The sequence below is a fragment of the Euleptes europaea genome, chromosome 12, assembly GCF_029931775.1.
Source record: "Euleptes europaea isolate rEulEur1 chromosome 12, rEulEur1.hap1, whole genome shotgun sequence".
NCBI lineage: Eukaryota > Metazoa > Chordata > Lepidosauria > Squamata > Sphaerodactylidae > Euleptes > Euleptes europaea.
This window is the reverse complement of record NC_079323.1, coordinates 22963867-23108045: the sequence shown is the minus strand read 5'-3', so window position 1 is coordinate 23108045 and position 144179 is coordinate 22963867. Positions and strand designations below refer to the sequence as shown.

Genomic DNA, 144179 nt, shown 5'->3' with positions numbered 1-144179 from the left:
GAACATAATAGCTCTTGATATAGAATCAAAGAATCAACTACTTCAGACTTTTTTAATCCCAGGATATTCTGAGAGTTACTTATAAAAGAATTTTCCATTTTTGTGTCAAAGAAATATTTCATCACATTGTTTTGCTTCTTATTCATTTGTGATGATCATTTTAAAATATATATATAATAGGTTAGAAACAGTTATGTTTCTGTATGCTAGACCTCCAGCAATGCTTTATTAAAAGTAAAATTGCCACTTAAATCTCCCTTCACAGTCCCAATAATTTGCCACTTCAGAAATGCACTTTCACTACATGAAAGAACATTTGTTTCTTGAGTGCCGAAATGTATTAGCAACATCTTACTTTTTGTTGACACAAGAAAGCATTCCAGCAGTGAGACAGCAGTCGCCTAGAAATGGTTACCCCCACAATTGAAAAGCCCAAGAAAACATTGGGAAAATGGAATATATATTTGTATTTCTGATCATTATAAAGCTTTTTGACTGGGAGAACTGTTTATAAAACCATTAAAAGGAATAATCACCTGAAGCTGCCTTGGAGGAAGTCATGACTGAAGTCAGTCTAACCTGGTATTAACTACTCTGACTTGTTTTGGCTTTCCAAGAACTCAGGCAGAGAGAGGTCTTTCCCAACATCCACTACCGGAAATCCTTTCATGGGAAACACCCTGGATTAAATCAGGGTCCTGCATGAAAACTATGTGCTCTACCAATGAGCCCCTAACATCAAGACAAGTGATTGGTCAATTACTGTTTGAATATCAGAAAGGGATACAGGGAAAAAAATACTGTACAGACTATGATACCAACCTTAAATCATTCAATACTTTGCTTTCACTGCATTTTATTTCACAGATATTTGTTAGTTTTGGGTGAAAAGTGCTGTCAAGGCCCTAGTCAAAATTTACTGCTAAATTTCATACTGACCCAGTAATACCCACAAGCAAATCCTTGATTGGGAAGTCCACTTCCCTCCCACAATTCCACCCAAGATACTGTTCTAAATTTGCACTCAGGTAAAAACCGACTCCAAGGTCCCTTACCCCAGCACTTGCAGGTGAATGTATGAAGGCAACGTGTGCGCAGCTTCCTTTGCCCACCTGGTAACACCAGAGACGAGTATAAATACATGTGGTGGTAGTATGTGTAATTAATAGTCTAAGACAGCAGGTGGAGAAATATATATCCAGCCATATTGCAAGGCAGATGGTAACATGCCTCCTTCTCTCCCCCCTCCCTGTAGTAAAGATAATTATTGTATTGGATGTTGTGTATCCAGATGTGTTTCACTATCCAAGACCACATTGATATCCAAGATGTGTGTGTGGTTCATGGACCATCAAATGAATTTGCTATGGAAGCAAGCTTCCCTGGGAAAATTGCCTTTCCTGGATGGGCCAGTGACTTTATGGGCTCTTTGTCATGCTATGAAAAATAATCTGCGTATAAAAATCTCAGGAGTTTCAAGAAGATGTGTGCAGACTTCACCACCTGAAACGTGTGCTCAGAAGAATTGCAGCCTTCAGGCTGACTTTGGACAGGAGCCATTCTCTCTGGGCAGATTCCAGTATAACATTGTTTTCCTGTGTCTGAATCTGGTAAGGCAATCGGGCCCAAGTCCAGATAAGTCCCTTTACCTCTAGACTATGATGAAAATCTTTATTAGGAGTACATGTACATCTAAAACTGAGCTGAACTCTTAATGATGCAATCCTAAATAGAGTTACACCCTTCTAGCCCCATTGACTTCAGGGAATTTAGAAGTGTGTTACTCTGCTTAGGATTGCACTATGAAGTCCCACTCCTATGGGCAGCAGCAGATGAGACAGATCTTCCCAGTAATTCCAAAGCAGAAATTGCAGTTACGGTTTCCCCTCAATTCACTCAGATCAGAGATGCAACACAAGGAGGGGAAGGGTTTGTCCAGTAAGAGATTGAAACCAACACCACCCCATCCCTTTGTACTATTATGTGCCCTGGAAGGGGGGAAAGGCAGACACCTTCTGTTTGCCATAGTTTTTCCTCCTCTGTGGCTAATAACAGCAGAAGGGAGTCCTTCCCAATTAGTGGAGGAAGGATGCCATGCCTTTCTACCCATCGCCCCATAATTCCTGTTCAGGTAATGACCTCCTACAGCTTCTATTTGTTCAAAAAAAGATCCGTTAATGAATCTTCCAGCATCACATCTGGTCTGATCATCAAAGTTCTTTTTAAATGTTAAACAATATATCTAAACAGCCAGCCCTTTTGTTTATCGAGATTGTTTCAAGGCCAAGTCAAGTCAAAGAAGACAACAATTCATTGTTCCAGAAATAATGACTCCTTGGAGATTTAAGCATACCTACCTTTGTTTGCTAAAATTAGACTAACTGCATGCATATTTATAGTGTGTTGATTCATTAACTCTGAGAGGAACCAAGCCAGAATTTCACTACTGAAACAAGCTGCTTTAGCATTATAAATATGGATGGTGTGAAGCCCAACTGATCTTTCTGTCGTCCCATCATTTAAATGTTACAGATGCCTACTCCAGCTGTTTACTGTTGTGGTTGTCTAGCTACATGACCGCATTAGCACCAACACAGTTCCATTTCCATAACTCTTTCATCCAGTAAGGTTAGGAAGCAGTGAAAATGACAAGCAGCAGCATTCCCAAATATTTTTCGGTGTTACATGCATTGGTCAACAATTTGTAATTGTACCAAGCTGACCATTAAAATTACATGTGAGGATAACTGTTGTGTTCTGAATTGCAAGACACGTTTACAGGATGTTAAGGGAAAGTGCAAACTGGGCCTGGTTACTGATGAGACAGGGGTATCTCTGGAGCCCAAGCATTATTATGGAGAATGCCCAGACACAGTTCTTGGATCTTGTGCATCTAAGGCAGCGTGGTGTAGTGGTTAAGAGCAGTGGGCTCTAATCTGGAGAACCGGGTTTGATTCCCCATTCCTCCTCATGAGCAGCAGACTCTAATCTGGTGAACTGGATTGGTTTCCCCACTCCTGCTGCTGGGTGACCTTGGGCCAGTCACAGTTCTCTCCGAACTCTCTCAGCCCCACCTACCTCACAAGGTGCCTGTTGGGGGAGGGAAATGTGATAGTAAGCCACTTTGAGACTCCTTAAATGTAGAGAAAAGTGGGTTATAAAAATCAGCTCTTCTTAAGAGTTTGATTCTCCACTCCTCCACATGAGCGGCGGAGGCTAATCTGGTGAACTGGATTTGTTTCCCCACTCCTACACACGAAGCCAGCTGGGTGACCTTGGGCTAGTCACAGCTCTCTCAGAGCTCTCTCAGGCCCACCTACCTCACAGGGTGTCTGCTGTGGGGAGGGGAAGGGAAGGTGATTGTAAGCCGGTTTTGAGTCTCCCTTAAGTGACAGAGAAAGTAGGCATATAAAAAACAACTCTTCTGATGATGATGATGATGATGATGATGATGATGAGGGACTCTGAAGTGCATCTCCTGGTTTGGGCACTGGTTCTTTAGATCGCCTCTCCCTCCCCAAATTTTGCCAAAACCAAGTGATCACCATGCTTCCCTGAAAAGTTGGCTATCCTTTGTAGTGAGAATGATCAAGTATGTCAAGTAGTATGTCATGAGCCAAAAAATTAATCAATCCCCCCACCCCCTCTTTTGATGTACAGTGCTTGTTTTCATTGCCTTACAAATAAGGCAATAAAAACAGACAGATTGGTTTCTAATAATGCAGAAAGGCAGAAGCAGTTTGAAAAAGGCACAGCTTCACCTTTTCAGAACAAACATCCACTTGCCAACAATGTCAATAAGAATTCATAAGAGAAGTGGGAAGCTTTCTCTTAGAAATGTGAATGGAAGTTCCTTCAACAGAGGTCACGAGTGACGTAGCTCTTGATCAAGTCATCTTCTCCATGCAGACTTCTCCCAACAGGAAATTCAAATCTGGTTCTGTGTGACCAGACAACAGGATTGACCTTACAGGTTGAGGAACTTGTGTTTCAAGGAGCTCTTTATGAGACTGGCCTCCTCAATAATAATGATGGGCAAAACCTGGCAGAAAAGTTCTGCAGATGTTCTACAGCTGCTGATACCAGATAATTTCAGAATTCCCTGACATTCATCTAGCTTTTACCAGGTTCACAGTGGCATGGCATCACGGGATAATGGGTGTTTCAATTACCCAGATTTTATAACCCCCAGATTTTCCTGGAGAAAGAGAGGGATACAAATGCTACAGATAAATAAAATAACCTCCCATCATCAAGAATAGGCTTCATTTTGTGTCTGCTTCAATATTTATCTTTTTAAAAAATCAGTACAGCTATTATTTGCTTATAAGGAAGCTACAAAGAAGTGGTATATTTTTCATTCGCTTTTCTTTTCTAACATGCCATGGTTACCGCTATGTCATCCAGAACCGCTACCTCCACAAGAACATTACATACTTCAGCGAGGCTGAATCATAGCGATTGTACAGTCATCCCCAAGAAGTATTGTTCAGTAAACGTGACAAATATGGAAATAGTTGGAGAATATGTGACGAGGCTGACACATGTATTCCTGCAGAAACTCCAACCAACATAAAACAAAACCAAGAGGGCAGGTGGAATGAGGCCCCTTATAAACCTGTGGTGACAGTAGAATTGCATGGGAACTTGGTTTTTTTAGCTCTCTTGTGTCACATGAACACATGAACACGAACACATGAGGCTGCCTTATACTGAATCAGACCCTTGCCCATCAAAGTCAGTATTGTCTACTCAGACCGGCAGCTGCTCTCCAGGGTCTCAGGCAGAGGTCTTTCACATCACCTACTTGACTAGTCCCTTTAACTGGAGATGCCGGGGATTGAACCTGGGACCTTCTACATGCCAAGCAGATGCTCTACAAACTGAGCCACAGCCCCTCCCCAACGTTAATGTTAATTGGTAGTAAGCACCAAACAGTGCTATGGCATTCATACACAAGTGTTTTTTGAGAAAAAAGATCTTAGTTATAAACATTTTTCAGTGGCTGCCATACTGATTGGCAGATTGTATTTTTCTAGCAACAGCCACATCCATAAGGACATAAGAAGAGCCCTGCTGGATCAGACTAGTGGTCTATCTTGTCCAGAATCCTGTCTCCCACAGTGGCCAACCAGCTGCCATGGAGAGCCAACCACAGGGCACAGAGGCTGAGGCCTTCCCCTGATGTTGCCTGCTAGTTTTGAAATTCAGAGCTTTGCTGACTCTGAATTTGGAGGTTCCCTTTAGTTGTCATGGCTAACAGCCCTGTCCTCCATGCATTTGGCAAATATAAATCCTACAAAGGACTTCTGTTTCAATCCTCAAAATATTGCCTTGGAAGTAAGGTTTCTTCCATACAGAAGAAATTTCCCATTGTTCTCTCACTGTTGCGGTGACTGAAAAGGCATTTGCAGAAGAAAGGGAGCAGCTTCATGGAGGGATTCTCTGTTCGCATTTCCATTTCCTCTTGTGCACACAGTATCACCACACACACTTCCCACAGCCACAGTACCTTTTGCCAGGTTTTTTTGTAGTACTGCCATAGCAATACAGCTACAGGGAGGGAAAGCGGCATAGCACATCCAGATCTCATCAGATCTTGGAAGCTAAGCAGGGTCAGTACTTGGAAGGGAGACCACCAAGGAAGGTTCTGCAGAGGAAGGCAATGGCAAACCACCTCTGCTTATTCCCTTGCTTTGAAAGCCCCTTGCTGGGGTTGCCATAAGTCGACTGTGACTTCACACACACTATTTAGCTACAACTGATGCCCCTCACACACAAAAGGTAAACAGCCTACCAGTGGTGGTGGTGGTGGTGCGTGTGTGCGTGTGTGGCAAATGCGAAAGAGGAAATGGCACCAGATGAGGGCAAGGAGGTGCTGAAATCGACATTTTCCTGTCCACACTCTCCACAAACCTGTTTTGAGTTCAGACTCAAAGAACATACCAAAGCAGATTTGGAGGGAAAATATACACTATAGCCAATTGCAAAGCAGTGTTTTCAGGGGGCAGGGACTCAGGCACACTGGATTTTCACTGGTGATTATGCACTACAAAAATTTACTCTTGGTACTCCTAGAATTTCTTCAGGGCAAAAAGCCCCCATGCATAGAGTTTTGAGAAGTCGGATGAGAAAAGTGTGCGTCAAGAGAGCATCGAACCCAAGGAAAAATTCCCATGCATAAATGGCCATAGAGAAGCTGGGGCATACCTGAAAGGTGGATGACTGCATGATCATATCATGTGGAAGCCCAAAAAGAGCCCAGCACCATTTATTGGGGAGCTCAGAACAAAACCTCTGGGTGGGGGAGGAAGTCCCAGGTTCCAAGTGGGTTCAACAGAGTAATTAAACGCAGTTGTTAAAAGTATTTACAGGCAGGAGCAGGTATGGGTTTTCTGTTGTGGGTAGGGGAGGCAGAAAAACGGCCTGTCTCTTGGACAGAGGCTTTGTGGGATGTAATTTATCTCCATGACATGAAAAGCTTCACCTTCCAATTTCTGCCCATTAAGCCTCTATTAAAATGACAGTACATTTTTCTCCGGGCCAGCTGGCAGCCCTAGATGAGTGATGGATTTTGCTCCCCCGCCTTTTGTTCTGCAAAGGACTCATATACAGCCTCCAAACTGAACATAGATTGCCCATTCCTTTCCTTTTCATCTGTGATTCAGGCCAGCTGAATGCTTTGGGTCCCCCCCCCCCCCAGTACCTGTATGTTTCTGAGCAAATATCTGTTTGGTGCTTTACTATCACTTTTTTTCCTGTTGTTCCTACTTCTATTAAACCCAATCTGTTGGTTTTTTTCCACTTGGGAAAAACTGCTCCAAGAAGTGGGGAGATGCTTTCATAACTGATACAAGGGCCAACCAATCAGTGCTATATTGCTTCCAGCTTTAAATTGAGGGGGGACTGTTTCTCCTGATCTCAATCCAAGGCACATAGCATGTCCACCCAGAACACCCATTTCCACAACAGTTTCACCACTAACATTATGTGCATCTGAGTTTTTTTTGTCTCTGGTAAATATGTTTGGCATGGGATTTTTTGTTCCTTGGAAAGTACTCTACAAGCCCTTTTTGATCAGAGGCTACCCTGGGACCAGAGAAATTGTGGTTGTGATGGAAAGTGCCATCAGGTGGCATCAAGGTACCAGCTGGATATTAGGGAGGGATTTACACTAAGAGTTGCTTGACAGTGGAATCAGATACCCAGGGAGGTGGTGAGCTCCCCCTCACTGGCAGTCTTTAAGCAGAGGCTGGACAAACACTTGTCAGGGATGCTCTAGGCTGATCCTGCATTAAGCGGGGGGTTGGACTAGATGGCCTGTATGGCCCCTTCCAACTCTATGATTCTATGACTCAAGGGCCATTTTTGCATGGTAATTAGCAGTGCGTTCCAGTCTGAATTACCCCACATATTTTTTTGAATTTTTCACACTGAACCGTCATTCCGGAAGTGACTACAAAGCAGGGGCATACCTGCTTCACATTACTAAAGAGCCCATTTAACGCGACCTTGGGTGTTTGCCGGGAAGAACCCCCTTGAAGGAACCATGCAAAATAACAGCAGCGGGTTAGCTATGCGCATGCTAATGGCTTTGCAAACAGGAACAAAGGAGCAGGTGATTGGGGGGGTGGAATTTCTCCTTTTGTGTCGGGACCGTGAATAGGCATTTTAAAGTTGCATTTTAAAAAAGAGCTGTGAGTGAGCATCAACAATGACCATACAAAAATGGCCTAAGTCTCAGCTGACTTATGGTGACCCCATAGGGTTTTCAACGCAAGAGATATTCAGAGGTGATTTGCCATTGCCTGTCTCTGTGTAGCAACCCTGGACTTCCTTGGTGGTTTCCCATCCAAATACTAACCAGGGCTGACCCTGCTTAGCTTCTGATATCTGACAAGATCGGACGAGCCTGGGCCATCCATGTTAGGACAACCAGAGGAAATTTTTTTTTGCTATAAGCCACAGCTGATTTATGGCGACCCCATAGGGTTTTTGTGAGATGTTCGGAGGTGGTTTGCCATTGCCTGCCTCCGCATCACGACCCTGGTATTCCTTGGAGGTCTCCCATCCAAATACTAGCCAGGGTCTAGGCTGGGAGTGTGTGACTGGCCCAAGGTCACCCAGCAAGTTTCCAGGGCACGAGTGGGGATTTGAACCTGGGTTTCCCAGGTCTTAGTCCGGCACCTTAACCACTATACCAAGCTGGCTCTCTAACCAAAGAAACAGATGTGCACAATACAGGAAATGAAGCCTTTCTCAAACTATTTTCAGCTCTCTTAAGTTAACTATTGTCGGTCTCTGGCCTCTGTTTCCCATGGGGTGTAAGGCAACCACACTGTGAGGGCCATCTGGTTCTGGCTCTTATCTGTTGTCATCTCTACCCCTTTGAACTCGTACAAGCAGTTCGCACCTCCATGTATCTTCCTGAGTCCCCCGCATCGTCCATGGCGCCCAGGTGCCACCTCTCCTCCCCTGCTGTGCTCTCTGCCTTCACTCCCTCGGGCCGAGTCCGGCCTTGAAATGCTGATAGCCCTCACTGTCTCTTCGGGTCTGTTTGATGTTTTGTGCTGCACCGCTTTGCCTTGTACCCTCCCATGCCTTGCGTGTGAACCTTCATGCCCTGTAGTAGATAAATACTGTAACCCCGATAAGCTAGTCACTCGCAACTTTGAATCCATGAGACTGTCTTCTCTATCTGAAGCCTTCAATAAATCTTTTGTTTCTGCATGCAAGTCTGAGCAATTGATTTGGCGAGGTTTGCCCAGCTAGGTTGGGGACTCTCACGTTAAGTTGCGAGTCCTTGCCTCTTCGTTCTGCACCTGTACCCTACGGGACAGCAATGCCAGGCGACGAGGATAAGACTACTCCTCCGGCCTCGCCGGACGGAAGTGGCGTACCGGAGAAGCCGGACCCGAAGGATGAGGAAGCCAAGCAGAAGGTACCAGGCATGCCGCACCCGGGACCGGGTCCGGGTACAAGACCCAAGAACACCTTTAACACTTGGCTGGATTCCCCGAAAGGTTGGTCACTCTCCCGGACCGAGGCAAAGCACCGCCGCTTGGCCTTGACGGGTACGGGATTCGAGGACGACCCCGCTCGTAGGGACGCGCTGATGGATGAGGAGCGGAGACAGTGGCAGGAAGAACGCCAAGCCATGGTGGAACGCATAGATGCCATGCAGATTGTGATGCAGGAGATGGCTGCTGCCATGGACGCGCTGAAGGTTCAGCCGCTGCCCGGTAACCCCCCGGATGGGACACCGGCGGCTCCCCCCGCGCCTCCTCCCAGCACTCCGGCCCGCCGGGACCTGAAAATCACGTATGATGGGTCGGGGGACCAGTTGACCTTTTTCATGGTCCAAGTGGACATTTTTATGCGGGAGCAGGGCCGGACCTTTACCTCCGAAGAGTCCCAGGTCCAGTATGTGGCCTCCCTCCTGCAAGGCGAAGCGGCCGCGTGGATGGTGTTACAGTACGAGCTCCGCTCCCCTGTGCTACGGAGTTTGGATGACTTTATGATCGCACTCCGAAACCGGTTCGAGGACCCGAATCTGGGGGAGCGGGCCAAAGCCGCTCTGATGCAACTGCGCCAAGGGACTAAGTCGGTGGCGCAGTATGCGAGCGAGTTCCAGTCCTTATCGAGTCGGATTCTGGACTGGAGTGAGGCTACCCGTGTGCAGTTGTTTAGGGAGGGCCTGAACCCGGACCTGCAGCATTGGGCCTTTATGCAAGGTAACCCCCCTGATGTGGAGGGTTGGGTGCGCCACGCCGCCGACATCGAAAATAGGAAGCAGCTCCTGACCTTGTCTAAGCAACGTTCCGGCCGCGACTTTAAACCGAAGGGAGACAGACCTGGTGGGGTCCGTGACCCTCGTACCCCAGGCGGTAGCGGCCCCACGTCAGCGGAGCGCCGCAAACGCTTCGAGGCAGGGGTGTGCTTGGTCTGTGGAGGAAAAGGTCACTTCGCCTCCCAATGCCCGTCCCGCTCCGGACGCCCTGCTTCCATTCGTCCCGTCCCGAACGAATCAGAGAAGGCTCCCGCAGAGGGTCAACCTCGACGCCGAAGCAACGCTCCGGGACGACGGAGCACTCCCTCGGCGCTACACGCGCACGCCGTGAATGGGGCCGCCAGCTCGACGGGTCCATCGGGACCCCGGATTACCGATGCAACCTCTGACTCGGCTGAGTCACGGATTACAAATACCTCGTCCCCCTCGTCCAGCGAGGAGGAAGAGTGGGAAACGCCGGCAAAAAACGCCGTCGGTCTGCTGTAAGGGGGGCTCCTCAGCAGACCGCTCCGCCCGTTGTGCAAGGAGCTCCACCGATGGTAAGCGCCCAAGAGGATAATGTTTATATCCGGGTCCACCTCTCTTTACCAAAAGGGGGTCCAGTTTTAGAGTTCCCCGCGCTAGTGGACTCGGGATGCGCCCGCACCTTGATTAGTGAGGAGGCGGCCCGGAAGTTGCAGGTCCGCCGCAAACGTCTCCCGGGTCCTCTCCGCTTTTCCCAGATGGACGGGAGTGACTTTAAGAAGGGGCCCGTCACTCACCGAACTGCCACGGTAGTCATGACTGTGGGGGAGCATTGGGAACAACTGTACTTTACCATCGCCCCCATAGTTGCCCCCGTAGTTTTGGGGATGAACTGGCTGCGGGGCCACAACCCCTCCATTGATTGGGTCAAACGACTCCTGACTTTCCCAGAGAATCCCTGCGCCATGCATGACAGGGATCGTATGCCCGGTACCCCGGCGGCTGCCCTAGTGGGTTCCCCGGGACCCGTTCCCAATACCCCTAACTTGCCCTCGGAATACTCCCAGTACTCTGACGTTTTTGATGTGCGGGAGTGTGACGAATTGCCCCCGCACCGGGAGACTGACTGTGCGATTGAGATTGTTGGAGACGGCAAGTTATCCAAGGGGAAGGTATAGCCCATGAGCCCCAGTGAAAAGGCGGTGTTGCGGGACTATTTGGACACCAACTTGGCGAGGGGTTTCATCCGTCCCTCCAAAGCTCCGTACTCCGCCCCAGCCTTTTTTGTCAAAAAGAAAACGGGTGACTTAAGACTGTGTATAGACTTTCGAAGACTCAACGCTGTCACGCAGTCTAACGCTTACCCCCTCCCTCTCATTCCAGACCTGCTAGCACAATTGAAGGAGGGCCGGATTTTCACCAAACTGGATTTAGTAGAAGCCTATCACCGCATCCGCATAAAAGAGGGGGACGAACCCAAAACGGCTTTTTCGAGCTGTTTTGGCATGTTTGAGTATTTAGTGATGCCGTTCGGACTTTCTGGGGCTCCAAGTGTGTTTATGCAATTAATCAATGAAGTGTTACATGATTTGTTATTTAGGGGGGTGGTGGTATTTTTGGATGATATACTCATTTATTCTGAAACCATGGAAGAGCATGTCCGGCTGGTGCGAGAGGTCCTCCAGCGGTTACGGGACCACAAGTTATATGCTAAGGTGTCTAAATGTGAATTCCACCAGCCCTCCATTACCTTTTTAGGCTATGTAATCTCCCACCAGGGGTTAGAAATGGATCCCGGGAAGGTTCAGGCAGTACGGGATTGGGAACCCCCTACCACGCGCAAGCAACTGCAACAGTTCTTGGGGTTTGCCAACTTCTACCGCAATTTCATCCCCAACTTTGCACGGGTGGCCCTACCCCTCACTTCCCTCCTGCGCACCAAGGGAAAGGGTGCTAATGCCGCTTTGCCTTCGGCCCGCTTGCAGTGGTCCCCTCCCTGCCAACAGGCTTTTGAGGACTTGAAGCTACTCTTCTCGTCCGAGCCGGTCCTGGCGCACCCGGACTGTACCAAACCGTTTGTGGTCCAGGTGGACGCCTCCGATGTGGCTATGGGAGGGGCACTTCTGCAGCTGGACGAAAACGGCGCCTTAAGGCCATGCGCCTATTTCTCCAAGAAGTTTACCCAGTCCGAAATCAACTGGGCCATCTGGGAGAAAGAAGCCGCGGCAGTCAAGCATGCTCTCACTGTGTGGAGGCATTTCCTAGAGGGGGCGGAATTCCCGTTTGAAGTGTGCACCGATCACAAGAATCTGGAAGCCCTCAAAGGGGCTAGAAAGCTTAACGCCAAACAAATACGTTGGGCTCAGTTCTTTGCCAAATTCTGGTTCACCCTCAAACACGTGCCCGGCAAAGAAAACGCCCTAGCGGATGCCCTATCCCGACTCCCCCAGTACCGCAACGATTTTGATCGTCCAGTGGACTCGCTATTCACCCCAGAGCAAAGAGGAGAGATCCTTGGTTTGGCAGTCTCCACCCGGTCCCAAACCCGCCACCCCAGTGGTCCCTCGCTCAAGGGAATTCCGGAGGCTTTTCAGCAACGCCTCCGAGAGGCGTCCCTACAGGAAGCGGAGCAGCAGATGCTCCCATCCGGTATAGAGCAACAGGAATCCTGGTGGGTGCAGGGAGGGAAACTCTATGTCCCAGCCTCCCTTCGCAAGGAGGTGTTGGGACTGGTCCACGGAGCCAAGCTGGCCGGTCACTTTGGGTATGTCAAGACGTTACATTTAGTGAGACGACAGTTCTGGTGGCCGGGCATGAGGGCGGATGTGGAACTGTACGTGCGCAGTTGTCCCATATGCGCCACCGCCAAGAACAGGGGGGGTAAAACCCCAGGGCTTCTGAAACCCCTGGAGACCCCCACCCGGCCATGGGAGGTAATCGCCATGGATTTCATCACCGATCTACCTCCCAGCAGGGGCAAGACCGTACTGTGGGTTATTACCGACCTCTTTTCCAAGCAGGTCCACTTTGTCCCCTGCGCGGGACTCCCGTCGGCACAGGGGTTGGCCAAGATGTTTGTCACCCATGTCCTCAGGCTTCACTCGATCCCTAGGAAGGTCCTCTCCGACAGGGGGGTTCAGTTTGTCGCCAAATTCTGGCGGGCCTTCTTAAAACTCATGGGAGTGGGGGAACAGGGTCTCTCGTCCGCCTACCACCCTCAAACTGATGGCCAGACCGAACGGGTGAATGCCGTGGTCGAGTGCTATCTCCGATGCTATGTCAATTACCATCAGGATGACTGGGTGGACTTGTTACCTTTCGCCGAATATGCATACAACAATGCCCCCCACTCCTCCACAGGGTTCAGTCCTTTTCGAGTGGTATACGGGACCGATTTCGGCCCTTTCGGTGCCGCCCCTGTCACCCCCGAACTCGAGGCAGTGCCTGAGATGCAGGAATGGGTACGGGCGGTCAGTTCCACTTGGCCCTGGCTACAAAAGAACCTGGAACGGGCCAAGCGGAAATACAAGGAACAGGCCGACAAACACCGAACGCAGGGATGGGAACTCCGGGTGGGAGAACAGGTTTACCTTTTTACAAAAAATCTGCGTTCCCTCCGACCCTGTAAAAAACTCAATGACCGCTATGTGGGTCCCTTTCCCATTACCCGAGTGATCAACGAGGTGACTGTGGAGCTGGATCTACCCAAAACTCTGCGGGGCGTGCACCCCGTTTTTCACATTAGTCTACTCAAACCTTTCGTTTCCGCTCCCCAGTTCCACCCCCCTTCCAAACCTGAAGTGCCCACTGTAGTGGGAGGAGATACCCACATGGAAGTGTCCAAGGTCTTGGATTCCAAGTGGAAAAAGGGAAAACTGTTTTACTTTGTGCGGTGGAAACATCTGGGCGCTGCACACGATGAATGGGTCGCAGCCCCCCATATGGCAGCCCCCCGACTCGTACACGAATTCCATTGCGCCTACCCCGAGAAGCCTCGGCCTCCCGAACTTGCGGGAGGGAGGCCTTAAGGGGGGCAGAATGTGAGGGCCATCTGGTTCTGGCTCTTATCTGTTGTCATCTCTACCCCTTTGAACTCGTACAAGCAGTTCGCACCTCCATGTATCTTCCTGAGTCCCCCGCATCGTCCATGGCGCCCAGGTGCCACCTCTCCTCCCCTGCTGTGCTCTCTGCCTTCACTCCCTCGGGCCGAGTCCGGCCTTGAAATGCTGATAGCCCTCACTGTCTCTTCGGGTCTGTTTGATGTTTTGTGCTGCACCGCTTTGCCTTGTACCCTCCCATGCCTTGCGTGTGAACCTTCATGCCCTGTAGTAGATAAATACTGTAACCCCGATAAGCTAGTCACTCGCAACTTTGAATCCATGAGACTGTCTTCTCTATCTGAAGCCTTCAATAAATCTTTTGTTTCTGCATGCAAGTCTGAGCAATTGATTTGGCGAGGTTTGCCCAGCTAGGTTGGGGACTCTCACACACACACCCTGCTCGGTCTCGACAGACATCAACTCTGTGAACTTGGAAGGAACCATTTGGAAAGCATATTTGTTTGTGTTCAGCCAGTGCAGTGCGGTTGCATGGGTAGAGAGCACACATTCCATTATCTTCTCTTAGAAAAAGAGAGAAGCATGGGCTTTAAAAAAAATCCCCACAAGCAATCATCTGTAATAACACAATTTATCTGTCTGGGAGGAAGAACGCTTTTTCTATCACAGTACCTTTACACAGCATAATCCATTATTAGGGATTTGATTACTTACTAATCTTCCCACGATGTTTGAGTTCTGAAATTGCTTCTGAACACTTTATGGATTTCAAAACACCAAAGGTTATAAGGAACCGACTACATGGTATTGGAAAACATGAGCAATGAAGCCCAGAGAGTTGGGTTGTTGTTTTTTTAATATGAAATAGCCTCTGGATGTCACAACTCTCTAAGCAAATGAATGACGGGAAGGGCTGCTGTATCTTTTCTCTGGGGCAGTTTTTTCCCCCCATTCAACACCATCCTCCTTAAACTGCTTTTCCCTTTGCAGAATTCCAGGTGTGTAATAATCTTTGCAAACATGCAATTTCAGGTCTCGGAAGCAAAGTAAGGTTGGCCCTGGTTACTAGTTGGGTGGGAGATCACCCAGGAAGTCTAGGGTTGCTATGGAGATGCAGGCAATGGCAAACCACCTCTGTTTATCTCTTGCCTTGCAAATCCGTACAGGGTCACCATAAATTGGCTGCAACTTGACAGCACTTTCCACCACCACCAAAGGGGGAGAGGAATTGGCAGGCGTGGGGTTTTGAGTGGAACATAGTCTGCCTAGTAAACATCATGATGTGACGTCACCCCATGGGTCAGTAATGGCCTGGTGCTTGCACAGGAGACTACCTTTACCTTTACCTAAGACCGCATCACCACAGGGACTCAAAAATATGCCCTGGCTACAGCACTGGTAAGAGTCCCATGGCGCAGAGTGGTAAAGCTGCAGTACTGCAGTCCAAAGCTCTGCTCACGACCTGAGTTCGATCCCAACGGAAGTCGGTTTCAGGCAGCCAGCTCAAGGTTGACTCAGCCTTCCATCCTTCCGAGGTCGGTAAAATGAGTACTCAGCTTGCTGGGGGTAAAGGGAAGATGACTGGGGAAGGCACTGGCAAAGCACCCCGTAAACAAAGTCTGCCTAGTAAACGTCGGGATGTGATGTCACCCCATGGGTCAGGAATGACCCAGTGCTTGCACAGGGGACCTTTACCTTTACCTAGAGCACTGGTAGGTTTGCCATCTTTGAAACTGGTCCCTCTAGCTACCCTTTTAGCACCAGATTGATCTGCAGCAGTTATTAGGTGATGACTTTCAGCTCCATGGCAGGAAAAGAGTCACCTGCTCATTTCCCCAAATTAAATCTCTCTTAATGGGACAGGACTTTTTTTCCCCCTTAGAAAGTTGTAGGGTTGCCAACTCTGGTTTGGAAATCCCTGGAAAGCTGGGGGCCATGCCTGAGGAAGGGAGGGAGGCCAGCGGGGATGTGGTGCTGTAGAATCCACCCTCCAAAGATGTCATTTCCTCCAGGGGAACCAACCTCTGCAGTCTGGAGATCAGTTGCATTCCTGGGAGGACACCTGGAGGATGGCCATCCTAAAGTCAGCAACCCTGTCAAACAGCAACAGGTGAGAATGGGGTATACATGGACACCTGCTCTCACTCTGCTTACTGTCACCACTACCCCCACCCTGGTTCCTCCCCCTTTTATCCGGCACACCTGCACAAAAGCATGAACAAAATGATGATTTTGGCAGGCCAGCAGGGGCAAGGAACCCCATATTTCCCAGCTCAGCCATATCACCTTGTGGTTCAGCTGGGGAAGTTAAAAAGTCCTTTAAAGGACAAGGGTGGTGGTGAACAGCAGCAAGCTGCCCCCCCCCCCATTCCATTTTGAAAGGGGAGTTCAACTCCACGCTCTTCCCGTAGTGGTTTCTTAGAATCCTCCATTCTTCTTGTCTCTTTAGAATCATAGAGTTGGAAGGGACCACCAGGGTCATCTAGTCCAACCCCCTGCACAATGCAGGAAATTCACAACCACCTCCCCCCACACCCCCAGCAACCCACTACTCCATTCCCAGAAGATGACCTTCTCATGATCTGCCTAAGGTCATAGAATCAGAGATGGCCATCTAGCCTCTGCTTAAAAACCTCCAGGGAAGGAGAGCTCACCACCACCCGAGGAAGCCTGTTCCACTGAGGAACCGCTCTGACTGTTAGAAAGTTCTTCCTAATGTTTAGACAGAAACTCTTTTGATTTAATTTCAACCCGTTGGTTCTGGTCCGACCTTCTGGGGCAACAGAAAACAACTCGGCACCCTCCTCTATATGACAGCCCTTCAAGTACTTGAAAATTGTGGAAGGTTGTGGAGGAGGCATTCAGATCGGATGCTCCACCCCCAGTCACACACACACCCAGTTTCCCATTTGAGCCAGAGAAAATGAGTTTTTCCTCCTTCCCCAGCAGTTCCCTGGGCTCTCTCCCACTTCCCCTACTGAGAGTCAGGCATGCTTCTAAAGGAAACGCACCTCTGTCCTGTGCACACAGAAAACTTACTCCGCTGTGCTTTCTCCACTAGCAGAAGGGGGAGAAAATGTTGCCCAATTTCTTCTCATTCATCACAGTGTACGATGGCGCCTTTTAAAAGACTCCCCTAAGCATGCAGAGGCTGCTGGAGGAAGGCCAAGGCAGGGAGGAGCTGCCTCTCTGAGCCTCTTTCCACTCACTCTTCTGTAGGATTCAACCCCATATGTTGGAGCTGCCAGGGTTGCATCCTACCACTGAACACAGCTAAGGGCAGTGCATTTGACTAAATCACAAGCCTCTTGCAGCGACCAAACGTGTCTTGCATCAACAGAAAGCATTGCCCTTAGATGCACAGAGTGGTAGGATACAATCCTTAGAATGGTGAAAACCAATGGCATAAGAACATAAGAAAAGCCTTGCTGGATCAAACCAAGGTCCATCAAGTCCAGCAGTCTGCTCACACAGTGGCCAACCAAGTGCCTCTAGGAAGGAAGTCCACAAACAAGACGACTGCAGCAGCACCATCCTGCCTGTGCTCCACAGCACCCAATATAATAGGCATGTTCCTCTGATCCTGGAGAGAATAGGCATGCATCATGACTAGTATCCATTTGAACTAGTAGCCATGAATACCCCTTTCCTCTATGAACATGGCAAATTAGAGTGCTACTGTACTTGAATGTTCATTTGGCAAAGTCACTCAACACTTAACATCTAAATAATAAACTCCACTATATTATATAGTAGTGCATTGCATGGCTCATGAGAGAGTCTATTTACTTGTCCATTTCTTAGAGGTAAATATTTCTTAGAGGTAAATATCTTTTTTAAAGAGCCTGCATGGTGTAGTGGTGAAGAGCAGTGGTTTGGAGCGGTGGACTCTGATCTGGGGAACCGGGTTTGATTCCCCACTCCTCCACATGAGCGGCGGAGGCTAATCTGGTGAACTGGATTTGTTTCACCACTCCTACACATGAAGCCAGCTGGGTGACCTTGGGCTAGTCACACTCTCTCAGCCTCACCTACCTCACAGGGTGTCTGCTGTGGGGAGGGGAGGTGATTGTAAGCCGGTTTGAGTCTTCCTTAAGTGGTAGAGAAAGTCAGTATATAAAAACCAACTCTTCTTCTCTTCTTAAAGCCTAGGATTTAAGATGCACAGTTTGGCTTACTTAGCACCCTCCATATATTTTTATCCTCATATCAATCTGCTGAGCTAGGTTAGTTATGCCCCATGGTCACTGAATGTGCTTCAGGTCTAAAGAAGGATTTGACATATTATTTATGGAAAACAAAAATCTTGGGATTCCTACAAAGCTCTTAGAGAAACAGCTCTTGAGATGCCTACTCTAAGAGGTATGGTGCTACAGCATTACACTGTAGCAGTGTCCTCTTGCTTTTCATCAACAGAATCTTGTTTGCTGTGGTGAAATGAATGAGCAGGTGTAAGAATAAGAAGTAATATAGATCAGCCAACTCTGTTAAGCATGGATAACCCCGGCTAGATTGCCCTTTGAAATATGAAACTCAGTATGAATTATAATGATTTCATGTACTTGTGAAAGTGCCTTATTGGTTACATCTGATATTCTGTAGGTCATGAAATGTTTTGAACCCAAGGAGCTTGTAACGTGCTTTGTCACGGACTATTGCAGTTCATATATGTGATGTACTTTGATATTGACCATTGCAGCTTGTATATGTGAATTTATGTTATATGATAGTAGATCCTCCTGTTCGCATATTACAATTGTTATCCACTATGTCAACTCAGGATCCTTTAGTTGTTGGTCTTGTGACATAGGTTTTCTTGAGGAAGTGTTTTTCTTTTTTGCAATAGTTCAAAATTAGCATTGATGTGGATCAGGTGTATAAGGTAATACTACACTGAGATATTAATACTGATACCCATGTTGATGCTAGTGGTGGCTACTCAAAAGTGCAGCACAGATTATTAACTAAGGCTGCTGTCCTCAGAACCCCTTCCTGGGAGTAAGCACAGCTGAAGAAAATGGGACTTACTTCTGAGCAGACCCATTTAAGATTGCTCCTTAACTTGATTCTATGCATGTTTGTTTGGAAGTAAGCCTCATGAGTTCAGGGGAACTTGCTTGAGAGTAAGTGTGCAAAGAATGATGGACCAAGATGAGAATCTATAGTACATCAAGGCTGAGCATCACTGACTGAGAAATGCTGATAGGATTGTTGAACAACTGACTATGCCATCAAAACCGCAAACTGTTTTTGAAAATTCCCTCTGCTTCAAAGCCATTTGCCATGTTCACAAAACGCAAGCCCAAAGGCCTCTTAGACTAGCGGAGCTACTGGCATAGTTCTTTGGATCGTGGCCTAGATCCAGGCTTGATTAGATTAATTCAGATGACTCACGTTTCGAGGAAGTATTTTATTTTTAGAGAGGAAAAAAATGACTCAACTGTTTCATGATTTTGTCTTTAATAATGTTTTGCAATTATAGAAAGATCATTGTCACTCACAGCTTTTTACAAAAGTGATCAGCCCCCATAACACTATTCCCATGTCCACATATTGGAGGAACCAGCAGCCTTTTGAAGAAAGTTCTATCAAAATCAGTGAGACTTAAATGTGTCCAAGGCACAGAGATAGAGATGGGCAGCCCTATCGACTCAATCCAATTAATCTAAAGCTCTGAAACTCAAGACCCTTCAGTATTAGTAACAGTTGTCCAAGTCGAAATCCAAATACTTCTAATTTAATTAAAGAGCAAGGGATTGTTAAACACAATGGGACCCTAGCCTCTTGACTAGCGCTTTCATACACACTGAATAATGCACTTTAACAATCATTTACAAGTGGATTTTGCCCCTTCACACAGTAAAATTCAATTTGAAAGTGCACTGAAAGTGGATTGAAAGTGCATTGTTTAGCAATTATGAACGTGCATTCAGTCTTTTTCAAGCTATAAGCACATCCCAGTTGCAATTGTCCTAATCTGACCTTTAAAATTTGAAACAAAAGTTGAACACAAGAAGAGCTGCATATTTCCCAAACGCACACATAACAGCATTCATCCATAAAAAAATAAAATCTTCTTAGAAATGTATAGTTTATAAAAAGTCTGTATGATGGCAGGTGATGGTTCACTTCACCTTGTAAGATAAGGCCTGCCTGAAACGTCTCTTGAGATCTTGCATGTTGGGAGATTTGGGCCGTGGAATGATGGACGATCTCCTTTTCTCTCCATTGCCGCAGCTGTGCAATTTACTAACTTCTTTGCAGAGATACTGGAACACGTCACACACCCCTTGGTAATTATCACTAGTGGAGATTTCTAGGAATACACTGCCCAGCTCATTGGCCAGCTGTAGGCCGTCCTTCGCCGCCACCTGTCTGGCATGGGTCAAGTCCCCTTTGTTGCCTACTATAATGACAGGGGTTTTAGAGTCCGGACGGCTCTTCCGAATCTGCTGATATAGGGGGCGGATAGACTGGTAGCTGTTGTAGTCCGTAACGGAGTAGACCAAAAGAAACCCGTCTGCCCACTTTAGACACCTGGAAAGCGAATCCAACATCTGTGGGATGTCTTCTTGCAACTGGAAGAGAGATCACAAGAGAACATGTATGAGTTACAAGGAGAGGGGCTGTGGCTCAGTAGTGGAGCATCTGCTTGGCATGCAGAAGGTCCCAAGTTCAATCCCCGGCATCTCCAGTTAAAGGGACTAGGCAAGTAGGTGATGTGAAAGACCTTTCTCTGCCTGACACCCTGAAGAGCTTCTGCAAGTCTGAGTAGACAATACTGACTTTGATGGACCAAGGGTCTGATTCAGTAGAAGGCAGCTTAATGTGTTCAGAACACTCTTTTGACAGCAACTAGAATGAATGGCTATCAAAATAAGAGGCAGTGGCTTTAGGGAGTGCAAAAAGGTCCCAGGATTAATCACTAGTCTCTCCAGTTGAAAGGATCTCAAGTATTAAGTGCTAGAAAAGAACATTTTCTGGCCAAGACCCTGGAGAGCCAGTGCTAGTCAGAGCAGAAAGTACTTTGCTAAGCGGCTCAGTGCCCTGTAAACGGCAGCTTCCGATGTTGACATGTCTCAAAATATTGTCTGGCTCATAACTGTAGAGCAGATTCAGCTTTGGGGCTCTTGCTAACAGCCAACTGAGACATTCAGAAACAGCAAATGGAACGGGACTGTACAGGACGGCACCATGTGATTTTTGCAATGTCTTGAAGAGCCACACGACAGCTTTCAAGGCTTGCCAAGAGAACTGGTGGTGTGACAATTACAGCTTGCTCTTGAATCTAGAATGTTACGGTGTGTTTCCTCTAAAAAATGCACATTTGGGACTAATCAAATGCACCCAGACTCTAGTTCTTGAGAATGCCAGACATATAGAGCGCTTCTGATTTCTGTAGCAAAATTGCCAAGCATGTATATCGGATCACACCACATTTTAAATGGCTAAAGAAAGACCAAAGCTACAGCCCACTGCTCGTTCCAAGTAAATGCACTCCCAATGGTATGGATCCTATTATTCCATTCTGAAAGGAACAGAACAATAGGATCGGACTCAATGGGACTTATATACAAGAATATATGCATGGGATCAGTTTGCAGAAAACTCTCACTTTGCATCTTATTCTATGCACTGATTTCTATTCTACTTGTTCCCTCCTGCCCAGAATAATCAACATTCTTTTGGTCATGGAGTGCAGCAATGAACAAAACTGTATCAACAAATGTGCAGCAAAAGCCTGAATCACAACTTACTGCAGTCAAGGGGAGTTTCCCACCAAAAGCTATTGAATGAATAAATCCAACCCAACAAACCCAAAAAAACTGTTATATATAGCTTATTTCTGTACCTCAATACATCCTGGGGTGTCTTGAATTTGCAAGAAAATCTGGTCATCTTCCACATGAACAAGTCTTGAATACAGATTCCCTGGAGAAACAAGAACGAAAGATGGTTTAAAAACACTTGCCATTTAGTTTTGGGGAAATGGGGGATAGTACAAACAGGGGGCTGCTATTACATAGAGAGGGTTGACTCATTCTCCATGGGGCAAGGCACCTAGATGCACAGGGCTCAGCAATGCCCTGTTTTCCCTTGCACTCTTATAATTGTGGGGCATGCAAAGAGGAAGGGCAGTATGAGGTTAGGGGCTCAGTTTTTGCACATGTCCAGCCAGAGAAGATGCTCTCTGCTGGGGAAGCCACCATGCAAGTATCATACCCGGAATCTGCAAACAGACGTTTCAAAAGCAAACTCACCTGTGTTGGGTTCATAGTCACCGATAAACCTCCTGGTCAGATAGCGGACAATCATAGCTGGGGGGTGGGAAAGAGAGAAGAGTTTAGGGCATTACTGACAAGACGCTCAGGATTCCTCTATCCACATACCCATTTAACAAAAGACAGCTTATAGTGGGCAATGATGCTCAGGCACATACTCTGCTTAGAGAACGACGCATGGAAACAGACGGGAGAGGAAAATAGCTTTGCATCTGTCATGCTCCTGAGCCAGCAGAGGAATTTCCTACAACAGGTATTTTAATGTCCTCTACAAAGGGCATCTCTGTCTCCTGCAAAACATGCCCCTAGCTTCTTGTGGGGGGGGGGGGAAGAAACGAACCCTTGTTTTAAATAAAGCACTTCCACTCATTTCCCCCCCTTTTCTTTTCCTCTGGGACTAAAACACGCACGGCTTTTGGACTCTATGCCTGGGAGGTTTTGCCTTGGATCTGCCGCTCCCTAGCTCCACATTTCCCCCATCCAGATTCGCAAAATTCAAAAACAAGCCCCTGTGCAGTAGTCGAAAAGGGCAAGAGTCCAGGAGCACCTTAAAGACTAACAAAAATATTTTCTGGCAGGGGATGAGCTTTCGTGAGCCACAGCTCACGCTGTGGCTCACGAAAGCTCATCCCCTGCCAGAAAATATTTTTGTTAAGTCTTGAAGGTGCTCCTGGACCCTGGCCCTTTTCTACTACTGCAGACAGGCTCACACGGCGACCCACGGTGAAGCCCCTATGCAGGGTTTTGAGACTTCGGAGGGGGGAAGCGCGCAGCCAGAGAGCGGCAAATCCAAGGCCAAACCTGCCGTGCATCTCCAGAGGGGCTCATTGTGGAGTGTGAAGATTTCGGAGGGGGGAAGCGCGCAGCCAGGGAGCGGCAGCTCCAAGTCGAAAACCCGGCGAGCGCAAACGCCGCCCCGCCACCCTCTCCCCGCTCCCACCCCCTCGATCCCTCCGGCGGGGCTTACCGCTCTTCCCCACGCTCCCCGTCCCCAGCACGGCCAGCTTCACGTCCTTGACGAAGTAATCCGCCGGGCACTCCTGGATCGGGGCGAGGAGGCAGGGGGTCGACATGGTCGACGGCCGCATGGAGAGCAGCGGCAAGCGCCCCGCGGAGCGAGCCGAGCCGAGCCGGCGACGACGGAGGACGAGAACCGCGCCTGCCTGCCTACCTGGTTGCCTGCCTGCCCGGTTGCCTGCCTGGTTGGTTGGTTGGTTGGTTGCCTGCCTGGTTGCCTGCCTGCCTGGTTGGTTGCCTGCCTGGTTGGTTGCTTGCTTGCTTGCTTGCCTGCCTGCCTGACTGCCTAGTTGGTTGGTTGCCTGCCTGGTTGCTTGCCTGGTTGGTTGGTTGCCTGCCTGGTTGGTTGGTTGCTTGCTTGCTTCCTTGCCTGCCTGCCTGCCTGATTGCCTGCCTAGTTGGTTGGTTGCCTGCCTGGTTGCCTGCCTGGTTGGTTGGTTGCTTGCTTGCTTCCTTGCCTGCCTGCCTGCCTGACTGCCTGCCTAGTTGGTTGGTTGCCTGCCTGGTTGCCTGCCTGGTTGGTTGGTTGCCTGCCCGGTTGCCTGCCTGGTTGGTTGCCTGCCTGCCTGCCTGGTTTGTTGGTTGCCTGCCCGGTTGCCTGCCTGCCTGCCTGCCTGCCTGCCTGCCTGCCTGCCTGGCAGCCTCCCCTCTCCCAGCTGCACGCCGCCGCCTCTGTTTGGGTGCCACGGAGCGCGCGGGGCTTTTAAAGGCTTCCGGAGCGCCGCCTCCGCCCATCTTTGGCCGGGCTGAGCCCGGCGGCGGCGACGTGTGCGCGCGTGCGTCCGGGGATGCCGGCCTTGCGCAAGCAGCGCAGCGCCCCCCCCCCCCCCCCCAGGCCCGGACCACGGGAACCTGGCTTAGTTCAGGAGAGGACGCGGCGGTGGGCAGCCGTCGCCCGCAAAGGCGTCTCGAGGCCGAGCGGCTGGGATCGACCTCGGCGCTTCCTTTCTCCAGGGCGAGCCGCGTCGGCGGGATGGCCCAGCAAGATGCGGAGAGGGGAGAGGCGAGGAAGGCCAGTTATGCAGGGGGGGGGGGGTATGAGTGCGCCCAGAAGGGTTTGGGTCACTTTGCAACTCCTCCATTCTATCACTCTGCTGCTCGCCTGCCCAAGTGCTTCCTACTCAAGACACTTCAAAGAACCGTTTTTGTCCAGAGATCCGTAGAAACCTGGAGCCAACCGCGTCTGAACCATTGAAAACATTGCGAAGAATCCACATCTGCTATTCAAATTGGAATGATTCACCACAGGAGAATATGCATATGAGTGCCGACTGAATTTATTTCATGCAAACTGCAGATACGTTTACCTTTTGCATCTGCTATCCAGTGTGATGAGGCACATTTAGTGTGTCTCATGTGCTTTTTGTTCACAAACAGTGCCATTAAACCTTGAATTCCTCAGTGATACTTTCAAATGAGTAAAAAAATAAATAGCAAGGTTGCTTTAATGCAACTAAGAACCTGGATTACGAGACATTAGACATTCACGTCCTGTTTCGACTGTGTTTTGGAAGCTAAAGTAGGTCACATTTTCTCCCAGGTATTAAAATCTAGACACTCAAAGTAATGCGTTCCGGTCCCAGTTCTCTAGAGGGAAACGTTATCAGTGCTGTTTCTCTGAAATATGAAGGAAACGCGCCCATAAGATGGATGGGAGTCATCTTTATATGGAGCCACATCAGAGCATCGTAATATATATTTGAGTTCCAAGAGGCACCTTAAAGGCATATCAGCAGGCACTGAATTCAGTTCCAATGTGAATGCAGTTGCAAGGAAATGGTCAAAAAAAACACAGATCTGAGGCACGTTAACAGCTGTTTCTAAATGCTTGAAAACAATATATTTAAATGATGTCATTTTCTCCACACACACACATCTTGTGTCAAATAAGCTGATGCCATTGTTCAGATGTATTGGTCCTACCTGAACAAGCGTAGGAAGTACCTGGGGCTTGTGTGCCTCCTTCCTCTTCTTCATTCCTCTGCATATCCCAAACCAATCAGCAACTTCCTGGGAACTGGCAAACCATACTTTGCACTTGCATTCAAATGACAAAGTGGAGATTGCATTTCCTCTACAGACAAGCACAACCTGTAGTTTGCCAATTTGGGTGGGAAAGCAGCTTCTGGTATGCTGAAGATAAGGAAGAAGCTAACAGTGTGCAAAGGGAACAGTTAGATTCAAGTCCAGTACTGCCTTAGAGATCAACACAATTTTTAGGGTATAAGCTTTCGAGAGTCAACGCTCATCGCTAGATGGTCTCTGACCAATATGGCTACCCTCTCAAAGGCACACAAAGGGAGTGAGGAAGGAAGCATGTGAACTCAGAGTTACTTTCAGGTTGGTTGATGCAGCACCAAATTTTAGTTTGGCTCTATGCCCAAGACATGTCACTGAGATTCAAGCCTTGTCCTCACTGGAGGTGGTAAACATGAATCTAGACTGTACCACTTGAAATGCAGATGGAGGCTCACACCATTGAACACTCCTCTGCAAAAAAAATATCTCAGCACATAGAAGACTAAATTTCACCGAGATGGAGAAAGCTTTCATTCCTGCAATCTAGCTTGCATTGCTGTTTAAAGTGGTACATCTCTGACAAATGCTTACCACCACCAATAAGAACTAGATGTTGGGCTCAGATGATACACAGAGGTAACAAGTCTGTATGTTTAAACTACAGTTTGCCCCCAAACAGATATAAAGTGTGTATGGAGGGGGGATGTCTTGGGAAGGAGTGTATTATAGGAGCATGCCTATTATATTAGGTGCTTTGGATCACAGGCAGGATAATGCTGCTGCAGTCATCTTGTTTGTGGGCTACCTAGAGGCACCTGGTCGGCCACTGTGTGAACAGACTGCTGGACTTGATGGGCCTTGGGTCTGATCCACATTCTTTTCTTATGTTCTTAGCGTCTGACTTTTTTAAAATCAGAAGAAATTGGGAGGCTAAACCCATACCTGGACCACCTTACCTGGACCATACCTCCAGTCTGTCGCCCAGATCATAGAATCATAGAGTTGGAAGGGACCACCAGGGTCATATAGTCCAACCCCCTGCACAATGCAGGAAATTCCAAACTATCTCTCCCACACACACCCAGATGCTTCCCTCAAGCTCTGATACAGAAGCAACCTTGGCCTGGAGAAGTAAATTCTTGTGAGGCCTACAGAGAGGTAAACAACAGGTGCCGGGAGGGTTCAACTCCTCTGCCATCCCATGCATCTGGAACCTCAGATATTTGGCCAGTTTATACAATTGGCATAATTAAATAGTAAAGCTATTCTTGGGTTGTGCAGCTGAGAAGCTGCATGTTTGACTCCATCAAAACAATATCTGCTATCCTGCATGTAGAAACAGAGAAAAAAGCAACAGTCCAATAGCACCTTAAAGACTTACAAAATTTCTGGCAAGGTATGAGTTTTTGTGAGTCACAGCTCCCTTCTTCGGATAAGAAGAAGGGAGCTGTGACTCATGAAAGCCTTGCCAGAAATTTTGTTAGTCTTTAAGGTGCTGCTGGACTCTTGCTCTTTTCTACTGCTACAGACAGACTAACACAGCTAACCATCGTGATTTATCTCCATAGAAACACAGCACATTGATGAAAAGACTAGGCTGAAGCCTTCCTGACGTATGATATTTATATGTACAGGGAAGCTTTTATGGGAGCACAGCATTCAAGTATTGAACTCCTCTCTCTTAGGGTTGCCAACTCTGGATTGGAGGGCAGTGCCTGGAGAGAACACATTTTGGAGAGGGAGGACATCAAGGATAGGATGCCATAGAGTCCGCCCTTCAGAGTTGCCATCTCCTCCTGGAGAACAGATCTCTGTAGTCTGGAGATCAGTTGTAATTCCAGGAGAGCTCCAGGTCCAACCTTGATGTTGGCAACCCAATTTCCTTCTCCCATTTGCAAGATTGTGTGTGTGTGTGTGTGTGTGTGTGTAAAGTGCTGTCAAGTCACAGCCGACTTATAGCAACCCAGTAGGATTTTCATGACAAGAGACTTACAGAGGTGGTTTGCCATTGCCTGCCTCTGCACTGTGACCCTGGCATTCCTTGGTGGTCTCCTATCCAAGTACTAACCAGGGCTGACCCTGCTTAACATCTGAGATCTGACAAGATCAGGCTAGCCTGGGACATGCAGGTCAGGGCTGTGTTGTTGTTTTTTTACCGCTTGATTAATCTGTTGTCAGTTCCCTGTAAAATATAAGCCCGTTGCTCAGCAAAAAAAAAAACACCAGTCACATTACCAATATTGGGGAGAATATCTAGAAAACTCTACCTTTCTGCAGATCACAATAAATACTGCTTACACAAATAACATAATCAAAGTTTAATCATGCTTATTGCATGTCGCTGTGGGAAAACAAACACATTTGAATCGAGAAGCTATTTTTTCACCTCCAATGTTCTTTCTTTAAGAGGCACTCTAAGCAAAAACCCCTTGAGCCATTCCACAATGGAGATAAATGCTGGATTCATTGATTCACAGCCGCATACAGAAAAAATCGACTTCCTTCTGTTGTCATGGTCTTATACAATCTTAGTGAAGAAAGGTTCTCTGCCAAAAATCAATCATTAGCTATGAAAGAACAGTGCGAGGGGCAGATGGGTGCTTGAGAATTACCCCTGCCTTGTTAATTCTGATCACAGCCAGCTTCACCTCCCAGACAGCAGTGATGCAATGCAAGCTATTGCCTAAAACTGAAATCAACTGGTCTGGCAAGGGGGGTGGGAATCAGGACACTCCTTGACTGGCATCAGAACCCACTTGACTCATTAATGCGCCACCTCGATTGGCCCACTAGGCTCACACTAGTTCAGGGGAGGATAACACAACATAGTCCAACTTGCTTTGGCTTCCTTTCTGTTCTTTGAGCCCAGCAGTTCCCGTGTAGGCTCAGAGCAGAGGATCATGCCCCAGTTAATGAGGCCAGCTGGGGCATTTTAACCACTCCTCAAAGAGCAGTTGCTGTAGACCCCTGATCATTTTGGTTGCTCTTTTCTGCACTTTCTCAAGCTCTGCAATGTTATTTATTTGATTTCTAGCCCACCCTCAATCCCCAGCCAGGCCAGGCTCAGGGCGGGTTACAACAATCATTAAAATAAAACAGTTAAAATCTAACTTCTCTTCGTCAAATTAAAACAGTAAAAATAATTTCCTAGAATTAAATACAAAGATGGTGCTCAATCCACAGAGCAGTTGCTGGAGAACTTAGGAACCCACACCATTAGACCAACGGTGTGGGGGAGACAGCATTTATGACAACCCACAGCTCCCCTCAATCATGGGCCTGGTGGAATAGCTCCGTTTTACAGGCCCTGCGGAACTCTTTCAGGTCCCACAGGGCCCTGATGCCATTAGAAAGGGAATTCCACCAGGTCAGAAACTAGGATGGGAAACTACCAAGGAAATCCAGGGTTGCTACACAGAGGCAAGCAATGTCAAACCACCTCTGAATCTCTCTTGCCTTCAAAACATTACAGGGTCACCATGAGTTGGCTGCAATTTGACAAGGAACTGCAGTAGTCCTCACATCTACACACCAAGCCTACACACCAAGCCTGCCAAGGTAGTCATGGACCAGTTTAACAGTTGCAGAAGACAGAAAAGTCCTGGTCTCTCTTGCAAGTAGGGTTGCTAGGTCCCTCTTTGCCACCGACGGGAGGTTTTTGGGGATAGAGCCTGAGGAGGGCAGGGTTTGGGAAGGGGAGGGACTTCAATGCCATAGAGTCCAATTGTCAAAGCAGCCATTTTCTCCAGGGGAACTGATCTCTATCGGCTGGAGATCAATTATAATAGCAGGAGATATCCAGCTATTACCTGGAGGTTGTCAACCCCACTTGCAGGCCATTGGGTGGTCATTCCCTGTCTAGAGCATAGCTGTCTATGAGGCTCGCACTGGAAACCTCCTACTTCTAACAGTCTCACCTAATTTGGCAGGGGTGCAACAAAAGGATATCAGAATGAGCACCAAGTTACCCACTGGCATCTCCTACCTCAGAAGATGGCGGCTTAAGGCAACCGTCAGGGTAGCAGCTTTTTCCTGGCCCAATATACCCTACACTGTGCATGCTTAGCAATACCCCTCCTTTAATATCCCTTATGCCACCCTGACTAGATGCAAACATATTCACATTCTGTTTCTGAAGGACAATGCACAGATCATATGGTTGAAACCCAATATTCCTGTAAGCCAGCTGCCCACATAACTACATCATGTATTTTGCATCCCTTAGAACAGTTGTCCAATGCTGTTACTTCTGTCTTGTTCAATTAAGTAGCACTGTTTAAAAAGGTAAAGGTCCCCTGTGCAAGCACCAGGTCATTCCTGACCCATGGGGTGACGCCACATCCCGACGTTTACTAGACAGACTTTGTTTACAGGGTGGTTTGCCAGTGCCTTCCCCAATCATCTCCCCTTTACCCCCAGCAAGCCGGGTCCTCATTTTACCGACCTCGGAAGGATGGAAGGCTGAGTCAACCTTGAGCCGGCTACCTGAAACTGACTTCCGTTGGGATTGAACTCAGGTCGTGAGCAGAGCTTTTGACTGCAGTACACTTTGAAATAGATAATAACAATGACGCTGAAGAAGGAAGCTACTTCATCTTGCCTACATTTTTAGTAGAGAAGAGATTAGAACAAAACAAAACAAAAATTGCTCCATTTAACAAATATGTTCCAACTCCCATCATTGAAGCATAAAAGATATGTATTTATATGGCATTTTGAATACCTGTATCACACAGGGTAAACAGCTATTGCATCTTTCATGGTTGTTTTGAATGAACTAAAATTAGCTAGCTATTAGGAAAACAGACTTGTTCTCAAAAATTACACAAGGGTGGTAGTGTGGGGCTGAGAGCACGTACGAAAGGTGTCGTGGCAAAAAGGGGAAGGAAGTCAGAAGATTCAGAAATGGAAATTTAAATATACAAAGGGATGACAGTCAATGAGGAAACAAAAGGAGATTAACCAGAAATGAAGGCACCTACAACTCAAGGCTACGGACTTAAATAGCACAAGTCCGGCATCCTTAGCAGACCGTAACACATTACAGCTTAGTTTGCGAGTGGAATATATCTTGAAAGCATCCCTCAGGACCTCTACATACATCACAGGTGTGCTCCCACATGCTTCTCCAATGAGTAACATCACATGGTAAGAATTTGGATACAGCTGCTCATGATACTGATGTAGACATGTTGCAGTGCTTCAGAATAATTTTGTTGATCCGACATGCAGTATTAACTGAAAGCGAAGTACTGAGTGATATCTGAAAAGGTTCAACAAGTAATAGATTTTGCAAGTGGTAGATGTTGGACACGTCTGGCTTTCACAGCTTGCCCAAATGGAGCCTACCCTTCCCACAGCAGCAATCACAGTTCAGGAAATAATGCATCAGAGATCTCCCCTTGTTCCAAACATTCTGTTGGACAAGTTGGATCAAACCAATTCCTTCTTTTAATTGTAGTTGCCGTCATTGTATTACCTGTCTCTTTTACCTCCTGAACTTTGCGTCACTGAAACTGAAGAGCTAGTCATACAGAATTTTGAGTGTTCCAACTTGGTGCAAAGAAATTTTTTGGGCAACCAAAAACTACTCCTCATGGGTATAACACAAAGTCTTCAAACTTGTTGAGCCTTTGCAATTTTGGGAACAGAGAGTGGGCACCACCACAAAATGGGTACCATGGGGATCAGTCAGGAATTGTTTTGAGGCTAGAAGCCAAGAATCTTCTCACTATGGAGGCAGCTGTTTTTGATTGGGTACTACCTGCAGACCCAAAGGTGATGCCTCCTGGGTTATTCTGAAGCTCCTCCTATTCCAGTGAGGTGGAGAAAAAGTCAGGATTGGCTCTTGGTTTGGGGAAACAGATGTTTATCCGAAAAGCAAATGAGCACCAGGAAATCCATTGTCAGGCACCGTGCTGGGCATCAGGAGGAGCTGTTGGTCAGTGGCACAGACACATTTTGCATGCTTAAAATCTTTGTTTCAGTGAGGATTGCAGAGAACAGGCCAAGAGAGACTTTCACCTAAGTTCCTGAAGAGCCACTGTCAGCACAGCACAGTACTGGACAAGGTAGATTGTCTGGTAACATAAGGCAACTCTATAAGGTCACCTCACTTTCTCCCACTGGGACTCCTTTCTGAAGAGCCAGCCTAGTGTAGTGGTTAAGAGCAGTGGTTTGGAGCGGTGGACTCTGACCTGGAGAACTAGGTTTGATTCCCCACTCCTCCACATGAGCGGTGGAGGCTAATCTGGTGAACTGGATTTGTTTCCCCACTCCTCCACAGCTGAGTGACCTTGGGCTAGTCACAGCTCTCTCAGTCCCACCTACCTCACAGGGTGTCTGTTGTTGGGAGGGGGAAGGGGATTGTAAGCTGGCTTGATTCTTCCTTAAGTGGTAAAGAAAGTCGGCATATAAAAACCAACTCTTCTTCTTCTAAACACATTAGCTGGGAAGCAATCTGTATTACCTTCAACTGTGATTGACATTCTAGTATTTATTTATTAAATGTATTTATACCCTGCCTGTCTCCCCAGTGGGGACCCAAAGCAGCTTATATCATTCTCCTCTCCTCCTCTGTTTTCACAACAACCCTGTGAGGTAGAGAAAGTCAGCATATAAAAAGTAATTCATGTTTTACCCCTAAATGTGTGCCTCCCCACCCCCGCCTTTGTCTCTCTTCTCCATTATACAATTATGGACTTTTAGGAGAACTCCAAAGGTATCATGTGGCAGGGCACATACAAATATGCATTATTTAACCATGTACAGCTGTGCCTTAAAACAGCAAACGTGCCTTTAGAGGACAAGGCATTAGCTTGTCCGAACACACTCCTTATTTGAAGGAAATTTGTACCTGCTGAATTCCTGACATGAACTTGGGAACCCCTGCAAATCAATTCTAAGGCAGCACACAGCCGATACATAAATAATTCACATCTCCCCAGAATGCAAATTAATAATGCAAGAGCCAAGCCACTGACACACATCCCTTCCCCACTGGCTCTAGGGCTCATTTCAGAGCACGGGTCTCTGAGGCACAAGTAATTTCTGAACCAATCCTCTAAGTGCTAAGCAGCCCTTTGGAGGTTTCTTAAAAGGTTTTTTTACACAAATGCTTTTAACCCCACTAATTCCTAGTTGGTCAAGCTACAGTGCAAGCTTTACAGAGTAAAGAGGTTTTTGTTAGTCCCAGTTGTGTGTGTAAAGTGCCGTCAAGTCACAACTGAGTTACGGCGACCCCATAGAGATTTTCAACGCAAGAAACTAACAAAGTGGTTTGCCATTGCCTTCCTCTACATAGCAACCACGGAATTCCTTGGTGGTCTCCCTTCCAAATACTAACCAGGGCCGACCCTTCTTAGCTTCTGAGATCTGACAAGATCAGGCTAGCCTAGAGCTATCCAGTCAGGGCTTAGTCCAGGTTAGGAGGGTAGACTGCCGCTGACCTTCAGAAGCTTCCAAATACTAAGACCAGTTTGACAATGAAACCTAAAGCAGGCTCTTCATTGCTGAAAGCCTTCAAGGAGAGACCATCTCTAGGGTTAGATTTCCATCTCTAGAGTTGGATTTCCTGTATGGAGCAGGGGGTTGGACTAGACACTCTTCAAGGCCATGTCTGATTCTAGGATTTTGTGACCTCTGTATTTGGGTGAAAACCTTATTCACCATTCACCAGAGAGCTATTTTGAGGAAAGGAACAGTACTCCCACAATTCCTACTCTGGTCTACCAGCAAATGTTGCTTTCACACCTATTAACTCCTTACTCATGTCACAGATGTGTTGGCAGATGAAATACTTTAGGGAACTATCTTCAACTCTAGGGCCTCCACTTGCTAATCTTACCCTAAAGCCAAGCTTGTGTTCTCATCTGATTTTTTTTTTTAATGGAAGGCACACTCAGTAACAGCTCACCATTTGTCAACTTTATGCATGGCCAGTCTCTACAGTACTTGGAACTATGGAAGTCAATCCACACCCCACCACAAACCTACTTTTCTAGAGAAGCTAGCAAACTTAGAGACAAGGGTCATTTCTGCATGGGTACTTGTACTCACGTTCGCCCTGTTTGACTCGGTTGTTCCTTGGAGTTCTGCACGTTTTCAGCCCTCACAATGTCTGGGTCTTCCCATTCCTCTGGTAACCCGACTCTTCCCTCTCCCCTGAGCTCAACCCGGCTGAAATCTCCATGCAGATGGCAAAGTACGGGTCACAGGAAGAATGGCAACTCTCACAGCCAATCACAAAGCAGTGGGTAAAGAGGCAGGGATTCAAAAACTTCCTGGGGGCTTTTTGTGAGCAAAAGAAAGGCTTTTTAAAACTTGAGGCTTGGATTTCTTCCCCCTTTCTTTCAGATTGCTCCGTTTGTTTTTAAAATGCGTTTTTATGCAGCAATTAGGTTTTGGGGTGGGGAATCTTCCCAGTGAGCACTGCGAAGTAAGCCAATTACAAAGCAGCATTTAAAGGGGCAGGACTTGATTTGAGCTTGGAGAGAGCTTGGTGCAGATTCCCAACTAAAAAGTGTGGGTCTAGCCAGCAATGAACCTCAGGTAAAACTCCCATGCATAAATGACCAAGGAATGTTTTCCAGCCTTATGTTTGTTCCTTTTTTGTGGTGCAAAGTGGCACCAAGTAGTGGCATCAAGTAGCAGCTGACTTATTGTGACCCTGCAGGGTTTTCAAAGCAAGAAGTAACATAGGCGGTTTGCCATTCCCTGCGTCTGCAACTCTGGCCTTCCTTGGTGCTTTGTCATCCAAGTATTAACCAGAGTGGACCATGTTTAGTTTCGGAGATCTGATGAGATGGGAAGCGTTTTTTAGTGGCTAGTTTAATAGCTTTGTTATCTTAAGTTAAAAGCTCCCTCAAACAGGTCTCTGGAAAGGCAGCATATAAATTTGCTAAATAAAGTAAGCATTAGCCCTAGTAGCATGAGTTGCCTCCAAGCTCAGGGCAGTGTAAATCATTCTAGTCTGTAAGGTAGGTTGGCAAGGAAGTTTTCTCAAGTTAGATGTTTTCCTCCTCTGCAGGTTAACTTGCATGCATACGTCATTTTGTATAATTGACTCTTTAAGCACCTTCCTACGGTCAGTGTGCTCACTGTGGTATGTATGGCATGAACTGATTTGTGGCTAAGACTGCCATGTGTGAATGGCATGGAATTTAGAATTGGAAGGAACCAAATTCTCTACCATGATTAGAGAAAAGGAAATGTTCACTGGGGGGGCTGTTATGAATGAACCAGACCAGCCTCCAGAATTAACTGTGGTTCTTAAGAATAAAAACGGGGTGTCCATATCTGTAATTCTGCTCTAAACTAACTGGAACACTGTTAACAGAATTACAGCATTCTGCATCTCTAGGGGCACTTTCACACAGCCCAAATAATGCACTTCCAATCCACTTTCAGTGCACCTTAACGATCATTTGCAAGTGGATTTTGCCAGTTCACATAGTAAAATCCACTTTCAACGTGCATTGAAAGTGGATTGAAAGAGCATTATTTGGGCTGTGTGAAATTGCCCTAAAACACTACCGGGTAACAACCTGGGTTTTTGTTTGTTTGTTTTTGGTTATGAATGAACCAGACCAGCCTCTGAATTTTTTTTAAATAAGACTTGTCATTACCCTTAAATGTAAAATAAATAAATAAATAAACAAACAAAATAGAAATATGGGATTGGGGTCACCTCCCATCACAAGCAAAAGGCACTTCCATTCACAAAAGGTGGGAGGACTGATTTCTGCAATTTCCCCATTCCAGCTACAGCCTCCACCACCATTCCCAAGGTCTTGAACTAGGTAAGAAACATCCATTTCATGAACAGCACTCTGCACATATAACATGATCAAAGTGCTTCAGGAGTCTGCCCAAGAAAGGAAAAACAAATATACTTCATTATATTAGCATCCTGATCTGAAGCACACTTACATGGTATCAGTGGGCAATAATTCATGGTACTTGGACTTTGACTAAACTACCATTGGAATTACTATTTCTGCCGTACTTACTTTACATGGCCAATTCCGCCCTGAACAATGTCACACTGAGATCAAAAAATTTTTAAAAAGGAGGGGAGGAACTATGTGAATAGCCCATAGGAAAATTAGTATTTTTTAATCTTAATTAGCTGGGTAAGGAATTTGGCAACTGTCAATGCAATATTAAAATCCACCCCTGCTGAAATAACCCTCAGATTATCCAGTTTAGAGACAGATTCCTGAATAAAAGGCTTTATCCATCTGTCTCTAGCCTTGTTGAGCAAGTCACAGGTAAACAAGGAATGCTGAAGAGTGTCTATTTGGCCAGAACCACATTGGCATGGTACCCTATTTAAATGACAACTCCCCTGATGGAATGGTATTCAGTCTAGCCAACATAGTCATCTGTATTGCAGGATTATCAGAAAATCAAAATACATTGGGAGGGACAATTTCTGCCATAATTTAACTCAGCACTCACTTATTATGAAGTACTCTGTCACGTAATGTTCAGAAATGTGAACGCTAACACATATTTCAGTTCTCTAAAAGATTTTATTTTGTTCATATACATTATGCCATGAACTCATATGGAATTGGTTCCAGCAGCTCTGGCTCCTTGCCATTGGTTCTCACAAAGTGTGCTTCTCTTGGAGCTGCAGGCTGTCGGACAAGAACAGAGGGGAAAATCTTTATTAAAAAAGCAGCGCAATACATTATGACTGAGCTAGTCATAGTTTTTATTGCAAATGAGAAAACCAAGAGTTTACCACATGGTCATTTTTGTACAATAAGCATGCATTTGCTGCATATACTCAGTGAGCTCTCCCTCAGTTATTTCTGCTGTGCAGATCCCAAATTTCAACACTTTATCCTTAGAAAATACGGGTACTCCCTCCAGATAATGGATTCCTGGTAGGACTGCGGAACAGAATGTAGCAATACAAGTATCACGTGTACCTACAGGCTGCTGGTCCTCTGGTGGGTAAACCACTCCATGAATATTTCATTTAGTGACGTTTGTCTTTTTTTTTTAAATAGTCCTTTTGATGCTGGACTTCCTCTCTACAGATTGAGAGTAACAGTCATGCAGTGTTTGTTTTAATTATGCAAACACAGCAGTTTTATTTCTTCCAAATGTACATAAACAGGACATCTATAGGAACCAAAAATGGAATTCTGAAAGTATAATACACAGGTATAACGTCTCCTCCAGCAATGCTTGTGACTATTTATGTCAGTTTTCCTGAATGTGATGCAGAAATCCAATTCACACCCCCAACGAACACTTAAGGCAGGGGTGGGGAACCTCCGGCCCGTGGGCCATATACGGCCCACAACAACATTGGCGGCAGCCCGCGGCCTCTCCCACAGAAGCCGCCGCCATTGCCACCGCTGGAGCGTGCGCGGACGGCCGGGCGAGTGGGGAACAGAAGCCAAGCGCCTGCATTCGGCATAGCCGGTGGCTTCTCCGGCGCCCTCTGGGCCTATGTGAGCGGAAGGGCATGGCTGGCGGGTGGGAGCGAAGGAGGCTCTGCCCCACCCCGCTCGCCTCTCACAAGCCTGAAGCTGTGCCCCACGGCCACATCCCCCCCTCGCAAGTAGGTAGGAAGGAGCCCCCCTTGGGGCTGGCCGGCGGGAGATCCCCCCCTGGGCGGGGGGCTTAGGGGCCTGGGCAAGCCAGGCAGAGAGGGGCGCTGGGCTGGGCTCCCTCCCTCCGTGCCAGACGGGCCTCCTCTGAAAGGGGTGGGTGGAAGAGGTGGCAGCAAGGCCCAGCCGGGTGGGGGATCTTCCTCCTGCTGCCCGCTCCAGGCACGTAGGTGGCGGGGGCCCAGCCCGGCCCACAGGCGAAGGCGCAGCGGTCGGGCTGGTGGCTGGTGAGCCGGGGGGCAGGAAGTCAGACGGGCGGAGTCTCTGGGCTGCCTCCCTTCCCTCCCTGGCGGCGGGCCCGGCTGGGAGGAGGCAGCTGTCAGCGGGGCAGGACGCCGAGCCTCCACGGGAAGGGAAGGGTCTCCCGGCGCCCCGTGCACTGTGGGCTGTTCTAAGCGTCCCCCCCCCACTTCTCTGCGGAGGAGGGAGGAGGTGGGAGGCTGTGTGTTTGGAAAGAGCGGGAAGGCTTTTCTGTCTCTGGCCATTCATGCACGGGAGGTTTTGCCTTGGATTTGCCGCTCTCCAGATGCACATGTTCCCCATCTGGATTCTCAAAATTCATCAGTAAGTCCCCATGCAGAGTTTTGAGAACCCGGATGGGGAAAATGTGCATCTGGAGAGCGGCAAATTCAAGGCAAAACCTCCCGTGCATGAATGGCCAGAGACAGAAAAGCCTTCCCACTTTTTCCAAACACACACACGGCCCCCCGCCTCCTCCCCCCTCAGCAGCCTCCTCCCCCCTCAGCAGAGAAGTGGGGGGGCATGTGCACAGAACAGCCCACAGGGCATGGGGCGCTGGGAGACCCTTCCCTTCCCACAGAGACTCTGCGTCCTGCCCTGCTGACAGCTGCCCCCTTCCAGCCTCTTTCTGTCTCCCTCCGTCCTTTTCTTTCCCCACTTTTCTTTCTTTTTCTCCCTTGCTCCATTTCTTTCTCTCTCTCCCTCCCTTCTTTCCCTCCCTCCGGCAGCTTCTCCGGCACCCTCGGGTGGAAAGGCGTGCAGTCCTATTCCATCTTTGAACTGCCCACAAGCCACCCTCCAAACACCTTTCCATTTGTCTTGATATGTAGAGAGAAAACAGTAAGGAACTAGGGTTGCCAATCGCCAGGTACTAACTGGAGATCTCCAGCCAACAGAGATCAGTTCCCCTGGAGAAAATGGCCACTTTGGCAATTGGACTCTATGGCACTGAAGTCCCTCCCCAAACCCCGCCCTCCTCAGGCGCCACCCAAAAAACCTCCCACTCATGGCGAAGAGGAACTTGGCAACCCTAGCCTCTCCCCACCTCCCCCACACCGCGGGGAGATCTATGCCCGGTATGGCCCCGAATGATGTTATAAATATGCAAGTAGCCCTTGGCAGGAAAAAGGTTCCCCACCCCTGACTTAAGGGCTTCCTCCCATCTTAGTGCAGCCTTACAAAGTATTCAACCCCCTTAAGCTATTCCTTTCTTTTAATACAGAACTTTTATTTACCTGGCGTTTCAGTTCAAACCAAGTGCCCTTTTCCTTTGCTTCCTTTTTCTTCCTTTCGTTTTCCTTCACACGCTGCAAGAAGCTGTCTCGGCTCTTGGAATGCTTAATATGCTCAATACGTACATTAATTCTCTTGGCGAGGATCTTGCCCCTAAAAAAAGAAGCTGACAGTGTTCACCGTGTATTGAAAAAGGCAGCTAAACAGCTCAGCTAAGTCAGTAGACACTGCTCGATCCCACAGTCCCAAAGCATAAGCAATACAAGCAAGCTCTCTTCACTGGGCCAACCTAGATTAGTATAGGAATATACAAAAATTCATGTTCAGCAGAACTATTCAAATTCTGTTTCCTCTGACAGGATCCAAGCCAATTAAGTACAATCTGGTTGGGTTTTAAAAGGATATTCTTTACCCCACTTGAATGGCCAATGGAGACAAGAAACGTCTCAGTGGCAAAGTGAAGGGGGAGATGAAAGCACACTGGTGTAATCCAGCCACAAACAAATGTAGGAATCAACTAGAACATACTTACTTAACCTTCTTGTTCACAATAATACCGACAGCATGCTGGGTAATGTTGAATACCCTTCCTGTTTTGCCATGGTAACATTTGTGGGGCATGCCTTTCTGAATTGTACCCATGCCCTGTTAATACAAGAAAATTGAAATATACATCATTCCACAAATTAAAAATACCAAATCAGTATGTACAAAGCTGAACCAAGCAGGATGGATCAAAAAAAAATTTAAAATTTAAATCTGATGTTTTTGATAAAATGCTTTTTGACGAACAATCCATCTCAAGGTAGTTTAAATAGTTTTCTATTTAAAATACACTATAATTCCAAAGGTTATTAATCATGAAATAAGGATTAGTTTTTAATTACATAGCATTATACAACTGGGGTTGGCATACCCATCACTTGATCACCACTCAATAATTGCTGGATATACATTGTCAAACTGATGACCAGTTATTAGATTGTAGCAAAATATTCCCTGACGGACGCATCTTTGAATTAGGTGAAGAGGTAAGCAAATGCAAGATTATGGGGCTCTAATAAAGGACACGAGGGATTAAAAAAGGAACCAAAGAGGATGAAAAGAGGCCTCTAGTTACACCAAGTGAAATATGGAGATTCAAGCAGCCAGACTGAGGGCAGCATAATGTCACAAGATGTGATGGAAATATGCACAATTTGACTATTTCTCAAGAGATACAGATTCTCATTTGATCTAACCCATTTAGTACATTTGCCACTGTTCCAAGTATCCCTAAGAGAGCCTCTCTGATAATAAGAGACAGTTCTATTCCTGAGGATTAAAACCACTGCTGTTTAGGGCTGCACTATTCCCTGCTTCAGCAGAAAGAAAAGGGCCAAGAGCGAGCTGTTTTGGTTGCTCACCACTTGTTTAGCAGGGAGTCTGATCATGCAGCAATCAAATCCAGATCACTGTACGGATGCGTCAGAACACTTTGCCCAGGCCAATGAACCACAGCAGCCGTTCCCCTATCTTTAAATTACTCAAGAAGCCCAACAAAAATAAATACATATGGGAGCCCCATGACAACTCTGGTTTGCTTTCAGTGCCGGTGAAATGATTTGCTCACTTTGCTATTAGAAAAGCAATCATAGGAGACAGTCATCATCAAGCTCCAGAGAATCAAGGGTGCAGCAAGGCAATGCTCCAGTAGATTCTGGAAATTGAACATTAATATAAGGGTTCGCATTGGTACTCATGCGATATGCTGAAAATGGCTGCCTTTAACAAGTTTATGCGTTTCACTGGAACATTTTTCAGGAACTAATTCTGTTTTCGCTGCCAAGTGAGGAATTACAATTCTTGCTACAAGTAGCAACAGCTTCACTGTGTTCAGATTCACTGAAAAGACTGAACCACATTGCTTTTCCATGGTATACTTTTAAAGTAATACTATGCTGTAGGCAGCAGGAAATGAAAAGCAAGCGAAGCATGGTACAAAATCTAGCCGTTGATACTCTGGGACAATCCAGAACACAGCTAACTGTTCTTCTATTAAATGGTGTGTGCGCCATCGAGACACAGCTGACTTATGGCAACCCTGTAGGCAAGAGACATTCAGAGGTAGTTTTGTCATTGCCTGCCTCCGTGTGGGCTGAGAGTTCTGAGAACTGTGACCAGCCCAAGATCACCCAGCAGACTCCATACAGGGGAGTGGGGAATCAAACCTGGTCCTCCAAATTAAGAGTCTGCTGCTCTTAACCACTATACCACACTGGCTCCGATTAAACGACACTTTCTTATCCTATTATTTTAAAAGAATATGATAATTTTAACACTAGAACATTATTTAAAATTTACCTTGATGTCCACAATATCACCCTTTTTGTATATGCGCATGTAAGTTGCCAGAGGGACAACACCTATTAAAAAACACAAGAACCAGTCATTTTTACTAAATTTCTGTATACCAACACACAGGTGGCAGATGTGAGAACCATTAAAACTCCAGAGTTATCATAAAAGTTACATATTCATCCAGTTACCCTTCCCCCGCTTGACTGCTGCCAGGTTCAGCAGAAAACATGGTAAATTATTCTTTGCTTGCTAGATTAAATAAACTAGCAAGCAAACAACAATCTGAATATTACCCTCTTACCTGAAAGTCACAGGAGTATGAAACTAGCTTTCAATTCTGAGAAAGCTCAAGCCGTTTCTTTAGATTTAAAGCATCTCCTTTTTCCCAAGTTCTTGCCCTGCTTCTAGTACCCCTCATACAAAGAGTTCCCGGTCGTTGTCCTACTAATGATCAAGAACAGAACGCAACTACCAAATAAAATCTGGATATTACTTCAAGGCAGCTGTGGGCACAAAGAATTTTACATTTCAGTACAAGACTGCAGAAATTCAGCTGATCCTGATTACCCCACCACTGGCTATGTGGTGTGAGGTGGTCAGTGACTACATCGTCTCCTTGAAAGTCAGCCAAATCCACTCAAGTTGGCTTTCCAGTCAGTGAAAGATATTTCTAGGCTTGTTGCTGAAGCAAGCAACCCACTGATTGTCACAGCCCTATCAACTACACTGCTTCCAGCGATACTACTTACCATGTTTGCGGAAGGGTCTTGAGAACATATAACGAGTCCCCCTCCTCTTCCCCTTTGTATTGGTCATCTTGTCTGATTACTATGGGAGAGAAAAAATGACAGCATAAATAAAAATCTACATGCTTAACAGTAATGCAGCCTTTGAATTCTCTACAGGTACATCTTACTGAAACCTCAAGCACCAGTTCAGCAAGCAACGAATCTGACACACCGAATAGTAATCTCCAAATAAGTGAGAACACAATTTGTCCAAATGTATGCCATGCAACAGCCTGCCACATGGCACTACATTTCTAATACATCTTAAAAGAAGCCACCCTGCAGCATTGGTACCACATGACTATGGCGGCATGCAAACCTGAGTAAGAGGACCCCAGGCTGAGTACATTTGTCCCTCCAGTACTACCTATGAAGCTAAACAGCAAACTAATCTATGGCACCACAGCACTCTGAATTGCAAATGTGGTAACTGCAGTGAAGGCTAAGGAACTATTTTAAAACTAAACCTTGTTCCCCTCTATAACACATAACTGATGGCTGAGCCTCAGGGTCAGGCTTCTAAAGATCAGTATTTTGACCACACATAGGTTGTTTGACCTTAAGCTTCAAAATGCACACCTGATATAAGGTGCATGAGTTGCAAAAAACTGCCATGAGTTGCAAAAAATAAGGGTAAATTTATTCCAGAGAGTTATCTTTTGGTTGCACAGACTTTCATGAATAAGAATCCTCTTGCATCTGAAAGACTGGCCACTGGCCTATGACACGGTTGGTTTTCTTAATCTTTAATGCAACACAAAGAGCTTTCATTTTGGAGACTTTTTATTCAATGGAACCAATACACTTTAAGACCAGTTTAGACATTCTGCAGACTTCCAACAATAAAGCTTGCCCTGTACTGTACCACTATATTCCACTGTACTGTTTATTTAAAAGTTTTAACCCATCTCTTAACTAGGGCTCCAAAGCAAATTGCATGAATGACCAATTAAAACCACATAATCATAAATAAGATAAATACATTAAAAAAATTACACACATTATAACTACCAGCCCAGCTGCTACCAGCAATGTTGTCTTTAAAAACAAAAAACCCCACCTGCTCAACGTAAGTGAACAAGAAAGCGTCATATGGCACCAAAATTACAATGACCAAGACATCAATGATGGAGAATGAAACCCTAACTAATTCCAATGCTAACCCATAGCGGGATGGAGAGCATCCTGCTCTTCAAAAGAGAGCATGTCAAGCATATTTTCACTATCTCTGTGTCTTGCCCCTATTACTAGTTTTAGACAGCAGTTACAGTGCAAGCGCCACCACCCCCACCCCCCCGGGGAAGGAAGGAGAGTTGAAGAAGCCCCACAAACATGAATGCACATGAAGCTGCCTTATATTGAATCAGACCCTTGGTCCATCAAAGTCAGTATTGTCTACACTCAAACCTGCAGCAGCTCTCCAGGGTCTCAGGCAGAGGTCTTTCACATCACCTACTTGCCTAGTCCCATTAACTGGAGATGCCAGGGATTGAACCTGGGACCTTCTGCATACCAAGCAGATGCTCTACATCTACAAACTAAGCCACAGCCCCTCCCTGGGCAACATGTAACCCCCTCCTCCTTCCCAGGACGCTGGAGCACCAATGCGATCCAACAGGAAACCTTTCACGTTCGTACAAGTCCCGGAACAGCTTCCCCACTTAAATGCCCTCAAGTTGCACGAGCAGGCCCTAAGCCTGAAGAATTCGTGGGCAGCCATGAGACAGCAAGGTAGACTTCCCCTGACTATGGAAGATCCACTGATTTAGCGATTTATAATAATCTCTTTTCCTTTCTGCAAATGTATTGAAATGTATTAGGACAGCAAGGGAACAGCTTGTTGCTGGGCAGGATATCTCTGTGTGTCTATGTCTTTAGTAATTGGGGCAAGAGTCACGGAGGGTTGCCGTAAACCATAACAAGAACTGGGTGAAACTGTTAACTTTACTGCCGCGCCTCTATGTCTGTAGCGCTATCAGCTTTACCCTGAATGTTGATGGGTTGTCATATCTTGAGTTGGGATAAACAACTCTCCCTCAGTACAATCGGGACTCAGAGATTTCTGCCCATTAGGGCCTCTGGGTCGCAGCTGCCAGAATAAAACTGTTTTCTTGAAATAACGGTTCGGGTCTCTCCCCCCGCCCCCCGAACCCCGTTTACCACAACAGTGGAAAGAGAGGCGTCCTCTTCTACCACGAGGATATCCTAAACCGACACCACGTGCGCCTGGCGTCCCCCCCTCTCCACCCCCTCCTTCGGGATTACGTCAGAGCAAGCTCGCCCCCGCCCCCCTCCCAGCAACGGCTTCCCGACCCCCGCCTGCCGCCTTCCACGCGCTCTTCCCGCAGCTTCCCCCCCCCGTCCCGCAAGGAGCCGTCACGGCGCGGCTACCCGGCTTCCCTCCGCCCTCCCTGCATCCTTCCCCGCTTCACCCTCAAGGGAGCCCGGTTCTTACAGGCCTCGTGAGCGAACCGTAAAGGAGGCCCGAAAAGCAGCGGGCCTCGGCCGCGTACCTGCACAATGGCGTCCGAGGCCGAAAAGAAAGAGGGCGGGGCTTCCTCAACTCTCCTTCCTTCCTTCCACGAGGGGGCCTTGAACTGTCACTGCTGTCTACGAAGTGCCTGACTGAGGAGGGGGAGAGAGGGAGGGAAGAAAACCCCCGAGGATAGTTCGTGCGAAAAGGAGGACAAAGAGCCGCCCCTACGGCCCCGGGGAAAAAAACAGCACGTTTCCCTCTCTAGGGAAATGCTGCGTTAAGAACTGAAGCAGGCGGTCGAGGAGACAGCTTTTGTAACGGCCCTTAAACGTCATGTGATTGACAGGGGGCGGGTTCTAAGTGGCATGTGGCGAGGGGGAACGGAAAGAAGGGCAATCGCGTGGGCTCGGTGTGGCCACGTGACGTCAGTAAAAGGTTGCTAATTGAGTCATGGACATAATTCACAGTGGGTAGCCGTGTGAGCCTGTCTGCAGTAGTAGAAAAGGGCAAGAGTCCAGTAGCACCTTCAAGACTAACAAGAATATTTTTTCAGTGGGTAGCCATGTTAGTCTGTTTGCAGTAGTTAAAAAGGGCAAGAGTCCAGTAGCACCTTAAAGACTAAAAAAAAATATTTTCTGGTAGGGTATGAGCTTTCGTGAGCCTGAAGAAGTGAGCTGTGGCTCACGAAAGCTCATACCCTACCAGAAAATATTTTTGTTAGTCTTTAAGGTGCTACTGGACTCTTGCCCTTTATGACTAAGAATATTTTCTTGTAGGGTATGAGCTTTCTTTTAAGGTGCTACTGGACTCTTGCCCTTTTCTACTGAGTCATGGACGACTGCTAATATAGCAGCGCTTACTCTTCCAGTTCCACCTCTTGTTTGACTGGGTGTATTGTAAAAAAGTGGTTGTGGATCGTTATGTCAAGCTGGACCGGATTCCCCTCCGCCTGTTTTTGCAATAGCAAATATGCATGCATGTTAGATCAGTGCAATCCTACAGAGTTACTCGGAGTTTAGAATGAAGTACCTGTTGCTTATTCAAAATTAAGTTCCACTTTAGTTAATAGGGCTTGCTCTCAGGTGAGTGTAGATAGGATTGCAGCCTGAGTATCAAAATGGACAATTTCCCCACTCGTGTCTTCAAGCGCAGCTTTGTCGCCATATGCAAATCAAATGAATGATAATTCACAGTGGGTAGCCCTGTTAGTCTATCTGCAGTAGTAGAAAAGAGCAAGAGTCCAGTAGCACCTTAAAGACGTAACAAAAATATTTTCTGGCAGGGTATGAGCTTTCGTGAGCCACAGCTCACTTCTTCAGATACTGAAGAAGTGAGCTGTGGCTCACGAAAGCTCATACCCTGCCAGAAAATATTTTTGTTAGTCTTTAAAGTGCTACTGGACTCTTGCTCGTTTCTACAAATTAATGATGTATGGGAGGGCATGGAGAACTTCTACCAAATAAGTACATTTAGGGAGACTGTTAAAATGGGAGTTAAATCTGCTTTCTTCTACTGATGACCACAGCCATTGAGAATCAAACTACTGCAAAGCCTGGCAGTCCTGCATCGGTAACCCTCTCTTGTATTTCATTTTTCGGTGATAACTATTTTGAAGGGCCAGTAGCTCAGTAGAGTCATGCTTTGCCAGTAGCGTGTTCCAGATTCAGTCCCATGATATCTTCCCAGTTCAGATGGGCTGGCAAAGGCCTGTGCTCAAGATTTTGAAGAGCTGCTGTCAAGCGGACTACGTAGCACTGACCTGGCTTATCTGGTTCAGTATAAGGCAGCCCCAGATGGTTATTATGTGCATCTGAAGCTTTTATTTCATTCAAACCTTTGTCTTGAGTAGTGCAAACTATTATGGAGGGATGTCAAGCTTTTAAAGTTTAATTTAACTGCTTTGCCTTTGATCGATTAGTTACAGAGCTGAAGGTGTGGAAATATGTAATGAACGTAATGATTTCACCGGATTAAATAACAGGTTATTTATTTAGGGGAAATTCAAACCAAACTCCTAGTATGAAGCAAGAAATACATCTCATTAGTTTACAGCTGTTATTGCCATTGAGCATCTTTCACAGAAGGCAGCTGAGATTTAAAATCTGATTACCACCCAGATTTTCAAATCTGCAGCTAATGGATCATACCAGTTAATTTAATCTCTTCCAAACCCATTTTGCTGTAGGAGTGGTTACCATAGAGAAAACAAGAACTATACCCATATTAGTCCCTAATGTGCATTCGGTGTGGGGTGTGCAGGAAGGAACACTACCCAGTTATCCCTACTGTCACATAAGGTAGTTTAAAAATTATTGCAAATTCCCCTATGCCCCAAAGTCGCAGCTGTCAGAAAATCTTAAATATACTTGATAAAGAATAAAGCAGTTCTTTTTACATTGATTTTCAACTGCAAATGTTCTCAAAGTGACTTTCAAAATGAGTTAAAGGAGACACGTATAACAGATATACAGCTACCACTTAGACAACATGTGGTTGCTTGTGTAGACCAGTGGAGAGCAGCAGCTGGGTCAGGAGTTCCAGAACCACAATTTTGTTTGCTGCCTCTTGAACAGACCTGCTGCTAGAATGCATGCATATAGGGCACGGGCCACACCCCTCCTCCCTGTCTACCCACAGGCTGAAAAGAGCAGCAGCATGGCAAGGTGAGCTTAGTGGTAGAGAAGATTCCTCCATGGTTCTACTCCTTAACTTGTTCCTCATTACAGGATACTTCCTGTTGCTCAGCTTGTTCTTCCAGTCCCTGGCTCTCTTGACAACAGAGTCCTGTACTTGACACCAGTGAGATCATAATGTCATCCTCCTATCCTGTCATGTGACTCTGATGTTATGTGCTTGCAGCTCATTGGCTTCACCTTGGTTTGGAAAGACACATTAGATACCCTGTATTTTTGAAGTATGGAAGCCAAAGGTACCTTGAATATTGTGTGTGTGTGTAAAGTGCCGTCAAGTCGCAGCCGACTTATGGCGACCCTTTTTAGGGTTTTCATGGCAAGAGAGGTGGTTTGCCAGTGCCTTCCTCTGCACAGCAACCCTGGTATTCCTTGGTGGTCTCCCATCCAAATACCAACCAGGACTGACCCTGCTTAGCTTCTGAGATCAGACGAGATCAGGCTAGCCTGGGCCATCCTGGTCAGGGCACCTTGAATATTAGCATGTGAAAAAGTTGGAGTTCATATGTTTCATTCTTATATACACCCAGCTGAGACTTTTAAATTAACTGGCCATCTGCGAGTGCGTAGGAAAACTACAGATTTTCTAGGGACACAATATCTCAAGACAGGAAGACAATCAAAATGATTGAGTTTTCTTGACAACAGAGCCAGCACTATTTAAGAATTGATTGCAGCACAAACATAATCACTCTGCAATCAGCCCTAAACAAGCTGCTACCAATTGTCCTATATTTTGTATCACAGGAAACAGTACAGCAACTCACACATTAGATTTTTATTTTACTAAGTATCTTCCACAATCCTGAAAATGTTTAATCAGCCCTAATCTACACTCTGCAGAAAAGCTGCTGACCCATGTCTCCCCCAATGTGTGCTGGGAAAAAAAACGTGACGTTACTGTATTATACATTGCTCCATTTGTCTGCCATTTCACATAGGAAAGAGTCAATACAGAAAGGTTTTTTAATTAACCATTAGAGTACTGTTTTGTTATACATTTATACAATCCTGTACCTTTCCTAACATTTGGCAGTTATTCAAATAAAATATAAACAATGCCATTTTATTTATAGCTTGTCTTTCTGAGAGAGACTCAAGTCAGATTACATTGTGTAAAATAGCATGAGATCTAATAAATAATGCAATAGGCCCAATAGTGCAAAGAAGTATCAGACACAATATGTCAAGTGATACAGAGAATGGAATAATAAAAGTAGAAAATGCAGTAAGAGCAGGACAATACTTACAACAAATAGATAATATCAAGTATGTAAAGTGATATAGACCACAGTTCCCTTTATAAAAGTGCCTTCCTGGATTATTCCATTATACTATTGCCCTGTACGAAGCACCCCCCTTTCAACCACTTCAGTATCCCACTCTCTCAGCCCGGCCGATTATACTGAGGGAAAAGCGTTGGCCTGAGTGTATTTGTGAGATTATTTTCCTTCTCCTCCAATCCCACACCAGTATTTACCTCAGAGAGGAATATGACACAAGAGGCTTTTTAACTTAAACAAACAAAACAGGGAAGTTTATTGAACAAAACTCACAGAGATTGATTTTCAAGGAAAAGGCAGAAATTGGAGGGAAAACTCAGAGTCAGATTTATCTACACAAGATTATTTCAGAGAGATAGCTTAGGTGTTTTCTTCAATCAAGTTCCTTTCGTTCTTAGTTTCACGCTTAGTTCTGTCCCTCAGAACTGTTACTCAGATTCCGTTTCTCAGACTCTGTCCCCAGCCTAGCTCACAGGAGCGAAGGAAGTTTGAGTTCCTCTCCCTTCTCAGAGAACTCACAGAAGTTTGGGGAAATATCCAAAATCCCTCTTTCTGTTCTCTCTGATTACCCCACACCAGTGGCTGTAATCCTCCACACCTCCCTGCTATTGGAATATCTCTACCTCAGAGACTAATTCCCCTTTGTGACCTGAGAATGGGCCCTCTCTAACCCAATTCTCACTCCTGTCACTCCCACAGGTTGTGTGTGTCAATAGCTTCGGCTTTAAGAGAACCCCTCAGGTTCACAGAGTACAGTCTGGCTTCCGCTCAGTTTCGCTACCAAGCTCAGAATCTATCACAGCCTTCTCTGGCTGGTTCCAATCTTAGGACTCCTTTCACAGCCTCCTCTCAGGCTGGGTCCCAAGCTCCCAATCTATCACAGCCTCCTCTCAGGCTGGGTCCCAAGCTCCCAATCTATCACAGCCTCCTCTCAGGCTGGGTCCCAAACTTTGAATGCTTTTCTGTCTCTCAGAGCTCAGAGTGTCAGCTCTCTGGCTCCGCCCACTCTTGGTCTGTCAGCTCTTGCTGCAGATTAACCCCTTATCTGTCACACCCTGTTACTGTGTGGGAGCCTTCATTACCTTCTTTGGCAGGCCCTTGTAGAAGGTGACTGCAACAGAATGTACGTGTATGGGTAGCTATTGAACTTACCCATTGGCAGGGTGGCATCTTTGGGTTTTCCTCAGATGTGCAAGTCATAGGCAAGGCAGTCCTGTAGATATGAGGGTCCAAGGCCATGAAAGGCTTTGTACATGAATCGAACCCTGTAACTGATAGCGTAGCCAATGGAGTGACTGCAGAATGGGTATGATATGTATACTCTGCCTATTACTCAACAGTAGTCCAGCTGCAGCATTCTGTACCAGCTGGAGTTTATGAGTTGACTTGGAAGAGCAGACCCATGGCGAACGCATTAGAATAGTGTAATCTCGAGATCACCATGGCATGGATCCACTTGGTCAGATCAGCCCAGTCAAAGTAGGGAGTAGACCATTTGAGAGGATCTTTTTGGAAAGATCAGTCAAAGAACACCATGCAAACAGGAAGGTGCCCATATCAGCACCCTTGCCAAATTGTCTTGAGTGAGGCAGCTTCACGTTTTGCCTTTCATCCCAGGAGCGGGTCGGCTTACTTTGGTTCTTCAGCAATGGGTGAAAGATGTCCAGTCGCCGTTCGAAGGCTTTACAGTAGGGGTGGGGAACCTTTTTTTCCGCCAAGGGCCATTTGGATATTTATAACATCATTCACAGGCCATACAAAATTATCAACTGAAAAATTAGCTGACCAAGCCCCAAGCAGGCAGCTGCCCCCGATGACCACCCCCCCTGCGTGCAGGCAAGCAGGCAGACATCCAACCAGTGGCACACTCGCCCACCTGGTGGCACAGGATGGTTTGCTGCACCAGCCGGGCGTAGCCATCCAGCCACATGCTGGAGTTGCTCCTGCTCCGCATGTTCGGGCGGGATTCTACAGCCAGCTCCTGCCACCTCCACCTGCAGGGATGAAATGAGGACACACTGGCTAAGAACTCACCCCCACCCATGCATTCTGGCCCTGCCCCCTTTAACCCCTCCATTGTTGCCACTTCCACCCACAGCCCTCTTGTTGTACAGTGGGAATACGTTTCTCCATAGGCTGGGAGGGAAAGGGTTAACACAGTTTCTTGGGCAGTCCTAGCAGCTCCATAGCTAACGACTCTTATGCAAGGGGGGAAAGGGTTCCTTTTCTCTGCAATACAAACTCACATCTGCCTTGAATAGAGGCTATTCCTGTCCGCGGGAGGGGGCGGATCGCCAGTCTTAGATCCCTCTTAGCTAGAGATCTGCCAGGACCCACGACGGCCAGACAAAACGACTTCACGGGTCTTAAACGGCCCCCAGGCCTGACGTTCCCCACCCCTGCTTTACACCTCTCCCAAACTAAACGCTACTGGATTCTGGCATAATTTAGGGTTAGGGTTAGAAATCTCGTGCACAGATACTGCCTGCCACCGATGTTTACGCAGAAGGCTCTCTCAATGGATTAATGAAGGCAAGCGTGCATACTAAGTAAATTTATTTGCGAGTAAGCTCCAGGACTTACTTCACAGCAAGCATCCCAGAGGGATAATGTACCCACTTGTAGCCCTTGCACACCTGTAAACAGCTATGCTCTGGGGGGGAGGACAGACCATGCGAAGTTTGAGAGGTAACCTACGTGCCAAAGACCAAGAGAGAGAGAGGGAGAGAGAATGCATCGAAGGGCACTTTCACACATGCCGAATAATGCACATTCAGTGCACTTTGCAGCTGGGTTTTACTGTGTGCAACACCAAAAACCCACTTGCAAACGATCATTAAAGTAAGCGGCTTGGAAGTGCATTATGTAGGATGTGTGAAAGAACCCTAACTGAACTGACAGATAATTCACAGTGGGTAGCCGCGTTAGTCTGTCTGCAGTAGTAGAAAAGGGCAAGAGTCCAGTAGCACCTTCAAGACACAAAAATATTTTCTGATAGGGTATGAGCTTTCGTGAGCCACAGCTCACAAAGGAATCTCTTACAAAGGAATTTCAAAGGGAGATTGGAAAGAGAAACTGCTGAATTACAGTTGATATTCAAACTAAAGTCAATGCATTTAACTGGGCTGAATAAAGACCTTGCATTCATGGCTCATTACCAATGCTTTCTCCACACCCATCTCTCCCCTGGACATCACTGACTCTTCTGCATACCATACCTAATCCCATCACGCCTGCTATTCACATTTCCATACTGTTAACATTTCCATACTAATGCTTGTCTGAATTCACTCTCCTCTACTTAAAGACAGATGGATTCACATTCTAGCTGTATCTGAAGAAGTGAGCTGTGGCTCACGAAAGCTCAGACCCTGCCAGAAAATATTTTTGTTAGTCTTTCAGGTGCTACTGGACTCTGGCTCTTTTCTGAACTGAGAGATGCGATTGGCTGCGCTATGTGGGCCTGAAACACACACACACCCCGGCGCTAGGCTCCAAAATGAAAAGTATTTGCGGCCATAGAGCAGCTGCAAACAGGGCTGGAGCGGGTCCGGAAGGCGGCCCGGCTCGCGCAAGTGTGCATGCGCGCGCAGCCACAGTACATGGGAGGAGGGGGAGGGGGAGGGGGAGGGGGAGGGGGAGGGGGAGGGGGAGGGGGAGGGGGGGGCGAGGAAAGGAAAGGTTCTTTAGCGCGCGCGCCGGATGCGTGTGCGCATGCGCGCGGCCGTTGAAACCGCTCGGGATAGTTTCCCAGAGGCAGGCGGAGCCGCCGTGTGTCCCACGGTAAACAGCTGGTTGGAGGCGGCGCCGGGGCTGCTTCCCTCCTCCGCTGGGGCTCCCCCAGCTGGCTCCGACTTTACGATTGGGTGGAAAATGGCGCTGCGCGGATGGAAATCCTAATGACAGTCTCCAAAATCGCCTCCATCTGTACCATGGTGAGCCCCCCCCCCCGTTCCCTCAGCCGCCCTTCCGCGCTGGCGTCTCTAGGGCGAGGAGCCAGCGGTGGGGCTACGCGGTCGGAGGCTGCTCGTGCGTGGGTGGGTGGGTAGGTGGGTGTGTCTCCAGTTTCACTCCGAAGGGAGACTGAGGAGGGTGGCGGCTCTGCTTATGGGGGTGGGGGAGACACACACGTCTGTATGTAGGGATTGCGTGTAAACATCAGGGTTGGGAGCCGTGCAGCCTGATCCGAGGCGCGCTTGTCGCGAATTAAGCCCCACTGGAGTTCATTAGGGCTGGCCTCCCCCGGGTATGTCTGGAGGAGGGCCGTTTTTTGCAGTGGAGAAATGCATTGCAAATTGTTTGCAAATGAGCCAGGTCAGAAGGCAAAGCTACATGGCAAAAAGGCTCCGGGAACGAAGGGTGGCGGGGGGGGGGCTGCAATTGGTCGTCACATGGTTGTAGTGATGATGGGGAGGGGTGTGTGTACGCCAACAGATTGTGGCTTTTAAAGCATCTGGAGAGAAATGTGTGGGTGTGGGAGGGATTTTGGGGATGGGCCTTGAGAAACGTGTGCTCAGTTGTACGTGTGTTGGTGCTGTGGAGCAGCGCAGAGTTTAGCGCAAGGAAAGCGTTTCCTTTCTCTTGCAGGGAGACACATTCTAGTGGGTTTGCCTTTATTGGCCTGTTGTCACAAAACAACAACGCAAGAGTCCTGTGGTACCATATAACATTACTAGGTGGCTATTTTGGTCGACAGCAACAAACGCCTTGTTAGACCATTTAGCACAGTGTGCTAAATGTTTGCTTGGGTTCTGCCTTTAGTCTGAAAGACCAATAACTACATTGTAGAGTGCATGTGTTTGATAGGTTAGGGCCTGTTCATTTATTTTATCTTATTGAGACTCAGGGCAAATTGTGCAATGTAAGTCAAAACAATCAACAGGAGGGGACAGCCAATAAACAGTGCAATAGGATTTGGATTGCAGAAAATCTGATACCAAGCAGAAATCTGAAAGAAACATGACACATTAAACAATGCAGTAATTACACAGGATCATACTTACAGCTACAGGCAGTATACATTATGCACAGTAGTATACTTCCTATCCTTTTACCAAAGTATCTTTCTGAACTGTTTTGTTATAGTATAGGCCTACTACATGTGTAAAAAAGCCTGAATAATTCAGTTTTGCATAGTTTACCGAAAGCGAGGAGGGTGGGATTCTCTGAGCAGGATGGATGTCCTAGTCTGGTCCACAGTTTCTCCTATCCAGGCTTATTTTCTACAGTGGTTTTTGTTTTGTTATGCCATACTTACTTTGAAAAGGAACACAGAATCAACCTAATTTAATTAGCTTAAAAGGGTTCAACGTTTAAAGGCTACAAGGCAGGCACACTTTGACATATGTTTTAATGTAAGTAGCTATGTAAGAGATTCTTTAACGCAGAAAGTCACCGGAGTAAAACAAAAAATGCCCCAATAAGAAGGAGGTTCTTCTGAAATCTATTTAGCATATAGGGATGTTTGTTCCTAAACCGTAAGTGTCCTGGATTAGATATTCCATCTCATCTTACCGCTTTACTTAGTGTAAAGAAAAATTGGAGCTCATAAAAACCATGTTGCTGCTTTCCCTTTGGATGCAAATGCTACAAAAGTCTTGTTAAAAAGTCAGGTATGAGTGATCTTTCTTTCCCATAATAAACAAGCCACAATTTTGCAGAAGACTGTAAATGTCTCCTTATCAGGATCCAGTTGGTTTATTGTACATCTATCTTGTCGCCCTACAAGTGTGAAAAAACCTAGGGCTCAAAGGTGATACTGATGTGTGATTAAGTGAAAGAGTATCAGCCAGTGGTATCTCTTCTCTTAGAGCCTTTGCACAACACCCATAGGACACTTTTCAGTAATAACACATCACTCCCTTCTCTCTTTTATTCAGCTTGACATACCCATGACCTTGTCTCAAAATTTGCATTCTTTTGATCTCCACTTGTTTGTTTTCCCCTTCCCTCTACCTTACCCAGAACTGCCCTGTCTTCTCTTTTCCACAGCTTCAAGCAGTTTCTGCTTTCTGTAGTTTAGTCACCTCCTGTTTTCTTATTTTAAAGAGTGGGGTAGCAAGGAAACTTGTTTTTTATCCTGTCATTTCTGAAGAGATTCCTTAGGGCCCTTTGCAAGATGGTCACATAAGGGTTCTTTACTAGTAGGGCACAGATTATTATTTTTACGGTATCCATTCCCTGATATTCTCTTGTTTGAAAGAGGTAGGTAGTTTTATTCTTCTTTAATTGGAAAATAGAGCATTGAAAATTATTCCCTTACAAATAAGTTGTGCCTTCTGTTGTAGTGTATACCTCTAAAGGTCGTCACCACCCTTGATTACCCTTTAAAGCTGCTTTAGATTCAGTTTAATCACTTTAGTAGAATTTACTGTGCTTACATCTGTCAAGGTCCTAAGACGTAAGTTTTGCAGTGTTACTTCTATCAGATATTAGCCTTAATTTATGAAGGTTAGGTAAACAAAATGATGCCATTATACTATCCCTAGTCTTTGCTGGTAAAGAAGCGTCCTAAAATAAGTAGAATAATAGAATCATAGAGTTGGAAAGGGTCGCCAGGGTCATCTAGTCCAACCCCCTGCACAATGCAGAAAATTTACAACTATCTCCCCCACACACACCCAGTGACCCCACTCCATGCTCAGAAGATGGCCAAGATGCCCTCCCTCTCATCGTCTGCTTAAGGTCATAGAATCTGCATTGCTGACAGATGGCCATCCAGCCTCTTCTTAAAAACCTCCAGGGAAGGAGAGCTTACCACCTCCCAAGGAAGTCTGTTCCACTGAGGAACCTCTCTTACTGTTAGAAAATCCTTCCTAATGTTTAGACGGAAACTCTTTTGATTTAATTTCAACCCGTTGGTTCTGGTCTGACCTTCTGGGGCATCAGAAAACAACTCGGCACCCTCCTCTTTATGACAGCCCTTCAAGTGCTTGAAGATGGTTATCATATCCCCTCTCAGTTTTCTCCTCTTCAGGCTAAACATACCCAGCTCCTTCAACCTTTCCTCATAGGACTTGGTCTCCAGACCCCTCACCATCTTTGTTGCCCTGCTCTGGACACGTTCCACCTTGTCTACATCTTCCTTAAATTGTGGTTCCCAAAACTGAACACAGTACTATGGGTGAGGTCTAACCAGAGCAGAGTAAAGCGATACCATCATTTCTCGTGATCTGGACACTATACTTCTGTTGATACAGCCCAAGATCGCATTTGCCTTTTTAGCTACCACATCACACTGCTGACTCATGTTCAGTGTTTGGTCTACTAAGACCCCAAGATCCTTTTCACATACACTACTGCTCAGACAAGTCTCTCCTATCCTATAATTATGCATTTGATTTTTCCTACCTAAATGTAGAGCTTTACGTTTATCTTTGTTGAAGTTCATTTTATTCGTTTCAGCCGAATTCTCCAGCCTGTCAAGATCATCCTGTATCATGGCTCTGTCTTCTACCATATTTGCTACCCCTCCCAATTTAGTATCATCTGCAAATTTAATAAGCATCCCCTCTATTCCTTCATCCAAATCATTTATAAAGATGTTGAACAACACAGGGCCCAGGACTGATCCCTGAGGCACTCCACTAGTCACTTCTGTCCAAGTGGATGAGGAACCATTAACAAGCACTCTTTGGGTGCGATCTGTCAACCAGTTACAATTCCACCTAACAGAAATAGAATCTAAACCACATTTTCCCAATTTGTCAACAAGAATATTATGTGGAACCTTATCAAAAGCCTTACTGAAATCAAGATAAACTACCGTATTGTCCGGCGTATAAGACGACTGGGCGTATAAGACGACCCCCAACTTTTCCAGTTAAAATAGAGTTTGGGATATACTCCTCCGCAGCAGAGGCCCGCCCCTCGCTGTTCCTGGAAGAGCCCCACCTGGGGAGTTGGTCACATTCTTAGCCGCGCTGCAAGAGCGGAGCCAGATGCACCAACGCACAGGCGGGGAGGGAGGCAGGGAGCCAGGCGGGGCTGAGGAGGAGGAGCGCGCAGCCCGCCCGCATTCACTCAGCCCCGAACCACCCTCAGTCTGGGCTGGAGCGCGGCGCGGCTGCAGTCACAACGCCGGAGCGGGTGGGCAGGAGCCAGGAGGCGGAGAAGGACGCGGGGAGAGCGGCAGCCCTGGCCAGCCAGCGGCCTGCCTGCCTTGCGCCGCCACCAGAGCGTGGCCGAGCGCTTCCCTCCGTGCGCCCCGGTGCGCCTGGCTCTGACTCCCAGCCGGGCAGCGAGCGCCCTCGCCGGGCTCGCCTCCCCTCCCTCCTCCGGCGGACATGGACAGAGCGGAGGCGGCTCCCCAGGCAGATTCTCCAGTCCGGCTCGGACGTTTCAGCACCCGCCCTATAAGACGACACCCGGCGTATAAGACGACCCCCGACTTTTGAGAAGATTTTCCTGGGTTAAAAAGTCGTCTTATACGCCGGACAATACGGTATGTCTACAGCATAGGGACAGGTGTCAGAGGTTAGCCGTGTTGGTCTGTGGTAGATTTGAGTCCAGTAGCACCTTAAAGACCAGCAAGGTAGTAACTTTCTCAAAAAAAGAGATAAGATTAGTCTGACATGACTTGTTCTTGAGAAACCCGTGCTGGCTCTTAGTGATCAAATCCATACTTTCTAAATGCTCAAGGACTGACTGTTTGATTATTTGTTCGAAAACTTTCCCCGGTTTGTAGACATTTTCTCCTACTACCTCTAAGAATGAAATTGCTTTCTTAAACTGTCACTTTTTGGGAGCAACAGGAGTTACTTTCTTGTTAAAACTCTGGTAGACCCTGTCTGGTCACATAGTAGTGTGTTCACCATACTGATGTGTCAGGAAACTTGATGCTTCCCTGCCTTACTGCAGTAGAGGAAGCTTTTGTTGCTTAAAGCTTTGAAAAAGGAAAAAGTTTGAAAGTTATTTGGAATGAGCATTTCGAAGGCTTTTTCTCACAGAGATTGGAGAAGCTGTCTTTGACAAACCAAAGGAGGTATCAGCTTCTGTTCGCTGGATGTTTGCTGAACTGATCAGAGGCTTGAAATATGAGAAACTGTTAAGCTTGTAAAGAATTTATGGATTAAATAGAGCTGTGAAATATAAAATGAATTCTGAACCAGTCTTTCTGAAACATCAGAAAGAAGTTCTGGAGGCCTCACTTCAAGAAAGGATGTGGAATGAATGGAGTGGCTGCAGAGGAGAGCGACAAGGATGATCAGGGGCCATGGGACCAAACCTTGTGAGGAAAGGCTCGAGGGACTTGGGAATGTTCTGTCTGGAGAAGAGGAGGTTGATGGGCGACATGATTGCTTTCTTCAAGTATTTGAAGGGCTGTCACTTAGAGGAGGCCAGAGAGCTGTTCCTGTTGGCAGCAGAGGATAGGACTCACAATAATAGGTTTAAATTACAGACCGAAAGGTACCTGGCTGGATATTAGAAAAAAAATTGTACAGTACGAGTTGTTCAACAGTGGAATTGGCTGCCTAGGGAGGTGGTGAGGCTCCCCCTCTCCGACAGTCTTCAAGCAGTGGCTGGACACTTTTCAGAGATGCTCTAGGCCAGTGGTCAGCAAACTCACCAATCAACAGAGCCAAACATGAACAGCACAACGATTGAAATTTCCCTTGAGAGCCACCTAGGCTCCGCCCCCTTTTCCCTCAACCCGAGGCTATAAAGATCCCTTCCCCTGCACCTCTTCCTCTCCTTGCCAGGAGAGTTGTCTCAGAGGGCGGGGGCCTCGTCGTTGCCCTCCCCTGGCTCTTCCGCCTGCCCTCAGCCCGTCTTGCATGGGGTGGGTCTTTCCTTCAGGCATCTCCTCTCCGCGTCTGTTCCCCCCACCGTCCCACCAACCGTTTCCCGGTGGGAGCTGGGACTGGAGCCGCGCCGACCCCTCTGCCTCCCCGGCGCCTCCCTCTGCCATCGCGCTCCCCCCTCCGCCTGCCAGCTGATGGGCGGGCTGTTTGGCCTCTCCTTGGGGACCCGGCTGGCGGGCCAGCCTGGGGGCCGGGGGCCGTCGCGGCCACTGCAGCACCCCGTCGGCCGGGCGTGGTCTGCCTGGACCGGTTCTCTCGCTCGCCAGCTGACATGCGGGCCGGTCGGCGGTTGTGGGGACCTCGAGCCCGCCCCCCCCCGGGCGCTGGGAGGCGGCTCTAGCCGGCTGCCACTGGCCGTCTCTCCAGGCGAGTGGGGGTCCGAGGGCTCTTCCCCCCTCCCCTGTGGGTTGGCGCTGGGACCGGGATTGGGCTTGACGGCCCGCGGGCGGGCTGTGACCGCGCACACACGGGGGAGCAGAGCCCCGAGCGGGAGAGGCGGCGCCTGCGCAGAGGCATCTCGGAGGAGGGAGGGGCGGCCGCCCGCCGGCCGTCGCAGCTACAGGAGAAGCGCCGGCAGGAACCGTGGCTGCCCGGGCCCCAGGGGAGACTAAGCAGCAGGCACGGCGCCCAGGGGCAGAGCCGCACCCAAGGGGCCAAAGAGCCGCATGCGGCTCGCGAGCCGCGGTTTGCCGACCACTGCTCTAGGCTGATCCTGCATTGAGCGGGTGGTTGGACAAGATGGCCTGTATGACCCCTTCCAACTCTATAATTCTGTCACCACAGCAACACTGAATAATTGCATTATTGCAGCTTCTACATGGTTCATGAGGTCTGCTTTCAGAGTTTTAAATGCGAATTACTGCTGCCAGTTTAGTCACCAGTTGCGCATAATGCTTCAGTCAGACCAGGCTGGGCAACTGAACACATTTCCGGGAAAGATAGGGTGAAGAAATATATGGTTGATGTATTGAGATGCAGGGATTCATCTTTTCCTGTAATCTGTGAAACAGATCAGCACATTAGGACATGAAGGCAATCTAATTTTCCTTTGCGTTGTTTATGTAGTTTATTTGTGTGTAATTCTGTGGAATAGTTCATTAGAACAATTATTGATAATAAGCACTTCATATTGTTAGCTGCATTAAAATCTAATAATATAGCTTTTTAGGAGTGGTTCAGTAGAAGGTAGTGTACTGTTCTGTCTTTATACTGGAACAATAACTTGGGTACAATTAACTGGACCTACCATTTCTCTCAACTAAAGTGTGAAACCTTCCTCCACAGGAAGGTTCTTTATGTAAGAGGGAGGACAGGGTGGCATGATCTAACTGAATGACTTTTTTATTTTTAAAACAGCCATCCAAATTCTTCCTTAAAAACAAATGGAATGTGCCACAATGCTGCACATTTCCATGCAGCATGTGCTGGTCTGTTAAAGGTGTGGCTGTTGCAAGATAGGGCTTATGAAGTGGTTGTAGTTAAACTTGGGAATAACTGTTTAGTGTGTGATCCATCTTTGTAAACATTATTTTTGAGCAACATAAGAGATCCAACCCCTGACTTGTGCTCAGGTTTATCTCCTCAAAGGGCAGACCTTAGGAGATCCATGTTATCCCCCATGCTGTGTAACATGTACATGAAGCCTTTAAGAGAGGTTTTCAACAGACCTTGGTGAGTCATGTTGGTCTCTGACCATACGCCTGTAGAAAGTGATGGGCTGGAGGAGAGTGAGCAAATTGAAGTTCAATTCAGATAATACAGAGAATTTGGTGAGCTGTCTAACTGATGCAGTATTGTATGTTCAGTCTGTTCTGGTCATGTGTTTTATGAAGGCTCAGATTCACAATTCTGAGATACTTGTGGACCAGGCTTAGTTATTTAATACTAATGTGATAAGTATTCCTAATGATTATGTGCAGTACTTTGTTAATGCTAACTTCAGTTTATGCAGTTTGGTCTAAACACTAAACCATGGCAGTAGAAGACCATAGAATCAGGGACAGGTTTCAGAGGTTAGCTGTGTTGGTCTGCGGTAGATTTTAGTCCAGTAGCACCTTAAAGACCAACAAAAAGTTTTGAGGTGTAAGCTTTCGAGAGTCAGTGCTCCCTTAGTCAGATAGAATTCGGGAGAGAGTGGAGAGGAGGGAAGAGCAGGGAAGGTGTGAGCATGCACCATGTTCTTAATCACCATGCTGCTGTTCAGTTAATCTGATTTCAAGATAGACTGAAGTATAATTAGCATCCAATGTCCACTGCCCCTAGTCCAGTTTTAGTTAAGGAGACCTTGGGTCTGCAGAACTTGTCCCTGTGGAAACCACATACCTTGGGCTGGTCAGACTTTTTTCCTTTTTAAGGGAATAATTAAATGAGGTACAAAAGGGAAATGTTAAAAATCATTTTTCTAGTTCTTTAAATTTAGTCACAGAATTGTGAATCTTGCCATAAGTGAAGTGGATTTCATTTATTTAATAAAAGTTCATCTATTATTTCATTTAAATTAGTACATTATTTCATTTATATCCTCCCTTTCTATGCAGTGGGGGACCCAAAGCAACCAATGTTGCTGTTCTCCATTTTATACTGACAGCCTTGTGTGGTAGGTTAAGCTGAAATTGTGCGATTGGCACAAGGTCACCCAGCGAGCTTCCGTGGCAGAGTGGGAATTCAAACGTGGATCTCGGATCCTAGTCCGACATTCTCGCTGTTACACCACACTGGTTCTTTGGGTGTTGTTAAGTGGTGCTGTCAACTCGGTGGTGGTTGTATAGTACTGCATCTCCTAATCCAAGGCTGCAATCCTATGTGTTCTGGTTCAGGGGTCAATCCCACTGAAATCTCTGGCATTGATTCTTCAGCAAGCTTGCTTACTGTTCAGCTGTCACAGCAATATGGTTGTGGTGACTGGAGAAAGAGTATATTTTCCCTGGAAACCCCATTATTTGCTAGTTTGGTAGGAATGCTGTATGACAACAGAGGGCCATGGAGAGAAGACATGCAAGTTTTGACCACATGGTGATTTCATGAAGAACTAATTCTCTGTACAAGTCTGAAATCCTATGCAGTATATTGTTCCCCTATCATTCAAAACTTGGTTTGGAAAGTACCAATTGAAATACAATAAATATCCAATGTTGCTGGAGGGGGCCTCAAATGGTTAATAGATTATAATTTTATTGTATCTTCCAGTATCCTAGCAGCTGAAACTGCTCTGCAGAAACCAATTATCCAATCATGTTAAATTCACCACCCTTAACCCAGTGCAACAGTTCAAACAATGTCACCAGGTAATTTTTTGCATTGTAAGGCTGTTTGGGACGGAGGGGCGGACAGAAGGACAGGGCTTGACTAGAGGGGAAGGAGGAAAGTGAGGATTGAGAGGGAGAGAAAAGAATCTAAAGCTTTCTTAAGGCGCTGGAGCTCTGCGACGAAGCTGCCTCCCTAAATCAAGGCAGGACGGAAACTGGGCTTAGGCGGGTTTCCCGCCCAGGAAGACTGGAAGTTGAAAATTTTAGTTCCTGCCTCCCTGGGCACGTGACGGCAAAACCCACCGCCTGCAAGATGCCCGGAGCCCCAGAACGAGAATGGAAGTGCTCAGCTTTATCTGCAAGGGCACTGGGTCTATGCCAGACTCTTTCCTGATGGCCTCTTATTATATATAGCTTGAGGCTGTCACTAACTTAGAACACTACAGTTTTCATCCCCAAAGTGATACATTCCCTAATGTATTTTGTGGAGTAGGGAAAATTTTGTGAAGGTCATTCATCACTAGGAATCTCCCCATCCTCATGACATCTAATCATGTTTCATTGGACTTTTGGGTTAAAGCTTCAAGCACAATACTTGTTATAAGCCACGGACTTTGATGTAAAGATGAACTGATGGATTACAATTACATATATTTGCATTGTACCAAAATTTCCTGATAGATTCCTTTTTCCGGCTATTGTAAAATGCTGGAAGAAAAGACCATCTTCACTGTTTTTTCTTTATTATAGTGCCAAATATCTTAATGTTAAATTTGTCTTCCAGCGGTGTTGATCAGTTTAGTCATATTAATAATAAAAAAATTATTGGTTAATATGACTAAGGTAGCAGTACCGAAGGAAATGGTTTCTGGATCCATTAGTTATGCACATATTAAAAGCTATGCATGCGCCATGGGCTCTTGGATCTTTAGACGTTTTTACCATCACCACCTAGCTATTCTGGGAAAGGATCCTACCCCTTTTTCTCTCTTAGTTGGTGGAGTGCACTTCAGTGTCTGGCTTCTGATACAAAGTAATCCATAGAGTGTCTCAGAATTAAAGAAGAAATGGAAAAAATATTTTATCCTACAAGCTAAAGGGGAAGTGTAATAGGTGAAAAATATAGAATATAAAAAGTAACAATAAAAGCACAGTTTTCTTTCTACCTCTTGAGATGACATATTCCTACAAATCACCTTTCCCACAGCAGGCATGTGGAAGAGGACATGGCAAAAGTGACGGCTTGTTCCTTTCTATGGCATATTTCAAGGAGTCTCTCAGAAGCAGGGAGTGGCTGTGGACCCAAGTCAGAAAGTAGGGTGCTTATCTGAACTTCCCACCAAAGGGGGATCTGAACGATAAACTATTTCCCCGGGATCATGGGAATCTTTGCTCACAGGATCTATACTGCAAGAGAGCAAAGGAAGCAGGTAGGTTTGTAAAGGGAATTAATGCGCGTCTGAGCAGAGGAAATTCTCCGTTGATTCTCCTCCTGGGTTGACATTTGCCAGGGCACTGTGACTGAAGGCCAGGTGTGACTTTGGTACATTGATCACATCTTTTTGGGCATGCTTATGGGCTTTCCTCTTCACAATATAATAGTGTTTGTAGAAGACACCCGCAGGACATGGCATGTTTTCTTCCCAAAACATAGGGGTGTACCAAGGCAGGACTCATATAGCAATAGTTCTATAATTCCACAGATTCTTTGATTTCAAGAGGGTCAACCAAAGCCACAGTGTGGTATCCAGTTGTGTGTTATCCAGTTCGCTGGATATTCTTGCCAGAACATTTGATCAAATCTTGGACTCGCTCTGTAAAGGCATTAAATAATGTCCTCGCTGACTGTGTTATTCTGCGAAGGGCTGCTTCCAAAGTATAAAGTATGCCTATTGCCTTGAAGAGGCAATCCTGGCTGTGGGTCCGCAACATGAGTCCAGCCTCTGATCATCAAGCAGGGAGTAGCTTGATTTAAATCACCCCAAAAAAGGCTGAATTTAAATCATCTTCCCCACTTTCCAAACAAGGTGATTGAGTAGGCAGAATGGACTTGAGGTACCTTGTTCAAACAGTTAATGGAACAGCTTGTGGTCCCTGGCTGAGATCAAGCCTGCTGCAGGAGGGAGGAATAGGATTCAGTGCCTTAGTTCTCGCCTACACTGCCAGGACTGCAATACCTCTGGGTGTGGCTTTGGTTTGAACCCTGTTAGCGAAACCAGTGGCCAGGCAGCCAGTGTTACACAAGGTAGAGCTTAAATGAATTTCTTTTAATGAAGGTCGTTAATTTGACCTCTGCTTTTAACAACTCTATAAGGAACAGTGTGATTTTTGAACTTAGAAAATTTTGGGGCGAGTGATCTGCATTTCGGAGTACTGTAGTTCTGCAAATTGATAACCGATCTTAAGGATCATGAGCATCTATATAATGATGAATTTTAGTCCTCCTCTGAAGTTTTTAGAACTTTGAATTACTAAGGTTCAAAACTTACTGTATTGAAATATATCTTATTAAAAGAACAGGGCATTAAAAGTGAAAAGTGCCATCTATTTAAAAGCGGGATAGGCAAGTTTTTAATGTATTTCCTGTTTATGCACACCTTGTAACTTCCTGTTATAACAATTTAAACATACCTGTTTACAAATACAAACTTCATACTACCTATGTCCTATTGGCCACATGATGAACTGATAACTATTGAAGGGGCAATTATGAGATGAAGGATTTCATTTTGGCTTTCTTAATACACATAGCAACGTTAAGTAAGATTGCCTTGACAACTCAGGCTGTGATCCTGTGGGGGAATAAACCCCACTGAATAAAGAGGGTTTCAATACTCATTAAACCTGCTTAGGATTGTGGCGCAAGCTTCCAGAAGCAAGGACTGCAGCCCAAAATGTCCCCTGCAGCCCAAAATGTCCCCAAATGATACTTCCGAGGGATGGAGGAGCCCCAGAAGCAATATAGGCAGGAGTTTAAACTTTGCTGTAGTGGGTAGGAGATTAGCAATTATTGCCCCCCAAAAGTGAATCTTTTCATGAGCTCCAACCCAGTATGACTTCATGACATGAAAAGCATATAACATTTTGTTGACAGATTCAAAGTATTCATAATTTGAACAATAACAAATAGATGACCTACTGTATCGTATATACTGCTTGACCTTGAGTCAATTTTTTACCTTGATTTACTCTTCTGTAATTGTTTGATAGTAAGGAATTCAGTTGTAAATTATTGTGTCAACTTTTGACACATTTGAATTACCCTGAGATAGCATTTTATGCTAGTTTCAGATGGCTGGACATAGCAGCCGGTTATGCGAAAAATAAACTCAAGTCTTGTGGCGCCTTAAAGATTAAAGCAGAAGCTTTTGTGTCCTGGCTGTTACTGTGAAATCTCCCCACAAATTCCCAGTGCAAACAGAGGCTTGTTTTGATTGTATGTGGTGTTAGTTACCAGAGCAAGTTAGGGCCTCTGCTTTTTGAACGGTCACCTAGCTTACCAGTGAGTGTCATAGCTGAGCTGGCAGAGGTGGTCTCTGGTCTCGTGCGAATCCCTAAATAGATTGCTTCCGGTGATTTCAGTATTCCCACTGATACTACCTTGCTTGGTTGAAGGTCCAGGACTCCATGCCTGCCATAGTACCCATGAGACTGAGCCAGGTTGTTGTCCTGCCCAGTGCATGAGAACAGTAATATGCTGGATTGACTATTTTTTTTAGTATCAAGCAGGTTTCTGGTGATGGGGTCAGGAGGGCAAAACCACGTATCCACAGACTGTGACTGGGTTTGATAATCCAGTTTTTATTTTCTGCTAGCCATCTGCAGAGTCGAATCCCACTGCAACAGTAAGATAATTCCCAGACTAACTGGACCTTACAATTAATTGTGTTAACAAAAGTAAAACAGTTCTTAAAGATTCAAAGAACTAAATCAGCTATCTTCAGTACTTACTATTTTCAGTCTTGTCTAAACTAATACACACATACAGTAGTTTTTATTTCAAACTGCTATTAATTTTATAACTGACCAGTTTGCCCTTTCAGATTTTTAATTTTGTTAGCAAATAATTTTTACAAAAAGCTCAAATTCTGTGGAACAAATATGTTCTCTTTTGAAAGAATTCTTCACAAAATGTGAAGAAAATACTGCAGCGTCAGGCAGTCTGGAGAAAGAAATATAGAACTAGTTGTCACCAGCATATTGATAATTCAGCTCCAAAGCCATGAATGATTTCTTGCATAGGCTTTACATAAATTAAACAGCATGGGGGATAAACTGAGCTTTGAGGAACCCCACATAAGTCCCACAGTGGTGGCAACTGGTCTCCTACAACCAAACCCTTTGAATCCGATTGGCTATTTGAGATCTATGATGCTCTCAAAGCAAATTCCTTTGTCTTAAAGGCAGTCATCAGGAGGAAAAACTTCCTTCCCACTGTGAACCTGGTGGGTGCTTTTGTGGAATACTGAGGGAATTCTTGGTCATGGTCAGATGAAGGCACAAGAGTTGCTGTCACCTCCCTTTCACAAAGGTGAGGGTCAGTTTGCAGTGGTCATCCCCAAGAGACTTAATTGAGCCAGCTGGTTTCCAGAATGCTGCTGTGGATTTTGAGAACCTCATTGGTGACTCCAGTAAGGTCCTGGTTGGGGCATGGAATGACAGGATTATAGAAGCAATTAATAGTTTCTTCCCATTGTCATCTCCTTTCGTGTAGTAGAACCTCAGCTCCTTGGTTTACGGAGAAAGTTATGGTGCTTAGGAATGGGGTTGGCTTGAGCAGTGTTGGAGGAAACTTGTGCCTAGAGACCAAGCATGACAGAGATCTTAATCTGAAAGCCTGCAAGGTAGAGGTGACATTGGCAAAGAAGCCTTTCTTTTCTACCATTTCATCTGCTGAATCTCATCCATCCAGATCGTATAGAATGGTGCATAGTTTGCTGATTTTTCTTGCCTATTTTTTAATTTTCTATTATTGCTTTTAAAAGCTCCACTTAAGTGAATATTACAGCCTGTATCAAAAACAACTGTTTAAGAAATTAACTCATCTCCCATTATTCAATAGTGTTAAGTAAACATATAAACAAGAATTGACAAAAATGCACATGTATTTATATGCCATGCAGCAAAATGTATTCTGATGTAAGGTGGTAAATATGTTTTATACTTTTACTAAGAGTTGTAAATACTAAGCACCAGAATAAATTTTCTAGGCACTGTGGTGACCCGGTACCTGGGATTTGTTGTGATGGTAGCATTGGAGTTGGATGTCATAAACATGCTGATACCCAGCTCTGTATTCATTAACCTCCCAGAAGCAACTGTCTTCATTCTAGGCAATTGCTTTGAGTGCCTTGGTCAAGTGGCTAAGAAGGAACAAACTGAAGCTGAACCCAGAGAAGACAGAGGTACTTCTGGTGAGAGATCCTGGTAGTTTGGAGGGAGTTGCGCTGCACACTTCTGATGGAAGAGCTGTGTTTTTAGTGGATTGTATGAAGGACTTGAGGGAGCTGAGATTAGTTCTTCTAGAATCAGCTTAACAGGTTATACTGACCCATGTTACTGTAACCTGGAGAATGGCTTACTGCAATGTGCTTTACATGGGGTGTCCCTTGAAAACAACCAAGTAGTTGGTTCAGAATACAGTACTGTTTTATATTTTAACTTATAAACGATGCATTTTATGATGTTAACGCACAAAGTAAGCTGAGGCTTGCTAAGGAAGAAAGTACTGCGTTAACACTTCAATTTTTCCACAAAATTGTGGTTTTTCCATAAAGTTGTTATGGCATCACAATTTCCATGGTTCTGAACTGGTACAGGAAGATTTGCACCACTACCCTTATTATGGTATGAGGTCCTCTTTTAGTTGTTTTTGAGCAAACTCCTTTGACCAGTTTGCCTTGCTTACTCAAGCTGCAGTTATAGAAGAGCTTTTAGCAATTGCTTATAAATGCTAAACTGTTTCTTTTTTTTCTTTTTTAGGGCGCTAATGCCTCAGCTTTGGAGAAAGAGATTGGTCCAGAACAGTTTCCAGTCAATGAACACTATTTTGGCTTAGTAAATGTAAGTCCTGTATTTTGCTTGTATTGAAATATTTAAGAGGCTGAATAATGTATATGAGAGATGAAATACCACTTGCTTGTGCCTATGGTTCTGGAATAAGAAAAAGCATTGTTTTAAAAGTGATTACAGTTCTCAATTAAATACAGTTTGTGTAAACTAGTATGCACCCAGTCAAGTTACCCAATAGTGAGGCATCAAAATGCTTTTTCCAGCTGTGCCCTGGAGATCATTTGGAATTCAGCAGGGGGGTCCTCAGAATATCAGACATGGCAGGCAAGCTTTCCTGAAGTATACCATGCCCATCCCATTCTTCCCTGTCATGAGCAGCCAGATTAGTGTTTGTGTGAGACAGCGTACTTGCTGTTTGTGTGAGACAGTTGTGAGGCCTGTGTGGAATTAATCACATTTTAATTCTGTCATTCCAGCGTGCTTCTTCCTTCTCTCATTTTGTTCACATAAGAACTCTAGCAAAGTATACTGGGCTAAGAGGGAGCGTCTGGGCCGAGGTGACCCATTGAGCTTTATAGCAATGTGGGAATGTAGGCCTGGGTTTCCCGTCCTATCCCCATATTCTAAACCACTTTCCTCCACTTCATGCAGTGTACACTCTAGATAATGCCTAGAGCAGGGGTGATGAATTCATTTCAAAGAATCATAGAGTTGGAAGGGACCACCAGGGTCATCTAGTCCAACCCCCAGCACAATGCAGGAAATTCCAAACTACACCCCCACACTCCCAGTGGCCCATACTCCATGCCCAGAAGATGGCCAAGGTGCCGTCCCTCTCATGATCTGCCTAAGGTCATTTGTTAACAAGGGCTGCATATGACATAAATGTCATTTGGTCGGGCTGTGTGTACCATAAAATTTAATGCCAGATCCTGGAGATACAAACTTTATAGAAGACACAGGCAAAGCCAATTAATGATAGTATTGTTTACTTTATTTTTTACTTAAAATACAAACATGCTTAACACAATAACGCTCTTACAGTATTTTGTTTTATTTAAAAGTCTTCGATCATCGACACCTCGAGACTAATGGGGTGGCTGCCTCGGCTGGTGAGTCTACTGCGGGCTCACCAGCCCAGATCAGGACTAGGGGGGAAGTGACTGCCTTGCGAGCCGGATAAAAGCTCTCAAGGGGCCAGATCTGGCCTGCGGGCTGCACCCCTGGCCTAGAGTTTTGTTGCAGTGCTCTGGGTTTTTGTGGCAGTTGTTCTTCTGCCAGTGTTGAAAAGGTTCCCTGACAGTGTAAAGCATTGGAAAATCTCTGCTACGCAGTTTAAAAAACAACTAAAAGGAGAGCATAGATTCAGTAGGCAATACTGCCACTACCTGCATCTTCCATGGTTTGCTGTCTTGATGGCATTAGCAGAAGAGGAATTATATCGAAAGTGAAATCCTAGCAAATGCCTTGTATTGGTATAGTTGACTGGAAACTGGATAGATTTAAAAACGCTTCAATAAGGTTATTTTCCGAATATGGTGGTATTCCAGTCTTGGAATGATGTGAATGCAGTGTTTTGTATTGCTTATACAAGTTTGAGATAATGGGTTCATATTTTCAAAATTTTCTCTTAGCAAAATTTTCCCTTGTCCGCCTCAACCATGGGTTCAGGTTTACTTTCAACAAGTGTGCACCCCAAGGTCAAATCTAAACCAGGGTTTAAATTGGCTTTAGAAACCCTACTTAAGTGGGAACCATGGTCAGCATTTTTGTAGGCAAAATGATAAATCATAGTGACATCTGACAAGGGAGGCAAAGGGATGCGCATAAGTCTGCAGACCATTCTGAGGTCTTGTAATGCTGCTGGTTTCTTCAGCGTGCGTTTATCTTCACTGGACCCCCTTGTGTTATGTATTACAAACTGGACTGGAAGCAGCACAACCTGATGTTTTTCTGAAGTGTTTTCCAAAATAATGATGATGGTTTTGCTGATGCATAGTTATGCATCATGGAAAGAAACCCAGTGGTTATGGGATGTTTCTAAATATAAAACGTGTACAAAGAAGCCAGATGGCAGTAAACATGTGCCTATGCTGCTGACTGTTTAATCTGCCACTAACTGATGGGAAAGTTACACTTCAGTGTAACTGAAATCAGTAATAAATCAATGCCTCAGCAAATTTCCCTTTGTTTCATGCCACTTGCTTACTGGGCAAAGTTTCAATCTGAGCTAATAGATCATTTCCTTGTGTTCTAGTTTGGAAATACATGCTACTGCAATTCAGTTCTTCAGGCACTTTATTTCTGTCGTCCCTTTCGAGAGAAAGTCTTGGCGTACAAGAGTCAGCCTAGAAAAAAAGAGACCCTACTTACCTGCTTAGCTGATCTCTTCCACAGCATAGCCACTCAGAAGAAAAAAGTTGGAGTGATACCTCCTAAAAAGTTCATAACGAGATTGCGAAAAGAGAATGGTAATGCTTTATTTTGCTCTTCATGCTAATGAAATATTCGTTTCTCTCAGTTTTAAGCATTAATCATATTTAAGAGATTTGCACCCAACCTTTCAAGATCACAACTGCCATACTTCATTTGCTTTCTTTGAGTGCCACTCCTTCAGTGGCTGGGAGATGTCTGCAGAGTACACTAAATAGGCAGAACACAAGTTGTGTGTTGTCTGCATGTAATTTCTTGAACAAAGCTAGCAGGATGTGTTACAGGCTTTGACATATTAGAGCACATGAACATAATATTAAAGTTGTACATATGCAGAATCATTCAGACAATAACACAACTACACACACATTGCATACATGAAGAACTGTATATTCCCTTTAACAGAAGGGAAAGAAAGTTAAAAGCAAAAAGCTTCTGTCTCTAACACTCTAACAGAGGCTGCAATAACTTTCAAATGACATGTCCTTGCCAAGGACCTTCTCAGAGAGAGTGCCCTCTAGACTGTATGACATCTGGAGTGTCCTCTAGATTGAGAAACTGTCATTGTCCTTTACCTGACTTCTAAAACAGGGAAGCCTTACACAGTCTTTTACAGCTACAGACTTCGCTAACAAAGCTTGCAGATAAGCTGCCTGTCTTGCGGATAAACTCCTGTGATACTAAAGTTGAAATGTAAACTATAATTGTGTTTTATGATTTAAACATGAATGCTAGGTTTTAGAACTTAATGAATGGTATCAAATGAAAGGTCTTTTTCTGTAGAAGAGAATGATATTAATATTGAATATATAGAATAAGTATAAAGCTTAAAACTGATTGTTTATGATTGTTTATAATTAGCAGCAGAGGCTCCAGTAAGGAGAAAGCCATACAAGGTTATAGAAAAGGGGACTTGATTGAAGGATAGTCAAATCCTTCACCTACCTTTAGCTTCTTGATACAAGGACAGTGAAACATACCTTGAGAAAGGGTATCACATGCCTTGGTATAACCCAACAGTCACAAGGTGACTGAAATAGTATAAATACAGACACAGAAAGGCTAGTACTTCAGACCTCTCTCAGAGGGTCTCAAAGAAGAGGCTGTTGGTATGTATGGCTTTACAAATATATTATTCTAGAGCAGGGGTTGGCAAACTCATTAATCAAAAGAGCCAAATATCAACAGTACAACGATTGAGATTTCTTTTGAGAGCCAAATTTCTTAAACTTAAACTATATAGGTAGGTACCCTGTTTATTAACTTAATAAACTTTAATTAAAGTTTTAAGTCTTCATTAAACTATAGGTACACTGAATAAAACTTGATATCATACTTAATAGTGATCTTATTTATTGATAAAAATTAAATTGTAAGTCCCTGCCATTTCCCCCTCCCCGTCCGGAGTCCTTGTCTGGAGGCCAGGTCTACCGCTATAAAAGCCTATTGGTAGACCTGGCGTCTGGCTTAGTCCCATTGGGAGGCCAGGTCTACCCATTGGCTTTCTTGGCAGTAGACCTGGCCTCCGGAGTCCCATAGAAGCCAATGGGTAGACGTGGCCTATGAAGGGGGACTTTTTCCCCTCCTCGGAGTCCAGGTCTACCCTCAAGAAAGCCAGTGGGTAGACATGGCCTCCCAATGGGACTCAGCCGGAGGCCAGGTCTACCAAAGGAAGCCCGCCCTGCCCAACAGCTGATAGGCGGGGGGGAGGAACCGCTGAGCCGCCTGCCCAGCAATCGCTTGGCTAGAGGGGAGGGGAGGCTTTAGCCTCCCAACCATTGAAGGCAAGGGAAAGGGGGACCTGGCCATTCTCCACGGCGGGGGGGGGGGAGACAGCACGCCCGCTCACCTGCTCTCTCGCACTCGCTTGCTCTCTCTCTCAGGCGCGCGGCTCTGCAGCCCGGCTGCCGGCGCGAGCAGGCACGAGAGCAGGGGCTCCGAACCAAGTTCGGAGAGCCGCACTCAACGGGCCAAAGAGCCGCGTGCGGCTTGGGAGCCGCAGTTTGCAGACCCCTGTTCTAGAGTGTGCATTAGATACTTTAAACTAAATCAGAGTTATTTAACTGTTATATTTAAATTGTTGGATTATGATTCTGAATAGTATGTAGATCTTGCTTGCTTTACGGTATACATTGTTACATACATTTTTACTGAACATAAATACATTGTTACATACATTGTTATTGAACATAAAGACTTTGTAACTTGCATTTACACATATTTACTGGAAGTATATCAATAAAAAGACTTGCTTTTTTAAGTAAGTAAAGTTGTTGAGTCCTGTTTAGTAGATGACTGGCTGAATAAGATAACATATCACTTCTCAGGAAGTGGTCCTTTCTAAGAGTCTAGTCATCAGAACAGCACGACCCACTTCAGATGTCAATCATTGAGAGTGGTGTGTAACGGAAGGATTTGTATATTGCAAGAAGTCATCAGTGGGTGTGTAATAGCGATTTGTGTGATGTTTATTGGTCTGTTCAAGTTTTCTTTCAGTAAGGCCAAGCCATCCAGTATTGGGTGTGGAAATCAGGTTTTGCCCCCATTGCAATTGACGTCCCTTATACATTTTTGTTCCCTGTAGGAATGAATGGCAATTAACTTACATGCAAAAATGTAAATTGACCCAGGAGACAACTGAAGTAACAAATAGTTTCTCCATTCCCCATCTTTGCATTTTTGTTGAGGGTTTTTTTCACACTATAATGTGAAAAATGTTAGGAGGCTGAAGTGGATTATTAAGAACTGTCTTATTTAGACAGGGAACATGGCCCAAAAGCACAAGTGATAACTCATTTTATCATCTTGTTGTAGAGCTTTTTGACAACTACATGCAGCAAGATGCACATGAGTTCTTGAACTATCTGCTGAATACAATTGCTGATATTTTGCAAGAAGAGAGAAAGCAGGAGAAACAAAATGGCCGTCTACCTAATGGCAACATTGACTGTGAAAACAATAACTGCCCCCCAGACCCAACGTGGGTTCATGAAATCTTTCAGGGAACATTAACAAATGAAACAAGATGTCTCACTTGTGAAACAGTAAGTATATTACTTTATTTTGTTTAGAATAACAATTCTGGTTTCTCACTTTCAACCTTTTGGCTAAGATCAAGTTTGCGTATGTAATTATAGTTTTACATCCTAACCTCTTTGTATAAAACTGCACATCTGATAACACTGCTTCACCTGTGTTTTTATTATTTGAAGCCTCCTAAATTATCAGTATAAAAGATGCTGTGCTTATTCAGATTTCTGTAGTCCTAGTCCTAGTCCATTTGCTATTAAAGGTCTCATTATATTGAATGTGCATTGTATAATCCACTTTGAGTCTTACTGAGAAAGGCAGACTAAATATATTAAATAATGAAAGAGCTGAGCATACTGTAAGACCAATACAGGGTTTACTTGTGTGAGCATTCATTACATGAAGAAAAAAACCAACACAGAACTGCTCATTCTACAGTGTAGCTTAATGGTACAATATAGTGGCCATTTACTTTCTTAGGGCACTTTTAGTGCGTGTTTTTCCAATTAAAAGACCCAGACAACAATGATATCTAAAAGTCATGGGTTAGATCCCAAGATCTACCCCAGGGCTCCCCAACATGGTGCCTATGGGTGCCATGGTGCCCACGAACATCTTTTCTAGCACCCACCAAATGTTTCTAGGAAGTGGGAGGGGGGCCTAGGTAGAGCTTTTGCCCAACAAGGCTTCTGATTGACTATTGGAGATTTGTTTTGTTGTGCAGTATGGTGTAGTGGTTAAAGTGTTGGACTAGGATCTGGGAAACCCAGGTTCAAATTCTTATGAGTATACGACATTCAAAGCTTTATCGAGTGCTTTAGAAGTGATATACCGTATATACTCGCGTATAAGCCGAGTTTTTCAGCCCCAAAAAAGGGCTGAAAAAGCCGGCCTCGGCTTATACGCGGGTCAATACGGTAGAGGGGGGAGGGAGGAGGGAGGGGGGAACTTACCGCCGCCATCTTTTCTCTGCCGGGAGAGGCTTTCAGAGGCCCTCTGCGGCCGCGGGGAGGGCGCTCCGCCGCCCCCGCCGCCTTCTCCCGGCCGGGAGAGGCCTCTAGAGGCCCTCTGCGGCCGCGGGGAGGGCACTCCGCCGCCCCCGCCGCCTTCTCCCGGCCGGGAGAGGCCTCTAGAGGCCCTCTGCGGCCACGGGGAGGGCGCTCGGCCGCCCCTGCCGCCTTCTCCCGGCCGGGAGAGGCCTCTAGAGGCCCTCTGCAGCCGCGGGGAGGGCGCTCCGCCGCCCCCGCCGCCTTCTCCTGGCCGGGAGAGGCCTCTAGAGGCCGTTTGCAGCCGCGGGGAGGGCGCTCCACCGCCCCCGCCGGGCCGCACCACTTCCCGCCGCCAGGAGCGGCCTGGGGGGGGGGCCTCCTGCAGCTGCAGGAAGGCCACCCCCGCCGGATCCGCCACTTCCCACCGCCAGGAGCCCAGAAGGTAAGTCTGCGGGGGGGGAGGGGTTATAAGCCGACCCTCGGCTTATACGCGGGTGCCTAATTTTTCCCCATTTTTGGCGAGAAATTAGGCACCTCGGCTTATACGCGGGTCGGCTTATACACGGGTATATACGGTAGTAGCAGTATTGCAATGAAATATCTAGTGTTTTCCTGATGGGAATTGGGTTGTGTGCATTCCCAATTGCTGCTGATACATCTCAGTGGCAATGGGGCATCTATATGGGAGGTTTTTCCACATTTTCCCCGAATCAGCCCAGTGGCAGTAGCCATCTCTTTCCCTCCCCGCCCTTGCACAACTGGGGATTTTGAGTTTTTAAAAAAATCAGTAATTGAATATGGGATGTCATTGCATTATCATTATAGTGTTATAATAATAAGGGTATCGAGTTCTCTAAATTCCCAGTTCACCCTAAAAAAGCAAATATCTGATCCCTTTCCTTGCGGAGATATAAGGGGAAAGGTATTTGTGTACACGAGGGGAGCTCAGAATTCAGACAACCTGATATATAGATTTTAAAAACAATATTTATTTGCCAATTTTAAAAAGCCCACCACTGAAGGAAGAGATAGCTGCTATGGGGCATGGGAAATGGCTATCCAACCTTTGCTGCAATCTTTCCCAAAACTTTGCAGCAAAGAAAGTTTGGGAAAGATCGTAGAAAAAGCTGAACAAAGCATGGCAGCACCACAGTGCTGTTACGAAGTGTGTGTGGGGAGAAACGTCTTCCCAACCACATTGACCCCAGGATAAATAGCCTGTGTGGGAAAAGGTCCATATTTTTTGTTGTTTTTTAATCAGCGACAATTAGCATACTATGAATTCATCTGCAAGTGCTCTCTTTGTCACAGCAAGGCTTCTGTTCTATTAGTTTTCCTTTCTCTTTTGTCAATATTTACACATAGGGAGGAATCTAATATCTGTGCTGTTAACTTAAACTTAAATTATATCTCCAGTTCACCAACTTGCTTGCCATCTGTTGCAGAGTTCAGCAGGCTTCCAAATGACTGTTTAAGATCATTTATTTATAGTATATTATATTAATGTCTTTCTCCTTCATGGATATATTGCCACTACAAAAGTTCTGTCTGTGAGAATAGTAGAAAAGAAGCCCGCCTTTTCAGCTGTGATCCTGATTATAAAATCATATTAGGGAAAAGCTTGTATTACATCAACCTTTTTCTACTGTATCAACAAGACCTGCTTTCAAGATTAATTGCTGTGATTATCTTTGTAACTAGCACATTTGTGGGTCACTTTGAGTTCCTTTTTTAAATAATATGTTCTGTGAAAGAAGAAATGGGTAAGATCTTTTTTTCAATTTGTAGATAAGCAGCAAAGATGAAGATTTTTTAGATCTCTCTGTTGATGTGGAGCAAAATACTTCAATTACTCACTGTTTAAGGTATGGCGGTGTACAGCTATCAGGCCTTATTCTGTGTTTTCATGCATGACTGAAAGTTCATTTAAGAGATGGAGCAGGTAAAACTGCATGCTTTGTTAGACGAATCTAGGTTGATATTAAGTGTAGCAAGCTTCTATATTTCATAGAGCTCAGCCGACTTGGTGCTAACCAGAATTTGTCCATTAAATGCCACATTTGTATTTTTTTCTCCTTTGAAACAATCACCACCTATTGGATTTAAGAACTGAATGTTCTTATTGCTTGGGGCAGTATCTGGTTGTTAGAGGGCTATAGATTCACTGGAATAATTTGTGTACTAGTCAGTTTCATTTCTTGCATTTTGATGGGTGTTTTTGTGTCTTAGGGGTTTCAGCAACACAGAAACCCTGTGCAGTGAATATAAATATTATTGTGAAGAATGTCGCAGTAAACAAGAAGCACATAAAAGGTACGTCAATGTACATATGGATGTTAGAGTTTGTTAGCAACCTATCCAAACAGCTCTACCTATTTCATCTTCTATTATCAGCAAGGATAAATATTTCTGTAGTATCCATGGTGTGACTGAAGCTTAATGAGACTCCTTGTTTAAATATGTAATTTCTGCCTCTTACACAGGTACCTAATTTTTCCATTTCAATAACGATTTTCATAGTAAACTACAGCAGACCAAAGAAGGACCCCCGCAAAGATACTCATTTTCTGGTCTTGGATGAATGAACTTTGAATGCCTTCATCAACTAGCAATCAATGTAGTGGCTCTGATTTTGCTCTGTATCTTGAAGGGTCATAGGTTTCCATAGCTCATCTGTCTTCAACTGGTCATCCATGACCTACTTCAGGGTCATTTAGCCTCACCATTTTCTTAAATACTTAAGGAAAACTAGAGGAGGAGATGAGAGAGCTGGAAATGTGAGGAAAGGGGAAATAGAAAAAATATGGTGGAGAAGAGTCAGGTTAATGTAAAACGGCTAAATGTGGTGCCTTCCATGGAGATAGATCACGATGGGTAGCCGTGTTAGTCTCTCAATAGCAGTAGAAAAGAGCAAGAGTCCAGTAGCACCTTAAAGACTAACAAAATTTCTGGCTGTACAGAGTGGAAATCCCATCAACCTTGTAAAGAAACTTGCACAGGTACAGAAAGATGTCACCTTTCTCACCAAGCCATTGTGGGTCTAATTCATTCTTCTCTACTTAAGGATAGATGGACTCACATTCTAGCTGTATCTGAAGAAGTGAGCTGTGGCTCACAAATGCTCGTCCCTGCCAGAAATGTTGTTAAGACTTTAAGGTGCTACTGGACTCTTGCTCTTTTCTCCTTCTGTAAAGGGTTACATAAAGTTGCCAAAAAGAATAGGTACTAGCCACATGAACCCACCATTCCAGCTCAGCACTGCTTTCAAGTACTAGCATACCCTGAGTATTTTGAGGAGTTGATGCTTCGGGAGCTCTATTCCTGTCCCTCAAGCCACTTTTTAATTATAGTGCATGATAAAGTTGGTGCCTGTTTTGTACTACCCACTGGTCATTATTTGAATCCTTCTTTCGGAAGGAGCATGGCAACACTTAACAGGTCCACCGTGGTGGCCCTGATTGTGCAGAAAGGTGGGGCACACATTTTTTTAATTAAATTCATCAGGATCACTGGTTTCAGCAGTTAGCAGGTGATAATGGCTGAGAATTCATCAATAAAATTAATTTTTGGAGGCTTTGCGTACTGTCACAAAACAATCTTGAACTGTAACTGTGTTTTGTACATTGGTGTATTGATTTACTTTTAATTTGTTTCAGAATGAAAGTGAAAAAACTACCGATGATTCTAGCTCTCCATCTGAAGAGATTTAAATACATGGATCAGCTACATCGATACACAAAACTGTCTTATAGGGTAGTATTTCCCTTAGAGCTTCGACTATTTAATACATCGGGCGACGCCACTAATCCTGACAGAATGTATGATCTTGTGGCTGTAGTAGTTCACTGTGGAAGGTAATAAAAGCTGTTTAATGGATATAGGTAATATATAGTACTGCCATCAACTTATAGAATGATAGTGCTGTCATAATTCAAAAGTCCCTCAATGGCAAGAAATATAGTTACTTGTCAAAACTGTTTTTGGAAGTACAAATGAGATGAAGAAACATCTGTATAGCTGTGTAACTATAGGCTAATTCTTACCTGTATGGTGTAGTTTCTGCTTCTATGAGGTAATATGCCACTCTGCTCCAATAATGTTTGAATGCATACATCAAACAAAATGGGCAGTATGGCGTAAGATCCTGTAGTCCCTTGCTTATATATGTTCTGTAGGTTAACAGAGTAGTGTGGGAAGCAGTATACATGAACACACATGAAGCTGCCTTATACTGAATTAGACCCTTGGTCCATCAAAGTCAGTATTGTCTAGTCAGACCGGCAGCTGCTCTTCAGGGTCTCAGACAGGGGTCTATTCACATCACCTACTTGCCTAGTCCCTTTAACGAGATGCCGGGGATTGAACCTGGAACCTTCTATATGCTAAGCAGATGCTCTACCACTGAGCCACAGCCCCTCCCATGTCAGTAGCCATGCTGCTGACATAATATAGTAGTCACATGTGGTTAAAATGTTTGTCCTGTCCCCAGCAACATTTGTAAAAGGAAGGCTTGTACCCTTGCATGTGAGCATATATGTTCTTTTGTTTTAGTGGAGCTTGTGGTGGTGGTGTCTGGTGCTTGGCACATTCCTTGGCTAAAAAAAATAAATCTGTATTTAGATATAAATCTATATCATATCCTACATTCTGGCTCCCAATTCATTTCTGAATTCCTAAACTCATCATTGCAACACATTGTGAAATCTGTTTCCTAACAAAGACTGGCAGTATTATGCCAGTAAAAGCAGCAAGGAGGCTGGCCACTGCTTGCACTTTACTCACATTTTGTGCCAGCTGCATTGGCTGCCAGTGTGCTTCTGGGGCGAATGCAAAATGTGTGAAGGAAATGGCTTAAAATGCTAATTAATTCTTGCTAATTAATAATCCCCCGAGCCCAGGAGGGTAGCAGGCCACTGTCTGTGAGGGAGCAGATCGTTGGAGAAGGAACCCAGAGATCACAGCACTTTGCTAATTAAAAAATTGTAAATCAACAGGATGGCATAAGGAACCTATTGCTAAGTTCCTACTCAGCACTTAAACAGTCATGCTCCAGATAGATGGCCAGTCTAAATCAGTAGCTGGTGGTTCTTGTAATGCAGAAGTCCTGATCATTGACCATTGCCTCAGATATCGCCCTAATGGTGTCCTCCACTATGTGGAGACTTCACTTTTGTAGGATGCCCTTAAAGATTTCCTGGTCAGCTGAGGGGGTTCTATTTCAGGAATCCCCTCTCAAATCCATACGAGGACTTTCTCAATAGTAGCCCCTCCTCATCTGGAACTGCCTGTCCCTTGTACTTCAGACACTTCCTTCTTGAAAAATACTTTGGGAATCAGATGTAAATTTTATTCCAGAAGACTTCTTTTAGTTAAATAGTATGCATGTAAGTTTTTAAACTATTTTGTACAGATTATATTTTTCTCTGCAGCTTTGAGTATTACTTTTAAAGAGAAAAGAGGGGCTATGAATGGTCTAATAAATATTACATACATCAGAGGATCTCAGATTGTACGCTGAGCAAATGTTGCTCATGGCCAGATCCCTGGAAATTGATGTGTCTACCTCATCACATCGGCCTAAGGATAAGATCTTGTTGCACTTTTACTCAGATTCTCCAGGGGTAGTGGTTTTTCCAATGCTGGAAGCCTTTCTGAACATGACTGCAGAATTATGGAGTAAGGGAGGAAGTTAGATGCCCTGGGGAAGAAAGTATATTAATTGGCTGCACTTAATTTAAGGATTTCTTATTACCAGTCCATAATGGCACGGTGCCAGTTATTTTTGTGGGGAAGGCTGAACCCTTAGTTGGATTCCCTTCTAAAGGGTAGGAAACCTTTGGCACAGCTTCTTCAAACTGAGGCGATAAGATTGTCAAAGCAATAAATTTATGGTAGATGACATGCAGCTGTCACCTCTTCCAGGGCTGTGGCCACTTCCATTCTTTTCCATTAGACACGCATGGCTACGTTTGACAACACTCCCCTTTGATACATGTCAAAGGGTGGAGGGCCCTCATTTCAAGGGACCAACACTGTTCTGAGAAAAAACAGACGTGACACTGACCCAAATAAAGAAAAATCGGCAGACAGCTAAGTCTTTAGGAGTCCCCTTGACTGGTTCCTTGGCCTACAACCAAGTATCCTCCTCACAGAGGTTTTCAACAGCAGCACCAATTTGGCTGATGTAAATTGTCCTCCAGGGCTACTCAATTCCCAGGTGGGGGGAGAATCTCATGCCCAGGACAAGACTGCCTTCTGACTATCTGAGGATAAACCTGAAGTACCGGTACTGGCAAATTTTAGGAATAGACTGAGTGTTTACACAGGGTTGCACTTACCTGTAACTGCTCTTCATCAAGTGTCCTCTGTGCAGGCAGATACTGGGGACTATTTTCCCCAAGTATGCAAAAACCCAGCCTTTTATATGGGTGTGTCCCTTTCACTTTCTTCATGCTAGGTTGTCAGACATAAACTCTGCTAGATTTGAGTCCAGTGGCACCTTAAAGATTAACAAGATTTCCAGGGTATAAGCTTTTGGAAATAAAAGCTCCGTTTGTCAGTGAGCTAGTATAGGAAACAAGTTGGGGTCCCATTAAGATTTGCTGGGGAAGAAGGGGGGGAATCAGGAATTCATCCCCACCCACCCCAAGATTCAAAGTTATATTCTTCTGTGTTCCTGGGGACTCAGTCTTGCCCAGCGTATAGAAGTTCTTGCCTTGCCCATGGCTGGCCTGGTCTTGCATCGTTTGTGATTGACTGAAGCTGTCCATTTAATAATTAAGTTACAGGAACAATGATGATTACCCTTAAGTGTGTTTGTGCATCTCATCCATCATTGGCCAAAGTACTGATGATTAATTAGTTTAATAAAAATCTTGGACGTGTTCTGTTCAGAAATTACTTATTGCATGCCAATAAGCTTGTGCAAAAGTTTCTCCTTTTTAAGGGCGGCATGAAAGGTCTGTAACTTTCCATTAAGCCTTTCTGGTTCATTTCACTGAGTAGTGATTATTATCTGGGAAAGTTGGGTTTGTCATTTGGATGGGAGACCACCAAGGAAGACCAGGGTTGCTGTGCAGAGGAAGGCACCAGCAAACCACCTCTGTTACTCTCTCGCCATGAAAACCCCAAAGGGGTCGCCATAAGTCGGCTGCGACTTGATGGCACTTTACACACACACACACACACACACACACACACACACACACACACACACACACACACACACACGGGTACTGAATCAGAACAAGTACATGGCCTTTTTTCCTTAGCTTCGGCTGCAGCTTTGTTTTTTATCTATAATCTTGAATTGATGAGAAGATGAATTCCTTTCTCTATATTTCATGTTTTGTGTAAAAAAAAAAAATCTGCTTCCATGTTTCTTTGTGACAAAGAGCTGTTGATGAGTCTGTTTCCCTTCTTTTCAGTGGACCTAACAGAGGACACTACATTGCAATAGTGAAGAGTCATGACTTCTGGTTGCTCTTTGACGATGATATAGTAGAGGTAAGGAAGTCTATAAATCTAGGCTTGTTTTGAAATTTATGTACAAATTACTTTCAGCGCTAGTAGTTCAGGAACAAGGCTCCTTTTGGCCAAAAACTGTTAGCTGCTCCTACGTGTTTCCCACAGCAATGTCTTTTCTTCTGTTTGATAAATATGAGGACTCCTTCCATAACAGTAATCTTTTAGCCTCTGAATTATCTTTTCTTTATTGCAAAGTTGAAGACCTCCATAAAATTAGAATGGGCTTTGAAAATGATACCCTTTCTGTTTTCTTACAGAAAATAGATGCACAAGCTATTGAAGAATTCTACGGGTTGACAACGGACTCCTCCAAAAACTCTGAGTCTGGTTATATCCTCTTCTATCAGTCTCGGGACTGAATGGGATCTGTAGTGAAGAGGGACTTCCTGCCTGGCTTCTTTTCTGGCTGTCGTGGAAAGGAGAAAAGCACTGATTTTTTTTCTTGTTCTTTTTTTCTTTTAAAAAAAGGAATGCAGGGAGTCAAAGGGGGTGGTAGCACAGTTTGCACAGAACAAATGAAAGGTTTCAGAGAGGCTTCTTAAAACTCTTCATATCATGTTCATTTAATTTGCTCAGGTTTCATGGTGACGATGTGATCCACCACAATGGCCCAGTGGGAACAAATGACAGCCACTCATGTAAGGCTTTGCCATCAAGCAGCTGAACTGTATCTAGAAGATTTGATCAAGTCAGTGAAAACACTTTCATAATCTTCGGTACACTTTAAATTTTGGCCAATGTTGCACTGAAAGCAAGTGCCACAAAAGCAATATGAATCTGACATATTAATTCTCATGCTTATTTTTTATTATGAGAAGTACAGTACAAATTATTATTTTGGGGTTCTTTTGCTTGTACTCGGTTCTAAAAATATCATTTTTCTGATTTTCTTGCATGCCTAATTAGAGAGTTAGCGTAACAGTTGCCTTCCTGGCCAGAATAAATTAATGGAATTTGATATTTAAACTGCAATCACGAAGGCAAGTATGTTTTGCTTCCTTTACGAAGCTTGCATTACAGTAATATGTACCTCTATGATTGGGAACAGTTTAGACTTTTAAGCTTCCTATGGGGAAGAACTATAGCTTATTTTTATTTATGCATTACTGTAACTTCTGGAGGTTGTATATTTTGTATTCTCCTCAATTTCAACAAGTTTTGGAACCTAGTTTTGTATGTTAGCTGGTGTCAGATTTAAATCTTATTTCACTGTTCATTTAAGAGAATTATTTCACTCTTAATAAGATACCTTCAGAATCTAGGAAAGATGTGATTTTTATCTCTTCTACAATTAACAATTAACTGGTGTGCTTGACTATATTGGCACAATTCATTCTGAAAGTCTGAAATGGAAACTTTTTTCTGAGGCTATAAAAAAAATGACTTGTTTTGTTACAATTTGATGCTGGGGCATCGGTGATGAGCCAGTCTTTTTCTTTCCTAAAGAATTTGACAGTAGTCCAGAATTGCACATCCTTAAGTTCCAGTAGATCTGGGGGAGGCTCAGGTGGTTGCATCCCTCGGCTTAATTGGAGCATTAACATTAAGAATTAACCAACATGATATTCTGAATGTATTTAACAATGTTCAGTCTGTAGTTGGGGCAGAAATGAAAACCTCAGGTTTCCTCCTGGATTAAAATGGGTGAATACCTGGAAGACTCCTTGCGGTCCCGTAACAGCTCTGCCAGTGAGTTCTAAATGTTAGTAAAATTTCCTCTGAGATTTGATTGGTGCATTACAGGAAAAGTGATAATGGAGATCAACTCTTACGATGGAGACTTCCAGTCATTATTATATTGGCTGACAGTGGCTGAATGTAACTTCTTGGGTGGAAAAAAGCCGAGCAGCCATTCCCAATGAGTAATCATGCCTGCTAATTTGGCAGCCTTTTCCAGAATGTGGTTTTTTTTCCTTGTGCTTCTTGTTTTGTTTAAAAGTTTTCTGTTCGCTGCTATAGTTAACGCATTTACTTTACACATCTGTTAGCTCAGGAAAATGACTTTCACCTCTTCATGTAACTGAACAGATTTTCAGCAGGGTCACTAAGTGAGCTATTTAACAAATGTGAAAAGGTCATATCCAATTGTAAAGAATTTTTTTTATAAAGTGTTTTGAAGTTTTGTCTTGAACACTCTTTTGTATGAAATTGCGTTGCTTGGCTCCAATATGAGGATTGAAAACAATTAGCAATTTAGCAAACCTTTGAGAAATCATGACCCTGCAAACTACTTTTACATGGAGTCCTTCAAAAATTTATTAAGCTGTCCAATAGGAAAAGTGTGAGATCAGTCATGTCATAATGTGTGCTGGGAAAAGTGCACATCCTTTCCACATGCTATAAAGCAATGTCAGTAAAAGATACCGGTACAACAGTAGTAACATCACATTTGACCAGTAATGGCATTAAGACCAAGTTGAGTGGCTAAGCAACAGGGACTGAAGTACCCTTTTAACAATCAATTCCATAATACATTGCAACTTTGCTTGATCCAGATGTAATATATGTGCTCTGAAAAGTATCCAGAATTGTAAAGAGATACATTTAATGTAACCTAGTCCAAGTACCTATTTTTATGGCATTTTTGGTATTTACATGAATTTAACTTTGTTGAAAATAGGTAGGAAAAATCCACTGAGATGTCTAAACATGATTGGCTCATGCAGTGGTTGGTAGGTATTTGATGCAGTATAATTTCTAAAGGTAGGACAGATCTATTCCTTCCTTTGTGTGAGAGAACCTAGGAACCTCAGAGAGATGCTGCTGTGAGCTCTGTGGAGGAAGGATGGGATTTAAGTCAAAGAGCATGGCTTATGGTCACTTGCCATACACAGCAAAGCATGGTTAGTTCATATATGGGACTTTTTGATAGAAGGAACAATGACTTTTGAAATCCATTTTTAATAGATGGCATTGCTTCATGGCACTGTTTTCCAGACCTTGTTCAAGAGTTTCTGACATTGTGCAATAACTTGAAAATACACACAGTTGAAAAAATTGAGTTGATGGTTTCCTTCTGCTAGATGAGAAATCTTCTTTTGAAGGAATAGCTCCTCATTTAGTGGAAAGGAACCGTTCGATCCAACCCAGTGTTTTGACTGTCTTCCTTGAATACCTTATCTCTATGCCATATTCCATCTATCTTGGGAACTCCCATCTATTCCAAGAGTAGTTTACCTTGTGGGAAAAGGACTTATTCTCCAGAAGACCACTTTTAAAGCCCTCTCAGGCTCACAAAACTGAACATGACATTTGTACTAGTGATGTTGAAAACACATAATTTTAATATCAAGAATTACTTGCATCAAACTGCAGCTTAATTTAAGAAATAGTGAATTTTCTGATCAATACGTTAGTCACAGTTCAACCACTTTTATAGGAATACATTCAGACGTAACAGAGAATTCAGTATAGAACAATAACACCTAATGCAGAACATCAACTTGTCCTTGACCTCATGAATCCATAAAAGCATAAATCAGTCGTTCGCAAAATGATAAGTATCTGGAAGATATGGGGAAAAATGTCTTTAGATGTAAATGAAGCAGGTGTCCCTATGCTGGTGTAAATGATTAATGGGAACTGTAGTTCAATCCTTTATGTTTGGTTATGTTTTCAGAGCGAAGTTCAGAATTCTGTATAGAACTTTCTTGATCTCTCTGCATTACCTTTTTCAGCTTTATGTCCTCAAACTTTAGAAACATTTTTTTTGCTTTGCTTCATGTGTAATAAATGTAGTGTAGAAAACCTGGGTCTGGTGATTGTCATAGAACACTTTCTGATTGGTAAGCAGTACAAATGTTGCTGACTTTGCAGTCTGTATTACAATGCTTTGGTTTCATTTAGCAGTTGTCCATTTGTATGTTTCCTATTATCATTTGACATGGAAGTATTTTCTAATTTTGAACTTTAAAACACAACTGGGATTTGTCTGAAGGCTCTAACTTCATTTTCCTTTAAAACCAGCTGACCAAATGGCAAACGGAGACAGAATAGCATGTTGAAATAAATGTCCTCGTTGATCACATCTGGGGATGTCAAATTGGTTTTTGCATCAAGAATGTATGGATAGTATACACTAGCTATATTTGTGTATGAGGAGGGAGGAGGATAATATACAGGTTATAGCGCAAAAGATTACTTCAGACATGGATGACACAAAGCAGGCTTGGGAAAGGGTTCCTTAGAACTGGAATACTGACATGTGTGAATACTGGAGTGTAACAGTGAGGTTTCTTTTAAGACTTCATTAATACAGTGGTTTTCTGGCAACTCTTTATCATGGAGAAGGCATGCATCCAATATGTGTACTAATTTGAGCCTATTACAGGAAGCTTGACTGTGTATTTTAAAAGATTGTTCATTCTAAGCACATTTTGGGGACCCATGCTGTATAAAAGCATTCACTCAATATTTGGGAGTTGCATATTGAACCTGTACATGTAAAGGTCCTTTTCATCAATTATGGCCAGCATGTGGATGCTACATAGGGCAAGTGGCCCTTTAGACCAGTTGCCCAATGCCTATAGATTCAACATATACTTGGCAGAGCTCGCCCATTACTGAGTTTAGCCTTGTAGTATGGTTTGTAGGTCTCTTCTCTAGCAAAAAAAGAACACATTAGTCAGAAATCATATGGTATATGATGTTAAACAATCAGCAGTAGAACTGCTTGTTAACTTCAGGCACACATAATCACAGTGTATCTCCCATCCGTAGTCTTTGATTTTTTACACATAGTCTTACGGGTAGCCAAATTGTAATAGTTTTTACTGAGAAATTAGTGTTGGAAACTGCCGACCCTCAGCTGCTTGATAGAAATACCCTGGTTCATTAAAATTTTACGCACGGATTTTACACACGGATTTTATGTCCCATAAATGTTTAAGCACTGAGGCTTGCAAACCATACTTGGTATGTGGGTAAAAATAACCAGCTGAGTGCAAACTGATAGGAGCGCAGGAACACTGCAGAGCTCCTGGCTCATTGCAGGGTAACGTTGCTTTTGTTTTGATTCGAGCCCAGATGATTTAGTGATTATGAGCCAGTATGAGTTGGTTGTAAGTCAGGCACTCTTGTACCCAACTCTTGAAACTTGAGCATGATTTTTTGCCTCAAACCAAAGGCCAGCATGCCAGCACAAGAGTAAGCCAAGCTGCCAATGGGATGGGGCTTTGGTTTAGGGGGAGAGGTTCTGGCTGTTGCAGCAAGGAGCGTCGTGCTTGCAAATGGATCTCTGAGGAATTTCCAGAACATTAAAATACCTTTATCCATGCAATAGAATAGAAATCTATTTTGTGTGTAGTTATTGCAAAGAGGAAGTCATGTTAGTCTTTTATCGCAAAAGTCCAGTGGCACCTTAAAGAATAACATTATTTCAGCTTACTTCTGCAAATACGTGAAAAGAAATGATGCTAGGAATCCTACTTAAACTAAAGATTGTGGGGTGGGGGGAGTAGTTAAGGCAGAGAGTGAATTCTGCAATGGATCTTTTGAGTTTAGATTTTGTGTGGAGGGGAAAGTGGTGTGAATCCCATCAGAAGACTTCAGTGTGTGAACTCTTGTTTCCTGAAGCAGAAATAAGCAGTTACAAACAATGTATGCTGAGAGAGGTCAGAGGTTTGAACAGATAAGGAAAGTGATAAATTTAAGTGAAAATTAAGAGATACAAGGCTATAGTCTGACTGCTGTTAATGGGTTTTTACCAATCAAAATTTCTATAAAGGGGGTCCTGTAGAGCCATTAGAGGTTGTAATGAGTAAGGAAGTCCCAAAATGGCATGTAGTGTTTAATTTCTTGATGAGTTCTAATTCAGCACTTTTTACGTTGTATATTCCCTTGGAAGCTTTTGGATGTGTATGTGGAACAGTGACTTTGGGTGTTGCATATTATGTCCAAGGAGATTAACATATGCTTCTACTGGTTTTTGGATGTTGCCGTTTCTTATGTCTGATTTGTATACATTGATTTTATTACCAAAGATCGACCTGTTTGTCCAACATAGATTGTAGAAGGGCATTGTTGGCACATGATGGCATATTAGGTTGGATGATGTAGAAGTTGATGAGCCCAGGATGGTGTAGCTGATGTTATTAAGTCCTGTAACCGTATTAACAGTGTGTGTATAGGGACAAAGTTGACATCTAGGTCTGTTTTTCCTGGGTTTTGTAGTCCATGGTTATCAGTGAGAAGCTGTTTTAAGCTGGTGAGTTTATTAATTTCCTTCTCTGCCTCCGTCCCCCAAAGACTTTGAGGCTGTTGTATGCTGCTTTGTTGCTGCTTTCTGTGTTTGGGGAAAGGTTCAAAGTTCAGGCGATTGGGTCCTTTCTTACATGCTTTGGGGCAGCTACAGCAGAAGCTGAGCTAGATGGGAGGGAGAGATCCACACAATCCATCTCTGCTGACAAGCCAATCCCCCCAAAAATGACTGTCTTTCTTCAACCCACCACTCCATAGGAAATTACTAATAAAGCTTCACTTTTTAAATATATTTCACTAGAGTCCAATTATGCTAGTGGTTAAGAGTGGTGGTTTGGAGCAGTAGAGTCTGATCTGGAGAACCGAGTTTGATTCCCCACTCCTCCACATGAGCGGTGGAGGTTAATCTGGTGAACCAGGTTGGTTTCCCCTCTCCTACACACGAAGCCAGCTGGGTGACCTTGGGCCAGTCACACTCTCTCAGTCTCACTTACTTCACAGGGTGTCTGTTGTGGGGAGGGGAAGGAAAGGTGATTGTAAGCCAGTTTGATTCTCCTTTAAGTGGCAGAGAAAGTTGGCATATAAAAACCAACTCTTCTTCTTAAAAAAAGCAAGCAGTGCAGTGGCAACACAAATAATTAAAGGATCCAGTTGCTTCAGTGAACAGGAAATGCTTAATGAAAGGGGTGCTTTTGAAGCTACCAGATGCAAGAGCCACAAGGGAAAACCTTCACTGATAGACAGTTGCAACCTAAGACAATGTGGGTCCTTAAGTTCTTCTTGTGGCAATGGACATCGAATATAATCCTATAGTGAACCATAGTTTTAACTGTGCTCCTGCCTGACTATGGATGACAAAGGCCTCCATAACAGCACAAAAAAGGTCCTAGAATAGAGAGGCTCTCAGTCTCATGTGCCACTTGCATTCATATATAGCAGCAGCAGCCGCCAGCAAACAGTCCTAGTTCCTTAGCAGTTCAGATCTTGCAGTGGTGAGGATGTTCGTGAAATTTACACACACTTCTCATAAAGAACACAGGCATCAAGGCAAGGTACCAGTTTCCACATGCAGGAGAAAACACGCCAGGGATTCGCCGACTGGCAGCTTTCCAGAGCATGTTTATGTTTCTCACAAGGAACATGGATGTAGGGGAGGGGCTGTGGTCCAGTGGTAGAGCCTCTGCTCAACGTGCAGAAGGTCCCAGGTTCAGTCCCCGGCATCTCCAGTTGAAGGGACCAGGCAAGTAGGTGATGTGGAAGACCTCTAGACCTGAGATCCCAGAGAGCCGCTGCTGGTCTGAGCAGACAATACTGACTTTGATGAACCAAGGGTCTGGCTCAGTATAAGGCAGCTTTGTGTGTTCAACTGCAACAAACCTGTTATGGATGAGAGGTTGGAGGCGGGGAGTGCTTAGGCTGAGAGCGCATAGCTTGCCTTGGGTTATCTCATGAGTTCATGACTGTGGTGACAGCGCACACAACTACTATCCTGTGCCAGGTTTTAAGTGAATGCTATGTATCGTTGGGCCCTGACCTGGATGGCCCAGGTTAGCCTGATCTCATCAGATCTCAGAAGCTAAGCAGGGTCAGCCCTGGTTAGTATTTGGATGGGAGACCACCAAGGAAGTCCAGGGTTGCTGTGCAGAGGAAGGCACTGGCAAACCACCTCTGTTAGCTTCTTGCCATGAAAACCCCAAAAGGGGTCGCCATAAGTCAGGTGCAACTTGACGGCACTTTACACACACACACACACACACACACACACACACACACACACACACACACACACACACATGTATTGTTTAGTTCCTGGACACCGGGATTCCTCATAAGGTGCACCAAGATAAGACTGTCTCACCCTAAACTGTCTGCCTTGCCTACAAGAATAAATTCCCTCAGAGCAGAGCTGAAAAGTTACCAGAAGAGCAAACTGACAGGATGGCAGCCATTTCATGCATGAAAGTGGGGGGGGGGGGGGGAGAAGGAAACTACCTGTATAATTGAGGCAGGATGTAATCTTTCCGTTGCTGCCATTGTGATGCAACTTCAAACTACAATCAACTTAAGATAACGAGCATTTGTTCTGAAACCATTGTGTTGACGGTGGGGATTGAGTGCAGATGGACAGATGGTTTATTTGTACAATACCGTTATTTCACTGTTTAAAAAAAAGATTAAGAGTATATTCATGCGTTGTTACCATGATATTCATATATGGGTTACACCCCGCTGACTTTGTTTTTTGCCGCCAATTCACAGCTGACTTATGGCGACCCTGTAGAGTTTTCAAGGCAAGAGATGTTCAGAGGTGGCTGGCCATCGCTTGCCTCTGCATCACGACCCTGGTATTCCTTGGTGATCTCACAGCCAAACACTAGCCAGGGTCAACCCTGCTTAGCTTCTGAGATCGGTCGAGATCGGGCTAGCCTGCTGATTACTAGACCATCCAAATGTCAGAGAGAAAGTGTCTGGCAACCTATTTTCTCTTCCATTCCCTTCATCTGGGTGGGCGAAAGATCTCCCAGGAGTGACTAGTCACTCTCCAAGCAATTAAAAGTAGCTCTCCTCCAGTGCGGCTGTAATAATTATTCTCTTCCTTAAAGCTACTGCATGCAGGACAGAGGCTTCTCTGCAGAGAGCCAGCGTGGTGTAGTGGTTAAAAGCAGGGGACTCTAATCTGGAGAACTGGGTTGATTTTCCCACTCCTACACATGAAGCCAGCAGGGTGACCTTGGGCTAGTCACAGTTTTCTCTGAATTCTCAGCCTCACCTACCTCACAAAGTGTCTGTTGTGGGGAGGGGAAGGGAAGGTGATTGTAATTTGATTTGATTCTTCCTTAAAAGGCAGAGAAAGTCAGCATATAAAAACCAACTCTTCTTTTTCCCATGCATACACCTTTGCTCTAGATGGGAGAATGACAGCACCAGCATCCTTTCCCATCTGCACACATGGGCCTTTGCTGTGGATGGCAAAGCAGCATGTTATTGATTCTTTCCCCCTGCATCAAAGCTGCTATTTGCCTCTTCCAGGGAAAATATGTTCTAGCGGGTGCAAATCTACCATTATGGGCTGAAGAGCCACCTCAATCAAAGGAGCCACAGAGAAATGCAACTGAAGACAACTGCCGCACCATGTTTATTGGTTATGGTTCTCCAAACTAATCTTCAACTCAAACTCAAATCAGTCAGAGTGGGGGAAGAAGAACATGGAAAATTAGTGGCATGATACCCAAAGCTGCATCATCTCTTTGGCTAAACAACTGTCTCCCATGTAACCGGTCTGCTTTCTCCCAGCCTACACTTTGCAACTAGGATCCTGGTTGATTACTGACGACCAGTTTGCATCTTTCCTTTCCCCCCATACCTTTCAAAGGATACTGCTTTGGCTAAGAGAAGGCAGACCTCTTGAGAACCTGGTAAGAGTTTCCAGTGTGAGGAAATCTTGTGGCCATGTTGCAGTCCAAGCAGGCCAGGAAACCTAAATAATTACTTGGCTCACTCAGTCCCCACTGCCCGGGTTTGATCTGCATATTGGTTTCTCTTCATGGCAGAGTTTTGGAACCACTTCCCCATTCCTACACATAAAGCCAGCTGGGTGGCCTTGGGCTAGTCACAGCTCTCTCAGCCCCATCTACCTCACAGAGAGCCAGCATGGTGTAGTGGTTAAGTGTGGTGGTTTGGAGCGGTGGACTTTAATCTGGAGAACCGGGTTTGATTCCCCACTCCTCCACATGAGCGGCGGAAGCTAATCTGGTGACCTGGGTTGGTTTCCCACTCCACATGAAGCCAGCTGGGTGACCTTGGGCTAGTCACACTCTCTCAGTCCCACCTACCTCACAGGATGACTGTTGTTGGGAGGGGAAGGGAAGGTGATCGTAAACCAGTTTGATTCTTCCTTAAGTGGTGGAGAAAGTTGGCATATAAAAACCAACTCTTCTTCTTTTCCTGCATCCTGGGGTAGTCAGAGCTTTACTCCCACCCGCATGAAAGATCCTGACATCATTTTCTTATGAGTGCTTCTCTGTTTGAGCTCATTTGTTTTTGTTACATCAGTGGATGATTCTGAGAAGGGAGGAAATAGTTGGGAGTGGTAACATCTTGCCAGGTTACTTAAAATTTGTGTCAGAATATGGTATGAGATGTAGGGGTGCCCTCTTGCCCTGCAGAGGGCACTTCTGGTTGTGGTTTCTCAAAGATGCCAAGCAAGGCCCTGACTTTGCAGCTTGTTTTGTATTGTCTGGCATCCTAATTGTCAATGAAATCTGAAAATGAAAAGTCAGTTCCCATACATGTGGCGATGAGACCTGGCTTGCACATGCTGGAGCATGAGATGGTAGAGTGGTTTACACCACATCAGGTTGCAGGGTTGGATTCCAGCTTCGTTCCTTCACATTAAAAGTTCCATGCAAATAGGAAAGTGGGGTGGATCCTGCACCATCTTACCACTCTACTCCACTGATAAAATATGTATGTACTCATTAAGATATTTATACTGCACCTTTTCCCTACCTCCAATCTGTGGAGGCTTCTTCCAAATCAAGTGCCTCTCCGTTGAAGGAAACGCCACCTAAGTTGAAGAAAGGCTCTTTGGACGATGGTTGGATCCACTCCGTCATTGCTGAATTCAGTGGGTGCAACCATAGCATTCAGCATGGGTCTAAAGGGTCTCTTTCCTTTAACTTATGCTCAGAGTCGGCAGAGAGAAAGGGTGAGTCTTCTTCGGGTGGTTTAGTTGCAGCTCTACCAACTCAAAAGGTCACTTGCTGCCACTGACTTAAGGCTGGATGCCAACTATAGTTTTCAGACTGTGTACCCGGGAGTAAACCTGGTACTTGTTTCCAAGGAAGCAAAGAATTGGGCTGCATAAAAGGTTGAAGGTGATCCGAAAGAGAAACTGCTGCACATTGGAGCGGTGGAGTCTGAGCTGGAGAACTGGGTTCGATTCCCCACTCCTCCACATGAGCGGCGGAGGCTAATCTGGTGAAGCTGATTGGTTTCCCCACTCCTACACACGAAGCCAGCTGGGTGACCTTGGGCTAGTCACTCTCTCAGCCTCACCTACCTCACAGGGTGTCTGTTGTGGGGAGGGGAAGGGAAGGTGATTGTAAGCCGGTTTGATTCTCCCTTAAGTGGCAGAGAAAGTTGACATATAAAAACTAACTCTTCTTCTTTTTCTTCATTCTGTGGGTACATACAGGGCTTTCATTGCTGGTTAAACAGGTGTCTGCATTGTTTCAAAAATCTGAATGGCCAGAACATCCTATAGGACAAAAGAAATTGTGTGTATGTCTCTCACACGACTTTCAGCACTGAATCATTGTCTGACTGCAGTTTCAGGTGCCAGGCAGCACTAAAGAAGCTTCTGCCTTGGTCCGCCACCAGTTCCTTTGCCCATTCTCCTCCCCCATATTGCTTGGATGTCATGTCAGGCAGGGTTCTGTCTCCAACCTTTCTGGACCTTCTCACACAAAGAGTGTGTACTCTTACTTCCTGCCCTACATTACCCACCCAAGGAGCAAAAAATCCAGCTTGCAATACTCTCACCAGCCACTTGGGGTATCATACGGGGCCCATATAACCTTGCGCCAAACCCTGAGATATTCTATGAACAGATTGTATCTAGTTAAAGAGACTCAACCATCCTCCACCACTACCTCATGACAGTTCCCATACTCACTGCTCCTTCAAAAAACACCTTACAGTTCAAAGTGCTATTAACTTGTATCGACAGGAAAGTGAATAGAGTTTACCCAACACCACAGAGAGGCATCAGTTAGTTAATAAAACTGGTCTTTGGCCATGCTACTTCAGATACTTCTAGAGAGTCCCTGCTCTATGTACCTGGTCCCCCACAGAACCTCCACTGAAAACATTACCAGAACAGTTTAGCTGATATCTGTGGCTTGTGTGAGCATGATGCAAGCTTTTGTATTATTTATTTATTTTGTGATTTATAACCCGCCCTTCCTGGCCGAAGCTGGCTCAGAGCGGGTAACATCATATAAAAGCATTTCTACATCAATATAAAAATCTAAATTTAAAATAATAAAATCCCAATTAAAACTTAAAACACCTGACCACACTCATACTGCTGGATATTTGCAGCAGAGTTCATCAGGTAGAAAGGGAAGGTTGTGAGATCCTAAGGGAATTTAATGGAGAGTAAAATCAGGTGAGTTTAACTGTTTATTTCATAGGGTTTTCTTATGGATATCTATTGGTGAACAGAAGAGCAAGTTGATATCCTATTTATGGCCATATTTACTTCTAGTGGTCAAGAATTTGTTTTATGTTTGTAATAAACGTGACTCAGAAGAATTCTGAACTCCACTATTTAGACTACTGCTAATGGTTCCTTGAGCCCTTACCTGGATGGCCGAGGCTAGCCTTACCTCGTCGGATCTCAGAAGCTAAGCAGGGTCAGCCCTGGTTAGTATTTGGATAGGAGACCACCAAGGAATACCAGGGTTGCTGTGCAGAGGAAGGCACTGGCAAACCACCTCTGTTAGTCTTTCCTTGAAAACCCCATAAGGGGTCGCCATAAGTCGGCTGCGACTTGAAGGCACTTTACACACACACAATGGTTCCTTGATCCTATTTTGTTATTTCAACGGCATATTTATAGAAAGAGGGAGTTTATAGAAATCAGCAGTGAATCCTGCAATCAATTTCTGCAATTAATATGTGGCATACGTTTACGTAAGAACAGCTGGGCTGGATCACATGTGAAGCTGCCTTATACTGAATCAGACCGTTGGTCCATCAAGAAGACGACGACAATGAATTGGTTTTTATAGCCCACTTTTCTCTACCAGAAGGAGTCTCAAAGCGGCTTACAATCACCTCCCCCTCCCCACAACAGACACCTTGTGAGGTAGGTGGAGCTGAGAGAGTTCTGAGGGAACTGTGACTGGCCCAAGGTAACCCAGCAGGCTTCATGTGGAGGAGTGGGGAATCAAACTCAGTCCTCCAGATTATAGTCCACCACTCCTAACCACTACACCACGCTGGCTCTCAAAGGTCAGTACTGTTTACTCTTGAGACTGGCAGCAGCTCTCCAGAGCCTCAGGCAGAGGTCTTTCACCTACTGGCTGATCCTTTTAACTGGAGATGTTGGGACTGTCCTGGGACCTTCCACTGAGCCACAGCCCCTCCCCACTGCTCCACCTTGTCCAACATCCTGTTTCACACAGTGGCCAATCAGTTATTCATGGAAGAGCTAACAGCAGAGCAGTCTTTAGTTGTTGCTCTCCCAGCACCAGCATTTAAAGAGTTGTCCTTCAAAAAAAAGTTCCTTCACAGAAACCTTGCAGATTTACCTGAGTGGGGCTCATTTCCTGTATGTGCTTTTTTTTTTTATTTATTTTTTTTGTAAACAGCTTCCACCAATTTATCCAGGACAGATGTTAAGCTAAGTGGCCTGTAACCATCTTATGTTGAATATAAGAGTTGATCTCCACTGCCTCTACACTTAAAAAATTCCTTTTTTATATTTGTCCCAGTCCCAACATACGCCTGAGAATGTAGTATGATTCCTCTGATAACAAGAATGCTTCCTGTCCCTTGGGAGTGATTGTACCCAAAGTCAGGAAGAGAAGCTAACTATAACTTCAGAGCAAGGAGTGTAACAGATGCTGGTCTCTCAGGGAAAAAGAGCAGCTTTTGGGAGAAGGAGTTTGAGCTGTGTGTGTGTATGCATGCACATACTTGTGTTTAACCCTTTCCTTGTCTACCTTTTCACAGCTCTTAATTTGCACCACAAGTAACTTTTCCTTTGTCAAGTAAAAAAAATGTAGGTAAACATACATAGGAGGAGCCCTGTGGTGCAGAGTGGAAAGCTGCAGTACTGCAGTCCAAGCTCTGCTCACGACCTGAGTTTGGTCCCAACGGAAGTTGGCTGGCTCAAGGTTGACTCAGCCTTCCAGCCTTCCAAGGTCGGGAAAATGAGTACCCAGCTTGCTGGGGGTAAAGGGAAGATGACTGGGGAAGGCACTGGCAAACCACCCCGTAAACAAAGTCTGCCTAGTAAACGGGGAGATGTGACGTCACCCCATGGGTCAGGAATGACCCGGTGCTTGCACAAGGGACCTTTACTTTAAACGTACATAGGAGCCGTGCTGGATTGGACCAGATGTCTGTCTAGCGTGGCATCCAGATTTGCACAGTGGCCAACCAGTTGCCCTGGCGTGATTCTGTACCCGTTGGCATTAAGGGGGAAATCGCTTGGAAGAGGTTCAGTGTCTCCTTCCTGTTTGCCTGCTCAGAATCCCCACCCCCCAGGACTCATTTTCTAATTGCAATTGAACGGGCATCGGGGCTTACAGAGATTGGTTGTGACTAGACAGCCTCTGAGGGATGCCATTAGGCTGAGGTAGGGAGGCTTGCTAATAACATACTCAAAATGCCCTTGGCAAAGTGCCTATAAGGGGGGGATCTCCAGGTTTGCCCTCTTTGTTGCTGGTGTGAGTCAACTACAGAGAACTACAGCAAGTCTCTAGGTATGACCTACTTTAGCTTAATGACTTCACAAGTTGCAGACATCACACCGCAACTATTCAGACACCACACAGGCTATTGCAGTACAACATTTACAGGATGAGCTAGTGGAGTATTCCTATGTGAGCTAAACAATATTGTCATTTATGTAAGAACTCAGTTGACCTTTTGTTAATGTGAGTACACTGACATTTCTGGAAAGTAGGCTATAAAACGATGGAACTTTCTGCTTGGTTCCTTTTAGATATAATATGGCAGATTCCTAGAAGTCACATTATGGGATTCCTTAGGGCTTTTCCGGGCAATTTTTAAGACGTTAATTACCATCAAGGCTCAGCAACTAGATGCCCCGGCTCAGATTCAGCTCCTGAAGAATGTCGCCTAGTCCAGTTGCCAACCTGGTGGCAGAAAACCTTTTTTAAAAGTTGCACCTTGGCAGAACAATCTGCTAATAGGTCACATATTTTGCTATAGTGCAGCAGTAATGCAATATCCCGAGATGTGTGGATGCAACTCGTTGTAACATCTTATACAAGGCAAATAACTTGTGTAAGATGCTTTTCAAACTCAGAGCCAGCATCATGATTTGAATTGCTTAATGAATGGCCATTTTTATTCAGGAAAGAAGAGATAGCCAGCGTCTGGAACACTTGGAATGTGTCACTTTGATATGCATAGAAAGGTGAATGGATGAGCCAGTTCTTTGGTTATGATGATCTCTATTTATTCATGTCTTAAGAATCCTATGGACTCTTCCATTATTAAGTAATTACTCAAGCCCATGAAAACCACTTCCATGCTACTGCATCTTCATCTATTGGGTCAAGAGAAGGGACAGGAAAAACTTAAGGGCAGGCACAGGAGAAAGGAGCAAGAATTCCTAACGGGCACAGCAATAATCAAATTAAAAACTTGCAAGCAGTAAGTAACCTGGATCCAATCATGTTAAGGATGCTTAAATGCCCTCAAGTTTTTTTTAAGGGGTGGTGATTTGTTACTAATCTCATACACACAAACTCTTGAAGATCTGAAGACTCCCCTGGAACAAAATTGCAGGAGGCTAAGCAGGCTGTATTGTGCCCTGGATATCCCAAGCTAGCCCAATCTTGTCAGCTCTGGGAAGCTAAGCAGGATCAACCCCGATTAGTACCTGGATGGGAGACCTCCAAGGAAGTCCAGGGTTGCTATGCAGAAGTAGGCAACTGCAAACTCCTGAATGTCTCTTGCCTTGAAAAACCTACGGGGTGGCTGTAAGTTGGCTGTGTCTTAATAACACACACACACACAGAGTGGGCTGCGGTGAGAGGGGGGAATCTGCAAAAATTGACTGCTCTTAAGGTTTTGTTTTTAAACTGGTCGGATCCAGGTCAGGGCAGTATATCCCTTTTTATTCCAAGATGCCCTCCAGTGCCGCCACCCCCATTGAATGTACTGCCACCAAATCATCTTGCTCCATTCCATCAGCCCCCTTTGTGTACACACCCCTACTTACCTTTCTGGGTTTGGTGCCATCAGGACTAACAGGAGTCCGAGGAGGAAGAAAAAGAGGTTGTTTTTATACCCACTTTTCTCTACCTTTAAGGAGTCTCAAAGCGGCTTACAATCACCTTCCCCCACACACACACAACAGGCACCTGGTGAGGCTGAGAGAGTTCTGAGAGAACTGTGACTAGCCCAAGGTCACCCAGCAGACTCCAGGTGGGGGGAAAGGGAATCAAACCCAGTTCTCCAGATTAGACTCTGCTGCTCTTTACTACATCACGCTGCTTGAATCCTTCCGATATCTCTCTGCCCAGGAAACTGCCCTAGCGGTGGGGCTTCTGAGTCAAGTCTTCCATTTTTGGGTGGGAATAGCTCGGCCAAGTGGCTAATCGAAGTTATCAGTGTGCCAAGTTATAGGTCTCAGCTGATGCCCAGCCATGTCTATCCCCAAAGCTGGCTCTGAGTTTGAAAAACTAATATGGAGTTTGGGCATAACTACGGTCCATCTTTTCAATTCAGTGAGCTGTGATGTTCTGTTTATATAGTATCCACAATAGCAGTCACTTCTCAGTCACTTGGGTTAAGAGAAAAACATGCTGAAATCTGGAAGACAGAAAGAGAAGTTGGGGCTGCCTGTGGAGATCCACCTGCATCTCCAACGTAACCCTTCCTCGGGGAAGCTAAGGTCTTCATGGAGTTGTTCGGACCTGTTGCTTTCCAGCCCCCCCCCCCACCTCTGAACTAGTGAGACCTCCACATGCCAGCACAGGGAAAAGAAGTAAGTAAGTGACGAATTAACCAAAGAGAAAAAAAAGGGGTCAGATTTTATATTGATTATACCAACCAGCATCTGGGTCTCTATAAAACAGCCAGGATTTGTAAACATAATTAAAATCCTTCCAGAAAGATTGAAGTAAATTTGCTAATAATATTTAATAAGCAGAGGGACAGTCACAGCACACTGCTAATTGAGCACTTAAAAATCTGAGTACGTTTGACATCACCTTCCCATTAAATAGTAATTCCAAATCTGATATTCTACCCCTGCTGAAATCCCCTTGATGAATGAAGCGGCAATTTGCCTGTAATCATCCCAACTTAGTTTGCTGTAATCTTTCATAAATGTAATATCAGCTTCTACGGTCCTCTGGCCTCCACACCAGAAACACAATATGTTTGTATTTGGGAGGGGTGCCTTTTTTTTTTCCCCTGAGAGAGAAAGAGAGATGTTGGGAAACCGCCGTTGAAAAATTAAACTCATTATTCTCTCCCCCGCCCCACCCCAGTTGATGTCACTAGCAGCATTTCCTAGCTTGGCAGAGTTCCACAGCTACCCAGCACACTGTCTGCACGCAATAGGTTGTATGGGAAATCAGCTAAGGAGCTGTAATTTATCTCTCCAGCTGGCGCCTGTTCAGCTGCACTGTAGAAAGGTGCTAATTGACTGGTATTCATTCAAGAAATGATGAGCAAGGTGCCCTTTCTGGCTGATAGGTAATATGAGGGGCTGTTGGGGATTTAATCTTGGAGAGGGAAAACTTCTTTGTATTTGCATTAAGAGTAGAGCAAATGGCTGTCTTAATTTGCCAGGTTGGATTAACCGCTAGGCTATGTAAACAACACAGCAGGCCCCAGCATCCTCAAAACCATTTAATGAAAGTTAGTTATCCTTGATTGCTGATTAAGATGCTGTCAGGCGTAATACTTAAATGGAACCTTCCTATATCAAAGCAGTGGATAAGGTAGATAAGCACATGTTTAACTCTCTCTTAATGCATCAGTGGGACTTGGAAAATGTTTGGGGCTGAATCAGGCCTGAAAATAGGGTTACCAACATCCAGGTAGTAGTGGAGATCTCCTGCTATTACAACTGATCTCCAGCGGATAGAGATCAGTTCGCCTGTTGAAAATGGCCACTTTGGCAATTGGACCCTATGCCATTGAAGTCCCTCCGTTCCCCAAACCACGCCCTCCTCAGGCTCCGCCCCAAAAACCTCCTGCCGAAGGCGAAGAGGGACCTGGCTACCCTAAAAACATGGCCATCTATTCAAACAAACCCTCACCTGCTGAGCTGCCAACCTCCAGGTGGTATCTGGGGATCTCCTGGAATTACAATGTATCTCCAGACTACAGAGATAATCTCCTGTGAAGAAAAAGGCTGCTTTAGAGGATGGACTCTATAGTATTATAACCTGCTACAGCCCCTCCCCTCCCCAAACCTCACCCTCCTCAGGCCCCGCCCTAGGGTTACCAACCTCCAGGTGGTGACTGGAGATCCAACAGCCCCAGTGCAGACAAGAGCCTTCTCAACTGCCACCACTCTTGATCGGGTTGCCAACCTCCAGGTGGGCCTGGGGATCTGAAGTTAGAGCTTATCTCTAGGTGACAGAGATCAGTACCCCTGGAGAAAATGGCTGGTTTGGAGGGTGGACTCTATGGCATTATACCCCACAGAGGTCCTACCCCTCCCCAAACCACTAACTCCATAGGCTCCACCCCAAAATATCCAGCTATTTCCCAACCCAGAGCTGGCAAGAGGGTTACCAGGTCCCCCCTGGCCACTGGCAGGGGTGGGGTTGGGGCTAGGGTTGCCAGTTAGAGATTTGGGGGTGGTACCTGGGGAGGACAGGGACCTCAGAGGGGTACAATGCCATAGAGTCCACCCTCCAAAGCATGCATTATCTCCAAGGGAACCAATACTGTAGTCTGGGGATGAGCTGTAATTCTGGGGGGTTCACAGGACCAACCTGGAGGCTGCCTCCCTATTTGGCAACCTTAACTCTGGACTAGAGGGTCCCAGTGAGGATGGGACCACCTCCTCCCCCCACACTAGGGTTTCCATGTCCCTCTTCGCCACCGGCGGGAGGTTTTTCATGTGGAACCTGAAGAGGGCGGTGTTTGGGAAGGGGAGGGACTTCAATGCCATAGAGTCCAGTTGCCAAAGCGGCCATTTTCTCCAGGTAAATTGATCTCTATTAGCTGGAGATCAGTTGTAATAGCAGGAGATCTCCAGCTAGAACCTGGAGGTTGGTAACCCTACCCCACACTTCCAAATTGTATCCCTTTACCAAGAATGTGCTCCAAGCATAAGACCGAGCTTGAGGTGTGAGGTCTTGGTAAGGATAAAACAATTAATGTATTAAAAAGAATGTCATAATAGTCAAACAGATGGTGGGGGAAATTGTGAACAAGCAGAAGGTCTAACACAGCATATGTTCCCAACAAGCAAGTAAAGCTGGCACAGAAAGGAGCCTGCAAAGACACCATGAAGCCTCCCTAACACAGCTACCCCACTGGTTCCTAGAAACTCCCCACTCCCATGGCAAACCCACCATCCTTGGATTAGGCAACCTCCGCTGATAGCATCCTCTCTGCCAACCAGCTCCTGGGAGAGAACAACATCTTTCCTCAGGAGGCTGTATACCAACTTTTCCCAAGGTCCTCCTTCCTCTGTGATGATTGGCTTTTCCTCTCCAATTCCACCAGACCTGATCCTAGCCTTGGAGGGTATCTGGGAAATTAGGTCCTGAGAGAAAATTTACAACAAGGTCCCAGGCCTTTGTGAGGGAGAGAGGCTGTTCCAGAAACCAGCCTTGGGTTTACGTAAGGGTATAGTTGGTAGCAAAGGGTAATTAAAGGCTGCGTCATTTATTGGTTTGAACATGGATCCCACCCTATTCTTAGAACTCAAATTGTGATTACAAATCTTTAAAATGGAACCTGAGACTTTTTATTTTCTCCCTCTTCCCAATTCACTGTAAAGGTATCTAATTTTTTACATTCCTTTTGGCTCTGGAAGCTTGTTTTCCACTGATCTCTCACAAAAATCATACCGCTGCAATGGTGTGTGCAAAGTGCCATCCAATCACAGCCAACTTAAGATGACCCTGTAGGGTATTCAGGAGACTAACAGAGGTGATTTGCCATAGCCTTCCTCCGCATAGCAACCCCTGTGTTCCTTGGTGGTCTCCCACCCGAATACTAACCAGGGCTGACCCTTATAGGCTTCCAGGATCTGATGAGATCAGGCTAGCCTGGGCCATCCCTGTCAGGGCACAGGTGCAGTTAAGGCTACCATTTTAGCAGACTTGCATTTTTAAAAGAGTTGATGATGAATTAATAGGCAGGAAATTGTGACCAAATTCTTCCTAGATCTTCTTTCATCTTAACCATCCTTTAGCAAACAGACAACTATTTTGCAACAAGAAGTACTGGGGGTTTCCACTTGTAAATCTTCTCTCATTTTTTAAAGCTCTGAGCTGTTTGCATCAGCTTCAGCAACAAAAAGGTCAGACTATGACACAAACCAAACTCAAACATTACAAAGGCTTGTTTACAACTAGATGGGTTCTATGGTTGCCACCTGGCCTGGAGGAAAATGTTCTGTCCCTTTAATAAAGGCTTAATGGGGTGTTATTTACCTCCATTAGGAGATTGGAAAACCCCATAGCTGTCCCAAGTCTCCACTCAGCAAGACAGTCCCTTGCCTTCACTCCCCTCACAACTACCCCCGCCCTGGATTAATTCAGCCCTTCCTGCTGCAAGAGGAAAGGTTTACTATCTAGCCATTTGACTCTTAGCAGTCTCTGTCCCTTTGGGTACAACAGTCTAGCAAGGTGTGACAAGATAAACCATCATCTGAATTGTGGCCAGAGCCATTGGCATATGTAAGCACCAAAGTGCTCAGTGCTTGGGCTTGATTCCCTGGCCCCCAGCTTCCTGCCAGCTACCAGTGCATCACACTGGTGATTCTAGGACGGAGGGCATTTCTCCACAGGTTTGAGCAAAATTCATAACATGTACAACTTGCATCTCACCAAACTGAAGGAACAATCCACTAGCCCTCTATGTGGGTCCCCCAGAGGTTCAGAGAGATTATAGCTGAATGGTGTGTGTGTGTGTGTGTGTGTGTGTGTGTGTGTGTGTGTGTGTGTGTGTGTGTGTAAAGTGCCATCAAGTCGCAGCTGACTTATGGCGACCCCTTTTTGGGGTTTTCATGGCAAGAGACTGGTATAGCAGTCTTAATGAAGCTACACATTTGGATTTGGTCAATGGGAGATCACTGATGGAACCAGTATAATGTACAAGAGCCAGTGTGGTTGTAGTAGTTAGAACACTAGACTAGAGTTCAGGATACCTGCATTCAGATCTCTGCTCAGGCATGAAGCTCATGGGATGACCTTGGTTGCCAGCACTGTCTTGGCAAATGCTGGGAGATTTTGAGAGCAGTGCTTGGACAATGGAGTGTGGAGAGGACATGAGTTCACTTCCAGGTAACATTCTAGGAATTTCCCCTTATATCCACAGAGATATAAGAGAAATCCATGGAGACCATGGAGAAATCCCGAGAGTATCTTTATGAAGGCCACTTTCTGGTCATTTCCCCCCCCCCACACACACACACACACACACTTCTCAATTTCTTGAGGGCATGGGATTGGGGCCAAGGGCAGGTATTTACCTGCCATGAGCAGGCAGGGCCGTCTTAACAGCATTATGGGCCCCTGGGCAAACCAGTGTGCTGGGGCCCCTACAACAACCACTCACAGGAATAAAAAGTTTAGTATAATCTAGACTACTGTGTAGTAGCATTTATTTATGGCAAGTCACTTAACATACACAGATTAGCATAGGGCCCCTATGCTCATGGGGCCCCCGGGCAAGTGCCCATCGGGCCCATGCATTAAGATGGCCCCGTGAGCAGGCAAATGGCAAGTCTAGCCGAGATACTGTGTCTTTACCAAGTTGTTGTGAGGGTAAAATAGAAAAGGGGAGAATTATTTATGGTGGCCTGCACTTTTGGGAGGGATAAATCTGGGATTGGAAAAGACAGTCATGCTAGGAAAAGTTGATGGCAGCAGGAAAAGAGGAAGATCCAACAAGAGATGGGTTGACTCAATAAAGGAAGCCACAGCCTTCATTTTGCAAGATCTGAGCAAGGCTGTCAAAGATAGGACATTTTGGAGGACTTTCATTCATAGGGTCGCCATGAGTCGGAAGCGACCTGACAGCACTTAAAACACACAAATATGGGATTAATATTATCACTCAACTTGGCAAAGTTTGAAGCTTCCCTCTAATCGAAGGAGCCTTCCTCCACTTTATTCTTTCTTCAACTAAAAAGCCACTTAAGTTGAAATAAGACTTCTTATACTGGAGGAAGACTTCAAACTTTACTGAGCAGAGTGGTAGGATACAGGCCAATAGCGTATGCTGTCCAATTCCATGATGGAAGACAGGCAGGATATAAATTGTGTAAGTAAAATAAACATCCTGTTCTGTGGGTGGCTGCCAGGCACTTGGCAGACCACATTACTTGGTTGGCAAACTATGTTGGCTCAAGGCCAGCTCTAGGCTACAGATCAAGGAGGCAAGTAACTTTGCAGCACTAGAGATGGTTGGAGACAAACCCCAGCTAGGGTCAGAAGCTATCCTGCTCCTCCCATACAGAACTGCCTGCTGCCTGTCTGACCTTATTGTAAGGACTACTGAGAGAATTTATTTTAAATATTCAGATCCCCATCTTGAACCAAAAGGATGTTTCCGTTCTACCAAGGTGGATCCACTAAGGACCCAACTTGCACATTACTTTTTCCTTGGCCCTCCCCTGATCTGTCTGATTAGAAATTGCACCAAATTCCCTGTCAGAAATGCAATTCTCAGGCACACAGAGGCTCAATTCAGATCCAGACCAGTGTGTGCAAGCATGGGATTAAACCTTCCCCTTAGGGTTGTGCATATTGATATACCCGGACCAAAAATAAGCCCAAAATTAGCCTTTTCGGTAATTTTCAGGTTTTGGGTTTACTGAACGCCAACACCTGGGGATCTCCTGAAGCCAAATACGCAATTCGCCTTTGCTCAGGTGCACGGTTCTGTGCTTTCTCCCATTTTTCTATCTTTTATTTGACTGGTTTTGTTAGGGCCTTTTGAGGTAGGTATCATGTGATTGGAGCCAACTTGGTCTGACCAACCATCCAACCACACAACCATCCATCTATCACCATTCAGTGGGTTAATTTGTATAAAGCATAAGGTTATTTAAAAGACAGGGCTCACCAGTCCTGTCTGAAGGGATATACCCTCCAACTAAAAAGAGTTCAACAGCTGCTCACACCACCAGGCTTCCAAAGTAGATTTCTTCATCCATGTGGATGAGCAATCTCCTTCAGACAGCCCCCGTGGTCGAGACTTTGGCTGGCTCCAGTCTCACCCCACCGAAAACCTGCTGTCAAACTGAAGGTCACTCCAAATAGAGGCTTCGTTTTCCCACACCATGCCCATCTGTTGAAATCAGATTTTTGATGACCATAATAAAGGACTGTTCACAGGATATCATTTGCCACCAAAATAAATGTTTCCGTGCCTTATTTTTCTTGCATTTAAGTGGGTTTTCTCAGTTTGGAAGCTAATTTGCACGGACATCATGCTATGCTCCCCAGATATGAAGGCAGCCCCAGACTTTGAGGCGCCAGCCTGCCAATCGGCTCTTTCCGCCAGTCCTCGGCAACGCTGAACTTCTGAACCTGAAAACCGATGGGCAGCTCAGCTCGCAAATGCCTGGAGGATGGGGGTGACCCCTTTGTGGGCCCATAAAATTTGACTCCATGTCCCAAAGTTCACCAAACTTTGGTGACCATGTAAGGAGTGTCTCTTGCAGCCATGCTTCAAATTTGGGGACTCTACCTCCAAAAATGCCCCCACCGAAGCTTTGAAAAAATCCCCATAGACTATAATGACTCGAATTTTTCAGTAAACCCAGAAATAAGCCGAATACTGATATTTACCGGTATCGGTATTCAGCTTATTCCGGGGTTTCCAAAAAAAATGGGCCCAATAAACCTGAACCTTAAATTTACTTAATTTTTTTTTTTTTGGCGCAACCCTACTTTTCCTATACACCCTGTTGGAGAAGCTTAGGTGTACCCCATCTGTACACATAGAGCCTCCAACAAAGCAAATAGCACCCTCAAGAGCCAGTTCAGGTCAGGAAAATGCCATGGGGGGAAGGCTGAAGCCCCTTCCCCTCATGCACCATGGCCCCAATCCAAAACAGCCCCATGCATGCTTAGAAACTGAATTCCAAGCATGAATTCACAGCACACAACTGATTGTGTGGACTTTGGGGGAAACACAATCTGTAGTCAGGCTGCCTAGGAAAGCTTAAGGGAGAGACTCGTTAAATCCAATTAGGTGGAAGGGAGGCACAGAATCCAACCTACAATTTCCAAAGTGACTCAGAAACTAATTAAAGATGGATCAACAATAATAATAACAGTACTGTGGAGGAGGAGAAAATAATGCACACAAACTCCTTTGAACACTTAGAAGGCTCTGTAGAAATGCTAAGTGCTACTGCTGTTTGGCATTCCCAATAATGCTACAGAAGTGCTTGCACATTTCCCCCTTGATGTTTTCTAAAAGCCATCAGATGAATAGCAAGTGGCATGGCCTTAGTGTAAGCTGCCAGCTTGCCTTAACAATTACCTCTGCTCAGCTTGTGCGTCTTGGCCAGCACTCTGCTGTAATGCAGACTGTTTAGCAAGTGGTACTTTTGTGTAATTGGCTGTAGGCATTTAAATACATTGTCTCTGCAGCTCATGGTTACCACAGCTAGGAGCTCCAACTTTTGCTTCCAATATTCATCTCCTTGTGCCCAATTCATTGGGAGCAGCTTGAAGGAGGACTTAATGAGCAGAGGTAGACTCTAAGCCAGGGGTGGGGAATGTCAGGCCCGGGGGCCGTTTAAGGCCCATGAAATCATTTTGTCTGGCCCTTTGTGTGTCCTGGCAGATCTCTAGCTCAGAAGGATCTAAGACTGGTGATCCGCCCCCTCCCACGTACAGGAATAGCCTCTATTCAAGGCGGATGTGAGTTTGTTTTGCCGAGAAAAGGAACCTTTTCCCCCCTTGCAGAAGAGTCATTTGCTATGGAGCTGCTAGGACCGCCCAAGAAACTGTGTTAACCCTTTCCCACCCAGGCCGTGGAGAAACGTATTCCCTCTGTACTACAAGAGGGCTGGGGGTGGAAGTGGAGAAAATGGAGAGGTTAAAGGGGGCAGGGCCAGAATGCGCGTCCGGAGGGGAGGGAGTTCTTAGCCAGTGTGTCCTCATTTCATCCCTGCAGGCAGAGGTAGCAGGAGCTGGCTGTAGAATCCGGCCTTGACCATGTGGAGCAGGAGTAACTCCAGCTTGCGGCTGGATGGCTATGCCCGACTGGTGCAACAGACCATCCTGTGCCACCAGGTAGGCGAGTGTGCCACCGGTTGGATGCCTGCCTGCTTGCCTGTGCAGGGGGGGTCATCTGGGGAAGCTGCCTGCTTGGGGCTTGGTCGGCTAATTTTTAAAGTGATAATTTTGTATGGCCCGCGAATGATGTTATAAATATCCAAATGGCACTTAGCAGAAAAAATGGTTCTCCACCCCTGCTCTCGGCAGCCATGAACACCACCATCACCCCCTCCACTCCAGTGAGGTACATCTTATTCCCTCTCTGATATGTACAAATATATCCTGCAAGAAATGCTTCAAGAGGACCTATGGGCAAATTTGTTGTGCCGCAGTGGTCAGGAACCCAGTTCTCTCAACACAAGGACACTTTGTTAGCATGAAATTAACTGCCTTGGTGGTAGAACACGTAACAGTGTTTATTTGATCCTGCAGCACAGCCTGACCCACACCAGATGCCTCAAAGGGTTTATAGAAAAGCGAGGTGAAGAGGGCTGTTGATGACCGTATAAGCTCTTGGCACCATCTGGAAACTAGGAGGTTGAATAACAGAACTTATGAGACACCGACTGTTTCCTCTTGCCCCCCTCTGAAATAATTATGAAATGCGTTCCTCTCTCTGAGCATCCCCCCATGCTGTCTTCCTCCATAAATCACAGCCATTCTGGTACAAAAGGAAGCAATCTTTGTTCACCCACACCATCAATGAATCAAAGACTTTATCTGAAAAGGCAAAGATGCTGTGCATTTTTTTAAAAATCTCCTCCTCAGCAATAGTTGCAGGGCTCGTTCAGGAAAGGATCCAGTCTCCCATTTCTCTTTCCGTTGGAAGTGCTGATAGGAATGGCCTCCTTACGTAAAATGTCTGAGCAACTCTCACCTTTTTGCAATACATTTCAGAGAATTTCCCTCTTAATTTTGGTTCTAGAAAGCAGGATGTCTCCAGTAGCTGAAAGGGGGCAGTGACAATAAAGCCATTTATGCTTGGTAATCAGCAGAGTGTTTCAGGCTGAACAGCGCATACTTGCTTCGCATTTCTTAAGAGCCCCTTTAACACAACCTTTTGTGTTTGCTCTGCCCCCGTCTCAAAGTATCCCTTCAAGGAAGCATGCAAAATCACAGCCGCACATTAGCTATACAAACAGCAGTTGCTAATGGAAGGAATGAAGGAGCAGGGTAGTGGGGTGTGTGTGGAATTCCTCTTTTTGCGTAGGGACCGTGAATAGGCATTTTAAAGGTCACGTTTAAAAAAAGAGCTTTGAGCGAGCATCAAAATTGACCCAGCATAAATGGCCTAATACATTTTGAGTTGAAAATGGTTGGGGACAAACACAGGGTTCCCCCCCCCCAAAAAATGTAATTGCTTTGTCCTAGTATGCCAATTATAATGGGTGGGGACCTGAATGCACGTATTGGAGCTTTGGTTGAGGATTTTCAGGCTTCAGCTTCTCCTACTGGATAGAAATTCCACTTCCTGAGTCTTTATTAGGCCAACAATCCTCCCTGAGAGCCAGCGTGGTGTAGTGGGTAAAAATGGTGGTTTAGAGCGGTGGACTCTGATCTGGAGAACTCGGTTTGATTCCACACTCCTACACATGAAGCCTGCTAGGTGACCTTGGGCTAGTCACATTCTCTCAGCCTGCCCTACCTCACAGGGTGTCTGCTGAGGGGAGGGGAAGGGGAGGTGATTGTAAGCTGGTTTGATTCTTCCTTAAGTGGTAGAGAAAGTCGGTATATAAAAACCAACTCTTCTTCTTCTCCTCCTCCTCCACTAATGGGGGGGGGGCAGAGAAGGATGAAGCATTCCTTTCCTCTTGTTGACCCTTCATGCAAACGTACAACCTCACATGGCTGCTGTTTATTTTTTCAGAAAGCTGAGCAATTGTTAGACTCATTTGTCTTGTAATGTTTAGCTATAGATGACACTGTCGCGGTGAAACATTGGCTGTTGAAACGAATCTTCCAGTAAGAATTAAGGATGAACGCAATCTTAACAGAGCAGTTGTCTGCCCCTGTGATATCATCTGGCACAACGCCTTCCTGCTGAAGCCTTTGAGCGCTTTGCAGCATCGCAGAAATGATTCCACTTCACAAGACAATGCTCACCCAGTCATCTGTTTCCTGTCTGCTAAGGTAGCTGAGCCAGAACAGAACAGCTCTTGCGCAATGGACTCTGAGGATGTGCCCTGTCAGGACTATGCTTTTCAACTAGTACAGCAGCATGTCTATGATGACACATATCTTGCTTCCAGACCATCCAGGAAATGGCCTGTCATTAAACGCTCGCTGAAGCTCTGCTGGAAAAAAAAGAGGAAAAATTTTAAATGTATGATGCCTTATTCTGAGTCAGACCAGCCATGCATTTAGCTCAGTATGGTCTACTCTGGCAGGCAGTGACTCTTCAGGGTCTCAGGCAGAGAGAGACAGAGGTATTTCTTGATACCTGCAACCTGAGACTCATTCACTGGAGATTGAACCTGCATGTGATCTACCTTTGACTCACAGCCCCTCCCAATGTCCTTTTTCATTAAGATGGGGGTAGGGATCATGCCTTTGACTTCTGCAGTTTGAAAGTGATCCCTGACTTCTCTTGGAGCACATTTGTTTAGCTGGAACAAACTAAGTGAAATGCAATGTTTTGCACATTAAACCTGCTATGTAAAAATGGTAAATGTAAAATTTATAAATATCCATCATATATATATATGTATACATATACCTTGTCAGATCTCAGAAACTAAACAGAGTTGACCCTGGTTAGCATTTGGATGGGCAACCTCCAAGGAATACCAGGTTTGTGATATGGAGGCAGGCAATGGCAAATCTCCAATCGTCTCCTGTATTGAAAACCCTATGGGGTCGCTGTAAGCCAGCTGTGACTTGATGGCACACACAAAAAATACATACACACATATATATAGATCAAGAGGGAGCATTGCAACCCACACGGTGGAATATCCAAGAGACAATGTAACAGGATTTGACTTCTAGAAATCTATTTGCAACTGGTAAAGCAAAGCATAAGTATTAACATGACACGTTAAACAATTACAAAAATTACATAGTACTAAATGAGGCAATCATATTTTGGTCACTTTATGAGAAGACAAGAGTCACTGGAAAAGACAGTCATGCTAGGAAAAGTTGAGAGCAGCAGGAAAAGAGGAATACCCAACAAGAGATGGATTGACTCAATGAAGGAAGCCACAGCCCTCAATCTGCAAGATCTGAGCAAGGCTGTCAAGGACAGGACATTTTGGAGGACATTGATTCATAGGGTCACCATGAGTCAGAAGCAACTTGACGGCACTTAACCCCCACACACAGGAACCTAGTTATAGCAACAGATAATATAGTCTACAGTCCCTAAACATTTACCCCAAGCTTTTTTTCTGAACCACGTTGTTACCGTTCAGCCCTGTTTCCTGTACAAAAGGCCCTCTTTAATAATTCAATTTTGCATAGTTTGCAGAAAGCCAAGAGAATAAGAGCCTTCCTAACCTCATCAAGCAGGCCATTCTATAAAGTGGGGGTCACAGCAGATAATTCAGGTTTACAGGCAATTCGAAAGACAGACAGACACACACACACACACCATACCTGCACCTGTTGGATTTTTTACTGTCACACAATTGTTAGGTTCAGTGACCATCAAGAGAGAAAAAATGGTTTAGAAGCTCTGTAAGTCTCTGAATCTGGGGGGAAAATATGGTAAAATGAAAGATACCAATATGTACAAGGCAGCGGGAATCCTAAACTAGTTAACATTTTCTTTTCTTTGGATTGCACTTTACCTTAATTTCTAAGACAGAAAACCTAGCAGAACTGAGTACCAAGAATTTAATACACTTCTAGCAGTACAATATTGCCCTCTGGTGGCTTTTAAGCCTATTACTGCTGCCCATTTAAAAAAAGCTTCCCCTTTTTCATACATGAGATTTAAGGACAGTAGTGACAAGATTGTATATTGGCAAATCTACAGTCTCATTCCCATGTTTGCCAAGAAAACAGGGACTTGTTGGATGGGGGGGTACTTGTAGGGGAGGATCGGTGGGATGGAGCGGTGCTGAAGCCCTTCCAGGCTTGCCAGATTTTATCCTGGACATGCCCTCCTGGGATGATTGCTCCCCACCCCCAAGCAGGGTTGCTAGGTACCTCTTTGTCACCGGCGGGAGTTTTTTGGGGTGGAGCCTGAGGAGGGCGGGGTTTGGGGAAGGGAGGGACTTCAATGCCATTGAGTCCAATTGCCAAGGCAGCCATTTGCTCCAGTTGAACTGATCTCTATTGGCTGGAGATCAGTTGTAATAGCAGGAGATCTCCAGCTAGTACCTGGAGGTTGGCAACCCTACCCCCAAGCCAGGCTTAGTTCATGATTTGGAGTCCGGCTGGGAAGGGAGGACCTTTTCCTATGACCTGGAGGGAAGATTTTGCAGGTGAGAACCAGCAAGTGGAAGAAGAGTTAAGTGCCTCTCTCATCTTCATTCTGATGCTTTCCTGGTAATGCCCCTCCAGCCCCCCCCCTCCAGTAACATTAAGGGATAAAAAGATTCCTGCTGGAACAGACCAGTGGTCTATTTAGCCCAGCATCTTGCTTCACACAATGCCAGCCTGTTGACAAGTTGGAGAGTCAAGAAACAGCACATAAATACAAACAGCAGCACCTGCTGCTGCCTCCTAATACTTATATTCAGAGGTTTGCTGCCTTTGCAGATGGGGGCTACTTTTAGTCACCATGGCTAGTAGCCATTGATGGGCTTATCCTCTATGAAGCTATATAGCCCCCTTTTAAAGCCATCTATACTGGTGGCTGTAACTTCGTCCTCTGACAGTGAGTTCTACAATTTAATTAACTTGTTGAGTGAAGAAGTGTTTCCTTTGTTACAAGAGAAAGGCTGTTTTTCTACTGTAATGTCTAGCTGGGTCCTTAAAGTTAAAGCACACATTCCTACCTATGAGTAAACCCCCTTCTTTCTACTCCATAAATTTGTCTAATCTCCTTTTAAGGTCATTTAAACTAGCTGCCAGCATATTGCAGCAGTGATTTCCATAAGTTAATTATGTGCTATCTGAAGAAGTACTTTCCTTTGTTTATTCTCCCGTCTGACGTTACACCACTTAGAATCATAGAGTTGGAAGGAACCTCCAGGGTCATCTACTCTAACCTCCTGCACAATGCAGGCAATTCACAACTACATGAAGAAAGTTGCATGTAGGGTTACCAGCCACAAGGTGGTATGGAGTTCTCTCAGCATTTTAACTGATCTCCAGAGAACAGATCAGTTCCCCTGGAGGAAATAGCAGCTTCAGAGGGCTGATTCTATGGCACACCATACAGTCAAGGAGAAACAAGTCCTAGAGTGGCATCCCACTGAGCTCTCTCTCCTCCCCAAATTCTACCCTCCTCCGGTATCCCCCTCAAAACCTCTAGGAACTGCCAAGCTAGAGTTAGCAATCCACCAAATTTTGTTATGGCAGCTTGTTTTGTGGGAAAAGGGCCTTCCAATCGCCAGCCACTCATCCCCAGCACCACCTGCCTAGTCTGGTCTTTTCAATCTCTGTTACCTTTGCTACCTCCTAGAGAAGATATTTCTTTCAGGATGCAGCAAAAGCAACTATTTAGTTGACATGTTTAATTTCACTGACAATAAACTGTTAAGACTATTACAAATGTCCATCAATGCTCTTTATCAATATTATTTTTCTGAGGAAAATGGTCTATTTCTAAAGATTCATTGTTTCATAAAGTTAATATTTATATGTCTCCCCTCACATGGTGGAATGGATGTTGTAATCACCAGTCTGATAGGGAACTAACAAGCTATGCAAGCAATGCTACAAAGAGTTATGATGAAACTGAGGTCCTCCAGTGACCTTCATAGATCAAGGGTTAAATTTTGTTAAAACAGATGAATGGACAACAACGTCTCCGGGACGCGATGAACAGTTCTCTTCACAGTTAGACCTCAGTCTTTATAGAATGAACCTTGCGAGAATTTAGGAATCCCTATAAAATGCCATCCTGGTTCAAAAGAGCCCTGCAAAAGTGAAGCAGCAGATAGCATTAGATTCTCTGACGCTACAGGGTTCATGATAGTGGTAGGGGGGCTTCATGTACAGCCAGATGTTTACATCCCAGGTGTAACACAAAAATTAAGGCTGCAGTCCTATGCATGCGTATTAAGCAGTAGCTACCATTAAATTTAAATCTGAGTAAATACATTTAGGCTCATCCTGCACACGATTTATACTGAGTCAATATGTTGTCAAGCAACCTACAGCCTTTGGATTCCAATCCCAAAGCTCCCTGAGCACGTAAAGCCAGAAGGATATTCATCTTCATCAAACATTCATGTGGAGAAGAGAAGCTTCCTATTTGTAAGGCTCTGAACACTGTAAGGAGCAGAAATATTGAAGACAGTCTTATGAATAAGGCTGCTAAGAAAGACTTTGGCTGAAATGTGTCAATATGTGTTAATCTTTAAAATGGCACTGATGAATATGCACTCCTAAGCTTGTTTACACATAGGGTTGCCAGGTCCCTCTTTGCCACCAGCAGGAGGTTTTTGGGGCAGAGCCTGAGGAGGGGGGTTTGGGGGAGGGGAGGGACTTCAATGCCATAGAGTCCAATTGCCAAAGCGGCCATTTTCTCCAGGTGAACTGATCTCTGTCGGCTGGAGGTCAGTTGTAATAGCGGGAGATCGCCAGCTGCTACCTGGAGGTTGGCAACCGTATTTACACAGAACAAAATCCTACTTTGTTCAGTAAGCGTGCTCAGGTAAAAGTGCATTGGATTGTGACACAAACACTGATTTTCTTTAACTTTAATGTAACAAAACTTACATTTTATTATTAAAAAAAACCTTTTGGAAATGACATTTTGATGGGGCTCCTTCGCGCATGGCCTCAAGCATGGCCTCTGCAAATATGTGACAAGAGAGTCAGTTGGGCTCCTATGTTACCTGTGTCAATGAAACCATAAGGCCTTAGGTAATTTCACTGAAATCCAAACACAGGCTTCCTCAGCTGAGGTTATGTAAACTGAAATTAGGCAGCACCCAAAAGTACGTGCCACTAAACTGTTTACTAATGTAAACTCCCCTTCATCTACATGTACGATATAAATATAAATATGCCATTTTAAAAGTTATGGCCTTTTTATTGGTATTTGCCGGCAAGATAGTGAGGCTGTGAGCACTTACTCACTTCTGTTTATCTCTCCACTGTAATGTTTTCAATCTGCCAAGTAAAGGTAAGAGATAAACTACAGTAAAACACAGACTGAAAGGCGCCAGAGGCATGGTTCAAGTTTCATGTCTTTTTTTTTAATTTTAAGAGGAAATATAATTTGATGACCGTCCCTTCCTTGCCTACACGGAACCCTTGAACCACAGAGGGACACCAGGAACTAGTTCAAAGGCAGGTCTGTGGTTTGGCAACCCCACTGTATAATGGGTTTTTTTTTTTTTAAAAAGCATTAAACTGATATGATGGAGAAACAACTCTGAAGCTACCGTTCTGCGCTTATTTTTGTAGTAAAATCCTTTAAGGTAATGGAACTACTTCAAAGAAAATCCTTGGCCACCAGCCAAACTAAGTTAAGTATCTTGTTCTCATTGCTTTCAGTGAAAGATTCAAATACATGACTAGCTGGAATCAATGAGAAACCGGGCCTGTTTTGGGGCATATTATCTGCAGCAATCGGGTCCTTCTTAGGCCACGTAAGTAACATCAGGACTCAGACATACAGCACTGGCAAGCAGGGCGGTGTGTGTGTGTGTGTGTTACTAAAGAAGTCTTCTCCCTAGCAAAGTCACTTAAAGGGTCCAGGGGCTCAAAGAGAAAATGAGACATCACAAGTTCGGAGGGTCTGCCTGTAGGCTGTGCAAGGAAGGGAGAGGGGTTTTAATCCCTCAATCGCCACCTTGTTTTGCTATTCAAAAATCCCCCCCTTCCCACTCTGTTGACATTTTAAACGGAAATAGGATACTTTGACACATATTTTCTACTTTAAAATGTTAACAGCAGAGCAAGGGAACCAATTTCAGATAGCAAAACCAAGGGTTAATCCCCCTCTCCCTTCTTTGCAGGTCCCCGAGGCAAACAGAGGCTGCATGTCATGGACAGACGGACTGAGAGGCATGATCTTTGTCTCCTCTGTTCCAGCCCCCAGATAGCTGGTTCTTGGGAAAGATATTGCTCTACTTGAAACCCTGAAGGGCCGCTGCCAATAAGGGAAGCTAGGGAAACACTAGCGTTGAGAGGAGATGAGCTGCAGCCTCTTTCTACATAGCACAAAGCGACTGATACTACTTGCGTGACATTGGAAGGAGCTGTACCACAGCAAGTCCAATGCAAGTAAGGGCTGCTAACTGGCCTGGAGAAAGGATGTCCAGTCCTTTTAGCAGAGGTGTAACGTTATGTTATTTAACAGATGATTTGATTACCTCTATGGAAGAAAAAAAGGAGGGGAATGAAACCCAACCTAAAAACAAAAGCTGGGTACCCAAGGTTGGGTGAAAAGAAAATTCTATTCTCAATTACTCAAACATCTGGTATAATAGGTTCTTGTTGTAATACTGGTTAGTATAAGTCTCTCAAATACTATGTGTGCAGGTATCAACCTAGTAATAGAATTTACAACATACACACATGCCTGGCTGGGTTTGAACTGTTTGTATTTGTATTCGTTAATGTATTTCTGTAAATGTGTGCAGGTTTACAAAGGGTTTTAATTAACCACTGATGAAGGCCCCATAGGCCGAAACGCGTTTGGTATGTGGTTATAGTTATCAACCTCAGGAAATGCCATTGTCCTATTTTAATGCTTTTAAATAACTTTAACTTTTATATAGCGCTTCTAATAAATTATACTTTAAGTATTTATACATACACTTATATATTTTTTCTTTTCACCCAACCTTGGGTACCCAGTAATTTACTTCTATGTCATAAAAAGCTGCAAGTACCCATTTCCACACATTAAACCTCTATTAAAGGGCCAGGGCATTTTTCTCCTGGATACTTGGCAACCCTGCTTGCAACACGACAGAATGCGAGAAGGTGTCTTTGTTGATTTTCTGTGCACCATGGAAAATTAGGTGGTAGAATTCTGGACTGCAGGTGGGTGGGAGTTCTGAATATGCCTGCCTCTATATAGAAAGTACACCTGAGAGAGGTCTGTGCTAAATGCTAGATTACTACATGCAATGGATTTTTTTTTCTGAAATGGAAATATGAATAAACATGATTTCTCTTTGGATGGAATCCACATAATTTGGTGGCACTTCTCCGTCTCTTACATAGATGCCTGATACAATTGCCATAATGGCCCCTTCTGCCCATGACTGCATGCATCAAAATGCTTTCATGGTATTTTACCTTCCATCGTTATTTGATCTCCTATTGAAATGCTTCATATTTTTGCATGTGATACAGATTTTATTTTATGAGGTCAGTTAAGTGTTTTATGATATATGAATACACGTTATTTATAGCAAACCAGCAGCTTCTGGCAAGAAAGGAATAGCCCCAATAAGTACAAGTATTCTATTTTATTGCTACTTGCATCATGTGATAAAAACACCATGTTAACAGAGGTGATGACAGTAGAAAGAAAAATACATGATTTGGTTATCTAGATGCAAACCCAATCCATTGTTGAAAGATCTTTAATAATGTGCTTCAAGCAGAATGTTAGCTGAGAAAAGCCTCAACCGAAATGTACTTCAAGTGATTCTTTAGATTCAGAAGTTGTCTTGCATTAAGGCCACCTATGACAATTATGCCTATGACAATTATCTGGGTTCGATTTTCCACTCTTCCACATGAAGCCTGCTGGGTGACTTTGGGCCAGTCACAGTTCTCTCAGAACTCTCTCAGCAGAGGCAGGCAATGGCAAAGCACCTCTGAATGTCTCTTGCCTTGAAAACCCTGTGTTTGTGTGAGCTGGGTTTTCTTGGCAAGAGACTAACAGAGGTGGTTTGCCAGTGCCTTCCTCTGCACAGCAACCTGGTATTCCTTGGTGGTCTCCCATCCAAATACTAACCAGGGCTGACCCTGCTTAGCTTCTGAGATCTGATGAGATCAGGCTAGCCTGGGCCATCCAAGTCAGGGCCTTGAAAGCCCTACAGGGTTGCTATGTCAGCTGTGACTTGACGACACTTTCTACCACCATTCACATGTAACTGCTGAAAATTGCAGATGGATTTTTGTGAACATCCAGCAATAGATACATGTTTTCACCTTTTGTAGAAATGCACATGAATGCAGATAATCATACTTGCATTTTTTAATGTATTGATTTAAGTTAACATAAAAACATTGCACGCTCAGTCCAACTGAGCTGGAAAGCCAGGTATTCACATGCACCGAGAAATGTAGGTGGCACACATAATGCAAACAAGTGGGTGACATCTCAGATGAAAGCTGTTTGTGTGAAGCAATTTCTTCTGCAGTTTAGCTAATTTCATTCACACCATGAGTTGTGGGTTCTCGTCGATTCCTGCATGTGCAGTGCCCAATTTGGATCATGACCATGGTATGTGAGGAGAAGAGGCTTCCCCATTTTCCCACCCCAAAATAGTCTAGAGGGATGTGATTTGATTTGCTGGGGAAACCCACGAGTGTATGTGTGCATTTTGTTTTGTTTTGAGATTTACTTTTTTATAGTCTGTCTCACTGAGATTCAAGGTGGATTACACAGTGTAAAACAATATCGTCAAATAGCATGAGACATCCAACGGACAGTGCAATAGGTCTAGGATCACAAAAACTAGAAACAATGCCACAAAAAAGTATCAGCAAGATACGTCATAAACAATGCAAAAAGAATGGAATTACAAAAGTGGGAACAATGAAGTAAGAGCTAGATAATACATGCAATATACAACAAAATAGACCACAGTGATGTTTCCTTTATAAAAACATTCTCCGTTACATTATTCTACAACTTATACCCTTTATGGGAACACTATACTACAGGCTGAGTATCCCTTATCTGAAATGCTTGGGACCAGAAATGTTCTGTATTTCAGATCTTTACGTATTTTGGAATATTTGCATATACATAATGAGATATCTTGGGGATGGGACCCAAGTCTAAACACAAAATTCATTTATGTTTTATATGCACCTTATACACATAGCCTGAAGGTAATTTTATACAATATCTTAAATAATTTTGTGCATGTGGGGCATTGTGGAGAACCTGCCGTTGGCGCAACCAGCCTGCATATGTGCCATTTTATTACCCTTTGTGAGTGCTCAAAAAAGTTTTGGATCATTTTGGATATCAGATTTCTGGATAAGAGATACTAAATCTGTATAGCCTACTGGTCTACTTTACAGGGCTGTCATTATAATATATGTGAAATGCTTTGAACAGTACAAAATAGCTAATGCTGAGCACTATCACTGTTTCATCTTTTAAATGCTCTTTGCAGAAAGTCTAAAAGATCTCTCTTTCCCTTTGAGTTTTACACATCGAATTATATGCAGACAGAAGTGATTAGTGCTTCTAAATGATCTGTATTAACTGTGAGAATGCACCCTAAAATTATCTGAGCTTTAGAAAGGGGAGAGGGATTTGACTACTTTTGCAGATTTACTGAGAGATGTATAAGTATTTTAAAATATTTTCTTCTAAATGTGAAAGTGCTTGACTTCGTGGAGACAGCCTGCAATGGTGTACTACTTGGAGTGTCTGACAAGGATCTAGGAGACATGGGTTCAGATTCCCACTCTGCCATGGAAGCTTGCTGGGAGACCTTTGGCTAGTCATTCTTTCTCAGCCCAACCTTCCTCACATGTTTGCTGTTGTGAGAATAAAATAGAGGACAGGAGGAAGATGTATGTCACTTTGACTCCCCTATTAAGGAGAAAAGGGGGCATCCAAACAAATCATATTAATATGTCAATAAACAGTCCAAGGGTTTGCAATGATTCGGAGATGCTCAAGAATACAATATTATAGTTTCCCCTTCCCAGTTTCATCTCCAGTTATGCTCTTGTGAATTTCCCATTTGTTTCAAGAAGAATTGGGTTTTTTGGCCTGAGAGCCAATGTGATATAGTGGTTAAGAGCGATGGACTCTAATTTGGAGAACTGGGTTTGATTCCCCATTCCTCCACATGAAGCCAGCTGGGTGACCTTGGGCTAGTCACAGTTCTCTGAACTCCCTCAGCTCCACCTACCTCACAAGGTGTCTGCTGTGGGGAGAGGAAGGGAAGGAGATTGTAAGCCAGCTTGATTGTCCTTAAAAGTTAGAGAAAGCTGGCATATAAAAACCAACCTTCTTCTTCTCTCTTCTGTGAGGAGTCTCAAAACAGTTTACAATTGCCTTCCTCCCCCCACCCCAGAACAGACACCCTGTGAGGTAGGTGGGGCTGAGAGAGTTCTAGAGAACTGTGATTAGCCCAAGGTCACCCAGCAGGCTTCACGAGTAGAAGTGGGGAAACAAAGCCAGTTCACCAGATCAGAGTCCCCCGCTCATGTGGAGGAGTGGGAAATCAAACCCGGTTCTCCATATTAGAGTCTGCTGCTCAAAACTACGACACCATTTTGGCTTCACATGGCTTGCATAAGAGAACTACCCACTGGACGGCGCCCACAGCAAAGGCTGAGAGATTAAGATAATGTGAGACAGATTCAGTAAACTATCTGTGCCAAATCCCAGGAGCATTTATCATTTGAGAGTCACTCGGGTTTCCTGTGCTTGGGAAATAGCATAGGATTAAAAAAAAAAAAAACTTTTCTTATTGATAACAAGGAAATGATGGCCCAGGGAATTTTGCCACTGCCCTGTTAATTATTACAGTGGAAGAGCTGTATTCTTTGGTCTCTCTGACCTGTTTGCGGCCCTGGAGGGTTTATTGCAGTCAGCATAGCCTTGGCTGGTGTTTGGATTGTGTGAGGAGAGACAACCAGATTGGCAGCAGTCCAGGTCTCTGTTATATGGTACAATATGCACTGACAGCCCCCTTGCGTTCCGTGGTCTTCCTAGGAAGACACTTACCCCAGCTTTTACAACAGGTTAGGACTCTCTGAGTTTTCATGTGGATGTTCCCAAGACAGGGACTGGTAATTTGAGATAATATCGTGTAAAAATTTACATTTCTTTGGTGGTGGAAAGTCCTGTCAAATTGCAACTGATGTATGATGACCCCGTAGGGTTTTAAAGGCAAGAGAATAACAGAGGTAGTTTGCTATTGTTTACCTCTGCATAGCAACCCTAGGCAATCCTTGGTGTTCTCCCATACACATACTAATGAGGGCCAACCCTTAGCTTCTGAGATCTGATGAGAAATTACATAGTGAAGGTACGATTCTGCACTAAACAAAACTCTACTTCTTTTTGGTATACTTCCACTCATCAGCCTCCCTACCACCTCATCTACTAACCTTGCATTGATTTGATTTTTGTTCCTGTCTCAGATGGAAATTGTTTTTTATTCACTGGGATTTTTTTTTAAACCCTATTAGTAGCAAGAAAAGAAGGCAAGAGTTTGATCGGGAGAACAAAATGAGGTTTTTTTGCAAGAGACTCGCTGTAAGCTAATTAATGTAGCATATGCATAGATTAGTTAAAATGAGCATTGCAAACAGTGTAATTTTTGTTCCCTACGTTTTCTAAGAAATAACATTAAAAGCCTCCATTATTGGTGGAAAAGTCAGGATATAAATGTTTAAATTAAAAAAAAAACCATAAAAATTCAAAGAAGTAGGTGTGATGGTCTGATTTGTGCATAGTGGTGTGAAGTTCTTTCCAGAGGTTTTTAAAAAAGGTCTAGGAGTCCTTATGTCACCAGAAACAGGATGAGAAACTAACCCATGTCTATTCATATGTGTAATATAGTTAGTAGAAGAAAACGTTTTCAATGCATATCATTTAATTTCATTCCCTTTAAAAATGGGGTCAAAATGGTTTCAGAATTAAATGCGTACCCTTATGTCTGTCATGTCCTGTCTTTCAGTACTTTCACTGATCAATCTACCAATTAAAGCATGCAGCCTTTGTAAGAAGCAAAACTGGTTTTAGGGTGAAATATTTGGACAAATGTATAGCAAGATCCTGTGTGATATCACCATCATCCCTATGATATTAGTTAAGTACTCATCAGCTGCATTTCTCCCACAAAAGTCAGGGACAGTCATTCTCTCTGATACAGGGAACTGCATTTGTCACCAGCAGAGAGCCACCTCTCCCAGCTGAGCTTTCATTCTCAGTCTGCTTGGAGCAAGAAAGTCAGAGGCAATGGGAGAGGATTCCCACTTCATTTTCCCACATGAAATTTTTCCCTTACGGTGTTTACTAAACAAGCAAAATGTGTCCCCTGCCCCTCACGGAGAAGGTGACCACAGTTTGGTGAAGGATTAATGTGTACCCCCTAGAGTTGCCAACTTCCAGGTGGGGCCCAGAGATTTCCCAGAATTACAACTGATCTCCAGATAGCAGAGGTCAGTTTCCCTGGAGAAAACGGCTGGTTTGGAGGGTGGACTGTATGACATTATGTCCTGCTGAAGTCTCTCCCCTCCCCTAACCCCACCCTCCTCAGGCTCCACCACCAAAGTCTCCAGGAATTTTCCAACCCAGAGTTGGCAACCCTATCCCCCACACACTTCAATAAAAGTCCCTCATTTCTGCTCTCGGACTTTCTCCTGGGGAACTGTCTGCCACAATGACAGCCACAGTTGAGGCATCCCCACAGTATGAGGGATGAGAAGCACATTTCTAACTCCTTCTTGGCAATCTGCCCACTTGTGGCCCTGTAAATCTCTCCCACAGAACTTCACAATTTAACAAAAACCAACAGAAATCCTAGAAAACCAACAGAAATCCTAGACAGAAAAAGTCGTTCAAGAAGAAGGGTTAAAGGGTTGGAGGGTACTGAAATGATGGGAGAAAGGGGAGGTGTGGGGGAATAACAATGAGTTTTTTAATTTACTTATCAATATAAAGAATTTATAGATCTATTCTTTTCTCAGGAGTTATTATGTAACCTACTAGCATTTTAAATTTTTCTTTAATTTCAATTGACAATATTAGTGATTAGGTTATATATGACAGTGGGTATATAATGGATATTAGGAATAAATAGAAAATTATAAATAATTATATACTAGTCTAGTAAGAATAGATAATTTTTAATATAAAGGAGTGACTAGATTATGAATAGGTAAGAGGAAGCTGGGGGGGGAAGTCCAAACTATTAGATGTATTTAACAATGAAGGTATACATTAAGCTATATATTGCTATTTTCTAGCATATGGAAAGATAAGATTTATGAAATACCGAATAAGATGGATTGTGTTATTATGGAAAAAGCAATAAAAACTACGGTAATTAAAAAAACCTTCACAATTTATCAGGAGAGCGGACCAGTCAACCTCCGGGACCCTAATTCCTAAAGGGAAAGTCTGGATACTGATTCCACTCCCATGCAACCACTCTCTTCAGAACTGCTGCATTTCCCCCATGGCCTGGCCCTAGCTCAGCAAAATGTGGGCCTTATGGCTGCTAGGCAAACCCCCTTAGGAGGAGCAGCATTTGCAGGATGGGCAACGTAGATAGGAAAGGGAAGAATAGCAAGACTGGCCACGTGTGGTGGTGTGGATGGAAAATATGAGTCCAGAAAGAAAGACAACATTCTTTAGAAGGTTCTTGTAGGTTATCCAGGCTGTGTGACTGTGGTCTTGGTATTTTCTTTCCTGACGTTTCGCCAGCAGCTGTGGCAGGCATCTTCAGAGGAGTAACACTGAAGGACACTGGACCATGAAAGCCTTCGACAATATTCTTTAGAAGAGTGCAGTGTGCAGAAGTTGAGTGGACAAGGCCAAACATAGCAAGAAAAATCCAGGACGAGAAGGAAGATGGCAGCATGATATGGGTGAATGCGTAGGAATGCCAAGCCAGAAGACAGCTGGTATTTAGCCAAGGTATGTTCCTTGTCAGACCGCAATGCTGCTTCCCTATCCCATAGGGTTGCCAACCTCCAGCTGGTGGCTGGGGATCTCCTGCTATTACAACTGATCTCCAGCCGATAGAGGTCCGTTCACCTGGAGACAATGACCGCTTTGGCAACTGAATTCTATGGCATTGAAGTGCCTCCCCTCCCCAAAGTGCCTCCCCTCCCCAAGTGCCTCCCCTCCCCTCCTCAGGCTCCGCCCCCCAAAACTCCCACCGGTGGCAAAGAGGGACCTGGCAACCCTATTGCCAAGTGACCTCGGGCCAGTCACACACTCGCAGCCTAACCTACCTCACAGGGTTGCTGTGATTATAAAATGTGGAAGGGGAAGGGATGTCGTAAACCACTTTAGGAGAAAAGCAGGACCTCAATGAAGTAAATAAATAAGTGAATTATGACCAATATGACACCATATCCCTGCCTCGGTGGATGGGTGGTGAACTGGGACAAATACATTCCAAACAAAGCAGTAATCACTCCAGCCGGGGGAGAACTCTGGTCAAAGATTTTATGACAGGGTGAAATTGGAGGGGTTATGTTTGCTGTTTAAATAGAGGAACCTTGGAGTGCTAGGAAGGGCCTTTGCTGTGAAGCTGCTGACTCCTGAAACATAGCGCCCTGTTCCCTTATCAACCCCTGTTTATGACAGGTTTTGTAAATGTTTTATGAGATGCCGATCATTGCATGCGAGGGGGGAGGAGACAGGGTGGTGGCTGCTGTCTTTGACTTTCTTTGCACTGTTGACAAAGGATCAAAGGACAGATTACCAGTCTGATAAGATTCGGGAGGTAGGATAAGGATCCAGCCATGGCTTTTTGCCTCTTTGCGGTTCTAAGCAACATATTCTCCAAAGCATAGATTGCAGAGGCATAATTCAGCTGTTCCCACTGGTTTCCTTAGGGGATGAGAGTGAGACCTTAAGGAGAAATTAAGTGATACAGCAAAAAAATTCTGTGTTGAAGACGTCTGTTTCCCCCTAAGCAACAGCTCTTTTTAAATGTAGAGTGAAGAATCCACAATCAGATCCCCAGTAATTTAGTACTACCAACAACAACAAAACAGTCACTGGAGGGACCAGATACTATGGATCGGGGCCACAGCACCGGAGAAGGGAAGGTTAGCTCTCCCACACACATACACTGTTTCCCCAATTGAAAATGTACTACCTGGACCCACTTTTAGCTCCAGTAGAGAACAACCTGGATGGCCCAAGCTAGCCTGATCTTGTCAGATCTCAGAAGCTAAGCAGGGTCAGCCCTGGTTAGTATTTGGATGGGAGACCACCAAGGAATACCAGGGTTGCTGTGCAGAGGAAGGCACTGGCAAACCACCTCTGTTAGTCTCTTGCCTTGAAAACCCCAAAAGGGGTCACCATAAGTCGGCTGCGACTTGAAGGCACTTTACACACACACAGCGAACAAAACAAGGTTAAATCCTGGTACCTGTCTTATTGCTTTAGAGGGCTTAAAAGAAGCATGATGAGAGAAGCAGGAGGAAGAGTAAACCCCACTTTCCCCAGCACTGTGGGCCCCAGTCCACATTGGGCATCCCCATGGCTGCTTTTGGCAACTGATTTGAACATCTGGTAGGGTTGCCAACCTCTAGGTTGTGGCTGGAGATCTCCTGATATTACAACTGATATCTAGCCAATAGATATCAGTTCACCTGGAGAAAATGGCAGCTTTGGCAATTGGACTCTATGGCATTGAAATCCCTCTCCTCTCCAAACAACACTGACCTCAGGCTCCACCCCCAAAATCTCCAGGTATTTCCCAACCCAGAGCTGGCAACCCTAGCCTCTGAGGATCCAATTATCATGGATCCTTAGCATTATATTTAGATTGACCCTTAGTGAATGTGCATAGTAGGGAGAGAAGGGCTGCAGCAGCAGACCCCCACCCTTGACCTACGTATTTGCAGTAGCCCATGTGAACAGGTTCAAAATGCACAGAAGCAAAGGAAAGATCCCAACTGCATGTCTAGAGGCTATACACGTGCGGTTTGCTCTTGCACAGGAGCTGTTCACACACACTACTGACCATGTGTAGGTGGAGGGCAAGCGCTTGCATACTACAATCTTGTCCCCAATCAATACTGTATACACTCACTAACCCTGTATTTGTCTCCTGAAAAGAGCTTTTGTCCGTGGTCAATCCAGAGTTTGTAGGTAAGAGCACTCAACCTTGAGAGCTTCTTAAAATCTCTACTGGAGAAATGCTTGTTCCAGCCATTTGCAATGAATTTACAGCAAAAATACAGGATACAAGGACACCGATAAGAGAGAGAGAGAGATCATTATAAGGCAGGTAGAAGAAATGCTTTCCTTCCTTCCTTTCACCATTTTGGGAGACCCCCCTTCTGCTGCAGATCGCTGTACTACAACGTACAAAAAACTGGTGTGTGTTTTTACCTTCAAAAACATTCAAAACTGCAGTCCCCACACCTGTGATTTTAAGTTTCCTATCATGACTTTGTGGTCCGTGTTACCCAGCATAACCCAGATACAGGAAGACAAGAAGAAAATAAGTACGAGAGGGAGGGAGAGAGGTTTCAGTTCAGGTGGAAGAAAAACACATCGAATGGAAATATTCCATAGGTTGCTAGGATGACAGCTGTAGCCCCAGCAGTGGAAGCAGCTGTTGAGTTGTAAATAGTGCTGTTTTATATTGCTGTAAAAATGATTACAAACAACCTCGCATGCCACTGAATTCAGATTGGAAAACATCTCCTGGCATACATCTAGTTGATCCTTTTGCACGTAGTTACCTGATTTGCATACATAATGACAGAACAAATATGTAAATGAAAATTAATTTATAAATGTAAGAATTAGAAAACTGCTCAGCCGTAAAGCCAAACATTTCTACAAGCAAGATGAAATTACCATTACTAATCCCTAGTGAACAAGCAAAACAAGATCTGTTGTGTGTTTTTGTTTCACTGTTTGCAGACAGCATAAATGCAAAATATCCTTCCTATCTGGAAGACCAGATTTGAGTTGTCAGTATATAGAATGGACCCCTTCAACCACTTTATATTAGGTGCTGTGGAACACAGGCAGGATAATGCTGCTGCAGTCTTGCTTGTGGACTACCTAGAAGCACCTGGTTGGCCACTGTGTGAAAAGACTGCTGGACTTGATGGGCCTTGGTCTGATCCAGCAGGGCTTTTCTTATGTTCTTATGCTCTTTTGCCAGCCATATCCTTGATATTAAATTACACTGTTAAACTATCAACATATACAAGCTGGTTTGCTGGTTCTCACCATTTAGTCCAACTCTATATCTCCAACGGCAACTAGCTATATGTCCTCTGGAAGCTTGCAAGTAATTATAAGGTGATAGCCCATTATATGATAACTAAAAGTCTACTATTCCTGACTGAGCATGAAAGTTTTATCCAGTTCCTTCTGAATTTAGATGGCCTTCTTCTTCTTCTTCTCCTTCTCCTTCTCCTCCCATCTACCTATCATCTCCATATTTGCTGGATTTTCATGCACGAGTTTATTACTTCTTTATTCTGATCTACCTCGGACCTAGGGTTTCCAGGTCCCTCTTCACCACCGACGGGAGGTTTTTGTGGTGGAGCCTGAGGAGGACGGGGTTTGGGGAGGGGAGGGACTTCAATGTCATAGAGTCCAATTGCCAAAGTGGTCATTTTATCCAGGTGAACTGATCTCTATCGGCTGGAGATCAGTTGCAATAGCAGGAGATCTCCAGCTACTACCTGGAGGTTGGAAACCCTACTCGGACCATCTTTGGAAAGGCTGGATACAAAGGTTTTAATTAATAAATAGCACACTATAAAGTATTTCTATTGTCTGTTGTGCACTTTTGTTAATAAACTACATGCTGAGGCCTAGTTGTACTCCCAAGAATCTTCTCATCATTCATAATGTCATAAATATCTGCCAGATCTCCCCTGAGGAGGTAGAATTTTAGGTGGCAGAATGGGCTGTACCATTTCAGAGTGTTGGGGATGGGAGTCACATGGCTAATGCTTCCCCAGTATAGAAACTCGCTGCTAATTAAAAACGTAGTGTGTGTGTGTAAAGTGCCTTCAAGTCGCAGCCGACTTATGGCAACCCCTTTTGGGGGTTTTCATGGCAAGAGACTAACAGAGGTGGTTTGCCTGTGCCTTCCTCTGCACACCAACCCTGGTATTCCTTGGTGGTCTCCCATCCAAATACTAACCAGGGCTGACCCTGCTTAGCTTCTGAGATCTGACGAGATCATGTCAGAAAAAGGTTATCTTTAGAATGCTGTGCTAGTTTTCTACTCATCCAGAGGTACTTTGAAACATGCCATCCTTCACCTGCAGTCTGAAGTGGCACAATCCGTTCCAACAACTCATTCTGCCACAAGTATAGATCAGACTTCGGTCATCTTGTTTCTAAACTAAAAGGGCCAGATTTTTTCTTCCTATATCTCATAGCAAAGATGCTTTAAAGTCTTATTTATATCAAGCAATGGAATGGAAAGAGAGAAGCCCGTGCACACTAATGGTTTACACCAATTGTCCCATCTTCCAAGGGAGTCCTGAGAACTTTACCTCATGGGAGAATTTAGGATCTTCAATAGAGAATTTGCAGTCCATTAAAATACAGTTTACAGGATTCTTTGGTGGGAGGGAAACCATGGCAGTTTAAAGTAGCATAAAACTAATATATGCTAGTAGCATACACAGGATTTTTAACAGTCAGGTGGCACCAATCTCAGTCTTGCTTGGATTTGGGTGAGGGATCCTTTTGGTGGATATAGATAGGTTTGCCAACTCTGGGTTAGGAAATTCCTGGATATTTTGGTGCGGAGCCTGGGGAGGGTGGGTTTGGAGGGAGGAGGGACCTCAGCAAGGTATAATGCCATACAGTCCACCCTCCAAAGTTGTCATTTTCTCCAAGTCTGGAGATCAGTTACAATTCCATATCTCCAGGCCCCATTAGAAGGCAGTCATAGATACTGACCATATTTATTTTGAATCCATATCCCAAACATCAATTCAAGTTATGGCCTTTAATTTTCACTGGAGAGCCAGCAAGATTTTAAAGTGGACTAAAGGTGATATTCATTAATTTTAGGATTAACAGCCTGTCATTTACACCTCTTTTTTAAAAATCAATATTGCTATAACTTGACATAGGAGAATGGAGGAAGATTATAAAACTCCAGCAGATCCTGTTAAATACCCCAAGCATAGATCAGTGTTCTTGCTGAGTTTAAAAAACTGTTCAATGCCACTATAAATTTCGTTTGCAAGAAATCCTTTCTCTCCACCAGTGTGGTTTTATTACTTTGTTCTTGTTACTGTCATAATATATATAATTAATCACTTTAGGTTGCCTGTTGGATTTCCAAGGCACACCACCTTAATTTTTTTAAAAGCCTTCCTCTGTGGCAGGTTGATACCTTGATCCTAAATACAACACCACCAGTACTCATGTTAAAGGCATTATTAGACCTTTTAGCTTAGCTGATTTGTTGAAATGTACTATTGATTTTAATGTGATGTATTTATTGTATGATGTTGTATTTTAACTGATGTAAGCTGCCCTGAGACCAGCCTTGGCTGGGATAAGACAGGTTAAAAATCGAATAAAGAAAACTAAACTAAATGTAAGCAAAGGCCCTGGCAGAGTAAAAAGGTTTATGCAAATTAAATCTCTATTAAAAGGACAGGACTTTTTCCCTGGCCAGTTGGTAACCTTATTTTCTACATGTGCTCTGCGAAGTAGTCACAGCTTCACCATGTTTTTAGTCAGAAATCTATGAAAATATAAAATTCCCTACATCAATAGGCAGGATAGTACAGGGACAAACTAGGTGAAATGCTGGAAATTCATAATAAGCTTTCCTATCCCTTCAAAGTTATTTTAATAGCATCTGCAGGGGAGGAGGATTTGGATCAAGGCCACAATACTATGTGGGGAGGGTCAACCCTTTCTCCTGTGACCATTTGCTACCTCAAATCAACCCCTTGTTGTGTAGGGAAAATCAAAATGTATTTACATCAGGAAAAAAGTTACAGAGGAGAGTCAACTCTTACTTGGTCAGCACCAAAGTCCCAGAGCTGCTCTTTACAGAACTTTAACAGGACAGGAGAGCTGATCGCAGTTCACCAACGCTTATCTAGTTTGGCCCACAGACAACAAATTTACCAGTTGGTTACAAGCAGGGTTGGTTTTCATAGGAGAATGATTATCTACTCAACATGCTACTCACACTCTTCATGACAGTTGCTCTGAGGTGTTGTACATGCCCATGTATGCTGTTCAAGCAGGATTTCCAACAGGACCAGAGAGAGAAAATGTCCTGTCCCTTTAATAGAGGCTTACAGAAATGTGCAGATAAAGTTTTTCATGGCACAGAAGTAAGTAATATCACCGGGTAAATAACATACCATTAAGCCTCTATTTTGTGTTCCGTTTTTAAAAAGCAGAGAAAACTGTTTAGAATTATGTTATAATATATATATGATGAAACCTTTATTTTATATAAGAAAGGTACCGTCTATGGGTGCTTCTTTCTTCATTACTCTGGGGCAAGAGAGTAACCAGAAAACAGCCACATCATATCCCAGAACCAAACCTGTTTCTGACCCCCTCAGAAGGTCCACCAACTCTGACCTCTATCAATATTGAGGGACCCCTAAGCCTATCATTGGGGAGGGGAGTTTAGATGTCAAATATACCAGGAGGCATAAGGTTGTATGCCTTTAAGAAGGGAATATAATCCAGCATTTTGTTGACAGGGATTTTTAAATAGATGAAGTTCAGATAACCAAGATGACTAACTCCTTCAAGGTCATGTGGCTTATCACAGCCCTTATCACATGGCTTAAGTTAGGATTCATTAACTAAACCTAGGCACGAAGCTCTTGGGTTCTCCGGCCTTTCTACAGCATGCGTCAGAATATTTCTTAGCTACATTGAACCAGAGGCTAAGTTTACCGTTCTGCTACAAGCATCAGAAAGCATGTATGGCACTGCATTTCCAAATTGGAAGTTCCTCCAAATCAAAATTGCCTGCAGACTTGGAAATAGCCTCTGACTAGAGTTGCCAACCTCCAGGTACTAGCTGGAGATCTCCTGCTATTACAACTGATCTCCAGCTGACAGAGATCAGTTCACCTGGAGAAAATGGCCTCTTTGGCAATTGGACTCTATGGCACTGAATTCCCTCCCTTCCCCAAAACCCACCCTCCTCAGGCTCCGCTCCCAAAACCTCCAACCGGTGGCAAAGAGGGACCTGGCAACCCTCCCTCTGACCTGTCTTGATTTGTAACTTTTTATTCTGAGGACTGCATTAAAAAAATAATGATTCCCAAACATACATTTTTTAGGTAGTTGTTGCTAGACCAGGGTCCCCAATGTGCTGCCTGTGGGTTCCAAAGTACCCAACACATTTTCTGGTGCCCACCAAGTATTTTTAGAAAGTGGGAGAAGCTTGGTGGGTTTTTTTAAAAAAATTGTTAATGTTTATGGTTTAATGCTGAGAGTGGCTTTATGTAAAGCACTTTACCTGCGCAAATAGAAGATTCTAAAAACCTGGCGGGATTTGAACCAGGTTTGTTTCCACTCCTCCACATGAAGCCTATGGGTGACCTTGGACTAGCCATAGTTCTCTCTGTACTCTCTCAGCCCTACCTACTTCAAAAGGTGCATGTTGTGGGGAGGGAAAGGGAAGGTGATTGTAAACCAGTTTGAGACTCCTTAAAGGCAGAAAAAATTGGAGTACAAAAGCCAGCTCTTCCTCCTCCTCTTCTTCACAAAACACAATTGGACTTCATGGCTAAAATGCTTAATGCACCTAACTGGAACTTCTATTGAAGTCATCAGATCTTCCCAATTTTAATGTAATTTTTTCTAATTCAGATGGTAGGTGATAATAACATCACAGCGATTTTTCCCCTTTTCCAAATTTGTATATTCCTGTCAAAATCTGGACAGAATCTCTGCCTTACTGTACACATGTGCTAGGCACTCTGACCAGCCTTTCAGCACCAACTGTCCTTATTGTAAATAACAGTGCAAGTTAAAAATGGCTGGGCTCATGAGAGAAGGGCTCATGTAAAGGGTAGAGTCAGGAACAGAAGCATTTTTCCCCTTTTGTATTTGCATAAGTGTGTTAGATGCCTGCAAAATGAAGACAGATACTGCCAGATATGAGTTTCTTAGCTAGCTCAATACGTATATTTGCTTTGGGTAGAAGAAGAGTTGGTTTTTATATGCCGACTTTTCTCTACCACTTAAGGAAGAATCGAACTGGCTTACAATCACCTTCCCCTCCCCACAACAGACACCCTGTGAGGTAGGTGCGGCTGAGAGAGCTCGAAGAGAGCTGTAATTAGGGTCACCCAGCTGGATTCCTGTGGAGGAGTGGGGAAACTATCCTGGTTCACCAGATTAGAGTTCACTGCTCATGTGGAGGAGTGGGGAATCAAACCTGGTTCACCACTCCTAACCACCGCTTACCACACCACGATGGGTAGATACAAGGAAATATTTTCAAACAACATGTCAATTTTAAAAGGCCTTCTTTTAAATATAACTTCTGCCTGAAATGGTAAACAGCTACCAGAGTTATGCATTACCTCACTACCAGACATTTTGTAACTGGCTCTACCTCCCATTGGGCTCCACCACCTGCATCAGCCGTTTTGTGGTTGCCCTCACCTCCCTTTCATAGAGTCTCTGGCGGTTCCTAGATAAGTGTGACAGCTTCCAGGATTTTCCTGAAAGGTATTACTATGCCACTGCTGATGGATGCCCCCCTACGTCCTCCCCTCCCCAGTTTCCTGCTGGTTGCCAGGCCAGGTCTGACAGCCCTACTTTAGAGAAGGATTTACAAGTGTAGTAATAGGTAATAGCTGGAGATCTCCTGCTATTACAACTGATCTCCAGCCGGTAGAGATCCGTTCACCTGGTAAAAATGGCCTCTAGGTGTCAATTGGACTCTGTGACATTGAAATCCCTCTCCTCCCCAAACCCTGCCCTCCTCAGGCTCTGCCCCAAAAACCTCCCGCCGGTGGCAAAGAGGGACCTGGCAACCCTATGTAGTAAGTAATAAACTAAATGTTAGGGGGAAAAAACTAAGCCTCTTCTGAACTTTTACTTTAAAACAAAAAATTAGACTGCAAAAAAATGTAAATTCTGAAAGATGGGAAATTTGTGTGTATTAATTTGTGATGGAAATGAGAGGCACAGAAGACACCATATCGATATTTTTATTTGCCAAGGAGCGGTTCAAAAGCACTTCACATATCTGAAATGTGCACGTTCCGGTTCTATTGAACATCCAAGCAAGGATTAGCTGTCTGCACATTCTTTTCTGATAATGCATCCGAAATGCCTTCCTTGTCCTCTGCCAGTGAAGAACCAGAACAATTATTTAGTGGCTTTATGCAAATGAATAATCTCTAGCATGTTTAACTAGTAGTCCAGATTATCTGGAAGTGTAAATACCGTCATTCTGTTGTGACAATTTGGTTTTTACTGCTCTTCATTGAGATGATGTCTGAAATTAGGCTTGGCTTTAATAGTTTCCTAAAGACTACAATTTGATAGAGATGTCAACAGTTTTCACCTCTTTAAATTAAGAGTAATTGTCTTTTATAGCACAGCATAAAGATATCAGCTGAGAAAGACCAGGCCATCAATGGCTTTATTTTCTTCCCCTTTATCTATTGATATAGCCCTAATTTGACACTTCTGTGTAGAGCGAGCTTGTAAAGAGGGTAGTCAACCCTGTAAAGTTGCTTACATTTAGATTAGTCTTACAGCTCACTTAAAAGGCCAGTAAAAGGACAAATTAACTGATGTGGCTGTAAACCATCAAGTATATGAAATTAGGTTCATGCCTGCCTATGTCAATACAACCTCATTAATACTTACTTCTCAGAACAAACATTTGTACTGTAGAAGGCACTTCAAATGTATTACGAGTTGCAGATTCTCCACCCACATTTCCAGCCATTCATAGAAATCAGCAGCCTTCTCCTGCAAAAGTGTATGTGCAGGCAAAACACATGCTCTGTCATATGAGCTATCATCCCGTAGATCTTCGTGTGAGGCCTAGAGTTGCCAACCTCCAGGTACTAGCTGGAGATCTCCTGCTATTACAACTGATCTCCAGCCAATAGAGATCAGTTCATCCGGAGAAAACGGCCGCTTTGGCAATTGGACTCTATGGCATTGAAATCCCTCCCCTCGCCAAACCCCGTCCTCCTCAGGCTCCGCCCCCAAAATCTCCCGCTGGTGGCGAAGAAGGATTTGACAACCCTAGTGAGGCCTGCTTTGTGTACTGCCACCATATGAGGAATGGGGGAAGGATAGTCAAGGCACGGCCTTTTCTAGGGCGACACCCAAGCTCTGGGACTCTCTGCATGGAGGGTCTGGCTGGCCCCCTTTAGGTACCAGGTCAAGAGGGTATTGTTTCCTTGTGCATTTGATCTGGGGTGTGTTTATTATTCATTTACTTAATTTATATCCTGCCTTTCTTGCTGAGACTCAAGATGGATTACAAGATATTTTAAAAAATCAGACAGCATGACATCGAATCCACCCCAGGCCTTTTCCTCGTGGCTCCTGCTCTTTAGAATTGGGTCCCTGGAGAGCTGAGGGGAACACCTCCTTGGAGATCTTCAGGAGGCACTGCAAGGCCTTCTTGTTTGCCAGGGCTTTTCAGGGGGGTTGAATAGCAGGCATCTTTTAAGGGGGGGTGGAGAGAGAAATTTGGAGTTTGCAATTTTTTAAAATTTTAACTGAAAATGTTTTAATTATTATTGTAAGCCACCATGAACCACAAGGAAAGGTGAGGTATAAATGTTTTAATAAAATAAACATAAAATAAACAATGCAATAGGACCAAGATTACAGAATTAGAGCACAATGGAGCTCCACAACTTTTCCTGTTGTAACAAGCCCCTGCATGCTGATCCACCAGGTTCCATAATTCTTCTCCATTAAAGGTTCCAAGTGAAGACACTGATCTTCACCGGGGGTGGGGGGCATCTTAATTCTTTTGTCTTTGTCCGCTAACTGTGCTGAGCCTTTGGGCAAACTTTTCTTTTAATCAGTTTAACTGAGCCTGGGCTACCAGACAGAGTATGCTAAGTACGCAGAGAAGGGTCAGACTCGCTGATTTAAAGATAAAGTTGCTTTTCATTGAGGGAACTACATTTTAGGATAGGAAAGCTGAGAGACAGAGCTGTCTATCTAGCTAAGGAGGGAGAGAGTAGAATGACGTCCAAGACAAAGGAGGAAATTGTCCCTAAGAATATCAGTCTCTAACCTTACAACCCTAACTAGCTGACTACTTGCCTGCTGGATCTGCTTCTCAGTTCTTTTGCATGCTAGACATTGCAACATAAGCCATACTTAATTGGGGGGGGGGCAGTTTAAGTCTTTTGTTCTTTGTGTGGCCTTGGAGATAGAAACTGATTTAAGCAAACAGGATTCAAGTCCAGTAACACCTTAAAGACTGACAAAAAAAATTCCAGGGCATAAGCCTTCATGAGTCAAAGTTCACTTTGTCAGATACTTCATTCTATATTTAACAAAGTCAGTTTTGACTCAGAAAAGCTGGAAAATGTTGTTGGTCTTTAAGGCGTTAGGACTCTCATCTTGTTCTATTACTATGGACTAACACAGCTATCCACCTTAAGTAATCAAGGTGGTCAAGTATTGGGAAGAGAGTAAAGGCAGAAGGATCATCTCAATAGTAGATAGAGCTGCAATTAATGAAAGGGACAGGATGAAAGAGAGGTCAAAGGCAGTATTATCTACTCTGACTGGCAGTGACTCTCCAGAGTCCTGGGTACCAAAGATTCACATCACCTCCTACCTGGTCTTTTTAATGGGGGGATGCTAGGGAAGAGCCATGGCCCTTTCTCTAAAAAACAGAGGGCCAGAGGACCAGTTGTGAAGAGGAGGGGGAAGCAAATGAAAGCTGATGATACAGCACAAACAGGGCCTCTTTAGAGCGCTAGGGGCAGGATGGTAGAGAAGCAAAGGGAGTTGTGAAGGCTGGGGAACTGTGATTCAGGAGCCCAGGAGACAGTGAGGCACGAGGGACAAGGAGGGTATCACTTGGTCTAAAGTAGTGAAATAATTCTGGATTCGCCAGTGGGGGGAATAATTCCATCCACACTGCTGTGCGCCTTAAGCAGAAAACAAGAGGCAGTTGGACTGAGTGCCGTTCTTTGATTTAGGAGAAATCCTGTTGTAGCAAATATAGTTCTTCACTAAAAGAAATGAGGGATGAAGGGTATTTCCTTGCCTTAACTCTGTATTTCTCTCCTGAATTTTTAATACTGCTGATCCCCCTAGAATAATTGTTTAGATCACTGATACTCATTGGCTCGGGAGCCACATGTGGCTGTTTGACATGCCACCTATGGCTCTTCTGAGCACTGTTCCCCATGGCACCACCTACTCCATGTTCCAGGAAAATAAGCCATTTCTTTAGAAAGTGGAATAATTTCATCATTACTATGAGCCCAAGATAAAACTGTTTTATCTTTAACACACAACTTGCCCATAACAATTATAGCATGGTAAGGGTTCTGTATTTGAGGCTAGGTCAACATACGCAGCCGTATAAGGCAGTGGAATGGGACATAACCACTACTGAATGTTAATCTATAAAACAAAACTCCCAAAAGTTTTGTTACATGCTAAGAACATAAGAAAAGCCAAGCTGGATCAGACCAAGGCCCATCAAGTTCAGCAGTTTGTTCACACAGAGGCCAACCAGGTGCCTCTAGGAAGCCCACAAACAAGACGACTGCAGCAGCATTATGCTGCCTGTGTTCCACAGCACCTAATATAGGCATGTTCGTCTGATACTGGAGAGAATAGGTAGCCATGGATAGCCTCGAACATGTTAACTCCCCTCTTAAAGCCTTCCAAGTTGGCAGCCATCACCACATCCTGGGGCAGGGAGTTCCACAGTTTAACTATGTGCTGTGTGAAGAAATACTTCCTTTTACCTGTCACCTCTCACCCTCCAGCTTCAGCAGATGATCTTGCATGCTCAGAGGCACTCTGGAAATTAAATGAGTTGCATTAGCATCATATATTTTTGTTCATGTGTGTTTGGGGTGGTGTGCAGGGCATAGAGTAATCATGTGGCTCTTCTGGTTGACTGGAATTGTAAACGCGGCTGCCTGTGATCCACAAAGAGAGGGCTACTGGTTTAGGTCTTGTACCATCAGCTTTGGACCAAGCAATCCTTATTGTACAGATATGTAACAATACTGCCATCTTTTGGCGAGAGATAGTCTAATGTCGTGAAAGCAGGTCCCCCAACATACCGGCTATACCATACATAAAATGTATACTGTAACCCAGGGAAAGAAATATTAGTTTAAAAATCATATGTACGTTAGTCATTAATCATTATTTGATAGGTAGTTCTAAAGGGGAAATGCCTACCTGTCTTGGGTTTAGATGCAAGACTTTTTCATAGGCAGAAGAGGCTTCTCATTTAAACACAGGAGACCTCTTCCAAGGGTGCTTGCTATCTGCAAAAATTTACTAAACATGGTCTGCCTGATTAATCACAGGCATCTTTTCAAAATATGTTACAGTCAATGAAACGTTTCAGGCCTTCTATTTACTTGGGAGTAAATCCTGCTGAGAGTTCCTTGAAACTTCTTCCTGAAGACTGTATCCCAAATATGTATCTTTTCCCACATCACGCTTCCTCCTCTGCCACTGCTCCTCTTCTTTTCCGACAGGCTTTTCCTTCCCTGGCATGCCTGCTTTTCTCAAATTCTCCTCAGTGAATGCCTCATGCTCCAGGGACAGTTGGGGGAAAAGTTGCTCCTTGCAGGCTTGCCAGTTCTGGGTTGGGAAATTCCTGCCTATTTGAGGGTGGAGCTGGAGGGGGGGAGGGATTTTGTTGGGGTACGCCATAGAATCCATCCTCCAAAGCTGCCAGGGGAACTGATCTCTGTCATTTTGAGACCAGTAATAATTTTCCAGCGAGAACTCCAGTCCTCACATGGAGGTTGGCAACCCAATCCTTGATGCTCACATTGCTCTTTTCCTCTTGTTGCCCAGCCTCTGTAAGAGTCCCTTCCCTCTCCAAGGCAAAGTTCCTAGACCAGCACCTGCTATGTGGAGCTACAAATACTCTAATAAGAAATAAAAACATTTTACAAAGCTTACAAAAACCTTTCTCTTTATGATTAAAGCTTGGCTATACAGTGGGCGAGAGCCCGCGTGGAGTAGTGGTTAAGAGCAGCGGACTCTAATCTGGAGCACCGGGTTCGATTCCCCGCTCCTCCATATGAAGCCTGCTGGGTGACCTTGGGCCAGTCACAGTTCTCTCCGAACTCTCTCCGCCCACACAGAGACAGGCAATGGCAAACCACCTCTGAACATCTTGCCTTGAAAACTCTACAGGGTGGCCATAAATCAGCTGTGACTTGACAGCGCGCGCGCACACACACATAGAGTGGGCAGCAACAATAGGCTCTACAGTGCAATTAAAATCACAAGGCAAATTGAAGCCAACAGATTGCTCACTGGGTTTTCCTAAAATCATTGTTTGCTGGCTGCCTTTAGCCAGGATGGTCTAACAGAATTTCTATATTCAGAGACAGTATACCTTTAAATACCAGGTATTGGGAACAGCAACAAGGAAGGCCTGTTGTCTTCATGTCCTCCTGATGAGCTTCCTGGAAGCATCTAACCAGCCAGTGTTAGAAACTGGACATTAGACAAGATGGATTCTCAACCTGACCAGCGGGGCTCTTCCAAGTCTTTGTAAAAATTAACCTGCATTTCTAGCAAGCTCTATAGCATACCATGCTTACTACATTTATATTTATCCTGCCCTGCCTCCAAGGAGTTCCCTCATTTTATCTTCACAACGACCCTGTAAAGTAGCTTAGGTTGAGAGATAGTCGTTGGCCCAAGGCTACCCAGTGTGTTAGGGCTGAGCAGGGTCTTCTCAGTCCACCAACCTGACTTTTTCGATGTGCCTCTTTGGAAAGGGACTTTAGCTGAGCAGCTGATGTAGCAATATACTCACCACTAGAGGTAGCAAATGCTCCTACTAAAATAACATGTACCATCCTTGGTGTGCTGTTTGGCTGCTTTTTTTGTTTGCAAAGAGATGCCAACCTGACCAACTAGCAGGTTGGAAATACAATAAAATAAGGTGAAGACAGGGCTGAATTATGACAATATTAAGCCCTATATAGTGTCAGTTTAAGATGTTAAGGTAGGGGTGGGGAACGTCAGGCCTGGGGGTCTTATAAGGCCAGCAAAATCATTTGGTCTGGCCCTTCGTGGGTCCTGGCAGATCTCTATCTCAGAAGGATCTAAGACTGGTGATCCGCCCCCTTCCAGGGACAGGATTAGCGGATGTGAGTTTGTTTTGCCGAGAAAAGGAACCTTCCCACCCCCTGAGTGCACCACCAGTTGGATGCCTGCCTGCTTGCCTGTGCTGGGGGGGGGTCATCTGGGGCAGCTTGGGGCTTGGTCGGCTAATTTTTAAGTTGATAATTTTGTATGGCCCGCGAATGATGTTATAAATATCCAAATGGCCCTTAGCGGAAAAAAGGTTCCCCACCCCTGTGTTAAGGGGTTTAGGTAGACTAAACAATACTGACCTGGACAGATAAGAGTTTTTGTAGGATGCTACAATCAGTCAGGAATATCCAGGTATCACTTTATTCAAAATGAACAAAGAAAGGCATCTAAGGCCTATCACAGTAGCTTGCCTAGCCAACTTACCCAGAGCCATAAATAAAACCTGGCCTGGAACTCATCCAGTCTCTGGTAAAGGTAAAGGTCCCCTGTGCAAGCACCGGGTCATTCCTGACCCATGGGGTGACATCACATCCTGACATTTACTAGGAAGACTTTGTTTACGGGGTGGTTTGCCAATGCCTTCCCCAGTCATCTTCCCTTTACCCCCAGCAAGCTGGGTACTCATTTGACCAATCTCGGAAGGATGGAAGGCTGAGTCAACCTTGAGCCGGCTACCTGAAACCAACTTCCATTGGGATCGAACTCAGGTCGTGAGCAGAGCTTGGACTGCAGTACTGGAGCTTACCACTCTGCGCCACGGGGCTCTTAGTCTCTGGTACCCTGGAGCTAATATAAATCATCAAATTTACTTCTCAATATTACAGTTACAACAGGCCTGGCAAAAACGTGTCTTGTCCCTTTAGTAGAGGCTTAATGGGGTATTATTTACCTGGTGGTATTATTTACCCCCATGCCCATTTCCACACATTAGCTATTAAAAGAACAGGACATTTTTCTCCCAGCCTATTGCTCTGTACTAGCCTATAGAGTAAGGGAGCAATCAAGAAGTCCCATGTTATTCAGTGGGGCTTACTTCCAGGAAAGGGTCTTTACAATTGCTGCCTGAGACTACAGGCATGTGTTTACTGAGCGTGTGTGTGTGTGTGTGTCTGTGTCTGTGTAAAGTGCTGTCAAGTCACAGATGACTTATGGCGACCCCGTAGGGTTTTCAAGGCAAGAGACTAACAGAAGTGGTTTGCTATTGCCTTCCTCTGCCTAGTGACCCTGGTATTCCTTGATGGTTTCCCATGCAATATTAACCAGGGCCAACCCTGCTTAGCTTCTGAGTCTGACAAGATCAGGCTAGCCTGGGCCATCCAGGTCAGGGCTTGTTTAGAAATACCCTTGCTAAAATGGAAACAGAGTAGCAAAAATGCCAGTTACTTACCAGCAAAAGGGTACAGTTTCAGGCAGCTCTTGAACAAGCAGCTGGAAACAGCACTACAAAGAAGAGCAGGCCCCAGGTCCTCCTCCAAGACCTTTTGAGGGGTGAGTTTACAGATGATTTCTCACCATCAACACAGCAAAGGTATAGCCCGTTGCAAGGCAGGGTGCACATCTCCCCTGCCCAACAAGACTCCTGTGTTTTTGACAATAACACAACAGGCAGTGATGTTCAGTAGGCAAAGCCTCTCCCATCACATTACCTGCAAGCTGGCAAAGGTTTGCCCTGTTGAATTTAGGGGCAGAGCCAAGGCACCTCTTCACATACAGAAGGTCCCAGGTTCAATCTCCAGCATCTCCAATGTAAATAGGATCAGGGATATTTTGATGTGAAAAACTTTTGAGACCATGGAGAGAAACCCCTCTGTCTATTGAATGGTTGTGAAAAACATGGGGGGGGATGATGCCCAGAGTCACATGGGATCTGCCGCACAGGGTACAGCCTTCTGCCCTTTCTAACAGTGTCATCCTAAACAGAATTAAACAGGAATCCAATGGTACCTTAAAAACTAGCAGAATTTATTTTTGCATAAGATTTCATGAGTCAGATCTCACTTCAACAGATGAAGTAGACCCCTAAACAGGATTGTGTGTGTGTTAAGTGCCGTCAAGTAGCTTCTGACTCATGGCGACCATATGAATCAAAGTCCTCCAAAATGTCCTATCTTTGACAGCCTTGCTCAGATCTTGCAAACTGAGGGCTGTGGCTTCCTTTATTGAGTCAATCCATCTCCTGTTGGGTCTTCCTCTTTTCCTGCTGCCCTCAACTTTTCCTAGCATGATGGTCTTTTCCAGTGACTCTTGTCTTCTCATAATGTGACCAAAATACGACAGCATCAGTTTAGTCATTTTAGCTTCTAGGATCAGTTCAGGCCTGATTTGATCTATAACCCCCTGATTTGCTTTTTTGGCAGTCCACAGTATCCATAACTCTCTCCTCCAACACCACATTTCATAGGAATCTACTTTCTTCCTATCAACTTTCTTCAATTTTCTTCAAACAGGCTTACACCCCTATTAGTGCACTGATGGCAAGGCCTATCCTGTAATGTAGGTGGGGATCATATCCAGTACTTCACGTCCAGTTAAGCATCATTATTTATTTATTTATTTACTTACTTACTTACTTACTTACTTACTTACTTATAGATTTATATCCTGCCCTTTTTCCCGGTCGAAGTCGGGCTCAGGGCAGCTAACATTTAGACTGCATGATAGGATCATGATCTAGCAGGGGAATCTGGATTCGAAAATAGGCATGCGGGGGGGGGGGAGCCTGACGGCTGCGCCAAACCCTGAATTTATTTGCCCGAAGTCGGGGGATTCGGCTCCCCGGTTTCCCACCTTTTTAAAATTCGGTTCATCCCGAACCGGAAACCGCCAAATAGGGGGAAATTCGGCGGGTTTTTGGTTCGGGATGAACCGAATCGACAGCCCTAGTCGGAAACTTTCTTCCATGAGTGAGTCTCATTTGCTGGATTGGGTAGAAAGTTCACTATATCCTGGTTGGCTCATATGCCCTTTGGTCTGAGGCTTGCTTTCCTTTCTTCCGTGATCATTCATTGCACCACCTTGCAAATGTGCAAATCTGACAGTGTTTGTGGGGTGGTGGTATGACTGCATATCAGAACAAAATCAAGCAGGGAAAGAAGGTGGGCAAAGGTTCCAATGGAGGAACGGAGCAGAGGAAGATGTGACTGCAAGAGAACATAAAAACACAATACAAGTCATGCTGGATCAGACCAAGGCCCATCAAGTCCAACAGTCTGTTCACACAGAGGCCAACCAGGTGCCTCTAGGAAGCCCACAAACAAGACGAATGCAGCAGCATCCTGCCTGTGTTCCACAGCACCTAATATAATAGCCATGTTCCTCTGATACTGGAGAGAATAGGTAGCCATGGATAGTTCTATCTTCCATGAACGTGTTCACTCCCCTCTTAAAGCCTTCCAAATTGGCAGCCATCACCACATCCTGGGGCAGGGAGTTCCACAATTTAACTATTCATTATATGAAGAAATACTTCCTTTTATCTGTTTTGAATCTGTCACCCTCCAGCTTCAGCAGATGACCCCGCGTTCTGGTATTATAAGAGAGGGAGAATAGTGTCATCTCTGGGATGCAATCCAGCAGAATAAAATATGACAAGCGCACGTGCAAAAGGCACATGATTGTAACATGCTATATTACTTTATTTGGTATTTGCTACAATTCGCCAGGCAGGAGAACAGCAGACTGATGCAATCAGCTATATCAGCAGCTAACTGCAAAAGAAATCAGAATATGGAATTACATTAGAAGCCTCTAATTAGATGGCAAATGAGTCTCCCGAGAATTGCCTTTATAGTCCACCCCAGGCTGCACGGGCAGATAGATGATATTCTCGTATTCCTTCTAGGTCATTGCGAATAACCTTCCTAAGCGAAAATATTCTGAGCAATTACATCTGATTTATTTTGTGGGTTTTGTTACTAGATTCAATTGGCACAAGGCTCGAAGGAACCCAGCAAGGCCAGGCACAGCAGAAGAAGAGATTTGGGCCTAATATTTATAAATGAGTAGCAATTACCTTATGTTCTTGGCAGCACGTTGATGCCAGCCCTACACACTGGGGACAGATCAGAGTTATTGCAGAGCTGCACGCATTAAAAATTATTCTCCGACATATTGTCAATAACAGGCACCGGTTCCAGCAAAGCAAGCAGCAGGTTTTAATATGTCTTTTTCCCTTGGGGCATTTGTTATACCTATAAAGCGATTAAGAGGTTAACTATGTTGTTTAATGAGAAAATGGAGAAAGCTGGGGAGGGGAAGTACAAAAGAATCATAGAATCATAGAGCTGGTAGGGACCACCAGGGTCATCTAGTCCAACCCCCTGCACAATGCAGGAAATTCACAACTACCTCCCCCCCCACACCCCCAGTGACCCATATTTCATGCCCAGAAGATGGTCAAGGTGCCCTCCCTCTCATTATCTGCCTGATATAATCAGCATTGCTGACAGATGGCCATCTAGCCTCTTCTTAAAAACCTCCAGGGAAGGAGAGCTTACCACCTCTAGAGGAAGCCTGTTCCACTGAGGAATCGCTCTAACTGTTAGAAAATTCTTCCTAATGTCTAGATGGAAACTCTTTTGATTTAATTTCAACCCATTGGTTCTGGTCCGACCTTCTGGAGCAACAGAAAACGACTCGGCACCCTCCTCTATATGACAGCCCTTCAAGTACTTGAAGATGGTTATCATATCCCCTCTCAGTCGTCTCCTCTTCAGGCTAAACATACCTACCTTTCCTCATAGGACTTTGTCTCCAGACCCCTCACCATCTTTGTTGCCCTCCTCTGGACACGTTCCAGCTTGTCTACATCTTTCTTAAATTGTGGTGCCCAAAACTGAAGAGAGAGAGAGAGAGTCTTGAAAGCCACATGTACGTTGAAACTGCTATGCTGCAAGCACTCCTAATCAGCCAGGGCTTGGCAAACTGGAACTTGGGGCAACTAGTACCATGCCCTAGCAGTGTTGGGGAGGGACAGTAGCTCAATGGCGGAGCATAAGCTTTGCATGCAGAAAGTCCCAGGTAGGGGTGTGCAGGGGAAAAAATTCCGGTAAATTTCGGGATTGGGATTATTGGCCCTGATTTTGGGGGGGAAACTGTGAATTTATCCACAATGGTAAATAGTATTCGGCTTTATTTCCAAGTTTCCCGAAAAAATTCCGGTCTGTTATAGCGTATGGAATTTATTTTTGAGGCTCTGGGGAGGGGGGCATTTTTCAAGGTAGAGTCACCAAATTTGCAGTGTAGCTGCAAAGGACTCTCCTTAGACAGACACCGAAGATTGGTAACGTCTGGGACAGGGGATCCAATTTTATGGGCTCACAAATGGGTCACCCCCATTCTCCAGGGGTTTGTGAGAGCAAAGCTGTCAATTGGTTTTCTGATTCAGAAGGTCAGCGTTGCTGAGGACTAGCAGGAAGAGCTGACTGGCAGGGTGGCGCCTCTGAGTCTGGGCCCCCCGGTTGTATCTGGGACGCATAGCATGACGTCCATGCAAATTAGCTTCCAAACTGAGGGAAACGGCTTAAGTGAAAGAAAACTGAGGCACAGAAAACATTTCTTTTGGTGGTAAATGACATCATTTGAGCTATATTAATCAAAAATCTGATTTCAAGAGATGGTCATGGTGCGAGTAAGTAAAACTACTACTCAGGGTGACCTTTAGTTTGAGAGCAGGTTTTCATAAAGGGGGGCGATTATATCGAAGCCAGCCAAAGTCTATACCAAGGCGGCTCTTCTGAAGGAGATTGCTCATCTGCGCAGGTGAGGGAGTCTTCTTCAGAAGCCCAATCAGCAGCTGTTGAAGCTGGTGCTTTTAGTTGGAGGATATATCCCTCCAGATGGGACTGGGTGAGCCCCGTCTTTTAAATGACCCTTCCACTATCCAGATTAGTCTTCTGTTGGGTGATGGACCTGGATAGTTAGTCAGAGCTTTTGCACACTGTTTTCAGTGTTGCTGATTATTCGTGCAAATTTAGAATGTGCCTCTTGGATCCAGATGTCTAGGGAGATTTGTAGCCTTCCTGTTTGGCTGAGCCAGCTCAATCTATCAATCAGTCAGCCACATTTTAACCCTACTCTTCCTCCACAGAGCTCAGGGCAGCACAGATTGTTCTCTCCTCCTCTGTTCTTTCCTCGCAACAACCCTGCAAGGCAGGTTAGATTGAGAAGGAGTGACTGGCCCAGTGTCACCCTGGGAGTTTCATGAAGGAGTGGGGATTCGAACCCAGGTCTCCCTGGCTCTAGTCCAAGACTTGGTCCACTGACCACACTGGATCTGTTTACCCCATTGTACGAAGCAATGCTGAGGATTCAGTTGTGCTCTTGTTTGCATTTTCTCTCTTGCCCGTCCTTTTCTCTGCTTCCCCGGGCTCTGCTGTGATCAAAGAGAATATATTCAAATTAGTATATTCCAGGAAAGAGGTACAAAGAGTCTCTCTCAGGAGACTGGCTCACAGTGGGGAGGAAAGGTTCCCTGCCCGCTGTCACCGCAGTAACAGATAATTAAGTTCAGCACTATCAAATGCTGAAGTTGCGCACCCATTAGCAATAAAGAGGACCCTTAAACTTCCTTGCAGCCTATCAAATGCAATGGTGACATTTTGGCAGCTCTGAGTATAAATAGCAAAATGGCTGCTCGCTTGA

General features: G+C 44.8%; 3 protein-coding genes and 2 non-coding genes across 5 annotated transcripts; 1 reads left to right on the top strand and 4 right to left on the bottom strand.

Moving 5' to 3' along the window:
• Positions 1–19924: 19924 nt before the first annotated feature.
• On the bottom strand, positions 19925–23182 carry RASL11A (RAS like family 11 member A). The gene is made up of 4 exons (XM_056858602.1): positions 23062–23182; positions 22074–22130; positions 21665–21744; positions 19925–20390 (listed from the first exon to the last, which is right to left on the bottom strand). Exons 1-4 carry the CDS (start codon positions 23180–23182, stop codon positions 19938–19940), a joined length of 711 nt encoding a protein of 236 aa, XP_056714580.1. The 3' UTR covers positions 19925–19937.
• Positions 23183–35645: 12463 nt separating this feature from the next.
• RPL21 (ribosomal protein L21) lies at positions 35646–43894 on the bottom strand. The gene is made up of 6 exons (XM_056858304.1): positions 43875–43894; positions 41323–41401; positions 40577–40638; positions 38766–38878; positions 38236–38386; positions 35646–35773 (listed from the first exon to the last, which is right to left on the bottom strand). Exons 2-6 carry the CDS (start codon positions 41387–41389, stop codon positions 35684–35686), a joined length of 483 nt encoding a protein of 160 aa, XP_056714282.1. The 5' UTR covers positions 41390–41401; positions 43875–43894; the 3' UTR covers positions 35646–35683.
• Positions 38575–38704, bottom strand: LOC130485717 (small nucleolar RNA SNORA27). Its single transcript, XR_008933732.1, has one exon. It is a non-coding gene; the product is annotated as a small nucleolar RNA SNORA27 (small nucleolar RNA).
• Positions 39814–39890, bottom strand: LOC130485709 (small nucleolar RNA SNORD102). Its single transcript, XR_008933724.1, has one exon. It is a non-coding gene; the product is annotated as a small nucleolar RNA SNORD102 (small nucleolar RNA).
• Positions 43895–51636: 7742 nt separating the features above from the next.
• USP12 (ubiquitin specific peptidase 12) lies at positions 51637–81268 on the top strand. The gene is made up of 9 exons (XM_056858349.1): positions 51637–51745; positions 66841–66921; positions 69128–69341; positions 72118–72347; positions 75111–75187; positions 75552–75635; positions 76979–77176; positions 80750–80828; positions 81107–81268. Exons 1-9 carry the CDS (start codon positions 51698–51700, stop codon positions 81206–81208), a joined length of 1113 nt encoding a protein of 370 aa, XP_056714327.1. The 5' UTR covers positions 51637–51697; the 3' UTR covers positions 81209–81268.
• Positions 81269–144179: the final 62911 nt, after the last annotated feature.

Excerpts from the sequence above, each read along its gene's own strand:
- RASL11A (XM_056858602.1), bottom strand. The coding sequence starts at position 23,182 with ATGCGGCCGTCGACCATGTCGACCCCCTGCCTCCTCGCCCCGATCCAG. Across the intron at positions 22,131-23,061 it reads GGGGAGCGTGGGGAAGAGCG|CTATGATTGTCCGCTATCTG; the intron begins GTAAGCCCCGCC and ends CCCACCCCCCAG. Across the intron at positions 20,391-21,664 it reads ACACCCCAGGATGTATTGAG|TTGCAAGAAGACATCCCACA; the intron begins GTACAGAAATAA and ends TCTCTCTTCCAG.
- RPL21 (XM_056858304.1), bottom strand. The coding sequence starts at position 41,389 with ATGACCAATACAAAGGGGAAGAGGAGGGGGACTCGTTATATGTTCTCA. Across the intron at positions 40,639-41,322 it reads AAGACCCTTCCGCAAACATG|GTGTTGTCCCTCTGGCAACT; the intron begins GTAAGTAGTATC and ends GTTTTTTAATAG. Across the intron at positions 38,879-40,576 it reads GTGATATTGTGGACATCAAG|GGCATGGGTACAATTCAGAA; the intron begins GTAAATTTTAAA and ends TTGTATTAACAG.
- USP12 (XM_056858349.1), top strand. The coding sequence starts at position 51,698 with ATGGAAATCCTAATGACAGTCTCCAAAATCGCCTCCATCTGTACCATG. Across the intron at positions 66,922-69,127 it reads ACTATTTTGGCTTAGTAAAT|TTTGGAAATACATGCTACTG; the intron begins GTAAGTCCTGTA and ends CTTGTGTTCTAG. Across the intron at positions 80,829-81,106 it reads TTGACGATGATATAGTAGAG|AAAATAGATGCACAAGCTAT; the intron begins GTAAGGAAGTCT and ends GTTTTCTTACAG.